General features: G+C 42.8%; 3 protein-coding genes and 1 long non-coding RNA gene across 12 annotated transcripts; 1 reads left to right on the forward strand and 3 right to left on the reverse strand.

Moving 5' to 3' along the window:
* Positions 1-4,682: 4,682 nt before the first annotated feature.
* Positions 4,683-13,176, reverse strand: LOC124032296 (major histocompatibility complex class I-related gene protein-like). 5 transcript variants are annotated; one of them, XM_046344876.1, is made up of 11 exons: positions 12,858-13,176; positions 7,737-7,994; positions 7,359-7,637; positions 6,811-7,116; positions 6,432-6,479; positions 6,166-6,204; positions 5,873-5,905; positions 5,676-5,714; positions 5,171-5,284; positions 4,966-4,985; positions 4,683-4,831 (listed from the first exon to the last, which is right to left on the reverse strand). In XM_046344876.1, exons 1-11 carry the CDS (start codon positions 12,979-12,981, stop codon positions 4,685-4,687), a joined length of 1,407 nt encoding a protein of 468 aa, XP_046200832.1. In that variant the 5' UTR covers positions 12,982-13,176; the 3' UTR covers positions 4,683-4,684. The 5 variants fall into 5 exon arrangements, with proteins under 5 accessions (XP_046200832.1, XP_046202082.1, XP_046201303.1 ...); XM_046346126.1 differs by having other exon boundaries at positions 5,171-5,237; positions 12,858-13,173; XM_046345347.1 differs by lacking the exon at positions 12,858-13,176 and adding an exon at positions 12,144-12,302.
* A 16,669-nt stretch (positions 13,177-29,845) lies between these two features.
* On the reverse strand, positions 29,846-57,629 carry LOC124035122 (1-acyl-sn-glycerol-3-phosphate acyltransferase gamma-like). 5 transcript variants are annotated; one of them, XM_046350543.1, is made up of 11 exons: positions 57,444-57,628; positions 43,761-43,855; positions 43,314-43,375; positions 42,210-42,438; positions 41,583-41,752; positions 41,221-41,382; positions 36,589-36,742; positions 36,048-36,150; positions 33,944-34,019; positions 33,553-33,751; positions 29,846-33,298 (listed from the first exon to the last, which is right to left on the reverse strand). In XM_046350543.1, the coding sequence occupies exons 4-11, from the start codon at positions 42,385-42,387 to the stop codon at positions 33,207-33,209; spliced, it is 1,134 nt and encodes a 377-aa protein (XP_046206499.1). In that variant the 5' UTR covers positions 42,388-42,438; positions 43,314-43,375; positions 43,761-43,855; positions 57,444-57,628; the 3' UTR covers positions 29,846-33,206. The 5 variants fall into 5 exon arrangements, with proteins under 5 accessions (XP_046206499.1, XP_046205647.1, XP_046207381.1 ...); XM_046349691.1 differs by having other exon boundaries at positions 43,761-43,886; XM_046351425.1 differs by lacking the exon at positions 43,761-43,855 and adding an exon at positions 47,921-48,006.
* Positions 31,552-34,491, forward strand: LOC124037764. Its single transcript, XR_006839275.1, has 2 exons — positions 31,552-33,772; positions 33,881-34,491. It is a non-coding gene; the product is annotated as an uncharacterized LOC124037764 (long non-coding RNA).
* A 4,878-nt stretch (positions 57,630-62,507) lies between the features above and the next one.
* On the reverse strand, positions 62,508-87,330 carry LOC124038142 (pyridoxal kinase-like). The gene is made up of 11 exons (XM_046354074.1): positions 86,929-87,330; positions 86,202-86,256; positions 70,704-70,808; positions 68,848-68,931; positions 68,691-68,725; positions 68,486-68,571; positions 67,030-67,075; positions 66,833-66,944; positions 66,610-66,746; positions 65,486-65,552; positions 62,508-63,758 (listed from the first exon to the last, which is right to left on the reverse strand). Exons 1-11 carry the CDS (start codon positions 87,007-87,009, stop codon positions 63,646-63,648), a joined length of 921 nt encoding a protein of 306 aa, XP_046210030.1. The 5' UTR covers positions 87,010-87,330; the 3' UTR covers positions 62,508-63,645.
* Positions 87,331-106,132: the final 18,802 nt, after the last annotated feature.

Genomic DNA, 106,132 nt, shown 5'->3' on the forward strand with positions numbered 1-106,132 from the left:
AAGCTTCCAAATACTCTCCTGCAATCCGCCTCACCCAATGTAGCTACTTTTCCTAAAGTATTTATATTTACTTCGGAACCGAAACCCCTCAACTGAAGTTAGCCAGCTAACCACCAGCTATGCTAGCGGTCTTCAGCTAACCGGTCATCAGCTAACCTTTAGCTCGGAAAGCTCTCGCCAGTTCGAACAACGCGACGCTAACCAGAGCATAAGGACCTATTTATTTTTTAACCCCGGATTCTCTCCGCAAACGGAACATTTTTTTCAGCTGGATCTTCACAACTAGCTATCGAGCTAAACCGCAACCCTGGTTGTTTACTCCTGGCTAGCGTTTCCACCCACGTAGCTTGAAGCTAGCCCGGCCAGAGCTCCTGTGTTCCTAGCATACTCCTGGGCTTCTATACCCGGATCCACGACCGGTCTACCGATGTCACTGCATGAAGAGGAATAAACAGACTCACCCCATCGCGACGTCCTCCAAAGGCTAACTCTTTAGACCTCGCTATCTCCTTGCTTGCTAATTCGGCATGCTAACTGCTAGCTTGTTTAGCCCAGGTCCGCTAACTACTACCTTGTTTACCCTGGCCTGCTAATCTGTTAGCTTGTTAGCACAGGCCTGCTAACCGTCTGCATCGCAGTGGCCCATATGTACTTTCTATCTCTTCCCGATTTTTAAAATTTGTTTATACCTTCCGGAAACCTGCCTCACCCAATGTGATACGGAATCGCTAATATTTTTAAAACACACTCAAGAACCTCCAGAAGCGAATCAGCTAACTAGCCACTTTTTTTTTTTTTTAAACCTGGATAACACCCGCCAGTCCAGCCCCCCTGCATCATCCACCGCTGCCCCTGGACTCTGATCACTTGGCTACATAGCTGATGCACGCTGGACTGTCCATTAATCATGGTACTCCATTCTGCTTGTTTGATTTATCTGTCAGCCCCGTTGCCTAGTCAATGCCATTTTACCTGCTGTTGTTATGCTAGCTGATTAGCTGTTGTCTCACCCACTGTTTTAGCTAGCTTTCCCAATTCAACACCTGTGATTACTGTATGCCTCGCTGTATGTCTCTCTCAAATGTCAATATGCCTTGTATAGTTATCGTTGTTTTAGTTCACAGTGGAGCCCCTAGTCCCACTCCTCATACCCCTGATACCTCCTTTGTCCCACCTCCCACATATGCGGTGACCTCACCCATTACAACCAGCATGTCCAGAGATAAAACTTCTCTCATCATCACCCAGTGCCTGGGCTTACCTCCGCCGTACCCGCACCCCACCATACCCCTATCTGCGCATTATGCCCTGAATATATTCTACCATGCCCAGAAACCTGCTCAGTTGGTAGAGCTCTTATTCTCTGCCCCCAACGCACACATGACTAGGCGACCAGTTTTGATAGCCTTTATTCTCTGCCCCCAGCCTAGCACCAGTTTTGATAGCCTCATACTACTCCTTCTCTGTTCTGCAGGTGATGTGGAGGTAAACCCAGGCTCTGCATGTCCCCAGGCACCCTCATTTGTTGACTTCTGTGATCGAAAAAGCCTTGGTTTCATGCATGTCAACATCAGAAGCCTCCTCCCTAAGTTTGTTTTACTCACTGCTTTAGCACACTCTGCTAACCCTGATGTCCTTGCCGTGTCTGAATCCTGGCTCAGGAAGGCCACCAAAAATTCAGAGATTTCCATACCCAACTATAACATCTTCCGTCAAGATAGAACTGCCAAAGGGGGAGGAGTTGCAGTCTACTGCAGAGATAGCCTGCAAAGTAATGTCATACTTTCCAGGTCCATACCCAAACAGTTCGAACTACTAATTCTGAAAATTACTCTCTCCAGAAATAAGGCTCTCACTGTTGCCGCCTGCTACCGACCCCCCTCAGCTCCCAGCTGTGCCCTGGACACCATTTGTGAATTGATTGCCCCCCATCTAGCTTCAGAGTTTGCTCTGTTAGGTGACCTAAACTGGGATATGCTTAACACCCCGGCAGTCCTACAATCTAAGCTAGATGCCCTCAATCTCACACAAATCATCAAGGAACCCACCAGGTACAACCCTAACTCTGTAAGCAAGGGCACCCTCATAGACGTCATCATGACCAACTGGCCCTCCAAATACACCTCCACTGTCTTCAACCAGGATCTCAGCGACCACTACCTCATTGCCTGTATCCGCCTAGGTGCTGCAGTCAAACGACCACCCCTCATCACTGTCAAACGTTCCCTAAAACACTTCTGTGAGCAGTCCTTTCTAATCGACCTGGCCCGGGTATCCTGGAAGGACATTGACCTCATCCCGTCAGTTGAGGATGCCTGGTCATTCTTTAAGAGTAACTTCCTCACCATTTTAGATAGGCATGCTCTGTTCAAAAAATGCAGAACTAATAACAGATACAGCCCTTGGTTCACTCCAGACCTGACTGCCCTCGACCAGCACAAAAACATCCTGTGGCGGACTGCAATAGCATCGAACAGTCCCCGCGATATGCAACTGTTTAGGGAAGTCAGGAACCAATACACGCAGTCAGTCAGTAAAGCTAAGGCCAGCTTCTTCAGGCAGAAGTTTGCATCCTGTAGCTCCAACTCCAAAAAGTTCTGCGACACTGAAGTCCATGGAGAAAAAGAGCACCTCCTCCCAGCTGCCCACTGCACTGAGGCTAGGGAACACGGTCACCACCGACAAATCCATGATTATCGAAAACTTCAACAAGCATTTCTCAACGGCTGGCCATGCCTTCCGCCTGGCCACTCCTACCTCGGCCAACAGCTCCGGCCCTCCCGCAGCTCCTCGCCCAAGCCTCTCCAGGTTCTCCTTTACCCAAATCCAGATAACAGATTTTCTGAAAGAGCTGCAAAACCTGGACCCGTATAAATCAGCTGGGCTTGACAATCTGGACCCTCTATTTCTGAAACTATCCGCCGCCATTGTCGCAACCCCTATTACCAGCCTGTTCAACCTCTCTTTCATATCGTCTGAGATCCCCAAGCATTGGAAAGCTGCTGCAGTCATCCCCCTCTTCAAAGGGGGAGACACCCTGGACCCAAACTGTTACAGACCTATATCCATTCTGCCCTGCCTATCTAAGGTCTTCGAAAGCCAAGTCAACAAACAGGTCACTGACCATCTCGAATCCCACCGTACCTTCTCCGCTATGCAATCTGGTTTCCAAGCCGGTCACGGGTGCACCTCAGCCACACTCAAGGTACTAAACGACATCATAACCGCCATCGATAAAAGACAGTACTGTGCAGCCGTCTTCATCGACCTTGCCAAGGCTTTCGACTCTGTCAATCACCAGATTCTTATCGGCAGACTCAGTAGCCTCGGTTTTTCGGATGACTGCCTTGCCTGGTTCACCAATTACTTTGCAGACAGAGTTCAGTGTGTCAAATCGGAGGGCATGCTGTCCGGTCCTCTGGCAGTCTCTATGGGGGTGCCACAGAGTTCAATTCTCGGGCCGACGCTTTTCTCTGTATATATCAATGATGTTGGTCTTGCTGCGGGCGATTCCAAGATCCACCTCTACGCAGACGACACCATTCTATATACTTTCGGCCCGTCATTGGACACTGTGCTATCTAACCTCCAAACGAGCTTCAATGCCATACAACACTCCTTCCGTGGCCTCCAACTGCTCTTAAACGCTAGTAAAAACCAAATGCATGCTTTTCAACTGATCGCTGCCTGCACCCGCATGCCCGACTAGCATCACCACACTGGATGGTTCCGACCTTGAATATGTGGACACCTATAAGTACCTAGGTGTCTGGCTAGACTGCAAACTCTCCTTCCAGACCCATATCAAACATCTCCAATCGAAAATCAAATCAAGAGTCGGCTTTCTATTCCGCAACAAAGCCTCCTTCACTCACGCTGCCAAGCTTACCCTAGTAAAACTGACTATCCTACCGATCCTCGACTTCGGCGATGTCATCTACAAAATCGCTTCCAACACTCTACTCAGCAAACTGGATGCAGTTTATCACAGTGCCATCCGTTTTGTCACTAAAGCACCTTATACTACCCACCACTGCGACTTGTATGCTCTAGTCGGCTGGCCTTCGCTACATATTCGTCGCCAGACCCACCGGCTCCAGGTCATCTACAAGGCCATGCTAGGTAAAGCTCCGCCTTATCTCAGTTCACTGGTCACGATGGCAACACCCATCCGTAGCACGTGCTCCAGCAGGTGTATCTCACTGATCATCCCTAAAGCCAACACCTCATTCGGCCACCTTTCGTTCCAGTACTCTGCTGCCTGTGACTGGAACGAATTGCAAAAATCGCTGAAGTTGGAGACTTTTATCTCCCTCACCAACATTCAAACATCAGCACACCAATATCTCTACCTGTACATGATCATCTGATCATTTATCACTCCAGTGTTAATCTGCAATATTGTAATTAATTCCCCTACCTCCTCATGCCTTTTGCACACATTGTATATAGACTCCCCTTTTTTCTACTGTGTTATTGACTTGTTAATTGTTTACTCCGTGTGTAACTCTGTGTTGTCTGTTCACACTGCTATGCTTTATCTTGGCCAGGTCGCAGTTGCAAATGAGAACTTGTTCTCAACTAGCCTACCTGGTTAAATAAAGGTGAAATAAAAAATAAAATAAAAGGAAGGCTAGATACATTAACCTGAGCCCTATGCAACCATATCCTTAACAAGTGAGGATCAATAGAGCATATATTCGTTATAGTTGAAGTTGTACACTACAACACACAAAGTCAAATTTGAACATTCAATTAAAATAGCCAGGGAGTTTACTCCAGAGTCCCGAAACAAAAAAGAAGACAGCACTCCAACTGCAGTCGACCTAGACTAAAAACATAGGAAAGAGAATATACTATCAGCACTATTAGCAGATATGTTATTAAAGCAGATGAGTAATTAAAAAATATTAAAACTATTCAAGAATATACAGCAAATAAGATGTTAAACAGATCCCAACTTACGTTTCTTGACAAGAGGAGTTCTAGGGGGAAAGCATAGATAAAAAAATGTTTTTTTAATGAAATCAGAGAACAAAGCACAGCACTTTGAAAGTTATATCCATGTACAAAATCAATGCACAAGTTCATCTGTCACACAGGATTCAAAACATTTACTTTACATGCTGATTTAATTCAATAAAAGGATCACAATATAATGGATACTTACGTAGAGTCTCCAGAGTCATCAGAGCCGCCAGAAGAGCTTGAGGAAATTGTTCTGCTTCTGTCGGAACCTTAAATATGAAAACATTCATCCTGAACTTTCCTGAACAAAATTCACCTTAAAACAGTGGAAGATTAATTACTTCAATGGATTGCACTACAATATTAGTTGGATATTTTTCATAGCATGTAAACTGGATATCCTGTAAATGAACATAACCTATTGACAAAATTCACAGTATTGTGTGCATTTGAGTAAGATCCCCCCCCACAAGCTATATGATTTTTATCTCCCTCAACCTCCATGATTATGCTTCACATTTTAGTCCTTTAGCAGACACTCTTATCCAGAGCGACTTACAAATTGGTGCATTCACCTTATGAATGTTGGTCTTTGAACTGACCAATGTGACTCGCTTGTTTAGCTGAGAAACATTGCCACTGACTAGCTAAATAGATACATAATTCTCACAATTGTTGAGCAGAAGCACAATTCTCTCAATCCTCACAATTGTTGAGCAGAAGAACATTCTTCTCCAGGGGACTTACTGAGAATTGGGAAAAACAAACATTTCACAATAACTTCCACCTCACCTTTTCAGTAAGGAAAGTTGAGTATAGTTGAGTAGGTTACTGACTGATATGAAATCCTTGGTAAATGATTCACTCCTCTATTGCATACAGCACAACACAGGTCAGTACTCACTTGGACATTGTTTTTCCTTTCCAGCTGTTGGTTCTAGAAGGATAGCGGAAAGATTAACACTATTATAGCTTCAGAATTTCAAAACTGACTAACCTTTCCCTGTGTAAGACTGAAAATGAATGTTAATTCCAATAAACTAAGAGTTAAATGTCAGAATATTTGTGAAATTCAATATAATGATCACTGTATTATTTAGTAGACACTGCAGCAATTGAGTAAAGTAGTTTCAAACCCCTCATGTTGCACTATTATCAACAGGGACATAGTGCTTAAAAGAATAGGTGGGAACTTGCCTTTTCCTTTGCAGTCCCTCATTCTCATGAAGACAAGCACTTGGATAATAGGAGAAAAAGATGTGGCAATTAGTTAATTCCTTCTCTCATCATCATTGGTAATCTAAATCATATCAATCTGTTTCAATCATTTCAATGACAAAACAACATACATGTAACACTATGGTGTTGTGTATTATTGACATTCAAATGTACTGGATGTTTTAAGTTGTTGCCACATTTGTGTGTCTGCTGGTGTCTATAATGGTGAAGAGGGCTTGACGTACCAATCACACTGAAGGCCAATATCAAGACAATGATGATGAGGGAGACCCCTGAGATCAAAGAATAATTGCTCAATTGTGAATACATTTGATTTCATGACACACATCACACTATTAGTGAAGACATTGATGAGACAATTAATCAAGTTTTGTGTTAATTGTGATTAAAACTGATCAGACTCCAGGGGCAGAGGATGACAACATCACTTTTCACAGTGGCCAATAAGAAAAGAGAAAAGAGGCTGCCATATACAACTGGTTTGCTAATAGATTAATAACATATAGAAAGACGTCTAGAACATAACATTTAGATGTAATATTTAGAAACAATAACCTGAATTGGTCCTTGAGAACTGACTTAGATAATAGGAGTACTACTAACCCTGAGTATTCCTGCTGTTGCTAGGAATGCTGTCCCCGTTAGCAGACAGCACCACATCATTGCCACTGTGTTTGACAGTGCATTTGTAGTCGTTCTTCTGTAGGTCTTCAGGGGACACAGTGAGATGGGTTCTCTTCTGATACGTCCCATCCCCGTTAGGCAGGGTCTCTTCATGCACCACATCATCATGGACTTCTACCCCATCTCTTCTCCAAAATATCATGATTGCGTGCGGATAGAAGCCCGTTGCATGGCAGGTCACACGAGAGAAGGGTTCTTTCTGAAGCAAAGTTACCTGCGGTGGGACTGTGGAAAGCAAATATACAAACATCAGGATATTGATCAAATACATACATCTCTATAGTGTTATTTTGTTCTTCAGATGACATTATCTGGCTGTACACTATTCCAGAGGAAGGCTACTGGACAAGTTTGTTTGAAAGATCTAACTGTATGTATACATGTAATTAGAATCTCCAAGACATGGAAATAGTAAACCTACTAAAATTGTGTAAAAACAAACTAAGTCATAATAATAACAACAATACCTGTCCTCTGCAGCAAGCGTCTCCGATTGGAAACATATTTGTTCAGCCATTCATTACATGTGTGGTTTAGATAGTGAATTTTGGCTTTAAGTTTAGGAACATTAGCATCCCACTTTATTTTGGTGATGTGTCCCTGCCGAACAGGTGCAATCCATCTTTCATTCTTCAGATCAAATAACAAGAAGTCCTCTCCTCCATATCCATACTGTTCATGTCCCTCTGTAGCACCAGTTTCCTCAACCCACTCACAGCTGTACATTAACTGCAATGTACGGGCACCTAAAAGGGAACAACATAATAACATCGATCCTTCAATATTCAATGAGTGTTTACGGTTTAGCCATCTATCAAAACATGCTCTGATGACAGCCTACTAACTTGTCTGGTTGAAGCGATCTCTTGCAGTCGCCATGTTGTTTTTGAACACCTTCTCAGTCTCCTTAAGAATTTGTGTATTTCTTCTCCAGAAGTCTGGATCCACGGCTTCTTTTACCCACTCCTGTCGAGCTACCACTTCCTTTGTAGAACTGTCGTAGAAATAAATTGGTTCCTCATCCAGATAAGTAACAGCGCTGAACTCTGGAAGGCCAGTAGATTGTGGGAGCGCTGTGTAGAAATACTTCAGGGAATGGATAGCTAGAAAAAACAAAACAAGCACAGGTATGAATTAATGGATGGAAACAGAAGCAATACTGTTACATAAACACAAACAATTACTTACTGAAATCATGGTAGCACTAGTAACATAACAGTATAATAACCATGGTAGCACTAGTAACATAACAGTATAATAACCATGGTAGCACTAGTAACATAACAGTATAATAACCATGGTAGCACTAGTAACATAACAGTGTAATAAAGCACTAGTAACATAACAGTATAATAACCATGGTAGCACTAGTAACATAACAGTATAATAACCATGGTAGCACGAGTAACATAACAGTATAATAACCATGGTAGCACGAGTAACATAACAGTATAATACTCATGGTAGCACTAGTAACATAACAGTATAATAACCATGGTAGCACTAGTAGCATAACAGTATAATAACCATGGTAGCACTAGTAACATAACAGTATAATAACCATGGTAGCACTAGTAACATAACAGTATAATAACCATGGTAGCACTAGTAACATAACACTATAATACTCATGGTAGCACTAGTAACATAACAGTATAATAACCATGGTAGCACTAGTAGCATAACAGTATAATAACCATGGTAGCACTAGTAACATAACAGTATAATAACCATGGTAGCACTAGTAACATAACAGTATAATAACCATGGTAGCACTAGTAACATAACACTATAATAACCATGGTAGCACTAGTAACATAACACTATAATAACCATGGTAGCACTAGTAACATAACAGTATAATAACCATGGTAGCACTAGTAACATAACAGTATAATAACCATGGTAGCACTAGTAACATAACACTATAATAACCATGGTAGCACTAGTAACACAACACTATAATAACCATGGTAGCACTAGTAACATAACAGTATAATAACCATGGTAGCACTAGTAACATAACAGTATAATAACCATGGTAGCACTAGTAACATAACAGTATAATAACCATGGTAGCACTAGTAACATAACAGTATAATAACCATGGTAGCACTAGTAACATAACAGTGTAATAACCATGGTAGCACTAGTAACATAACAGTATAATAACCATGGTAGCACGAGTAACATAACAGTATAATAACCATGGTAGCACTAGTAACATAACAGTATAATAACCATGGTAGCACTAGTAACATAACAGTATAATAACCATGGTAGCACTAGTAACATAACAGTGTAATAACCATGGTAGCACTAGTAACATAACAGTATAATAACCATGGTAGCACTAGTAACATAACAGTGTAATAACCATGGTAGCACTAGTAACATAACAGTATAATAACCATGGTAGCACTAGTAACATAACAGTATAATAACCATGGTAGCACTAGTAACATAACACTATAATAACCATGGTAGCACTAGTAACATAACACTATAATACTCATGGTAGCACTAGTAGCATAACAGTATAATAACCATGGTAGCACTAGTAACATAACAGTATAATAACCATGGTAGCACTAGTAACATAACACTATAATAACCATGGTAGCACTAGTAGCATAACACTATAATAACCATGGTAGCACTAGTAACATAACAGTATAATAACCATGGTAGCACTAGTAACATAACAGTATAATAACCATGGTAGCACTAGTAACATAACACTATAATAGTCATGGTAGCACTAGTAACATAACAGTATAATAACCATGGTAGCACTAGTAACATAACAGTATAATAACCATGGTAGCACTAGTAACATAACAGTATAATAACCATGGTAGCACTAGTAACATAACAGTATAATAACCATGGTAGCACTAGTAACATAACACTATAATAACCATGGTAGCACTAGTAACATAACAGTATAATAACCATGGTAGCACTAGTAACATAACAGTATAATAACCATGGTAGCACTAGTAACATAGCACTATAATACTCATGGTAGCACTAGTAGCATAACACTATAATACTCATGGTAGCACTAGTAACATAACACTATAATACTCATGGTAGCACTAGTAGCATAACACTATAATACTCATGGTAGCACTAGTAACATAACACTATAATACTCATGGTAGCACTAGTAGCATAACACTATAATACTCATGGTAGCACTAGTAGCATAACAGTGAACAGGCCATTTATGACCTACCTGGTCAACTGTTAAAACCTGGGACATTGATATCCAAGAGGCTTCTCAACAGCTTCTACCCCCAAGCCATAAGACTCTTGAACAGCTAATCAAATGGCTACACAGACTATTTGCATGCCTCCTCTTTTATGCTGCTGCTACTCTCTGTTTATTATCTCTGCATAGTCAATTTAACTCTATCTACATGTACATATTACCTCAATTACCTCGACTAACTGGTGTCCCCGCACATTGTACATTGACCCTGTACCGGTACCTCGTGTATATAGCCTTGCTATTGTTATTTGACTGCTGCTCTATAAATATTTGTTACTTTAATTTATATTTTTAGTTATTAATTTTTTACTGAACGCATATTTTTCTTAAAACTGTATTTTTGGTTAAGGGCTTGTAAGTAAGTACGGTCTATCTATCTATACCTGTTGTATTCGGCGCATGTGACAAATAACATTAGATTTGATCAGGTATACATTGACTGACTCTCTTACACACAATCACTCACACCACTGATACTGCTGCCATACTGTTTATTATAATATTATTTATCGTGCTACAAGTCACTTTCTCCCAATCCCTGCCTACATGTACATATTTACCTCACTACTCCAGTATCCCTGCACATTGTTCATTTGGTATTGGCATTGACCCTGTAGCTGCCTCTTCTATTTATCTCATGTTTTTATGTTCATTTTCCCATTATACCTAGTTTTATATTGAATACTCCTTCTGTTGGGAAGGGCTTACTAGTTAGACGTGTCATGTGACAAATAAAACTTGACCATGAACATTTTTGTGTTTACAAAAACAAATGGAAACAATGGAGGACAACTTTATATTTATTTAGGTATAGTCTAATGGGGTAAGGCAGTTGTACTTACGAGGCATGTGTTCAAGAATCAATGATTAAATACTATTAATTTAAGTGTCTATTAGACTACAGTTCTAGGCGTATTGCACATACCTTGGTATCCTATTTATAGGTCAAATTCTTTTAAATCAATGAGTAGGCTATATATATTACAATATTTTTTTAGGTACCATTTTAGTGAGAAATATATACTTACCTGCGCATGTCATGGGAATACCAATAATGGTCAAATATGAACAATCATATTTGAAACTATTAGAAATAACCTAGTTTTAGCAGTCATTTAAAATCTGAAGTCGATTCAAAACAATCCAATTTCCAGGAAACTAGATGAATAAACATCGGACACACATGATTGGCTGAAAAATCCCGTTGTACACATCCTCACTTATATCCAGGCAGACTGTACTGGTACAGGTTATAAATGAAAGTCACTTCGAGATCACGGACGAGACACAATACGCCATACTGACCCTGAATATAAAAAAAAAGGTTACATTGACTTTTAAACAGTAATATTGTGTTCCGGTAATTTAGTAAGATATGCAGGAGAGGTGATTGTAGCCTAGTGTTAAGAGATGTAGCTACAACAAAAAAGGTGCATTTCTTTAAACAATGATTGTGCTTGCCTTAGCAGTCTAAAGTAGCCTGCTTTGTGTACGCTCCGTGTTTTGCCTCTTAGAAAATATAAATAATGCCAAATCTGTTTCTCTATTTGAACACAAGACGTACAATGAGGTTTTATAATGAAACGGATGTAAACACACGCATAATTACTTATTAAAATCATGTTAGCACTAATAGCATAACAGTGAATATGGTATGCCTTTTGACAACCGAGTCCTACTTTGATATCATGTATGTTTGTTTACAAAAACAAATGGAAACAATGTACCAAAGCCTTGAAATACAGGTATAGCCAATCTGGGTAAAACGGTAACGTTAACTAACTTTATGAAGAATTGTATTCTTCAAGAATCAATTATTATATATAATTAATTGAAATGTCCACTGGGCATAATGGCTAGACCTATTGCACATTCAGTACCTTGGTACCCTAATTATATTCTTTCAAATCAAGTCATAGGTTAAATATTTATATTTGATGTGATATTACCCTCTTAGTGGAAAAAAATGACTCACCTGCGCATGTCATGGGAATCAAATACGTTACCAATAAGGTAGAAATATGAACAATCCTATTTGAAACGGTATACATATTTAAAACAATCAGACATAGCCTAGCAGTAACTTATTGATACCTCTATAGAAGAAAAAACTATCTAAGGGAACGAGATCAACTTTGGACAAACGCGATTGGCTGAAAAATCCCGTTGTACACATCCTCACTTATATCCAGGCAGACTGTACTGGTACAGGTTATAAATGAAAGTCACTTCGAGATCACGGACGAGACACAATACGCCATACTGACCCTGAATATAAAAAAAAAGGTTACATTGACTTTTAAACAGTAATATTGTGGAGGAGAGGTAATTGTAGCCTAGTGAGATTTAGCTACAACAAAAGGTGCATTTCTTTAAACAAGGAGTGTGCTTGCCTTAGCGGTCTAAAGTAGCCTTTGTGTACGCTCTTCATTGGTTTTGCCTCCCAAGAAAATATTGTTTCTCTATTTGGGACAAAACACATATTAACTACGATTACGTTTGTTTATTTTGTATATATCATCATATACCCTTCCCTGGCTGCAGATCCTGATAACCACGGAACTACAACCTACATTATCACATTCAAGTTGAAAAGAAAATCGCGTTGTTGGATGGTTGTTATTTTTACTTTCAAAACGGCGATTGATTTAGGGCTTTAAGTCTAACCAAACAAGGGAAAGGCTCTCACCTGAGTTTGCTGTAGGCAGGTTGAGACACAACCATAATACCAGGATTTGGCATACCATGGTTGGTAGCAACGTTACCCGCGACTGCTGGTGCACGCAGGGTAGGCTCATCTGCACCAAATCCATAAAGTGTAGACCTATTTCCTTTTTTCCTATAGAATAGATTTGGGCGCATAGAAATTTAGCGAATGATCAATACGGGTTTAACACTAGGCAGAGTCTGCCATGTCCATAAACATTCACTCTGTCACGGCCTAGCAAATCCTGCAGGACTTGTTTTTAATCTCTTTTACAAGAAACGAAACACATTTTCCAAATGCTTACTTGAAATTAAACGCGTTTTTCAACTACTTTAATAAAAAAATAAAACATGTTTTCAATTACTTTACTTGAAAGTAATTAATGCAAAATGTTCAAGTAACTTAAATTAATTAAGAGACAGATCCAAATTTACTAGGGGTGGTCCAAAATAGGGGAGGGTTGTCAAAGTTATATATATATATATATATATATATATATATACACACACACACACACTGCTCAAAGAAATAAAGGGAACACTTAAACAACACAATGTAACTCCAAGTCAATCACACTTCTGTGAAATCAAACTGTCCACTTAGGAAGCAACACTGATTGACAATAAATTTCACATGCTGTTGTGCAAATGGCATAGACAACAGGTGGAAATTATAGGCAATTAGCAAGACACCCCCAATAAAGGAGTGGTTCTGCAGGTGGTGACCACAGACCACTTCTCAGTTCCTATGCTTCCTGGCTGATGTTTTGGTCACTTTTGAATGCTGGCGGTGCTTTCACTCTATTGGTAGCATGAGATGGAGTCTACAACCCACACAAGTGGCTCAGGTAGTGCAGCTCATCCAGGATGGCACATCAATGCGAGCTGTGGCAAGAAGGTTTGCTGTGTCTGTCAGCGTAGTGTCCAGAGCATGGAGGTGCTAACAGGAGACAGGCCAGTACATCAGGAGACGTGGATATGGCCGTAGGAGGGCAACAACCCAGCAGCAGGACCGCTACCTCCACCTTTGTGCAAGGAGGAGCACTGCCAGAGCCCTGCAAAATGACCTCCAGCAGGCCACACATGTGCATGTGTCTGCTCAAAAGGTCAGAAACAGACTCCATGAGGGTGGTATGAGGGCCTGACGTCCACAGGTGGGGGTTGTGTATACAATTTCATTTGCCAGAGAACACCAAGATTGGCAAATTCGCCACTAGCGCCCTGTGCTCTTCACAGATGAAAGCAGGTTCACACTGAGCACATGTGACAGACGTAACAGTCTGGAGACGCCGTGGAGAACGTTCTGCTGCCTGCAACATCCTCCAGCATGACCGGTTTGGCGGTGGGTCAGTCATGGTGTGGGGTGGCATTTCTTTGGGGGGGCCGCACAGCCCTCCTCCATGTGCTGAGATCCTCAGACCCGTGTGAGACCATATGCTGGTGCGGTTGGCCCTGGGTTCCTCCTAATGCAACATAATGCTAGACCTCATGTGGCTGGAGTATGTCAGCAGTTCCGCAAGAGGAAGGCATTGATGCTATGGACTGGCCCGCCCGTTCCCCAGACCTGGATCCAATTGAGCACATCTGGGACATCATGTCTCGCTCCATCCACCAACGCCACGTTGCACCACAGACTGTCCAGGAGTTGGCGGATGCTTTAGTCCAGGTCTGGGAGGAGATTCCCTCAGGAGACCATCCGCCACCTCATCAGGAGCATGCCCAGGCATTGTAGGGAGGTCATACAGGCACGTGGAGGCACATTCAACTATGTAAAGAAAAAAGTGTTTAATAAGAATTTCATTCATTCAGATCTATGATGTGCTATTTTAGTGTTCCCTTTATTTTTTTGAGCAGTGTATTACATATATATATATATAAGTACCAGTCAATAGTGGAATATGGAATCATGCAGTAACCAAAAGTGTTAAAGAAAACAAAATATATTTGAGATTTGAGATTCTTTAAAGTAGCCACCCTTTGCCTTGACAGCTTTGCACACTCTTGGCATTCTCTCAACCAGCTTCATGAGGTAGTCACCTGGAATGCATTTAAATCAACAGGTGTGCCTTGTTCATTTGTAGAATTTCTTTCCTTCCTAATGTGTTTGAGCCAGTCAGTTGTGTTGTGACAAGGTAGGGGTGGTATACAGAATATAGGCCTGTTTGGTAAAATATCAAGTCCATATTATGGCAAGAACAGCTCCAATAAGCAAAGAGAAATGACAGTCCATCATTACTTTAAGAAATGAAGGTCAGTCAATCCGGAAAATCTCAAGAACTTTGAAAGTTTCTTCATGTGCAGTCGCAAAAACCATCAATCGCTATGATGAAACTGGCACTCATGAGGACCACCACAGGAAAGATAGACCCAGAGTAACCACTGCTGCAGAGGCTCATTAGAGTTACCGGCCTCCGAAATTGCAGCCCAAAATAAATTATTCACAGAGTTCAAGTAACAGACACATTTCAACATCAACTGTTCAGAGTAGACTGCATGAATCAGGCCTTCGAGGTCGAATTGCTGCAAAGAAACCACTACTAAAGGACATCAATAATAAGAAGAGACTTGTTTGGGCAAAGAAACACGAGAAATGGACATTAGACAAGTGGAAATCTGTCCTTTGGATCAAGCCTGGCCTGCTGAGGAGTGACAACTCCATCCTAGTTGGAGCGCGGTGTTCGCCTTAGCAATCTCACTGGAATAAAGACCTCCTCCATTCCTGTCATTATTGAAAGAGATTGTGATATCTCACATCTCAAAATAGGGCTATTTAATGTTAGATCCCTCACTTCCAAGAAAGTTATACTCAATGAACTAATCAATGATCATAATCTTGATGTGATCAGCCTGACTGAAACATGGCTTAAGCCTTATAAATTTACTGTGTTAAATGAGGCCTCACCTCCTGGTTACGCTGGTGACCATATCCCCCGCGTAGGTGTCGCTAACATTTACCATAGCAATTTTCAATAAAAATCATTTTAAATGAGGTTTCCGTCTTTTGAGCTTCTACTCATGAAATCTACGCAGCCTACTCAATCACTTTTTATAGCTACTGTTTACAGGCCAACTGGGCCATATACAGCATTTCCCACTGAGTTCCCTGAATTCCTATTGGACCTTGTAGTCATGTCAGATAATATTCACATTTTTGGTGATTTTAATATTCACATGGAAAAATCCACAGACCAACTCCAAAAGGCTTTCGGAGCCATCATCGACTCAGTGGGTTTTGTCCAACATGTCTCCGGACCTACTCACTGCCACAGTCATACTCTGGACCTAGTTTTGTCCTGTGGAATAAATGTTTTGGATCTTAATATTTTTCCTCATAATCCTGGACTATCGGACCACCATTTTATTACATTTGCAATCGCAATAAATAATCCGCTCATACCCCAACCAAGGATCCTCAAAAGCCATGCTATAAATTCTCGGACAACCCAAAAATTCCTAGATGCCTTTCCAGACTCCCTCCACGTACCCAAGGATGTCAGAGTACAAAAATCAGTAAACCACCTAACTGAGGAACTCAATTTAACCTTGCGTAATACCTTAGATGCTGTCGCACCCCTAAAAACAAAAAACATTTGTCATAAGAAATTAGCTCCCTGGTAAACAGAAAATACCCGAGCTCTGAAGCAAGCTTCCATAAATTTGGAACAGAAATGGCGCCACACCAAACTGGAAGTCTTCCGACTAGCTTGGAAAGACAGTACCGTGCAGTATTGAAGAACCCTCACTGCTGCTCAATCATCCTATTTTTCCAACTTAATTGAGGAAAATAAGAACAATCCTAAATATATTTCTGATACTGTAGCAAAGCTAACTAAAAAGAAGAATTCCCCAAGTGAGGATGGCTTTCACTTCAGCAGTGATAAATTCAACTTTTTTTATGAAGAAATCATGATCATTAGAAAGCAAATTACGGACTCCTCTTTAGATCTGCGTATTCCTCCAAAGCTCAGTTCTCTGAGAGTCTGCAAAACTCTGCCAGGACCTAGGATCAAGGGAGACAGTCAAGTTTTTTAATACTATATCTTTTGTCTGAAAATAATCATGGACTCTAAACCTTCAAGCTGCATACTGGACCCTATTCCAACTAAACTACTGAAAGAGCTGCTTCCTGTGCTTGATCCTCCTATGTTGAACATAATAAACGGCTCTCTATCAGATGTTTTTTAATAAAGCCTCTCTTGAAAGACAAACCTTGACCCCAAAAATATAAAAACTATCGGCCTATATCGAATCTCCCATTCCTCTCAAAGAAAATTGAAAAAGCTAACTCACAGCCTTCCTGAAGACAAACAATGTATACGAAACGCTTCAGTCTGGTTTTAGGCCCCATCATAGCACTGAGACTGCAATTGTGAAGGTGGTAAATTACCTTTTAATGGCATCAGACCGAGACTCTGCATCTGTCCTCGTGCTCCTAGACCTTAGTGCTGCTTATGATTCCATCGAATACAACATTCGTTTGGAGAGATTGGAAACCCAAATTGGTCTACATGGACAAGTTCTCGCCTGGTTTAGATCTTATCTGTCGAAGAGTTATCCGTTTGTCTCTGTGGATGTTTTGTCCTCTGACAAATCTACTGTAAATTTCGATGTTCCTCAAGGCACCGTTTTAGGACCACTATTGTTTTCACTATATATTTTACCTCTTGGTGATGTCATTCGGAAACATAATGTTAAATTTCACTGCTATGCGGACGACACACAGCTGTACATTTGAAACATGGTGAAGCCCCAAAATTGCCCTCCTTGAAAGCCTGTGTTTCAGACATAAGGAAGTGGATGGCGGCAAATGTTCTACTTTTAAACTCGGACAAAACAGAGATGCTAGTTTTAAGTCCCAAGAAACCAAGAGATCTTCTGTTGAATCTGATAATTCATCTTGATGGTTGCACAGTCGTCTCAAATAAAACTCTGTAGGACCTCTGTGTTACTCTGGACCCTGATCTCTCTTTTGATGAATATATCGAGACTGTTTCAAGGACAGCTTTTTTCCATCTACTTAACATTGCAAAAATATGAAACTTTCTGTCCAAAAATGATGCAGAAAAATATATCCATGCTTTTGTCACTTCTAGCTTAGACTACTGCTATGCTCTACTTTCCGGCTACCTGGATAAAGCACCAAATAAACTAGTCAGTTAGTGCTAAACACGGCTGCTAGAATATTGACTGGAACCCCCAAAAATGTATCATATTGCTCCAGTGCTAGCCTCTCTACACTGGCTTCCTGTTAAGGCAAGGTCTGGTTTCAAGGTTTTACTGCTAACCTACAAAGCATTACATGGGCTTGCTCCTACCTATCTTTCCGATTTGGTCCTGCCATACATACCTACACATACGCTACCGTCACAAGACGTAGGTCTCCTTACTGTCACTAGAATTTCTAAGCAAACAACTGGAGGCAGGGCTTTCTCCTATAGAGCTCAATTTTTATGGAATGGTCTGCCTATCCATGTGAGAGACGCAAACTCGGTCTCGACCTTTAAGTCTTTATTGAAGACTCATCTTCAATATGATTACGTAAACAGATTATCTCCGCATGTGTGGTTCCCACTGTGAAGCATGGAGAAGGAGGTGTGATGGTGTGGGAGTGCTTTGCTGGTGACACTGTCTGTGATATATTTAGAATTGAAGGCCCATTTAACCAGTATGGCTGCGACAGCATTCTCCAGCGATACGCCATCCCATCTGGTTAGTGCTTAGTGGGACTATCATTTGTTTTTCAACAGGACAATGACCCAACACACCTCCATGCTGTGAGGAGAGTGATGGAGTTCTGCATCAGATGACATGGCCTCCACAATCACCCAACCTCAACCCAATTGAGATGGTTTGGGATGAGATGGACTGCAGAGTGAAGGAAAATCAGCCAACAAGTGCTCAGCATATGTGGGAACTCCTTCAAGACTGTTATATAAAATATATTTTAATGTAGAAAATAGTCCAAATAAAGAAAAACCCTTGAATGAGTAGGTGTGTCCAAACTTTTGACTGGTAATGTATTTATATTAAAATATTAATATCATACAGTGGGCATATAAACCAATAGGCCTTTGCATTCAATGCTCTGATACTTTTAGTGTTCAAATAACTGACAACTGAACCGTGAGATGGACAATCATTATGTTAGGCTGTACCAGGTTGGATCTGAATGCATGTGGATGTCCATTACATTTCTCAAATGTCCGGTAAATGTAAATCTTCCCTGTCATGTTGTCCAGTACCTATTTTTTACTAAAGGACATGAAGGTCAGTCATATTGTTTTTATGAAGACTTTAGAATATTCCCATGAAAATCGGTCGCCAATTGAATAGAAACCTGGCTATAAGACACCTTAAATCCGGGTTCCCCGCTCTGGATAAGAGCGTCTGCTAAATGACTTAAATGTAATGTAATGTAAATGTAATGGTGGCCTGCTGGTCGAATTTGGCCTGCGGGGGGTTTGATTTGACCTCCCAAGTTGAAGTGCTCAAAGTCAGTATGCTTTGTTTATTGGTTGTGTGGTGCATTGGCATAGAAAACTGTTAGTTAAAAATTTGTTGCATATATTGGATATAATTAGAAGTATGGTTTCAAAATGTTGAAAATCTGATCATTGTCTTCAACTGGCTCTGATCGTAGTGTAATGAAGCAGGCAGGGAGAGTGAGCTCGTCTGTGGTGGTCAGCAAATCCTCAAACTTCTGGCCTGTAGCCCTGCATGGCATTGACAGTGCCACAAACACATGCTGAAGTGTTGAAGTTTATATCCAAGTTTATAAACACAGGGTCGCTACAGTTATTAACATTATTTTGAGTTAATTCTAGGAGGGGGAGGGAGTTCAATTAATTTTAGAGTACAAGTGGAGGGTCATGTGAAAAAAAGAATACTTTGTGAGGTGGGGGCATTTATTTCTTATGACACCTTGAGTTGGGCAGTACATTTCAATCTCTCTTAAATATATGATTTGTATCATTTTGATTTTGAATATGAGTATTTTTTCTATTTCTATGAAAAGTAATGCTACTTTTACTCTTATCATAACCAATGGAGCCATTATTGGTCATATTTCTTGATGTCATTACTTTGTTAAAAACAAATTATTACTTTAAATAAACAATATTTTATCCAAAGTAATGTTGATCTCATGGAAAACATTAGTTGAACACAGTACATTAAATCATAGAAACCAAGTGCTGTTTCTGAAAGTGTCATGGGAAGCATTTGCTCCATTTTATAAATGTTTGCTCAAATCACACCCTTTGATGCCATGCACATCTTGATCATTGATCAATAGTATTTTCAAGGCCCTGTGCAATCAGAAACTTGATTTTATTAATGTTTCCACAGTATGAGGTTGGAATAATACTGTGAAATTGTGAACATGATAATGCCCTACTAGTGTAAGAGCTGTTTGAAAGGAAAGCCTGAAATTTCAACCTATTTTGGTGTTAGTTTTTAAATAACTGGTGATGTCACCAGGCAGTAAATTTGTCAATAAACCAATAAGAAAAAGAGTTCCAAACCTATCTTCCAATAACAGCTAGATTGCTCCCAGACAGTCCTAGAAAAAGTATTTATTGAGAAACTATTCTTTGACATTTTTGTCAATTCATTCAAACAATCACAGTAAGGTACTTAATTGTTACCCAGAAATGATGTAATATTGACATAAAAACAGCTGCATTGGTTTGGTTTATTCCACATTGAACTTGTAATGAAATTGAATGTTGAACTGAGTCTGTGCTTGTAATGTTTATTCCTCAATCCCAGTTTATCTTCCATGTAGATCCTTGTTAATGTGACTCCACTCTGTTCTCTCTGGCCTCCTCTCATATCAGAAAACTCCCCGGCAGAGTCCCTGCTGCAGCTCATATAGTAATAATCCCTTTTGCTGGCTTTAGTGGAGCCCTCACAGACCCAGCTCCCATCGCAGTCCCTGTTGCTGTCCTTAGTGGAGCCCTCACAGACCCAGCTCCTATCGCAGTCCCTGTTGCTGTCCTTAGTGGAGCCCTCACAGACCCAGCTCCTATAGCAGTCCCTGTTGCTGTCCTTAGTGGAGCCCTCACAGACCCAGCTCCTATAGCAGTCCCTGTTGCTGTCCTTAGTGGAGCCCTCACAGACCCAGCTCCTATAGCAGTCCCTTTTGCTGTCCTTAGTGGAGCCCTCACAGACCCAGCTCCTATAGCAGTCCCTGTTGCTGTCCTTAGTGGAGCCCTCACAGACCCAGCTCCTATAGCAGTCCCTGTTGCTGTCCTTAGTGGAGCCCTCACAGACCCAGCTCCTATAGCAGTCCCTGTTGCTGTCCTTAGTGGAGCCCTCACAGACCCAGCTCCTATAGCAGTCCCTTTTGCTGTCCTTAGTGGAGCCCTCACAGACCCAGCTCCTATAGCAGTCCCTGTTGCTGTCCTTAGTGGAGCCCTCACAGACCCAGCTCCTATAGCAGTCCCTGTTGCTGTCCTTAGTGGAGCCCTCACAGACCCAGCTCATATAATCTACTTGCATGATTTCATATATGGCACAGAGCCAATTAAAATGTAAGGATAGAGGTTTTGGGGGAAATTATCTGGTAAAAAGATCTGAGTGTGTCCCTCTGTCTCTGCACCTTCATCCGTCTCAGGCTCGCTTTCTGCCGACCTCTTTACCTCAACGGCCATTGAAAAAATTGAATTCATGACAACATAACCAAGACCACTGCCCTCACGGTTTCCTTACACCATTTCATCTATCATCCTCAGCAGCTCTAGGTCCTGAGTGATGACATTGTCCCTGGCAGTGGCGGGTCTAACTTGTATGGCTTCCTGGGCAAATCCCCCTTTCAGGGCCCCTCCCCCCGCCAAAAAAAAGCACCATTCTGCTCTAACTCTAATTTTTATTCAGACATGTGGAACAACACAAATAAATCATCCTAACATTTTAAACTATTTAAATTTTTAAAAATCTTACAAAAATAAGACTCATAAATAACAAAAAGAAGTAACAAAGACAAATGGAAACAAATTGTAGTATATAAATCCAAACAAAAAAGACAGGCTGCAGGTAGCTTAGTGGTTAGAGCGTTGGGCCAATACCTGAAAGGTTGATAGATCAAATTCCTGAACTGACAAGGTAAAAAATATGTTGCTCTGCCCCTGAACAACGCATTTAACCCACTGTTTCTAGGCTGTCATTATAAATAAGAATTTGTTCTAGCGCAGGGCGACAACATTCCGCTGAAAAGGCAGCGAGCGAAATTCAAAAATATTTCACACATTAACAAGTCCAATACAGAAAATGAAAAAAATACACATCTTATTAATCTACCCATTGTGTCCAATTTCAAAAATGCTTTACAGCGAAAGCACAACATATGATTATGTTAGGTCATAGCCAAGTCGAAAAAAACACAGCCATTTTTCCAGCCAAAGACAGGAGTCACAAAAAGCAGAAATATAGATAAAATGAATCACTAACTTTTGATGATCTTCATCAGATGACACTCATATAACATCATGTTACACAATACATGTATGTTTTGTTTGATAATGTGCCTATTTATATCAAAAAATCTCTGTTTACACTGGCGCCTTACGTGCAGTAATATTTTGATTCCAAAACATCCGGTGATTTTGCAGAAATACTCATAATAAACATTGATAAAAGATACAAGTGTTATTCACATAAAGATAGACTTATCCTTAATGCAATCGCTGTGTCAGAAAAAAAAGCATAACATGAGAACGGCGCTCAGAAGCCAAAACAGGAATATCCGCCATTTTGGAATCAACAAAGTTAGAAACAACACCATAAATATTCACTTACCTTTGATGATCTTCATCAGAAGGCACTACCAGGAATCCCAGTTCGACAATAAATGACTGATTTGTTCCAAAAGTTCCATCATTTATGTCCAAATAGCCACTTGTTGTTAGCGTGTTCAGCCCAGTAATCCATCTTCATGAGGCGCAGGCACTTCATCCAGACAAAAACGTTACAGTCCTTTAGAAACTTGTCAAACAATGTATGGAATCAATCTTTAGGATGTTTTTAACATAAAACATCAATAATGTTCCAACTGTTAGTGTTTATATATTGGAGAATCGAGACCAAATCACGGGCGCTGGACAGAGTGGATTTCAGTTGTAACAAAAGGCAGTTTTATTGAGTCAAAAGATATCTTGTCCTGCAGTTTTACGTGCACGGATCTAGTTCATATAACTCGGTAAGGAGTCAGGTGAAAAAGAGGCTTAGACATTGGTCTCAGCAGATTTTATACATGGAATATGTAGGTGGAGTCTTGTCGTGTTGGTCTTCTGACTGGTCCCGAAAGGGTTGGAGGCGGACCTGCTCTAGCCCGAGCAGGGGCCCCATTGGTGCACATCAGAGTCTTCTTGTTCTGAGCTCCTGACCAGTAGAGGGGGAGTAAGGTGTGTGTGTTCATTCAAGAAGGTATTTGTGTGTCAGGAAATCTGATACAGGAGAGCAGAGGGGGTCAGTTTTATGGCTGGGTGTATGTGTTCTTGCGATGGCCTGGGGTCGTGAGACAACAGAGCTAAGGGGGTAGTTTTATTGCTGGCTGTGTGAGCTAGTTCCTGTTTTAGCAGGGATACGTAAGATGACTTGAGTCAGGCGGATTAGCTTAGCGCTGTATAATATATGAGCTATGTGTATTAATATTTATATAACACAACCGGATAATTCCTTTGTCTTCAGAAAAACACTGGAACAAGAGGTAACTGTCAGGAGCGTGCATCATGAGACCAAGGCACTATGCCAGACCACTGACTTCAAGGAGGTCTCATGAGCCCCTCCTTTATAGTAGAATCCCCATTTAAGTTTCTAAAGACGGTTGACATCTAGTGGAAGCCGTAGGAAGTGCCACTTTATCGATATCTCAATGTGTATTCGGTAGGCCAAGCTTTGAAAAACTACAAACCTCAGATGTCCCACTTCCTGGTTGGATGTTTCTCAGGTTTTCACCTGCCATATGAGTTTTGTTATACACATACATCATTCAAACAGTTTTAGAAACTTCATAGTGTTTTCTATCCAATACTACTAATAATAATATGCATATATTAGCATCTGGGACAGAGTAGGAGGCAGTTCACTCTGGGCACGCTATTCATCCAAAAGTGAAAATGCTGCCCCCTATCCCAAAAAGGTTTCACTGACTTGCCTAGTTAAAAAAATACATCTTTGCTAACATAAAACTAAATTGCACAAATCCTATCACAGACAAATAGAAAAAAACAGTTAAAAAGAGAGCCTGATTATTGCACTTCCAACAAGAAACACACAAAGGAAAGCGAAGGCTAGCCTTTTCAAGCAGAAATTTGCATCTTTTAGCTCTAACTCCAAAAGGTTTTGGGACACTAAAGTCCATGGAGGACAAGGGCACCTTCTCCCAGCTGCCCACTGCACGGAGGCTTGGTAACACTATCGCCACCAAAAATTTCAGGAAGCGTTTCTCTATGGCTGGCCATGCTTTCCTCCTGGCTACACCAACACCAGCCAACAGCCACCCCCCCCCGCAGTTCCTTGCCCGAGCCCACCCAGCTTTTCACTTCACCCAAATCCAAATAGCAGATGTTCTGAAAGAGCTGCAACCCCTGTTACCAGTCTGTTCAACCTCTCTTTCATATCATCCGAGATAGGAAAGCTGCCGCGGTCATCCCCCTCTTCAAAGGGGGGTGACACTCTAGACCCAAACTGCTATAGACCTATATCTATCCTGCCCTGCCTCTCTAAAGTCTTCGAAAGCCAAGTTAATAAACAGATCACTGACCATTTCGAATCCCACCGTACCTTCTCCGCTGTGCAATCCGGTTTCCGAGCTGGTGCACCTCAGCCATGCTCAAGGTACTAAACGATATCATAACCGCCATCAATAAAAGACAGTACTGTGCAGCAGTCTTCAACGACCTGGCCAAGGCTTTCGACTCTGTCAATCAACGTATTCTTACCGGCAGACTCAATAGCCTTGGTTTCTCTAATGACTGCCTCACCTGGTTCACCAACTACTTTGCAGACAGAGTTTAGTGTGTCAAATCGGAGGGCCTGTTGTCCGGAACTCAGAACAGACTCGGAACAGTCTCTATTGGGGTACTACAGGGTTCAATTCTCAGGCCGACTCTTTTCTCTGTATCTATCAATGATGTCGCTCTTGCTGCGGGTGATTCCTTGATCCACCTCTATGCAGACGACACCATTCTGTATACTTCTGGCCCTTCTTTGCAGACTGTGCTAACTAACCTCCAAACGAGCTTCAATGCCATACAACACTCATTCCCTGGCCTCCAACTGCTCTTAAACGCTAGTAAAACTAAATGCATGCTTTTCAACCGTTCGCTGCCTGCATCCGCCCGCCCGACTAGCATCACATCCCTGGACGGTTCTGACCTAGAATATGTGGACAACTATAAATACCTAGGTGTCTGGCTAGACTGTAAACTATCCTTCCAGACTCATATTAAACATCTCCAATACAAAATCAAATCTAGAATTGGCTTTCCATTTCGCAACAAAGCCTCCTTGAATCATGCCGCCAAACTTACCCTAGTAAAACTGACTATCCTACCGATCCTTGACTTTGGCGATGTCATCTACAAAATAGCTTCCAATACTCTACTCAACAAACTGGATGCAGTCTATCATAGTGCCATCCGTTTTGTGACCAAAGCACCTTATACCACCCACCACTGCGACATGTATGCTCTAGTCGGCTGGCCCTCGCTACATATTCTTCGCCAGACCCACCGGCTCCAGGTCATCTGTAAGTCTATGCTAGGTAAAGCCCCGCCTTATCTCAGCTCACTGGTCACGATAACAACACCCACCCGTAGCACACGTTCCACTAGGTATATCTCACTGGTCACCCCCAAAGCCAACACCTAATTTGGCCGCCTTTCCTTCCAGTTCTCTGCTGCCAGTGACCGCAACGAATTGCAAAAACCGCTGATGCTGGAGACTTACATTTCCCTCACTAACCTTAACATCAGCTATCTGAGCAGCTAACCGACCGCTACAGCTGTACATAGTCCATCTGTAAATAGCCCACCCATTTTACCTACCTCAACCCCATACTGTTTTTTAGTTTTCTGCTCTTTTGCACACCAGTATCTCTACTTGCACATCATCATCTGCTCATTTATCACTCCAGTGTTAATCTGCTAAATTGTAGTTCTTCACTACTATGACCTATTTGTTGCCTACCTCCTCACGCCATTTGCACACACTGTATATAGACTTTATTTTTTTCTGTGTTATTGACTTGTTTATTCTTTATTCCATGTGTAATCCTGTGTTGTTGTTTGTGTCGCACTGCTTTGCTTTATCTTGGCCAGGTCGCAGTTGTAAATGAGAACTTGTTAACTGGCCTACCTGGTTAAATAAAGGGGAAAAAAAATACAAATACATAACAAAATTTCACAACTAACTAGCCTCTACCTCGGGCTTCCAGAGGGGAGACCTGAGGTCAACCTCCCCGCTACCCCTACCTCGGGCTTCCAGAGGGGAGACCTGAGGTCAACCTCCCCGCTACCCCTACCTCGGGCTTCCAGAGGGGAGACCTGAGGTCAACCTCCCCGCTACCCCTACCTCGGGCTTCCAGAGGGGAGACCTGAGGTCAACCTCCCCGCTACCCCTACCTCGGGCTTCCAGAGGGGAGACCTGAGGTCAACCTACAACCCGCTACCCCTACCTCGGGCTTCCAGAGGGGAGACCTGAGGTCAACCTACAACCCGCTACCCCTACCTCAGGCTTCCAGAGGGGAGACCTGAAGTCAACCTCCCCGCTACCCCTACCTCGGGCTTCCAGAGGGGAGACCTGAGGTCAACCTCCCCGCTACCCCTACCTCGGGCTTCCAGAGGGGAGACCTGAGGTCAACCTACAACCCGCTACCCCTACCTCGGGCTTCCAGAGGGGAGACCTGAGGTCAACCTACAACCCGCTACCCCTACCTCAGGCTTCCAGAGGGGAGACCTGAAGTCAACCTCCCCGCTACCCCTACCTCGGGCTTCCAGAGGGGAGACCTGAGGTCAACCTACAACCCGCTACCCCTACCTCAGGCTTCCAGAGGGGAGACCTGATGTCAACCTCCCCGCTACCCCTACCTCGCGCTTCCAGAGGGGAGACCTGAGGTCAACCTCCCCGCTACCCCTACCTCGGGCTTCCAGTGGGGAGACCTGAGGTCAACCTCCCCGCTACCCCTACCTCGCGCTTCCAGTGGGGAGACCTGAGGTCAACCTCCCCGCTACCCCTACCTCGGGCTTCCAGAGGGGAGACCTGAGGTCAACCTACAACCCGCTACCCCTACCTCAGGCTTCCAGAGGGGAGACCTGAAGTCAACCTCCCCGCTACCCCTACCTCGGGCTTCCAGAGGGGAGACCTGAGGTCAACCTACCCCCGCCCCCCTCCCCATCTCATACTTCTGAGTGGGAGACCTTCCCAGGCAGTAGCCTGCCTAGCTCACAAACTAGAATCAGGGCGTCCACTCCGACAAGGTTAATTGACCCACAGTCCCACATGGTGACGTGACTTGCAAATGAGCAATAGAAAACCAATCACGCAAATGTCACCATTCTGAATATTATATACATTTTTTTTTTGTGCGGGCGCCTTGTGCTGGGCTACTGCCCATGTTGCCTATATGGAGAAAACCCATGTTTCGCTATGTGCTCATCTAGTGACCTGCCCCTCAGTGTCATGTGCCTCCACACTGTGGTTTAGAAGCTCGAGGAGGCCCTCTACTGTCCACTCCCTGCCTTTGTGTGAGTTTACAGGGATGACCATGACAATGGGGACCTGGTTGACACATGGACATCCTGGCTTCTACGCTCCAGTGGACAGTGGTGGAAAAAGTCAAGAAACCTTAATAGAACATGTGAAAAGTCACCCAATAAAATACTACTTGAGTAAAAATGTAAAATTATTTGATTTTAAATATACTTAAGTATCAAAAGTAAATGTATAAATAATTTCAAATTCCTTATATTAAGCAAACCAGAAGGCACAATATATCTATTTTTTTGTTGGACAGATAGCCAGGGGCACACGCCAAAACTCAGACATAATTTACAAACAAAACATTTGTGTTTGATGAGTCTGCCAGATCAGAGGCAGAAATGGTTCTGCCATTAACTATAACTATCAGCTGACCTAAGACAATGACACCGCGGTCTCATTAGAACAACGGCATCGGTTTGAAGACAGTGTGGTTCTGCTGCATAATTCAAACAAACTGAAAGAATAATAATTGCCTGATTAAATCCTTTAATATTCTTAATTGTTTACTTAAAGAAACAACAGATACAAATAGACTTAGAAAAAAGACAAATGTAAGTTGAGTCGAGATGCAACATTAACAACTTTCATGCCAAAAAAGGTTCAAATTTCAGTGTTGAATTTCTAACGTTACTTGTTTCTTTAGTTTCGAGAACTTTAACAAAAATAAGAAAATCAGAAATTAGTGGGAATTTTTTGCAGTACAAACCTCCAGTGTTAGAAAATGTCAAGTAGTGCTAACTTCTCTGCATTTGTCCTGTTGCTCTGGAATAGATACACCATAGGCTGAGTTTACACAGGCAGCCCAATTTGGGTCGTTTCTCCACTAATTGGCCTTTTCACATCAAATCTGTTTCAGAGCTGATCCGATTGGTCAAAAGACCGACTGGTGAAAAAAATATCAGAATTGGGCTGCCTGTGTAAACACAGCTGACTGATAGATACCTGAGGGAGTGGTGGGACTGCACCAGTGCCTGATGGGTACTGTAGTTTGGAATTACAGTATGGGAAGGACACTGAAGATGAGATAAAACGTATGCCCCACAACTTAGAACAGGGCCCGTACCCACAAAGCCTCTCAGAGCCGGAGGGCTGATATAGGATCAGTTTAGGCTTTTAGATCAGAATTAATAAGAATATTTTGAAAGATCCTAGATCAGCACTCCTACTGTTAGACTCTGTGGATATGGGCCCAGATCTCTTAAGCTACTGAAGCAGTTGTATTGACAGGAGTTGTAACAGAGGTATCGAACACAGAAGCATCATGGGACACGGAGTCTATTACTAAAAATGGGGCCCTCTTAACTATTACTGTAACAATAAGCAGATTCTCATGGAACCCCCATCTCTTCAGCCTTAACACTAACTATGCCTTATCAACTAACCCCCCCCAAAAAAATACTTGTTTCCAGGACTCTATATTGAGAAATAAACAGGAGTTATTTTTCTTTTTTTAACAGAGGGCAGATGTATGTGAACCTCACTAATTCAGTCTCCCACACCACTTGCCAATCCAAATGTACTATAAGGGGGCTGAGGAAGCGTGGTCTGCCTAAGTTCACACAATATAATGAAGCTGCACTCTGTTAAGGCTTGCATGAATCTGTCCTGGTTAAAAAAAAAAAAACATTTAAACGCTACAATAAAATAAAAGAAGAACAAAGGACATTAACAACATACGGTGAAAAGCTGGTGATGTTGTAACAGACTGGGTGTCTTCTCCAGACAAGGGATGATGACGACGACGTGTTGCTGCTATGTTTGCATGTTGCACTCAGGAAATACCAGTCACCTGTAATCTGACACCTGCTTTCATGCCAATCCCAGTTTGTAAAGGAAAGTTAGCACCCTCCCATTTACACTCATCAGAGTGTAAATAGACAAACAATGCGCGATGTGTTGGAAAGCAAATGCAGGTGTGTTGGAAAGCAAATGCAGGTGTGTTGGAAAGCAAATGCAGGTAGGTTGGAAAGCAAATGCAGGTAGGTTGGAAAGCAAATGCAGGTAGGTTGGAAAGCAAATGCAGGTAGGTTGGAAAGCAAATGCAGGTAGGTTGGAAAGCAAATGCAGGTAGGTTGGAAAGCAAATGCAGGTAGGTTGGAAAGCAAATGCAGGTAGGTTGGAAAGCAAATGCAGGTAGGTTGGAAAGCAAATGCAGGTAGGTTGGAAAGCAAATGCAGGTAGGTTGGAAAGCAAATGCAGGTAGGTTGGAAAGCAAATGCAGGTAGGTTGGAAAGCAAATGCAGGTAGGTTGGAAAGCAAATGCAGGTGTGTTGGAAAGCAAATGCAGGTGTGTTGGAAAGCAAATGCAGGTGTGTTGGAAAGCAAATGCAGGTGTGTTGGAAAGCAAATGCAGGTGTGTTGGAAAGCAAATGCAGGTGTGTTGGAAAGCAAATGCAGGTGTGTTGGAAAGCAAATGCAGGTGTGTTGGAAAGCAAATGCAGGTGTGTTGGAAAGCAAATGCAGGTGTGTTGGAAAGCAAATGCAGGTGTGTTGGAAAGCAAATGCAGGTGTGTTGGAAAGCAAATGCAGGTGTGTTGGAAAGCAAATGCAGGTGTGTTGGAAAGCAAATGCAGGTGTGTTGGAAAGCAAATGCAGGTGTGTTGGAAAGCAAATGCAGGTGTGTTGGAAAGCAAATGCAGGTGTGTTGGAAAGCAAATGCAGGTGTGTTGGAAAGCAAATGCAGGTGTGTTGGAAAGCATATGCAGGTGTGTTGGAAAGCATATGCAGGTAGGTTGGAAAGCAAATGCAGGTAGGTTGGAAAGCAAATGCAGGTAGGTTGGAAAGCAAATGCAGGTAGGTTGGAAAGCAAATGCAGGTGTGTTGGAAAGCAAATGCAGGTAGGTTGGAAAGCAAATGCAGGTGTGTTGGAAAGCAAATGCAGGTGTGTTGGAAAGCAAATGCAGGTGTGTTGGAAAGCAAATGCAGGTGTGTTGGAAAGCAAATGCAGCAAGAAATAAAGAACGGGGCAAAAATCTCCTTCCTGTGCAGCTCAGGACCTGGAAGCAGCTTTTAGTAACATATCGCTGGCTACTGAGATGTACAACAGTACTATTAGGGACGGTATTGTAAATTGCTCTGGATTAGAGCTTCTGTTAAATGACACATGTAATTGCAATTCAATAAGATCCTTTTGCTCCTGCACCATGTCAACATACACCAGGGCCTAATAAACATGCCAGAACTAACATGGAGAATATTCAACTACCCACAGTGCACCAAGACTTTAGTAGAGGAAGAGATGAGGTAGGAATGGAATTTAGTAACCAATCAAATCACCCTTGCTTAAGAGATGAGGTAGGACGGGAACTTAGTAACCAATCAAGTCACCCTAGCCTAAGAGACAGGAACGGTGTAACCAATCAAACAATCACCTTAGCCGATGAGAACTTAGTAACCAATCAAACAGTCACCCTTGCAGAGGCAAACATTACTAGAGTCTACAGCTGGAGAGAATCAGTAGCTAGTGCATTTCAACTATAAAAGGGTAGGTGGGGTTAGTCTGTTTTGACTGGAATTGGTTATTATAAGAGTCACACTGACATGGAGGGTGGTTGAGTTGTGTATAGACACCTGGAGTGGTTGAGCTGGTGTATAGACACCGGGGGTGGTTGAGCTGTGTAAAGACACCGGGAGTGGTTGAGCTGTGTATAGACACCGGGAGTGGTTGAGCTGTGTATAGACACCGGGGGTGGTTGAGCTGTGTATAGACACCGGGGGTGGTTGAGCTGTGTATAGACACCGCGGGTGGTCGAGCTGTGTATAGACACCGGGGGTGGTCGAGCTGTGTATAGACACCGGGGGTGGTCGAGCTGTGTATAGACACCGGGGGTGGTCGAGCTGTGTATAGACACCGGGGGTGGTCGAGCTGTGTATAGACACCGGGGTGGTCGAGCTGTGTATAGACACCGGGGTGGTCGAGCTGTGTATAGACACCGGGGGTGGTTGAGCTGTGTATAGACACCGGGGGTGGTCGAGCTGTGTAAAGACACCAGGGGTGGTCGAGCTGTGTATAGACACCGGGGGTGGTCGAGCTGTGTATAGACACCAGGGGTGGTTGAGCTGTGTATAGACACCGGGGGTGGTTGAGCTGTGTATAGACACCGGGGGTGGTTGAGCTGTGTAAAACAGAGTGGAGACAACAGAAGAAGAGAAGTTCACTCAGGAACTGGCTAGTCATAAAATGGCATGTTAATGTGTGTGCAGACATCTACAAGCATGGGAGAATGCGGAAAAAAACCTACATAAAAGAATCATTAGTCAGAACTTGAGGGCGTTGGAACAGTGGAGTCGAATATCATGTCAAAGATAACAAAATGTTAGTAAGTAGTTAATTAGTGTGTAGTTAATGAATACAGAGCCCTTACTGTAGTCTTAACACACAGAAACCTGCCTCAGTATTTAAAACACTGGAAGTCCCATCTCTTCTGTTGTACATAGACCAGATGAAAATAGGTGCCGTGGTAATATTCAACAGTGACCAGAATGCATAGACTTGTAGAATCATGGAAACGCTGCATTATATTTGATGTTGAATCTGGACAACAAATATAAAAGGGGGCGGGCTCCCACAGCAGAGATAGGAAGCACAGTGAAAAAATAAACACCTTTTTCTTAGAGGTTAAAAGCAAAGTGGAAACCAGGCTGAGCCTCAAGAAACTGGTTCCCATTTGAAGTCCAGTCATTTGGTAGAACGAGGGGGAGATGTACTGTATGTTGTTACAAGAGGTGACCACGAGTAAAAAAAGGACCAGAGCATGTGACAGGAAAAGGAAGTGGTTAGCTCAGAACAGGAAGTGGGCTTGTTTCTGTGTGGTGAGCTGACTAGTTGTCCGGTGGTGAGGACCCCAGTGGTCAGGAGGTGAAGAGTGGGCGTGGCCGGGGACATCAGAGGGAGTTGTTAAGGGGGGCAAAGAGCCTGGTCATAGCCTCTCCTTCTGCCCTCTCCTACTCCACAGAGAGCTGGCTCCAGACCGTCTTCCTGTCTCTCTCTCCACACTCCTTCCCTGGTCATAACGCTCTCCCTCTTTCTTTCTCCAGATCTCTCCGTTTTATCTCTAGGTGTAATGTTTTGGTCCCCTACAGATCTATCCATTTTATTTCTAGGTGTAATGGTTTGGCTCCCTCCAGATCTATATGTGGTATCTCTAGGTGTAATGGTTTGGCACCCTACAAATCTATCCGTTTTATCTCTATGTGTAATGGTTTGGCCTCCTCCAGATCTATCCATTTTATCTCTAGGTGTAATGAATTGGTCTCATCCAGATCTATCGGTTTTATCTCTAGGTGTAATGGTTTGGTCCCATCCAGATCTGTTTTATCTCTAGGTGTAATGGTTTGGTCTCATCCAGATCTATCCGTTTTATCTCTAGGTGTAATGGTTTGGTCTCATCCAGATCTGTTTTATCTCTAGGTGTAATGGTTTGGTCTCATCCAGATCTATCTGTTTTATCTCTAGGTGTAATGGTTTGGCACCCTCCCCAGCATGCTGACTGCACCTGCAGGACAACAGAATAGAGGGAGGGGAACCGCAGGAGGACCGTACAGCAACCAACAGGGGGGAGGTAGAGGTCTAGTTCTGTTTCTTGGACCCCTCGTCGCCGTAACTGGAGCCCGTCTTCTTTACCTCGGTGACACCGATCAGGCGCCGGATGGCTATGGAGGCTGAAGAGGACCAAAAAGAAAAAAACAGAGATGGACCAAATCTCAAGAGGCAAAAAAACCCTCACAAAATTATAATATTTACTTACATGTAACTTTGTTGTCAGGAACTATACACATTAGTCAACATTTCAGTTACCTTCATGTGTATGTTGGAGTTAGCTACTGCATAAAGCTCATTGTTATTGGATCAAGGTCCCAGGCCAAGGTAACAGTGGAGAGGAAGTGCTTGCGGCTGTTGTGTACCCTCTACTCACCTACGATGAGGAAGAGGCTGAAGCCGAGGATGAGGAGGGGGGAGCCGCTGACCACCACCCCGCAGGCGAAGTTGATGAGGGGTGAGAGCAGCAGGGCCGCCCAGAACAGGAAGTTGAGTAGCGTCCACAACCGGCGAGGAGGGGTGATGGTTGGACCCGGGAAAGTGCCCTCTTTATGGTAGTGCTCCTGCAAAGCATCCTGGAGAGAGACAATGTCAAGGTACAGTAAGTGGCTACTACCAAACCTGGTAAAACATTGTGCTGTTACTTCAAAATAAAACGTAGGTGTAACTCATCTGATATGAGTTTATATGTCTGACTTCTACAGGAAAGAAAGCATCTCTACATTTAACACTATTCAGTTAAACCACAAGCACCAAAAGAGCCTTACCTTCTCCTGGTAGAGTTTATGAAGCCAGTTGGCACACTCCTCCTCATCTTCTGGGATCTCCTCTACAGGGAACCGCCTACAGGCCAGAGAAGAGGAGACGGCAGTCAACACAATGCAGGAGATAGCGGGGGGGGGGGGGGGCTGCTGTGGCAACAGAATGCAGGAGAATGAGCGTCTGCTGTGGCAACAGAATGCAGGAGAATGAGCGTCTGCTGTGGCAACAGAATGCAGGGGAATGAGCCTCTGCTGTGGCAGCAGAATGCAGGAGAATGAGCGTCTGCTGTGGCAACAGAATGCAGGAGAATGAGCGTCTGCTGTGGCAACAGAATGCAGGAGAATGAGCGTCTGCATTCTCACCACCAGGGAGCAAACTGACTCAAGGTTCAGATGGGGGTTCCTCATACAGTAAAAGTAAGACTGGGCCATAAAACAAGCATCTGTTTTTTTGCCACACCAGGCTACTTTTCCCGTTGAACCTCACACAGGGCTCATTCATGCAGGGGAGGTGTCTTGATCTGCCATCTAATAAAAAAGGCAATGAAACAGAGCCTTTGAATGTCTCTTAATGTTGTTATTCAAATGGATTGCTTTCACACAACGCAATTAGAGATATGCAGGGCTATGAGAAGAAAGGAAATCCCATGACTGACAACTTCTGTTGATCTCAGATCAATCGTCTGGGCTCAAGTTAATAACCTCCCCTTTCATGTCAGGAAGTCATGACCATCATGCATTTAGGCAAAGAGGATCATTTTGTGCATGTATCAAACTGAGTTTGGCCAATTCCCGTCCCTTGATCACGGGGTCTTCCCCGGGATCATTTTTATTAAGGACTGAGAAACTCAGTTCTGTTTACTTTTTAAAAGGGACATTATACTCCAAAATTAAATTTAAATTAAATCATGCTGACACCATCTAAAATATAATTTCCACCTCTAGAAATGAGCCTCAATATGCATGTCAGTTCAGTGCACACAGCGTAACAGAGAAAATACAATATTTGAGAATACATTTATTCATCTCCAAACCAGTATTTTCATTGCAGATCCACACTGATCTCAAAACAACCTCTCCAGAACCCATATGATGGAAATATGTTAAAGTGACAGGGAACTTTAACCCCTGCAAATGGCTCTCCGTAATCTTACAGTTTAGTCTATTTTATTTAACCTTTATTGAGCTGAGCAAGTCAGTTAAGAACAAATTCTTATTTACAATGACGACCTACCTTGGCCTATGAGAGTCCCAATCACGGCCGGTTGTGATACAGCCTGGAATCGAACCAGGGTCTGTAGCGACGCCTCTAGCACTGAGATGCAGTGCCTTAGACCGCTGCGCCACTCGGGAGCCCCCCAACTCCCTGTAAGAGTTGAGGTCTCTCTAATCTTACAGTATAGTGTCCTCCCTGTAAGAGTTGAGGTCTCTCTGTAATCTTACAGTGTAGCTGATGTTGTAACAGAAGCCTGATACTAACCCTGGTATTTAATGATGGTCTCCGGGATGAGTCAGAGTCATGCTGTTCACCGCAGCTTTTCTGTGACCTCACTGCCCTCTCTCCACCCTTTCTCTCCCTCTCACTCCTCCCGTCTTCACCCATGTGTGTTGGTTAGGACAGAACATGACTACCCCAGCAGCATTACCCATGTGTGTTGGTTAGGACAGAACATGACTACCCCAGCAGCATTACCCATGTGTGTTGGTTAGGACAGAACATGACTACCCCAGCAGCATTACCCATGTGTGTTGGTTAGGACAGAACATGACTACCCCAGCAGCATTACCCATGTGTGTTGGTTAGGACAGAACATGACTACCCCAGCAGCATTACCCATGTGTGTTGGTTAGGACAGAACATGACTACCCCAGCAGCATTACCCATGTGTGTTGGTTAGGACAGAACATGACTACCCCAGCAGCATTACCCATGTGTGTTGACTACCCCAGCGGCACAAGAGTCCAGCTGAGTTAAGCAGTCAATTGTCTCTCTCTGATAAACACCAATGTGCTTGGAACAGTGCCAACGGGGATAACAGAGCATCATGGGCTTCCATTCTAAACAGTCCCAGTAATAATCACAGGGTCGTATCTATTGATCTGTTCCCACCTGATTCTCATATCTGCCATGTATTTCTTGCCGTTGATGACGCCCAGCAGAGTGGGGACTTGGTGGTCTTTAAAGTTCAGTGTGACGTCATACACAGCAGACACTAAAAACAGAAGATGACAGACACAAGAACAGAAAATCAGTGTGTGTGTGTGTGTGTAGGGTTCACCCCAGGATGTTTTTAAAAACCTATTAGGGTATGGTGCCTGGCCTTAAATGATAAAACATTCAAATATGTCTGGCGCGGCCAGACATCGCAAGGGGGCGCGGCCAGACATCGCAAGGGGGCGCGGCCAGACATCGCAAGGTGGCGCGGCCAGACATCGCAAGGTGGCGCGGCCAGACATCGCAAGGTGGCGAGGCCAGACATCGCAAGGGGGCGCGGCCAGACATCACAAGGTGGCGCGGCGCCCTTCTTCCATTCTTCGGGGAGAACCCTTGTGTGTGTGTGTGTGTGTGTGTGTGTGTGTGTGTGTGTGTGTGTGTGTGTGTGTGTGTGTGTGTGTGTGTGTGTGTGTGTGTGTGTGTATGCATGCCACACCTGTGCCCTGGAGGCATTTGAGTGCGGTGGTGAAGCCTTTGGTTCTGGGCAGCAGGTGGTATTTGAGCTTGGGCAGGCCTTTACTTTCTGCCACTTCCATACTGATCTGGTGCTTCTTCTCTGTGAAGCGAGTGCCTTCACAGTACAGCAGAAACTACAAAGAGAGAGTAAGAAAGAGAGAGAGACACATTGAGCTTAAAAAAAAAACACACAAAGACAAACAAAGTTTTAAAAATACAAACAGATAGACAAGACAAGACGCACACAACAGGTTTAGACAACACTCCCGAACCAGTTAAGGCTAGGCAGAATTACTGCCCCCTTTGGAGGAATTACATGCCCATAGTAAACTGAAAAGAAATCTGTCCAAAATTGCTAATATATGCATATAATAATTATTATTGGATAGAAAACACTCTAAAGCTTCTAAAACCATTTGAATTATGTCTGTAAGTATAGCAGAACTCACAGGGCAGCCAATCTCCCAAACTATTTCTCTCATCAGGAAAGTTGGGCCAACTTTGACGTCATCGCCCCCCACCCTTCCCAACCAGCTATGGATCTGGGATCAGTTTCTAGGTCTTCGGAGAGATGTCTTCTTTCAATAGAGCGTTTCATTGTGCAAATCCCGTGGGCTTTGACTCTTTGGCAGGCAAAATACTTGGTGTCGCGAGAAAATTCAATGTTACGAGAGCGCGCTTTTTGGAGACACGTTCCTTTGTTCCAGATCGCCTGCCAAGAAGCATGTTCGTCCGAGAGATTAGATAATAGTTTTGTACGTTTAGAACATCCTAAAGCTTGCTTCTGCACTTAGTTTGACCAGTTTAGTCGACATATAATATGTAATTTTGAAGTTTTGATGCGCAACTGTTAGTGACCAGAAGTAATTTTTGGTAGTATTTCAGCTGGAACTTGCAGCATATGCTAATACAAAGACACACGAATTGAAACCAAACGATGTTTTGGGTAAGTATGACTTCTTCCACTACATTATGATCGAAGACCATCAAACGTAAGGGAATATTTATGTTGTAATTTTGTGTTTCTGTTGACTCCAACATAGCGGAGAAATATTGCTTATGTCTGAGCGCCGTCTCAGATTATTGAAAAATGAACGATTTCTGTAACGTTAAAAAGAAATGTGACAAAGCGATTTCATTAAGAAGCAGTGTATCTTTCTAACTATATGTAGAACATGTATATTTAGTCAAAGTTTATGATGTGTATTGCTGTTATCTGGCGGAGTTATATATCATTTCTCTGGACATTGTTTAGCATTTTCTGAACATGGCGTCAATGTAAACGTTGATTTATGGATATAAATGGCATATTATTGAAAAAAACATAAATGTACTGTGTAACATGTCCTATTAATAATAATAATAAATGCCATTTAGCAGACGCTTTTATCCAAAGCGACTTACAGTCATGTGTGCATACATTCTACGTATGGGTGGTCCCGGGGATTGAACCCACTTCCCTGGCTGTCATCTGATGAAGATTTTCAAAAGATTCATGAATTATTTTTCTTTTAATCCTGCGTTTGTGTTGAATCTTTTGTTTGACAAAATGGCTATATAATGGCTGTGTGTTTGGTGGTGGTTTGACATAAATATGTGCTATGTTTTCATTGTAAAACATTTTAGAAATCGGACTCGCTGGGTAGATGAACAAGGTGTTTATCTTTCATTTGAGCTATTGGACTTGTTAATGTGTGGAGGTTAAATATTTCTAAGAATATTTTGGCATTCTGTGCGCCATCTCTTGAGTTGAGCGTGGGGGGGGGGTGCCCTAGGGGAACGTGGACAAGTTAAGGTGGCCTCCTCTCATCTCTGTCCCTATCAAACTCCCCAGCAGGGCCAGGGTGAGTTACAGATCAAGTGCATCTCCATTAAAATCTACTCTAAATAAAGTCCTCATCTTATCTCAATCTCCATGGGGGCTGTGCTTTGGCAAAATGAGTGGGGTTATATTCTGCCTGTTTGGCCCTGTCCGGGGGTATCGTCGGACGGGGCCACAGTGTCTCCCGACCCCTCCAGTCTCAGCCTCCAGTATTAACGCTGACATAGTTTGTGTGTCGGGGGGCTAGTGTCAGTTTGTTATATCTGGAGTATTTATCCTGTCTTATCCGGTGTCCTGTGTGAATTTAAGTATGCTCTCTTTAATTCGCTCTTTCTCCCTCTCTGGGGACCTGAGCCATAGGACCATGCCTCAGGACTACCTGACCTGATGACTCCTTGCGGTCCCCAGTCCACCTGGTCGTGCTGCTGCTCCAGTTTCAACTGTTCTGCATGCGGCTGTGGAACACTGACCTTTTCACCGGACGTGCTACCTGTCCCAGACCTGCTGTTTTCAACTCTCTACAGACAGCAGGAGAGGTAGAGATACTCTGAATGATCGGCTATGAAAAGCCAACTGACATTTACTCCTGAGGTGCTGACCTGTTGCACCCTCTACAACCACTGTGATTATTATCATCTGACCCTGCTGGTCATCTAGGCCATGTTCTGTTATAATCTCCACCTGGCACAGCCAGAAGAGGACTGGCCACCACTCATAGTCTGGTTCCTCTCTAGGTTTCTTCCTTTCTAGGGAGTTTTTCCTAGCCTCTGTGCTTTTACACCTGCATTGCTTGCCATTTGGGGTTTTAGGCTGGGTTTCTGTACAGCACTTTGTGACATCAGCTGATGTAAGGGCTTTATAAATACATTTGAATTTAGAGTGGGCACAGCATTAACAGACCCAAGGACTCCATTTGGGCACAGCATTAACAGACCCAAGGACTCCATTTGGGCACAGCATTAACAGACCCAAGGACTCCATTTGGGCACAGCATTAACAGACCCAAGGACTCCATTTGGGCACAGCATTAACAGACCCAAGGACTCCATTTGGGCACAGCATTAACAGACCCAAGGACTCCATTTGGGCACAGCATTAACAGACCCAAGGACTCCATTTGGGCACAGCATTAACAGACCCAAGGACTCCATTTGGGCACAGCATTAACAGACTAGACATCCTCATTCAGACAGACAGTCATTGTGTCAAATTTCAAAGAAACAGTAAACACTCAACATGACCTGTCCCCGTGTCAGAGCGGACCTGCCCCCGTGTCAGAGCGGACCTGCCCCCGTGTCAGAGCGGACCTGCCCCCGTGTCAGAGCGGACCTGCCCCCGTGTCAGAGCGGACCTGCCCCCGTGTCAGAGCGGACCTGCCCCCGTGTCAGAGCGGACCTGCCCCCGTGTCAGAGCGGACCTGCCCCCGTGTCAGAGCGGACCTGCCCCCGTGTCAGAGCGGACCTGCCCCCGTGTCAGAGACGAGTTGGTGGGGGGTTTGAGGGGTCACTAAAAATCAGATCAGACCACTTAATTAACCGAAGCCCTCCGGTAGTTCCCGTAAACCATTAACGAGCGCCATACGTGGAATCTTGCAGCCCCAGCGACAGCACGTGTCTAAACCTCTCTAAAGAGAGCTACCAGAGATACAGTAACCAGACCTGATCGGGACAAGACTGAAATCCTGGACCTAGTCCAATGACTTGTTATAACAGACTGAAGCTAGGTGCTCAAGGATAAATCCTGTGTGTAGATTCACTGCCATCTGGGCCTAATGTACAATGTATTTTCAGTGTTTCAAATGGCTGTTAAGAGCCGACTGAATGACAAGAATTTGAACAATCTTGGCCAGGATAGAGACTTGTAGCCCTATGACTAAGGAGCCTGAGTAATCTGGGCCAGGATAGAGAAATGTAGCCCTATAACTAAGGAGCTTGAGTAATCTGGGCCAGGATAGAGAAATGTAGCCTCATGACTAAGGAGCCTGAGTAATCTGGGCCAGGATAGAGAAATGTATCCCTATAACTAAGGAGCCTGAGTAATCTGGGCCAGGATAGAGAAATGTAGCCCTATGACTAAGGAGCCTGAGTAATCTGGGCCAGGATAGAGAAATGTAGCCCTATAACTAAGGAGCTTGAGTAATCTGGGCCAGGATAGAGAAATGTAGCCTCATGACTAAGGAGCCTGAGTAATCTGGGCCAGGATAGAGAAATGTATCCCTATAACTAAGGAGCCTGAGTAATCTGGGCCAGGATATAGAAATGTATCCCTATGACTAAGGAGCCTGAGTAATCTGGGCCAGGATAGAGAAATGTATCCCTATGACTAAGGAGCCTGAGTAATCTGGGCCAAGATAGAGAAATGTATCCCTATAACTAAGGATCTTGAGTAATCTGGGCCAGGATAGAGAAATGTAGCCTCATGACTAAGGAGCCTGAGTAATCTGGGCCAGGATAGAGAAATGTAGCCTCATGACTAAGGAGCCTGAGTAATCTGGGCCAGGATAGAGAAATGTATCCCTATAACTAAGGAGCCCGAGTAATCTGGGCCAGGATAGAGAAATGTAGCCCTATGACTAAGGAGCCTGAGTAATCTGGGCCAGGATAGAGAAATGTATCCCTATGACTAAGGAGCCTGAGTAATCTGGGCCAGGATAGAGAAATGTATCCCTATAACTAAGGAGCCTGAGTAATCTGGGCCAGGATAGAGAAATGTAGCCCTATGACTAAGGAGCCTGAGTAATCTGGGCCAGGATAGAGAAATGTAGCCCTATAACCAAGGAGCTATACTCACCCACATAAACTCAGGGTAGTCTCTGAGTCTTTCTAGCCCTCTGAACACGGTCTCTCGGTCCTCCTCCCACTTCCTCTTACAGAACACGATCTCCAGGAAATACCAGGTCCAGCCAATCAGAGGCACCTTCAGCAGCTCGTGTTTGGCCAGCACCTTGGAACTCTGGGTAAACAAACATGGATCATCACGTCAGAAAAAAAGGGAGAGATGTGAAGAACGCCGGTCCACCTCAATGGTCTACAGTGGCTCCCTCAACTACTGTCCTGTTGATCTGCACTGAAAACAAGGGACAAGTCAACAGGACAGGCCAATAGAGTGACAGAATTGGAGCGAGCCAGTGAGGGTTGGATATCATTACTGACCCCTAGGACTCCGTATCGCTCACAGATAGTCCAGCCGCACAGGAAGTCAATCTCATAGTTGTGGTTGAGGATGATGATGACGTGTTCCTTGCCGAACTTGTCCACTGTGGCCTGATCTGTGTAGAGGGTGCACTGTGTTCCCGACCACCACTCCAGCAGCATCACCAGCTCTGTACAGGACAACAGGGCCAACACAGTCACATCTATTCACAGCTCTCTGGTCAACTTTACCCCACCAAGATCCTTGTTGGATAAAAACATTGTCCATAAAAAAAGGTGCTAGTTGGGAGGTTATTCAGTATGAACTCTGTCACCACTAAATCTACTCTGTCAACATCAGGACACAACTTGCTTTCTATTACACAGTCTCATACAAACAACTCCATGGCCACAAATAGTAATGATTGCCTCCACTAGTCAACTGAGTAACAGTTGTCAATATCACAAGATCCATTCTGTTACAAGTTCTCCCTTTGAGGTGTGACAAATAGACTTCATATTATACACACAACGCATTACATACTAACGAGGTCACACCAGGATCTCACAAATACCTAATCAAACACACACCCACACACACATCAAGATCTTACACAGACAAGGGACAATTGCAGCGTGGTGACTCACGGCTCCAGAGGGAGTAGGAGAGCCTGGTGTTGATCCTGCGGTACAGCTGCTTGTCGATGGGCCACAGGACGCATGTCAACAACTGGATGAAGTTGATGAGGAGGCCGCTCACCACGAACACAAAACCCAGGAGGAGCTGCAGAACAAACTGGGTCTTCAGGTAAGCTACCAGGCCCATGGCTGCTGCTACTACTGAGGAGCACTCCTCTCTTCTGCACACTACGACAACCTGGGGGAGGGGAGAGGGTGGGTGCAGGAGGAAGGAGAGAGGCAGGGAGGAGAAGGTAGGTAAGATAAAACGTGTCATGGAGAAAGAAAGATATTAAAAAAAGAACAGAAGAGGAAAAATTGGTCAAAAACTAAACAAAGCCCAGGTGGCTACATTAGATGTGGTTGTAAATGCAGAAACAAAGCCCAGGTGGCTACATTAGATGTGGTTGTAAATGCAGAAACAAAGCCCAGGTGGCTACATTAGATGTGGTTGTAAATGCAGAAACAAAGCCCAGGTGGCTACATTAGATGTGGTTGTAAATGCAGAAACAAAGCCCAGGTGGCTACATTAGATGTGGTTGTAAATGCAGAAACAAAGCCCAGGTGGCTACATTAGATGTGGTTGTAAATGCAGAAACAAAGCCCAGGTGGCTACATTAGATGTGGTTGTAAATGCAGAAACAAAGCCCAGGTGGCTACATTAGATGTGGTAGTAAATGCAGAAACAAAGCCCAGGTGGCTACATTAGATGTGGTTGTAAATGCAGAAACAAAGCCCAGGTGGCTACATTAGATGTGGTTGTAAATGCAGAAACGAAGCCCAGGTGGCTACATTAGATGTGGTTGTAAATGCAGAAATTAAGCCCAGGAGGCTACATTGGATGTGGTTGTAAATGCAGAAATGAAGCCCAGGTTGCTAGATGTGGTTGTAAATGCAGAAATGAAGCCCAGGTTGCTAGATGTGGTTGTAAATGCAGAAATGAAGCCCAGGTTGCTAGATGTGGTTGTAAATGCAGAAATGAAGCCCAGGTTGCTAGATGTGGTTGCTCAGAGAGAAGATTAAAGAAATGAAAGAGGATGTGTGTGGTTTGAGAAAACAAAGTTTCATTCTTACCAAGCAAGTTGGGTTCTTTTTTAAAGTCCCTCTCGCACAGCCCTTCACTCAGTATTACAGATCTGAGACAGAGTGTCAGAGGTTAATATAAAGAAAGTCTACTGTATAAACCATACAGTACGATTGCACAACAGGAAGAGGTAACCAGGAAGCTGGTGTAGCCAACCTCATTACCAACCAGAATCTACTGAACTGGAAGCTATCAGAGACCAGAGGAGAAACATACAGTTTCTCACTAAATCTTTCTGGCAGAGCATGAGAATGTGCTATATTGTGTGTGTGTCACAGAAGAGTATGAGTGTAGGTCCATCACAGACTGAAGTGACTGAGTGTTTGACAGACAAGGAGGATTACATTTTGTGTCACAGCAAATGCATGCGTTTCGGTGTGTGTGTGTGTGTGTGAGTACAGTGACTATCAGTCTTTGTGATTTAGACCAACGCTCACTCAAACAGAGCACTGAGTCACAACATCACGCAGCCCTCCAGTCCACCGTGACCTCCCGTGCAGGCTAGCCTGGTCCCGGATCAGTTTGTACTCCCCTGTCATTGCCAAGACAATTCCATTATGCAGCTGAAATGAGAAACAGATCAGTCTTCATGCACTGAAGACAGGATCAACCCTGAATACCAAGAGCTTCCTCTGCACACTCCACCTCTCCTTTTCATTCTATTACATCCCAGGTTGTCTTTTCACAGCTCTGAGAAGGTCACGGGTTGTCTTCTCACAGCTCTGAGAAGGTCGCGGGTTGTCTTCTCACAGCTCTGAGAAGGTCGCAGGTTGTCTTCTCACAGCTCTGAGAAGGTCGCAGGTCTACTCGCTGTATTGAACCACCGGCTCCCGGGTGGGCGGAGCGGTTTAAGGCACTGCATCTCTAGAGGCGTCACTGTAGACACCCTGGTTCGATGCCGGGCTGTATCACAACCGGCTGTGATCTGGAGTCCCATAGGGCGGCGTACAATTGGCCCAGCGTCATCCGGGTTAGGGGAGGGTTTGGCCGGGGTAGGCAGTCATTGTAAAATAAGAAGTTGTTCTTAACGGACTTGCCTAGTTAAATAAAAGGTTAAGCAAACAAAAACAAAAAACATCACTGACCGAGTGTGAAGCTCCATGTTGAGGTTTGTCCACTACACAGCAGGTCATGATGCTATTTGGCCTGTAAACAAATTCAAACAACCAGGGAACTCAAGGCTAATTTTTGTGTGGCTTACAAAGGTCTGGGAGGGAACTTAAGCGTTACCCTCACAATTGGCTTAGCTTCGATCACAGGGATAGGCCTAGATGCCGTCGAATGTACAATAGAATGTCTGTCATTCTAGTAATCAGGAGGGGACTACTAACAGGTGGGCCGTCATTGGCACCGGAGGAGATGGCTGCCGTTTTACGGTTTCCTAACCAATTGTGCTATTATTGTGTATGTTTTTTTTTGCATTATTTGTAACTTATATTGTACATAATGTTTCTGCCACCATCTCTTATGACCGAAAAGAGGTTCTAGATATCAGGACAGCGACTACTCACCTCGTAATGGACAAAGTTTTTTTTCCTTTAACGAGACAGACAAAGGATTTCCTTCAGACACCAGACAAGGCCCAAATCCCAGAGATTCGCAGGAGAAAGAGAGAGATATCGGGGACGTAGGTCGTAGGTCAGGGTGCCTTGTAAGGAAAGTGGGTAATCTGCCACTACCATCAGTCCTAGTACACCACAATCAAAATAGACTAAGTCCTATTAGAGTACACCACAATCAAAATAGACTAAGTCCTATTAGAGTACACCACAATCAAAATAGACTAACAACGATCACAAATATCCTACCAACGGGACATTAATAAAAACTGTCATATTTTATTTTTTCACCAAGTCGTGGCTGAACAACGACATACAGCTTGTGGGGTTTTACGTTGCATCAGCAAGGTAGAACAGCCGCCTCCGTTAAGTCAAGGTCTGTGTATATTTGTAAACAACAGCTAGTGCACAAAGTCTAATAGTAAGGAAGTCTCAAGGTTTTGCTTGCCTGAGGTAGAACACACTATTTACCAAGATAATTTATCTTCATCCAGACGAGCTAAATTACTTCTATGCTCACGTCGTGGCAAGTAACACTGAGACGTGCATGAGAGAATCAGCTGTTCCGGACGACTGTGTGAATACGCTCTCCACAGACTATGTGAGCAAGACATTTAAACAAGTCAACATTCACAGGGCCGCATGGTCAAACAGATTACCAGGACGTGTGCGCCGACCAACTGGCAAGTGTCTTCACTGACATTTTCAACCTCTCCCTGTCTGAGACTGTAATACCAATATGTTTCAAGTAGACCACCATAGACCCTGTTCCCAAAGACACTAAGGTAACCTGCCTAAATGACTACCGGTCCGTAGCACTCACGTCTGTAGCCTGAAGTGCTTTGAAAGGCTGGTCATGGCTCACATCAACACCATTATCCCAGAAACCCTAGACCCACTCCAATTTGCATGCAGCCCCAACAGATGATGCAATCTCTATTGCACTCCACACTGCCCTTTCCCACCAAGGCAAAAGGAACACCTATGTGAGAATGCTATTCATTGACTACAGCTCAGCGTTCAACAAGTGCCCTCACAGGTCACCCCCAGGTGGTAAGGGTAGGTAACAACACATCCGCCACGCTGATCCTCAACAGGGGGGACCCTCAGGCGTGCGTGCTCAGTCCCCTCCTGTACTCCCTGTACACCCATGACTGCACAGCCAGGCACGACTCCAACACCATCATTAAGTTTACAGATGACACAACAGTGGTAGGTCTACAGGAAAGTCAGAGACCTGGCCGTGTGATACCAGGACAACAATTTCTCCCTCAATGTGATCAAGACAAAGAAGATGATTGTGGACTACAGGAACAGGAGGACCAAGCACGCCCCCATTCTCATCGACGGGGCTGTAGTGGAGCAGGTTGAGAGCTTCAAGAACGTTGGTGTTCACATCACCAACAAACTAACATGGTCCAAGCACACAAAGACAGTCGTGAAGAGGGCACGACAAAGCCTATTCCCCCTCAGGAGACTGAAAAGATTTGGCATGGGTCCTCAGATCCTGACTGGTTGCATCACTGCCTGGTATGGCAACTGCTCGGCCTCAGACCGGAAGGCACTACAGAGGGTAGTGCGTACGGCCCAGTACATCACTGGGGCCAAGCTTTCTGCAATTCAGGACCTCTATACCAGGCGGTGTCAGAGGAAGGCCCTAAAAAAAAAATAGTCAGACTCCAGCCACCCGTCATAGACTACCACACGGCAAGCGGTACCGGAGCGCCAAGTCTAGGTCTAAAAGGCTTAACAGCTTCTACCCCCAAGCCATAATACCCCTGAACAACTAATCAAAGGGCTACCCAGACCCCTCTTTTACTCTGCTGCTACTGTTTATTATCTATGCATAGTCACTAACTCTACCTACATGTACATATTACCTCCAATACCTTGACTAACCAGTGCACATTGACCCTGTACCGGTACCCCTTGTATGTAGCCTGGCTATTGTTATTTTACTGCTGCCTTTTGATACCTTGATTTTTCTACTAAACACTTATTTTTCTTAACTTCTTAAAAGCATTGTTGGTTAAGGGCTTGTAAGTAAGCATTTCACTGTAGGGTCTACACCGGTTGTATTCGGCGCATGTGACAAGTAACTAACATTTTATTTAGTGTGTCTGCTCTATCCAGAAGTGCCTGCTCGTTATTTAAACCATGGCAATTAAATAACCCAACAGTAAATAGGGGTACTAGTTAAAATACTCCTTAGTCAGCAGCTCACATAGGCTACTGAGTGACTAGTCCACATTACTCCATAGTGGATTGGCTTCTTCACTGATAGGATTCCTAAATACTTTACATTCCTCATAATGAATTAATAGTAGGCTACATTCACATCAGTAGCCAGCTGGCCCTTTGCACTAGGAGGAATCTTGGTACTGGTTCCCTCTCTTCGAGCCAACTCCTTAGGTGACCACCACGACAGCTGCTGAGTAGGGCCGGGCCCATGCCAGTACCGCAGTGTTCCTTAGCATCGTTGCAAGGAAACAAAACACATAGTATATTTAACTCCTTTAGGGAAACAGCCCTGACATTGTTGTCATCCAGAGTCAACATTTATTCATTTTCCAGGCTATAGAACAAAATATTTGACATATAACAGGGTTTTAAAGAACCAAAAAAAGAGTTGCTTTATGTTTTCGTTTTTGCCATGGAAAAAAACATTGCGATAATTTTTATTTCACCTTTATTTAACCAGGTAGGCTAGTTGAGAACAAGTTCTCATTTGCAACTGCGACCTGGCCAAGATAAAGCATAGCAGTGTGATCAGACAACACAGAGTTACACATGGAGTAAACAAATAACAAGTCAATAACATAGTAGAAAAAAGGGGAGTCTATATACAATGTGTGCAAAAGGCATGAGGAGGTTGGCGAATAATACAATTTTGCAGATTAACACTGGAGTGATAAATGATCAGATGGTCATGTACAGGTAGAGATATTGGTGTGCAAAAGAGCAGAAAAGTAAATAAATAAAAAACAGTGTAAAAACAGTATGGGAATGAGGTAGGTGAAAATGGGTGGGCTATTTACCAATAGACTATGTACAGCTGCAGCGATAATGATATCGTCACAGCCTATCTGAAGATTCCGTCTCGCTCTGGCTGGCCAGACACCATCTGGAACAAACAGGGTTACGACCATGACCCCAGAGGAAGGGAGAGTGGTGGGATACTGTTACAGAGACAGACTATTCTCTCACACAGTCTGAAATTAGCCCCAATCCTGAGACACTTCTAAACCATGTGCTATAGATAATGTATTCAGAAAGCATGCACACCCATAGACTTTTTCCACATTCTGTGGGGTTACAAAGTTGGTTAGGACTTCACTAAGGTCACCTCTTGTAGTCATGAAATGACCCTCTCCATCTTCAGAGGATGCAGCTTTCAAAGACTTGACCTCTCATGATGTATTGCTTTGGTTTTTTGATGCTCGAGGCACTTTGAGATTCTATGAAAAGATATATATATATCTATTGGTTAGGACTACCCCCACCCAATCATCTCAGATATAGGCCTACAGGAAAGGTCAAGCCCAGTGGTGTCCAAACATTAGGACTGTGTGTATCTGTGTGGGCCAAATTGGAATCTCAGTGGTAAGGCCCAGATGGTCCAGGCAGATGTAGGGGTGGATTTTGGGCATCTGTGAGAAACTGCCAGTCAAACCAGCGGGATAAAGAAAGCACGTGGTTGGGAATAGACACAAGACTGGGACCAGGTAGCCAAACAAGTCGATTCCTAGCCACTTTGAGAGAGACATCATTTGGGAGGGAATCTCCCCACATCCCACCAGGTGAAAAATAGAAGGGCATTGAAATGCTGTAATAAAAATCACCTACATTTAGGGCATTAACCAGAGAGTATCAGAATGAGAGCTGCCTGTGTATCCTTGTAGTCAAAGCTTCCAACTGAGACCAAAGGACAAGGCTATGTGCTTTGAGATAAGAGAAAGTAAAGAGCACGTTCTCTCTCTCACACACACACACAGTTCAGGTGTGAACACTGGATCAATTTATTTTCCAACTCACTGCAATAAATATTGGAATAAAATGCTTCCGGTGTGCATTTGTGCACACAGTGAGAAAAAAATAAAATAATAATAATTGGATCACCTGAAAGAATCTACCCCCTTTGACATCTTCAAAAGGACCATATTATCACAAAGTTGCCATGGTAACAGACCCCGGTGTAACACACTAGGGTTATGGGTATTATATGTGATCTTTCTGCATCTTTAGCTTTGTTTCTCTTTCCCTTTCTCCATCAGTCTGTCTTTCAAGTCAACCAGGGCTGAAAGGGAACAATGTAACACACAGGATCATCTGCAGGACCAGGGTTGGTTATCACTGCCTCAGGACCCTCAAAGCATCACATAGTAGGTCATCTCTATGCGAAGCAATACCAGTGGGATCCAACTCAAGGAAACAGACATCAGACAGCCCGAGCCCCACCCCAGCCCGGGCTCCACCCCAGCCCGAGCTCCACCCCAGCCCGAGCCCGACCTCCACCCCAGCCCGAGCTCCACCCCAGCCCGAGCCCACCCCAGCCCGGCTCCACCCCAGCCCGAGCCCGCTCCACCCCAGCCCGAGCCCGGGCTCCACCCCAGCCCGAGCCCGGGCTCCACCCCAGCCCGAGCCCGGGCTCCACCCCAGCCCGAGCCCGGGCTCCACCCCAGCCCGAGCCCGGGCTCCACCCCAGCCCGAGCCCGGGCTCCACCCCAGCCCGAGCCCGGGCTCCACCCCAGCCCGGGCTCCAGCCCAGCCCGGGCTCCACCCCAGCCCGGGCTCCACCCCAGCCCGGGCTCCACCCCAGCCCGAGCCCCACCCCAGCCCGAGCCCCACCCCAGCCCGAGCCCCACCCCAGCCCGGGCTCCACCCCAGCCCGGGCTCCACCCCAGCCCGAGCTCCACCCCAGCCCGAGCTCCACCCCAGCCCGAGCCCGGGCTCCACCCCAAGTTCCGTAGGAAAATAACTGCTGCATGTCCTCGATCACCTGGCAGCAGGTTCACTGGGGGTTATGGTTATCTATTCTATTTAAAAATCAGTTTACATTTTTGCCTGATTCTGTTCATTTACCCCGCATTTAGTTTTTTTTCCTCTCACAGGTGTCTGTTTCCCCCCCGGTTTTCAGGTTTCCTCTCTACAAAAGAAATGCTCTCCAAAACAATGCTTAAACCACATCAGGACACCACTTTTGAAATGTTGACCAATGTAAGAAATTTAGATTTTTGGGTATAGTTAACCTTTAATTTAACTGTGCCAGAGACAGGCTGGTCTGGATAACAATATTACTGTAGCACTCATGTGATTGCAGAGTTTGCAAAACAAATGACCACTGGTTTTATGCAAATAATCATGTCTCCGTTCTGCCAGGTAGGCATAGGCTTTTGGGAAGCATTTCCATCTACCAAAAGACTGTTTATGACATTAGCATCATCGCTAACGGCTACACAACGTGGTAGACACACACACCCACACCTCTTCAGAAAGTTGCAGGAAAATACAGATCACTGATGCATTTAGTTCATGTTTTCAACACATTTAGTTCAATACATTTACTTCAATTTAACATAAATAAAGTAAAAGATCAACTTGGGAAAATGTATGTATTTTCTAATACATTTAGTTGATTTCCTACTAAGCTATTCAAAGTAAAGGAGGCTCATCATATAGTCAGACTAAGCAGAGAGAGCAGAGCAACCCCTTGGGTTGAACATACAATACCCGTGTCAAATTATGATTCACACAAGCAGGAGGCGAGAGACAGAAAGCCTGTCAAAGTACCACTGATGTGATGCACACCTCAATAGGTGGTTCAGTTATCCTCATGACATGGGACACGTGGGGAGATGGGCACTGTCAGACAAACGCCTTAAAATGGCCCACTCCTTGAAGATTGCTGTTGTGTTCAAAAACACTCACTCAAACATTTATCTACCCTAACACTTTTATTTAACTAGGCAAGTCACATAAGAACAAATTCTTACTTATAATGATGGTCTACCGGGGAACAGTGGGTTAACTGCCTTGTTCAGGGGTAGAACGGCAGATTTTTACTTGTCGTAAGATTTAGCAACATTCCGGTTACTGGCCCAATGCTCTAACCACTAGGCTACCTGTCGCCATGAAAGCTGAAATACGTAACTTTTTGGGTGACCCGATCAAATTCACATAGAAATGTGAGTGATAGATCAGTCACTAATTGAAAGAAAGTCTAAGAAGTGGTAAGTCTGTTCTGTGCTCAATTTCTGTTTCCCGTTCTTAAAATGTATTTTTTGCATCTTTTATTTTCAGACGTGTACACCAGCGTCACAACAGCTGAAAATACAACATGTTTGGTTATGGAAAATATATTTCACAGCGGGTAAGATGCTGCAATGATTTTCTACACTATAGTTGCTTGTTTTGTCAAACTGAAAATAGGCAAACTATTAAAATGGTAGCAACCGGGAAATAGCAGAGCGATTTCACCATAGTGCACATTACTGTAGTCATTAGTGAAATATTGTTTTAAAAACAGGAAAAGTTCAGAAATAGCTGGAGTGTTTCATTACCTTTATTGTCCATAGCTGTTGGCCATGTCTTAGAGCGCAGTGAACAGGCTAGCTGTCTGTCTTGGCTCACCCTTTCAGTGTGCTTTCTAATTCACCACAAGGACATGCTTCGTAAACAACAGGTGTAGACTAACAGTGAAATAGTTACTTGCAGAGGAAAATAATGAGAAATAGAAAAATAATGACAAGGAATAAATACACAATAAGTAAAGATAACTTGGCTATATACAGGGGGTATCAGTACTGAGTCAATGTGCAGGGGTACGAGGTAATTGAGGTAGATAGGTACAGAAAGTGTCTGTTCTTTTGCCCATCTTAATTTTTTTTTTTATTTTTACTAGACACTTTGAGATATGGATTTTTCTTTGCAACTCATCCCAGTCGCCTCTTCACTATTGACGTTGAGAATGGTGTTTTGCGGGTACTATTTAATGAAGCTGCCAGTTGAAGACTTGTGAGGTGTCTGTTTCTCAAACTAGACACTAATGTACTTGTCCTCTTGATCAGTTGTGCACCGGGGCCTCCCACTCTTTATATTCTGGTTAGAGCCGGTTTGCGCTGTTCTGTGAAGGGAGTAGGATACAGCATTGTACGAGATCTTCAGTTTCTTGGCAATTTCTCGCATGGAATTAGCCTCCATTTCTCAGAACAAGAATAGACTGACGAGTTTCAGAAGAAAATTATTTGCCTCTGGCCATTCTGAGCCTGTAATCGAAACCACAAATGCTGATGCTCCAGATACTCAACTAGTCTAAAGAAGGCCAGTTTTATTGCTTCTTTAATCAGAATTTTTCAGCCATACTAACATAATTGCAAAGGGGTTTTCTAATGATAAATTAGCCTTTTAAAATGATAAGCTTGGATTAGCTAACACAACATGTCATTGGAACACAGGCGTGATGGTTGCTGATAATGGGCCTCTGTACGCCCATGTAGATATTCCATTAAATTATGATTATTTTTTTAAATCTGCCGTTTCCATCTACAATAGTCATTTACAACATTAACGATGTCTACACTGTATTTCTGATCAATTTGATGTTATTTTAAAATGGACAAAAATGCCTTGGGGGTAGAAGCTGTTCAGGGTCCTGTTGGTTCCAGACTTGAGAGGGAAGAAGTGTTGTCGTGCCTTCTTCACAAATGTGTTGGTGTGTGTGGACCATGTTAATTCCTTAGTGATGTGGAGCCAGAGGAACTTCAAGCTCTCGACCTGCTCCACTACAGTCCATGTGGACATGAGCGTGCCCTCCATTTTACATTTACATTTACATTTAAGTCATTTAGCAGACGCTCTTATCCAGAGCGACTTACAAATTGGTGCATTCACCTTATGACATCCAGTGGGACAGTCACTTAACAATAGTGCATCTAAAAACTTAGGGGGGTGGGGTGAGAGGGATTACTTAACCTATCCTAGGTATTCCTTAAAGAGGTGGGGTTTCAGGTGTCTCCGGAAGGTGGTGATTGACTCCGCTGTCCTGGCGTCGTGAGGGAGTTTGTTCCACCATTGGGGGGCCAGGGCAGCGAACAGTTTTGACTGGGCTGAGCGGGAGCTGTACTTCCTCAGTGGTAGGGAGGCGAGCAGGCCAGAGCTCCTTTGTCTTGCTGACATTAAGGTAGAGGTTGTTGTCCTGGCACCACTGCCAGGTCACTGATCTCCTCCTTACAGGCGGTCTCATCGTCATCAGTTATGTCCCCGTTGTGTAGTCAGCAAACAATGGTGGCGTTGGAGTTGTGTGCGACCACGCAGTCGTGGGTGAACAGAGAGTACAGGAGGGGATCAAGAACACAGCCCTGAGGGGGGGCCCCACCCCGTGTTGAGGGTCAGCGTGGCAGATGTGTTGTTGCCTACCCTCACCACCTGGGAGAGGCCCGTCAATAAGTCCACGATCCAGGTGTTCTGTCCCAGGGACCTGAGCTCAGTGATGAGCTTGGAGTTGCCTTGGTCTACCCCCAGTCACCATTCATTCACTTCTCAAGGGTAATGGGATTAAGCCTGGTCTTACTATCCCCCTCCAAGTCCTTCTCCGTAGGTCCGGCCACCTCTCCTGCAATGACAATGCTAAAGTGGAAACGTTCGACTAATGAAACATTCCCTCAATGTTACTTTACTCTGTGCCAAGTCCTTTTCAGTGCTACTATGACATGTTCAGCGTGTAACACACCCTACAATCCCAGAAATATAGCCTGAAGGTTGTAGCTTCAGTCAAAGGAGAAGCGTACCCAAAATCCAGAAACTACCAAGTGATTCCATACATTGAAACTAGTTCCGTGGAGTTTGCACTCTGACCCTTGCTGGATGCAAGCGTCGCTCTGCTCCATTGCCAGTGAACTCATGATTCAGAAATCTGTTAAGTGTGGACAAATTAGTTGTTTTATTGAATCACCTTGAAAGTGTAAAAACAAACGAGGTACTTTTGGCAAAAGTACTATCAGTTTTGAGTCAGGAAATAGGTACCTTTCCACCTAAAACATTTGAGTATTTTTTTAATCGTTGTTTTATTTCCCTGATTGCCATATGTGCCCCTGTGGGGGAGACTGCTGTGTCAAAAACGTCACGATGTGCCCGTAGATGATGCTTGATGTCTTTTGGGGGTGAGAAGGTGCATATGAACAAGATATGTAATCTAAAATGATTGGGACAGAAAATCAAAGGTTGCTAAGATACCGCTGTTGCTACTGTACAGCTGTTGCTACATGTCCAAATGAAAAAAAATATGGCAACTACAGTCTGATAATAATAAAACATACATGATTAACAAAAAAACGTTGTTGTACAACAAATGTTACTAATAGGCTAGCCCATTAATGGACTAAAGGAGTCTAACATTAGTCCTTATTGTCCAAGGACCTTATGTGTTCTGCTTAGAGGTGAATTGGCTCTGGATTCCAAAACACCAAATGCTCCATCTAAACATGAATCGATTCTGGTTCTAGAAACATAAAACCCTCTCCTTTCGTATCACATCAAAATAATTTCACAATTGCAAAATAGACACTTGTGGAACAATGTCGAAACAGTTTCAGCCAACAGTATTTTTCAGTGACAACACGTGTGTGGCGTCCGTCTTCTGTCTACACAGGTGTTTAGATAGTGGACTACCTGTGATATTTAGCTGTCTGCCGTCTGTTTTCCTTAAACATGTTGGCACATTTATCAGAACATTTTACCATATGTATGTATTTTAACAAGCGATTTATTTTGCTCTTCACTCAGTCGCTTAGTAGCCTAGTCTACTCCCAACCAAAAGCCTGTGATTGTAGGTAACTCCAAAAGCCCTTGAAAGTTGTGAGAAATGAACACGAGAATCAAATGCTTTCGAAAAAAAGAAATTAATAGCAATTCTATCAGTATTAAGATAAGACCCTTCCCTCGCAAAGTGAGAGGGTAGGAATGAAATTAAACATCCATCAAAAAAAGCATCAGCTTGGGCTCTGTTTTAGAATATCACTTTTTGATATGACAGCGATTCCACACGTTCCTGTGACAATTATATGGGAAAAAATATTATTTTAAATTTGATTCTGTTATATTCTTACTATAAATTAAATGTGTGTTGACTGATTGGGGTAGGTGTGTCCTGTCTGTTCAACAAAATAACTTCATTTGGATGGAACATAATTTAACTCAAAATAAGCTAGGCCTGTTTTAAAATGGGCGTGTGTCCACCGGTTCCCCACAAGGTTGTGTGCCCTCTCCTCTACTGTACATACTAATGACTGGCGTAGCAAATATGGGGGAGCATGGCCTGTGGTAGATGACTGTGTCATGGGGAGCATGGCCTGTGGTAGATGACTGTCATGGGGGAGCATGGCCTGTGGTAGATGACTGTGTCATGGGGGAGCATGGCCTGTGGTAGATGACTGTGTCATGGGGGAGCATGGCCTGTGGTAGATGACTATCATGGGGGAGCATGGCCTGTGGTAGATGACTGTCATGGGGGAGCATGGCCTGTGGTAGATGACTGTGTCATGGGGGAGCATGGCCTGTGGTAGATGACTGTGTCATGGTGTGAGAACTGCCTCCACCAAATTTAGAAGGCAGCCACTGAACCCCACACCACCTGTGGTTATGGGAAATGGCATTGAGCTGGTCAGTACCTACAAGTGCCTGGGAACAGTGTTGGACAACGTATTGACGCTTGAGGAGAACACGGATGCCACCTATAAGGGACAGCAGCGGCTTTCTTTTTAAAAGATGAACTTGTCTTATGTCAGTAAGACAATGACTGCATTCTGTTACAGGAGTTTCATTGAATCCGTATTGATGTTCTCGATGGTGGCCTGGCAATCTTAATGTTTGCGACAGAAATAGGTTGGATGGTGTGGTTAAGGTGGCCGGCCAGGTCATCGGGTTGCAACAGACACAGCTCTCAATCAGAAAGCAAGTGGTGAGGAGAGCTAACAGTATCCTAGACTGTCCTGGTCACCCTCTCCGATACCATTTTGCACTCTTCCCCTCGGGTCATCGGTTTAGACTTCCCAGAGTCAAGAGCAACAGATACAGGAACACGTTTATCCCACAGGCCATACATTTTCTGAATCTGTACATGAAATGCATATTTATTGCTGCAATTTTGCAGACTGATTAATCCTTTTTAATCGATCTCATTGTTTCATATTATGTGTATATCGGTTGTATGGTTGTCACCCAATTGGGACAATCACGTAAGATAACAGAAGATGGTGCTGACAGAGAGGGCTGCCTCGCTTCTTCTAGTCCTTAGGAAAATGTTTTTTTAACAAGCATTTCGCTACACTTGTAATAACATCTGCTAACCATGTGTATGTGACCAATAAAAAAATATTAATTTAAACTTAAGTGCCTTGCTCACGGGCAGAACAGAGGATTTTCCCACCTTGCTAACTAACTGAATTGTTTGAAATTAACATTTAAATCTCAATAAAAACGAAAATACATTTTATTAGTCTTAATGTTTATTTAACATTTATTTAACTAGGCAAGTCAGTTATGAACAAATTATTATATGCAATGATGGCCTACCTTCTTAGCAACCTAACAAACAACTAATTAAGAATGTATTTATTTTTGATGGTGTATATTAAAAGGATTTACTAAAATAAAACACTCACTCACATCTGCACATCACTATTACCACTCAGCAGCACCTGCGTTCTGTCATGGGCGGTACAAAAATGTGTATGCGGGCAAGAACGGGGTAAAAATGGGCCTATTTGAAAGGGTATCGTAAACAATGCCCACATTTATTTTAAAGCAAAATACCATAAACCCTATGTGAAAACAGTATGAGAGTCACGATCAAGGGTTACAACTACCAATAAAAACTAAGTACCTTTAATATTTACATACTTAGGAATATATCCATCCACATGGTGATGTTTCTAATAGTTAAAACACAAACCGAATGTTCTTAGTTAAACATTTCAAAAAAAGTGCTTTCTTAAATGCACTCTAGGAGATTCCTTTTACTGGTGCAATAGCATAAAGGGGATTTTTACACCGTTCAGAACCACAAAGGCACGCAGGAGAGTTTGCACTAAAGTAACCCCGAGGTGGTACGACAACGTCCGCATGCCAAGTCAGCGCTACTGACACAGAAGAACACATGCCGTGTCACCTGAACCCAGAGAGTGTATCAGGAATGGCATATTATTTTAGCACGAAGATGTTTGTTATATTCAGTTTGCGAATTCTTCATCAATACACTTCGCACATAACAACCTTAGCTGCATAGCAAGCTTGAAACTCACCAGCTAGACGACTGGTCAGCAAACGTAACTACAAACATCAAATCATGATGCATGAGGAGACCAATCTAGTTAGCTAGTTATACGTCTAGGAAACTAATACGAGATTGTACTGCCGTAGCATGGAAGGCATACAACTTCACAATAAATGTTTTTATTCTAACTATATAGCGTTAGCTTGCTACCCAACAGCAAGACAACGCTAGCTAACGTTAATTTTAACCCTTGCTGTAATACGAGGTGAAACGTTAGCTAAAGTTGACGTTACCTGATTTCGCCGTGGGTTGGATCTCCGGATTTGTTTCAGTTTTGCAGATGCTAGGATTTTCACTAGTGCTGCCACCTTGATTCCTATATAAATTATTCTCAGTAGCTAGCTAATTCACTCAGGATGGTTGCTATTGTTTAGTCGTTGAAGCTCCAGTAGTGTGTGATTGCGGGCCGCAATTCGGGGCGTTAAAGCATGTGGGCATTCCTGCATATGCAGGAACGCCCCCCCCTCGAGCATCCCATTGGTTCTTTCATGAACGCCCCCCACCTCGATCATCCGATTGGTTCCTGCATGAACATCCTCATCGAGCATCCCATTGGTTCCTGCATGAACGCCCCCCCCCCTCTTTAGCAAGACATCTTCAAACTTGTGTGACTCTTTTGAATGTGGGTCAAAAGGGAAATAAAACTATTATGGGAGTTGTTGCCCCTGCCTCTGGTATACCGGAGTCCTCCTAGCCGGTATAATACGAATCATGGAGACCGCATCCAAGGTGTTCAACTGTTGTTTTCAACGTAATCTACTCACGTTCACATACGCCAATTTCCGGACCTTCAAAATAAAATAGAATTTATCACATGCACCGAATACAACTAGTGTAGACTTTACAGTGAAATGCTTGCTTATGAGCCCATGCAGAATAGTAACTAACACACGAGGAATACAATTAAATACACAAGAATGGAGCTCTATGCAGGAAGTACCAGTACCAGATCAATGTGCAGAGGTACGAGGTACTTGAGGTAGATATGTACATGAAGACAGGGCAGATAATATGTACATATCTACCTCAAGTACCTTGTACCTCTGCACATTGATATGGTACTGGTACTTCCTGTATTTCTGGTACTTCCTGTATTTGAGGTAGACATGTACATGAAGGCAGGGTAAAGTGACTAGGCATCAGGATAGATAATAATAAGGTATTTGAGGTAGATATGTACATGAAGGCAGGGTAAAGGAACTAGGCATCAGGATAGATAATAATAAGGTATTTGAGGTAGATATGTACATGAAGGCAGGGTAAAGTGACTAGACATCAGGATAGATAATAACAAGGTATTTGAGGTAGATATGTACATGAAGGCAGGGCAAAGTGACTAGGCATCAGGATAGATACTAAGAAGTGTAAAATAAATAACAGAGTAGCAGCAATTGATGAGTGTAAAAGTATGTTTGTTTGTGTCAATATTCATTTTTTTAAATTTTACCAGGGAAGTCAGTAAGTTTTAAGTTCCTTGGTGTACACATCACAGACAAACTGAATTGGTCCACCCACACAGACAGCATCGTGAAGAAGGCGCAGCAGCGCATCTTCAACCTCAGGAGGCTGAAGAAATTTGGCTTGTCACTCACAAACTTCTACAGATGCACAATCGAGAGCATCCTGTCGGGCTGTATCACCGCCTGGTACGGCAACTGCTCCGCCCACAACCCTAAGGATCTCCAGACGGCAGTGAGGTCTGCACAACGCATCACCGGTGGCAAACTACCTGCCCTTCAGGACACCTACACCACCCGATGTCACAGGAAGGCCATAAAGATCATCAAGGACAACAACCACCCGAGCCACTGCCTGATCACCCCGCTATCATTCAGAAGGCGAGGTCAGTACAGGTGCATCAAAGCTGGGACCGAGAGACTGAAAAACAGCTTCTATCTCAATGCCATCAGACTGTTAAACAGCCACCACTAACATTGAGTGGCTGCTGCCAACACACTGACTCAACTCCAGCCACTTTAATAATGGGAATTGATGGGAAATGATGTAAAATATATCACTAGCCACTTTAAACAATGCTACCTAATATAATGTTTACATACCCTACATTATTCATCTCATATGTATACGTATATACTGTACTCTATATCATCTACTGCATCCTTATGTAATACATGTATCACTAGCCACTTTAACTATGCCACTTTGTTTACATACTCACTTCATATGTATATACTGCACTCAATACCATCTACTGTGTCTTGTCTATGCCGCTCTGTACCATCACTCATTCATATATCTTTATGTACATATTCTTTATCCCCTTACACTTGTGTCTATAAGGTAGTAGTTTTGGAATTGTAGATTACTTGTTGGTTATTACTGCATTGTCGGAACTAGAAGCACAAGCATTTCGCTACACCCGCACTAACATCTGCTAACCATGTGTATGTGACAAATACAATTTGATTTGATTTGATTTGAGATTGGAGTCAGGTAGGGGACCTGAGCCAACTCCCCGTGCTTACCGTGGGGAGCGTGTAACTGGTCAGGCACCGTGTTATGCAGAGATGCGCACGGTGTCTCCAGTGTGCTATTCTAGCCTGGTGCGCTCTATTCCAGCTCCTCGCATTTGCCAGGCTAGAATGGGCATCCAGCCAGGACGTATTGAGCCAGCTCTGTTCTGGATCTCCAATGCGTCTCCACGGTTCAGTGTATCCTGTGTCCCCTCCCCGCACTCGCCCTGTGGTGCGTGCCACCAGCCCAGTACCACCATCTATGTGGCCGAGTATGGAAATTCTCCTTCTGGGCCGGGCATCATTTAAACTGCAGTACTGAAGCAAAACTGTAGGAGCAGTTGAACCCGTTATTCTAGACCAGAACCCTGGCCCCTTGGGCAATACCGGTAGACAGTAGTGATGGGGAAACTAAGCTTCCTGAAACTGCCGGGATGAAGGATACTGTCTACCATTGTTGCCCTCGCCTCTTCTGTGGAGTTTATCAGTGGTTGGCATCCAGCGTTATAGCGCCCCCACGTCCCGCCTGTCCTAATTTAAACGGAAATTTCACTGCTGCTCTTTCACTGTATATGTCCATTAATATGTTATTAACATGTAATATGTGTCAGAAAAATGTCCTAACTACATGCAAATACATGCGTTTCTGTATCTCCACGGTAGAAATGGGCAATCTACATTTCTTGGTTGTAAGCAAACCACAATATCCAGAATTCTTAGCGATTTTCAGGACATAGTAACACCCTTGTTGAGGTGGATCCCTTTGAGAATGGGTGTCAACAGGTAGCTAGTGTTACTCACTGGACCAGTAACTTGTTTATAAAACATCAGCTTGTGAACCACTATTTACTTTCTTTTGTGTAGACAACAGTAAAGTTTAGTCGTGGTGTGGTGCTCAGTTCTTGGATGTGCAAACTACAAGCAAGCACAGGCTGCTGGGGCAACATTTAAATCGATTACCTTGCTAAGAACTCGAGCAGCGGTAACGTAGCTAACTAGCTAGCGAGCTACATTCATTTATCTAAACCAACATCTAGCTAGCTATCATAATACGCTGGCTAGACATTCCAAAGCAAATCAATGTATACTGCACAAAAATCTAAACGCAACATGTAAAGTGTTGGTCCCATGTTTGATGAGCTGAAATAAAAGATCCCAGAAATTGTCCATACACACAAAAAGCGTATTTATCTTAAATTTTGTGCACAAATTTGTTTGCATCCCTGTTAGTGAGCATTTCTGCAGAACAGAGAAGCTACGTCTGGTAAGACGAGGGGTGGGGGTGTGTCTTTTTGTCAATAACAGCTGGTACGCAATGTCTAATATGAAAGAAGTCTCGAGGTATTGCTCACCTGAGGTAGAGTACCTTATGATAAGCTGTAGACCACACTATCTACCAAGAGAGTTCTCATCTATATTATTCGTAGCCATCTATTTACCACCACAGCCCGATGCTGGCACTAAGACCGCACTCAACCAACGCTATAAGGTCATAAGCAAACAAGAAAATGCAAATCCAGAAGTGGCGCTCCTAGTGGCCGGGGACTTTAATGCAGGCAAACTTAAATCAGTTTTACCACATTTTTACCAGTCCCATGTGCAACCAGAGCAGAAAAAAACTAAACGAAACTACATGTATTTAATTATTATTATTTATTTTTTAGTAGGGGGGAAAGTAACAGAACTTTAAAAAATCATATATTTTTATGTTTATCTCACATATAATTTAAAATGATGCTTTAAGGTGTCTGTAATGGAATAAAAGTGGCAAAATATACATGAATAGATGCATTTCTACAGCTTACAAAATATTATTTTACAATGGCGGAGTGCCAAGATGGAGGCACGGTGACTTAAAACAGTGCCACGTCAGTCATCTAGTGTAAATAAAAAGCAATAGTGACAAGCATCGACGACCCAACACTAGAGAGCACCATCCCTCCCTCAAAAGAAAAATCAGAGCAGAGAAGATATCAAACTTCCTGTCCGGTCCCTATCATTTAGCAGTTCCCATGAACTGAGACAGCAGTTCAGATACAGACAAATGGAGAGAGACTTTTTAAAAGACAATTCTGGGAATGTTGCATTGTATTGCTTCATTGTTAGCCACAGTCAAGAAGATTCATGCTATCCCCTTATGATTATTGATGGTCCTCTGTACAGTCCAGGCCTGATTAGCAAGGGATGGATCAGGGAAATAACTGTGTCTCAGAGGCCCTCTGCTGGTTACTGTAACTAACCAAACCTCCTCTACATCCAGTGGGGCTCAGGTGTTGGTGGTGTAACTACAGACAGTGTTGTTGCTAGGCAGACACCCCAATCAAAAAGCATGACTTGTAATTTTGGTTGGAGTTCGCTTGACACAGCAGAGTGATCATCTTTACTTGGCGTACCTGTTTATTTGGGTCGTTGCAGGCTATCCACATTGGGATTAGTGCAGCGAACTATGATGCTGTGAAACCTGACCCTATAATCTCACCAGAATACAGGCCCCCACCCAGACGGTAAAATGATCTGTAATATTCCTCCAATTTATTTAATCTCCAACATTCACCTTTTGTGACATCGTCATTTCCATTAGTTCAAGCACAAACAAAATAATATAGAAAATAGAGATTCACTGGTGGCATAAATCATTCATTTCCAGGCACCAATACCTATGGGATCAATTAGTGCAAAACGAAGCTAAAGCCTGCCCCTATTCACACTCTCTTATAGGACTGTAGAACAGAACACTACTGATCTCACTGTAATCTCACTCAAGGGACACAGAGCAACAGGAACATGAGGCATAGAGGCCCAACTCCAACAGAGACCGGTGGGTTTAATTAAAATATTTTATTATTCCTCATCATTTATCAGAGCTTCAGCTTTGGCACTTATCTTTCTAACATTGTATAATAAATATTTATTTCATTACCTTTGCAGGCATAGATACAAAACATTCAACGACGGTATTCCTCTAAACGATTCTTCTAAGGCCAAATTGTACTTTTTCATACCAACACAGGCCTGTGTTCTAGTAACGATATGACAATAGTGAAACAATCAAGACCATGAAAAGCATTCAATGATTAACATTACTAATAAACATGTTTATCATGATTATCTGTGCAAATATTGTTACCTCAGTTAGAAATGTGTAGGACATTTAAGAATGACAAGAATTATTATTAGGACAAAGTACATTAATAGTCCAATACATGTAATGAATCATTCACATCATAAAAAGTATGAAAACAATTGTCAATCTATGAAATATTATACTTTTTGCCTAAAATATATTTTTTTAAATGGACAATTGAAAATCTGATGATCAAACGTGCACGGATTAGTACTGCATAACATGCTTCATGGTAGCACAAATATAATGCATCACTGGATCTGATAAAAGCCTATGATGGATCACCAACCCATAACCGAAACGCAGATATTTTCCTGGTCAGCTCACATTGTCAGGGGAAATTCAGGGCCCATGCAAATACCTATGCCGTATTGAGGGCCAATCAGGTATCCATACAGTCACTTCACTATTCTGATGTATGGTAATATCCACAACCTGTGTGTGTTCCTCTAAGATAGGGTTTCTGAAACTATGGGTCGGGACCCAAAGTAGGCCCTGGGTAATGTGAGCGGTGGTTTGTGAGTTATGAGAATACATCTATAAAATCACACACTATTCTTAATTTGGGTTGTTAGAGGATTAATTGGGTCACGGAAGGACGGTCAATTTCTCAACTGGATTTCAAGCTGAGAAAAGTTAAACAACCCTGCTCTAAGACCATCTATGTTTTCAAATGGGTGACAATGCTCAGGTCATAGTAAAGACACATGGCAGTGACTAAGTAAATGTGTGTGTGTGGTGTGGAGGTCAAATAGTCTGATGTCCATCATGAAAACAGTGCTCTCTACAAGATCCTATAAGGCAAGTCCTATATGTCTATTTATATGGGGTTGGGTGTTATAAGATGGTGGCCTCCACTACAATGTCCGGGTCCTCAATGTCTTTTTTGCTCTGGACCATCCTCAGCTCCAACTGAGCAGGGTTGGGTCTCTTACCAGGGCCGGCCATCTCTGATGGAGAGGGGGAGAGATGTTAGACTGGAATATACACTGAACAAAAATATAAAACGCAACATGTAAAAAGAGTTGGTCCCATGAAATGAACATTTTAAAAATTCCCGATTTCATACGCAAAAAAAGCTCTCAAATGTTGAGCACAAATTTGTTTACATTAGTGAGCATTTTTCCTTTGCCAAGATAATCCATCGAACCTGACAGATTACACAGGTGCTACTTGTGCTGGGGACAATAAAAAGCCACTAAAATTTGTAGTTATGTCATAACACAATGTCAAAGATGTCTTAAGTTTTGGGGGAGTGTGCAATTGGCATGCTGACTGCAGGAATGTCCACCACAGCTGTTGCCAGAAAATGTCATTAATTTCTCTACCATAGGCCGCCTCCGTCGTTTTGGAGAATTTGGCAGTACGTCCAACCAGCCTCACAACTGCAGACCACGTGTAACGACGCCAGCTCAGGACCTCAACATCCAGCTTCTTCACCTGCGGGATCGTCTGAGACCTGCCACCAAGACAGCTGATGAAACTGGGTTTGCACAACCAAAGGATTTCTGCACAAACAGTCAGAAACCGTCTCAGGGAAGCTCATGTGCATGCTCGTCGTTCTTCCCAGGGTCTTGACCAGACTGTAGTTCAGCGTCATAACCGACTTCAGTGAGCAAATGCTCTCCTTCAATGGCCACGGGGGGCGGCAGGTAGCCTGGCGGGTAGCAGCGTTGGGCCAGTAACCGAAAGGTTGCTGGATCAAGTCCCCGACCTGACAAGGTAAAAATATGTCATTCTGCCCCTCAGCAAGGCAGTTACCCACAGTTCCCTGGGCACCGTTGACATGGGCACTGATGGCGTGGATGTCGTTTAAGGCAGCCCCCACACCTCTCTGATTCAGAGGTGGGTTACATGCGGAAGACACATTTCAGTTGAAGGCATTCAGTTGTACAACTGACGAGGTATCCCCCTTTCCCTTTTCACTGGAACGCTGGAGAAGTAAGACCTTTAAGGATGTATCCCGGTTTCAAATGTACCGGGCAGATGGCAGACAGCGTGTATGGCGTCGTGTGGGCGAGCGGTTTGCTGACGTTGAGAACAGAGTGCCCCATGGTGGCGGTGGGGTTATGGTATGGGCAGGCATAAGCTATGGACCACGAACACAATTACATTTTATCAATGGCAATTGGAATGCACAGAGTTCCCGTGACGAGATCCTGAGGCCCATTGTCGTGCCATTCGTCCGACGCCATCACCTCATGTCGTAAGGATCTGTACACAATACCTGAAAGCTGTAAATGTCCCAGTTCTTCCTGCATACTCAGACATGTCACCTATTGAGCACGTTTGGGACGCTCTGGATTGACGTGTACAACAGTGTGTTCCAGTTCCTGCCAATATCCAGCAACTTTGCACAGTCATTGAAGAGGACTGGGACACCATTCCAAAGGCCACAATCAACAGCGTGAAGGATGGTGACACCAGATACCGACTGGTTTTCTGATCCACGCCCCTACTATTTTTCATTTTTTAAGGTATTTGTGACCAACAGATGCATATCTGTATTCCCAGTCATGTGAAATCCATAGACCAGGGCCTAATTCATTTATTTCAATTGACTGATTTCCTTATGATCTGGAACTCAGTAAAATCTTCAAAATGTTGCATGTTGCGTTTGTTGTGTAGATTAGACAGTCATACAAACAGGCAAGTAGAGCCTTGTATATCATCTCACCGTTGGCATAGGTGATGGTCCTCTTGATAACATGGTGCAGGACTGAGACAGTCTTCTCACAGGCAGCCTAAGAGAGACATGTATGTTAGAAAATATAGGCTAGTCCAGGGATCAAACCACATGTATTACATCATTAAGGATAATGTAGCTTGGTTGTTATCTCTGCATTGATAACCTCCCCAGTCCCCTGTATTACTGACCTTCAGATAGTTAAAGCAAAACCGAGAACACCATCGTGTTCGTGAGAGTCTCATCTTTCCGAAGAGAGGTCATAATATTTTCTATGCCAAGCCATTCGGACACTACAGATGATTTTGTGAGAAGAAAGTTTTTTCGGGATGCCTCGTAGTCTGACCTATCCAGCTCTATCACCTTTCACCACAGATGCGGAAGGGTGACATAGGCGGATTGATACCCATCCAATGCAACAACAAACATCTCTATCTTAAAACTGACATTTTTATGTTGTGGAGTTTGATATGCTCATAGAGAATGTTAAGCTCCTCTGCCATCAACTAGCATAGCCTTAGAAACAAGAGAGGTTAAGGGTCAGAGGTGAGGGATCACCTTAAGACCTAAAGCATACTCAACTTTACTCAACAGATTGATAGGTCTGCCGATGCCTGCTATTATCCTGAATAAAAAGTTCCAACAACAAAGGGGGCTGTTGTTTATGGAGGGAGAGTGTGGGACTGACTTAAATGTAAATGTAAATGGTAAATTGGCAAGATGTTTTTTAAGGAATTCCAGAGGCAGATTTGGATGCTGAGGTAATTATAGAAACACTGATCTCTCAGTCATCAATCAATATAGTCTCATCAGTTCTTCTTATGACCAGCAGGGGTCAACGTGAAGTAGAAGTCAGCAAGCAGTTACTCAGGGTTTGGATTTGGTACATTGTTGGGAGAGACAATCGAACATGCTGACAGAGGAAGACTGATTACAATCTCCATTGTTAGACATTCAGTTACGTGCAATCATTCACTAGCATCTCTCCCTTTGACATTGGGCTGAGCAGCTCATTGAAGAAAACAAGCCATTCACAACTGAGCAAGAAACAGGCCCAGCAATGAATCTAATCTCTAAACAATTCTAATAAACCCCCTGCTGGGGGTATTACTGACCTTCAGGTCATTGGGGTGGTGGTGGCTCCAGGCAAGGAGCATGGCAGTGAACAGGTCCCCCGTGCCCACAAACACTGCATCCACCTTGGGCATCTCAATACGAATCTTCTGGGTGGACTTGCTCCCATCTGTCCTAACTGAGGAAAGGACACAGTAGGAGTCTGTTACCCTTCAACATGTTGGCAAGTTAAACTTTCACCCTCCCTCCCAGCCCTCGCCTTACCCATTTTCTGGCTCCCAAGGGCCACCAGGAACTGGTCCCCATGAGGAGAGGTCAGGTCTGTGCTGGTGAGGACCACCGTATCAGGACCCATCTGATGGAGCAGCTCCATCACCTGAGAGGGCAAGAAGCCTTCATTATAAGTCCAGATTAAAACCATCATCATGTGTAATAGCTCTACAATGGACAATGGAACCCACGTCAAGAGCGTCTTTTTCTGTGCTGATCGTCCTCCCCGTCAGCAGCCTAAGAGACACACGCAGAGAGGTTACAGTACAGGCACAGAGGTGCTAGACATACTTGCACACATGCCCATTGTAATTCCACATGAGTCCAGAAGGTGTATTTTGCAGGCAAATCAAGTCAAGATATGTGTGATTCTGAATACATAAACCAGGACACAGTTCCCTTAAAGGGTTGGGGAAAGGTTTGGTCTGCTGCTTTATGAATAAAACATTAGGGAAGAAAGAGTGTGACCTATAAAAATTATTAGAAACTGGGTGCTATGAGCCCTGAATGCGGATTGGCTGAAAGTCGTGGTATATCAGACCACATACCATGGGCATGACAAAAAAAATGTCTACTTACGTTGGAAACCAATTTTTAACAGCAATAAGGCCCTTCGTGGGACTTGTGGGATATGGGCAACATACCACGTCTGTGGTCAGCATTCCATACAAGGACTGTATCCAGGTACTCCACATTGAGTCGTGCATAAGAACAGCCCTTAGCCGTGGTATATCGGCCATATACCACGTCTGTGGTCAGCATTCCATACAAGGACTGTATCCAGGTACTCCACATTGAGTCGTGTATAAGAACAGCCCTTAGCCGTGGTATATCGGTCATATACCACACCCCCTCGGGCCTTACTACTTCACTTTACAAAGGGCTAAGAACAGCAACCACGTTTTTCTCTGAGGTAGTACGACTGTAGTATGCATTGATGGTCCCATTACTGTAACAGCTACATTATGACATGTTGTGTAGCACTTAGCAACTTAATGCATGTAACCCGATGTATCCTAGTAGCCACTGTACTCACACTGCCTCAAACTAGTTGGGTGTGAGGATATCAGTCACTGTACTCACTCTGCCTCAAACTGGTTGGGTGTGAGGATATCAGCCACTGTACTCACTCTGCCTCAAACTGGTCGGGTGTGAGGATATCAGTCACTGTACTCACTCAGCCTCAAACTGGTTGGGTGTGAGGATATCAGCCACTATACTCACTCAGCCTCAAACTGGTTGGGTTTGAGGATATCAGCCACTGTACTCACTCAGCCTCAAACTGGTTGGGTGTGAGGATATCAGTCACTGTACTCACTCAGCCTCAAACTGGTTGGGTGTGAGGATATCAGTCACTGTACTCACTCTGCCTCAAACTGGTTGGGTGTGAGGATATCAGCCACTGTACTCACTCAGCCTCAAACTGGTTGGGTGTGAGGATATCAGTCACTGTACTCACTCAGCCTCAAACTGGTTGGGTGTGAGGATATCAGTCTCTGTACTCACTCAGCCTCAAACTAGTTGGGTGTGAGGATATCAGTCACTGTACTCACTCAGCCTCAAACTGGTTGGGTGTGAGGATATCAGCCACTATACTCACTCTGCCTCAAACTAGTTGGGTGTGAGGATATCAGTTACTGTACTCACTCAGCCTCAAACTGGTTGGGTGTGAGGATATCAGCCACTGCTACGACTTGGTCTCTGTAAACAGGCAGTATATTCTCAGGGACATACTGGAAAAGAAGAGGGTAGAATGTTCATGGTTGGTTTGAACAGGACTAGAACAATAATAATGGACTATACGCATGGATACATCTATAATAAAAAGTGCTATAAAAGCATGGATACTAACCATAGAGCCTTGGTCTCCCATCACTGGATCACACACTGATAACACAAAGAAAGAAAATATGGAATACACTCACACCCAAGCTCTACATCCATCCACAACCTTGCTGAGCGTAGCTACAGTGTATGGGACACACATCTGTGTAGCAATAGTTACTCACCATATACCAGTTTGGGATTCAACCTCTTCAGCTCTTGAACAATGTCCACCACTGTCTCTAAGAAAGAGGTGTCCCTGGTGTACCCTTGGGGAAGAAGAGATCTGAGTTACGCAAAGTTCACAAACCTCATGTGTAAACTTAAAAAATAAATAAACGTATTCCAATCTTTACAGAGCATAGGTTAACCCGTAAGAGTCTAAGCTGGGCGATTTGGAATTTTAAGATCCCTTGAAGTAACAAAAAAATATTTAATCATGATAATAATAATTATTATTATTTGATGACAAATTATATTTGTCCTTACTGCTACACTGCATCTCATTCCATAATCATGGGAATTAATATGGAGTTGGTCCCCCCTTTGCTGCTATAACAGCCTTCACTCTTCTGGGAAGGCTTTCCACTAGATTTTGGAACATTGCTGCGGGGACTTGCTTCCATTGAGGCATGAGCATTAGTGAGGTTGGGAACTGATGTTGGGCGGTTAGGATCGGCTAAGTCAGCATTCCAATTCATCCCTAAGGTGTTTGATGGGGTTGAGTTTAGGGCTCAGTGCAGACCAGTCAAGTTCTTCCCCACCAATCTCGACAAACCATTTCTGTATGGACCTCGCTTTGTGCACAGGGGCATTGTCATGATGAAACAGGAAAGGCACAAAATCATCTAGAATGTCACTGTATGCTGTAGCGTTAAGATTTCCCTTCACTGGAACTAAAGGGGCCTAGCATCTGCACGCACAGTGAGGCGAAGACTTTTGGAGGATGGTCTGGTGTCAAGAAGGGCAGCAAAGAAGCCACTAATCTCCAGGAAAAACATCAGGGACAGACTGATATTCTGCAAAAATTACAGGGATTGGACTGCTTAGGACTGGGGTAAAGTCATTTTCTCTGATGAATCCCCTTTCCGATTGCTTGTCCAGAGAAGACAAGGTGAGCGCTACCATCAGTCCTGTGTCATGCCAACAGTAAAGCATCCTGAGACCATTCATGTGTGGGGTTGCTTCTCAGCCAAGGGAGTGGGCTCATTCACAATTTTGCCTAAGAACAAGCCATGAATAAAGACTGGTACCAACACATCCTCCGAGAGCAACTTCTCCCAAACATCCCGGAACTGTTTGGTGACGAACAGCATGATGGAGCACCTTGCTATAAGGCAAAAGTGATAAGTGGCCAGGAAACTCCCCAGACCTTAATCCCATACTAAACAGTCTCCATTTATGTTTTGAACTGGCATATGTTCACCATCAGACGAGTCTTGTGAGGCCTGTGGCCAAAACAACGTGTTCGTGAGTCTCACCTTTGCACCGAGGGGGTCATATTAATGTGTAGCCCAAACGGTTCGTACCTTACAGACAGAAGTTGGCAGATCGGCTGTACCGAAGTTGGCAGATCGGCTGTACCGACTTCAGACCGGCTGTACCGACTTCAGATGAGTCCCAAGACGCTTGTGGGCGCCAGAGCAAAACGGAGAACACCATCATGTTTGGGTTCATTATATTTTCTGGGCCAAACCATTAAGATGCTACAGATGACTTTGTGAGTAGACCGGTTTTCGGGATGTCTCGTGGTCTGACAAACACTACTCTAGCTCTGTCACCTTTCACCGCAGATGCGGAAGGGAAACATAGGTGGATGTGGTGGATTGAGGCGCATCCAATGCAAAAAACCAAACATTTTTACTGGGATTTGTTTGTATTAAACTAATTTGATTTCCGCAGGGGTGCGGCCATCGACCTTAGGGGGTTGAATATCAACACAGCCATACAAATCATACATACTATCCTAGAAATTTTATTTTACAAAACTGCTTATAAATGGCAGAACCATATTGACAATAGAAACAGCTGCAAGTCTCACCCGTGAGGATGTAGTCATAATGGTTGACGTTGTTGAGTTTGATACCCTCATATAGAACGTTAAGCTCCTCTGCTGTCAGCACTTGCCCTTTCCAGTGAGCGTAACCTTGGAAACAAGAGAGGTTAAGTGTCAGAGGTGAGGGATCACCTTAAGACATAAAGCATACTCAACAGACTTAAGTTTGCCGATGCCTGCTATTTTCCTGAATAAAAAGTTCCAACAACAAAGGGGATTGTTGTTTATGGAGGGAGAGTGTGGACTGGTAAGTTGGCAAGATGTTTTTTGTAAGGAATGGTTGCTGAGGTAATTATAGAAACACTGATCTCTCAGTCATCAATCAATATATCGTCTGTATGTGATCAGTTCTTCTTATCACCAGCAGCAGGCAACGTGAAGTAGAAGTCAGCAAGCAGTTATTCAGGTATGGATTTGGTAGATTTTTGGGAGAGATAAAGAGGCTGAGAGACAATCAAACATGCTGACAGAGGAAGACTGATTACAATCTCCATTGTTAGACATTCAGTTACCTGCATCAAGCATTCACTAGCATCTCTCCCTTTGACATTGGGCTGAGGACATAGCAGCTCATTGAAGAAAACAAGCCAAGAAACAGGCCCAGCAACAAATCTAATCTCTAAACAATTCTAATAAACCCCCTTCTGGGGCAAAAATAATACAGTCTCGGGTTTCAAAGTTCAAACGTCTAAGGAATGTGTTTATTCACTTCTAACCCTGAACATGAGTTGAACACATTTAATGGAAATTACAGTTAATCATGAGCACCTCCTAGGACTTAAACAATTGGTCAGTCGTTTGTATTTATTATTGATCCCCATTAAAATGCTGCCAAGGCAGCTACATCACATAAAATAAAACATTACATCATATTATATTATTACACCACTATATATACTATACACCACTATATAATACAACATGTACGTTTGTCGAGTGCCTGTGCTAGCGTCTGTGACAGGGAGGGGACAGAGTGGGGTGAAACTCCAAGAAAATGCTGCACTTACACCATTACCCAAATCACTTGTTGATGGCAATATGTGATTTGCACACAAAGGAATCTAGGTTTGAGCACAGACCTTATTGAGGCCAAAGTGAAGTGTTTGGGCTACAAAATGCCTGTCTGTTTTTATCCCACAATATCGCTCTCCCTCTTTACAGTCACTCCTTCCTTGTCCCCCCAACATCTTTCTGTTAGTCCTCCCTGTAGGTAGTGAACTCACTGACACACATTCAGGTTTCACTTCAGCCAGATAACTTCACCGGATTACTCTATAAAACATTAAACAGACAGGAGAGCAACTCACTGAACCATCAAATTAGATACTAACTACACTGTGCGCAAGATAACAAATATGGTGACCACAAGCTAGGCCTATTTTGTTGAATCATGAAGAGACATTCCAGCATTAAGTAAAATAAAATGTTTCAACCATGAAACACACAGGCTTCCCACTGAGTTTAGTGGAGGCCCCCTTGGCCCAGACCCAAGAACAGAGAGATAAGGGGGACTTCTGGGGAAAAGTAGAGGAACAACAGGGCTCCTATAGCTTGTTCCATTAAACAGATTGGGCTGAGGGCTGTAGGCCTCACTTGATACTGATCTTCCCACCATGAAAGGATTCATTGCAGAACATTTTGCCCTTTCATCAGCTACCAAGCCCCATATTGGGAGGTCAAGTCATTATTTAACATCGATAATGTAGCCTACTAATAGTTCAAATGCAACAATCCCAGATGTGATGGCGGACAGAAGATGGCGGTACAGAATGCCTCATGAGACATCTCAATATTCATTATCTCTAAAAACAGACGAAATAGTAGCACTACACCATTTACTCGTGGCAATAATATTCAAGCTGGATAACAACCCCCCAAAATGTATAAGGCTAGAGAAGTTAATTGATAAATATTACGGAAGCAGTAGAGGTCAAAACATGTCTGAGAGGAACCATGGAAAAACAGAACCAAACTCCATGTGAAAACTACGAGATTCCTCATCAGACACTGATGATTTATGCTTTTCACCACCTGGTACGGTAAGAGTGGAAACCCACCCGCTAAAGTCAATAAATGATCAAATTGGGCGTACTTGAACGTGTCAGTAAAGATTTAAAGGAGAGCCTCGAAATGAGTACTTAAAAACATGTGACAATGGAGAAAAGAAACACACAAGCTAAAAAAGGTACAGTCAATACTATTGAAACAGATCTTAATGAACTTAAAAAAGGACAACATGTTTCTGAGAAAAGCCTTACCTGGTATACAGACTAGATCCATGCGAGAAAATCTGGTACGTACTGGTATTAAATCAAATGAGGGGGAAGAGTCTGAAAGCGTGGTGAAAGAATTCCTCCTTAAAGCGCTACAGATCTCAGGCCAAACTGTCGACGAACTCACATTTCAACGTGTACACTGCTTCAGACACAGAACAGCGATACGAGCGCCCAATCGTTGCCAAATTTGCATTCTTCAAAGATAAAATAATGGTTAAAACCCTGGGCAAAATAGTCGCTGGCACGAAAATAGGAATGAATGATCAGTTCCCAAAGGAAATTGCAGAACGGCACAAAGTTCTGTACCCACTCTTCAAGGTTAATAGATTTAAAAGGGAAACGTGTAGCCCTTGTAGTTGATCAACTGTACATTGATAACCAACTGTTTCGACACACCAAGACTATTCCATGGCTATTCTGAATAATGCAAAGTTTCCATAGAGGAGTCGAAAATAATGGAACACCGCATACTGTGCATGGTAGGGATGCAATAATGGAACACCGAATACTGTGCATGGTAGGGAAGGAATAATGGAACACCGAATACTGTGCATGGTAGGGATGGAATAATGGAACACCGAATACTGTGCATGGTAGGGATGGAATAATGGAACACCGAATACTGTGCATGGTAGGGATGGAATAATGGAACACCGAATACTGTGCATGGTAGGGATGGAATAATGGAACACCGAATACTGTGCATGGTAGGGATGGAATAATGGAACACCGAATACTGTGCATGGTAGGGATGGAATAATGGAACACCAAATACTGTGCATGGTAGGGACTGTAATAAATAAAAAATACAGGAAAACAATAAAATACAGCAATTGATAAAGAAATAAACTACAAATGTGACATGTGGCTCGATTCAGTCTTATGTAACAAAATTTGAAATTGTGTTTTTTTTTATACATTAGATAAAAGTAGAGACTCCGAGCAAGAAATTGGTAAATCATACACTAGGGTTGAGGAACAATGGTAAAGTAAATCTGCTTTGAAAGTTGATAAACTTGTAACCTCAATTTTGAGAAAATGGCGCTTGAATGTCTTGGTACACCTACTGGAGAGCTCTTCTTTGTCTACACCCATTCAGCATCATCCACACCCTCTTAAGCTTTAGCCCCACCCATCTCTAACAGGCTGACCACACCGCTCGCGTCGCATGAGCGAGCGTTGCAAAATACATTTAGAAATCTGTGTGATTCAATTATTGCACCCACACAATGAGTGTCTGCGTTGCCATGGGATAAAATAGAAGTCAGTTCTATTTCTGACGCAGATCGTGCTGCAAGTCCTGCCTCTCCCATCTCCTCATTGGTTTATAGAAGCAGGTACCCACGTGCCATCTCATTTGTTATACCCACGTAGGTGACTGAAAGACGATGAGGTCAGTGCCGATAATGCACCTAATTTATTATAGTTGCCAATCGCAATATAAAGTCAAGAAAATAAAAAGCCTGGAAGGAAGAGAGATGACTAGAAACGATTTGGTTGACTGTTTTATGTGTGAATTAATTGGCGGAGTAGAGGACCTTGTGCATTTCAGGTAAAATAACAATGTTTATATCCCAGGACAAATTAACTAGCAACAGCAAGCTAGGTAAATAGGACAAATTAGTTAGCTTGCACTTGCTAGCTAGCCATAAATGTTTAATGCTTTTCAACCTGTCCCCAAATTAAAATAATTGGTTCAGAGTTTGTTTTGATATTTTAACCTGCATGTCGTGATCGCGTTTGGTGTGGGGGGATAAAATACATTTATTCACGATGGCACACGCGCGCAGCCGGTTTTTTATTCTGTGTAAGGATTCACATGTGAGGCCATGTACTAAAAAAACTAAGATTTTAAGACTAAAGGCTGGTTTATACTACAGGTGTGTTAGTAAATTGAATTAGTAAATTCAGAGCGTTTCACTCTTGGAGTGTTCAGAGCGCACATTGGATGCTCTGGCTGAGGAGTAGGGTTGATCCGAGTGTTCTGACCTAACAGCAGCAGTCAAGCACCCAAGGTAACTGGCTAATGTTGGCTAGCTTGCCAGCTACTTCCAGACACAAATGAGAGAACAGCTCACTCTGACCATTTTACTCGCCCTGGTAGAGCTGGTTAGGCTGCTTTTATGTTATCCATGGCATTTCTGACTGAAGCTGTGCTGCTGGCAATAATTTAATTATAAACGCTTTTTCCCCCAACGTTTACCGACACCGACCATATTCAACGGGTGTTGAGCATTAGTAAATTCATCACGTTATTCTGTGCTCTGGCACACAGACGACCGAGAGTGCTCTAAAATCGGAGTAGAGCGAATTTACCAGCTAGGCCTATCTACAGTTGTCGCAGTGACATCATGAACATTCTATTGAAATGGTTACTTGCATGTTCAATGTTAGCTAGCTAACATTAGGCTATAACTAGCAATGCAAATGGCTCTGAGATACAAATAATATTACTACACAGATGCTACACGTAACATTAGTTAGCTTGCTAACAGTACACTTTAACTTGAAATGAAAACAACTTTCTGACAAAATTAGAAACTTGTAATATCGGAAAATGTAGCTAGCTAGACTATCTTACCCATATACATGGGATGGACACTTCTCCCTCTCTTTCACAGATGCCATGGTTGCCCTTAAGTTTGAAGATGTAATCTGGAGACAGGTGTTTTATACAAGAGCCTCCTGTGTGTTCTCTTTTCGACTCCATCTGCATATTTGCAATCAAACGCCAGAATGTTCTCCATCTCCATAGCTATCATACACTAATTCCACTGATTTCAAAACTCGGTCCTCCAGAAAGTGGAGAGCAACACTTATACAGTTCTACTACACGATATCTTAAAAAAAAAATTCACGTTAGAAAGGATTACCTACATGGCAGACCAATCCGAACTCATCTCTCAGCATGTCCAGCCCACTTATTTTGTCAGCAATGGCTAGCGGGAAGGTTGTGTCACTTTTTCCGTGGCTAGGCTTGTACATTTACATTTACATTTAAGTCATTTAGCAGACGCTCTTGTAATTTAACAAATTTAATTTGTATTTACATATGGCATACAAGTTTGTTATTAATAAGGCACATGAAAGTTCACATGTTCCAGAAGACATTTCTGCCACCCCCCCAAAAAACGCATTTTGATAAAAGAAATTAAGTTTACATTCAAAAAGTAGTGACGGGCAACATATCACAAATACATTCCCTACCTTGAATGGTATAGTGTTGTCAAATATATCATATTCGACTTTCTATTCATAGTATTTATAAATAAATAAGACAGCATTAGAAGAAAGGATAATTATTGAAATAATAAATCTTCAAATATAAGGAACAGGAAAACAAAGTACTTAAAAGCCTGAAATGAGGTAGGAATCAGCATGGTAGGGATAAAAACAGCAAACAGAGGACAGAAGAAGTCACAGTATGTGGGTATATTGTCATGGAAAGTGGGGTGTGTGTTTTTGTGTTTGGAAAAGTCTGGAGTTAAGAGAGTGAAAAAAAAAGAAAATGGTTTGAAATGCCAGAGAGCCCATGTGTGTCTGCGAGCAGAAGTTGTGACAGAGAGAGCTTTTAATGTTGTGCCGATATGGGATATACATTTAAAAATAGATTATAAATAAAAAGCTTATTTATTTGTCTTATCATGATGGAGCGGTCCCCAGGCCTGTACCCTCGTCACCCACCTGAGCGACCCACACACGAAGGAGAAATCCTTATATGTGTTATAGGCCTACTGCAAGTATATGCAGCCAAGACAGAAAGATAAACACTGTCAGAGACCCACTAAAGCAGTACTTACCCCTCAAGAGTCTGAGCCTGCCTGGCAGGGTTGGTACAACAAAGCCAAAGCCCCCTGATGGGTGAGCATAATAAGGAATTTCTCAAAGCTGTTAATGAGAACCTTGATGACCTTGTACCTAGCAGGTGGGGATTCCGGTGGGGTTCCCCCACCCTGGTAGTGTCAGTGCTGGCAACAGCATTGCACACTCTTGGCATTCTCACAACCATCTTCACCTAGAATGTTTTTCCAACAGCCTTGAAAGAGTTCCCACATATGCTGAGCACTTGTTGGTTGCTTTTCCTTCACTCTGCGGTCCAACTCATTCCAAACCATCTCAATTGGGTTGAGATCGGGTATTTGTGGAAGCCATTGGCCCAGTTTATTTGCAAGGAATTCTAATTGGTCAACCACAGGCTAAGGCTGGGTTATGAAACTACATCCTGTCCCTTTGTTCTGTGGAGAGAATCACTGAGGACAGGGGAACGTGAACATCTACCTCTCGCGTGATTTGTTCTCTTTGAATAAACCTATTTTCCGCCCCCTGATTTGCTTTGGAGTCTGTGTTATTGAAGAGTAACATTAACTGCAAACACTACTTTGAAGAATCTAAAATATATTTTGATTTGTGTAACACGTTTTTTGGTTACTACATGATTCCAAATGTGTTATTTCATAGTTCTTGATGTCTTCACTATTATTCTACAATGTAGAAAATAGTAAAAATATAAATTAAGAAAAACCCTTGATTGAGTAGGTGTGTCCAAACTTGACTGGTAGTGCATATATATATATTTTTAAATAACTATGCAATACAATGGAGGTGACTGTGTTGGAAATGCTTTTGGCAGTTAATCTGATTCTGTTCTGTGGGTGACACTGTGTGCTCTTCATAAAGGATGGGTCCCAATCTCTCAAAGGCCCTGGGATCCAGGTGGACAAGTGTGGTCTGCCAGTCAATGGGACGACAATCCAACTTGGGATGGGGGGAGGTTTTAGAAGTTTACTCAGTAGCAGTGTGAATACCATGGTATAGCTATGGTAATATCATTATAGTACTTTTTATTAAAGTAAGTTCACAACAACAACAAAATATTATGATAAATACAATTGAAACTTCTATATCATTATAGTAAGTGGTGAAATAGATATAGACAGTTATAATTGTAATGGGTTGGCAGATAATAAGAAAAGATTATCAGAATTTACCTGGCTAAAAGAGAAGGAATATAATGTCTATTGTTTACAGGAAAATCATTCAACTATTTTAGATGAAGTTGTGGAGAAAGGACTGGGGGTGGCGAAACATACCTCTCCCAAGGGCAAAGAAACTCAAAACAGATAATGATATTAATTAACAATCATTTTGATCCGAATGTGCAAATTGTTCAAAACAATCTGCAAGATGAATAGATTATTTTAAATATGTTATTGGACCATAAACAGATTTGGCTCATTAATCTATACAGTTCAAATGATGATGATCCACACTTATTTGAAAATATATTTAATAATGTATAAAGCCTACAAGCAACACAAGACTATTATTATGGTGGGAGATTATATTACGGTTTTAAATACCTAAATGGACAGTAAAGGAAATCACACTTCAAACTATCACCCTTATGCACTTAAGGAAATCCTGAATATGATGGCTATAATGGAACTAGTGGATATATGGAGTCTTAAAAATCCTGATCTAGTGAGATATACAGTTGAAGTCAGAAGTTTACATACACTTAGGTTGGAGACATTAAAACTTGTTTTTCAACCACTCCACAAATGTATTGTTAAAAAACTATAGTTTTGGCAAGTCGGTTAGGACATCTACTTTGTGCATGAAAAGTCATTTTTCCAACAATTGTTTACAGACAGATTATTTCACTGTATCACAATTCCAGTGGGTCAGACGTTTAATAACACTAAGTTGACTGTGCCTTTAAACAGCTTGGAACATTCCAGAAAATGATGTCATGGCTTTAGAAGCTTCTGATAGGCAATTGACATAATTTGAGTCAATTGGAGGTGTACCTGTGGATGTATTTCAAGGCGTACCTTCAAACTCAGTGCATCTTTGCTTGACATCATGGAAAAATCAAAAGAAATCAGCCAAGACCTCAGAAAAAAAAAGTCTGGTTCATCATTGGGAGCAATTTCCAAACGCCTGAAGGCACCATGTTCATCTGTACAAACAATAGTATGCAAGCATAAACACCATGGGACCACGTAGCCATCATAACGCTCAGGAAGGAGATGCGTTCTGTCTTCTAGAGATGAACGTACTTTGGTGCGAAAAGTGGAAATCAATCCCAGAACAACAGCAAAGGACCTTGTGAAGATGCTGGAGGAAACAGGTACAAAAGTAAAACAAGTCCGATATCGACATAACCTGAAAGGCCACTTAGCAAGGAAGAAGCCACTGCTCCAAAACCGCCATAAAAAAAGCCAGACTATGGTTTGCAACTGCACATGGGGAAAACGATCGTACTTTTCTGATGAAACAAATATAGAACTGTTTGGCCATAATGACCATTGTTATGTTTGGAGGAAAAAGGGGGAGACTTGCAAGCCGAAGAACATCATCCCAACCGTGAAGCACAGAGGTGGCAGCATCATGATGTGGGGGTGCTTTGCTGCAGAAGGGACTGGTGCACTTCACAAAATAGATGGTATCATCATCAGTAAAATTATGTGGATATATTGAAGCAACATCTCAAGACATCACTCAGGAAGTTAAAGCTTGGTCGCAAATGGGTCTTCCAAATGGACAATGACCCCAAGCATACTTCCAAAGTTATGGCAAAATGGCTTAAGGACCTCAAAGTCAAGGTATTGGAATGGCCATCACAAAGCCCTGACCTCAACCCCATTGAAAATTTGTGGGCAGAACTGAAAAAGCATGTGCGAGCAAGGAGGCCTACAAACCTGACTCAGTTACACCAGCTCTGTCAGGAGGAATGGGCCAAAATCCACCCAATTTACGGTGGGAAGCTTGTGGAAGGCTACCCGAAACGTTTGACCCAAGTTAAACAATTTAAAGGCAATGCTACCAAATACTAATTGAGTGTATGTAAACTTGTGACCTACTGGGAATTAGATGAAAGAAATAAAAGCTGAAATAAATTATTCCCTCTACTATTATTCTGACATTTCACATTCTTAAAATAAAGTGGTGATCCTAACTGACCTAAAACAGGGAATGTTTACTGGGATTAAATGTCAGGAATTGTGAAAAACCGAGATTAAATCTATTTGGCTAAGGTGTATGTAAATTTCCGACTTGAACTGTACATGGCGGAGGCTCAATGAAGCTAGTCGTCTTTACTACTTTCCTATGTCATTTTCGCTGGTACCAAAATTTAAGTGTGTTGATAGGGGAGAGAATGCGGTCGGACCATCAAATAATTGATTACACAGTGCATTCGGAAAGTATTCAGACCACTTCACATTTTCCACATTTTGTTACTTTAGATTTATTTCTAAAATTGATTAAATTATTTTTTATCTAAATATCCTTAATCTACACACAAGACTCCATAATGACAAGAGAAAACCTTACTTACATAAGAATTCCGACCCTTTGCTATGAGACTCGAAATTGAGCTCAGGTGCATCCGGTTTCCATTAATCATCCTTGAGAGGTTTCTACAACTTTATTGGAGTCCACCTGTGGTGAATTCAACTGATGGGACATGATTTGAAAAGGCACACACACACCTGTCTATATAAAGGTTCCACAGTTGACAGTGCATGTCAGAGCAAAAACCAAGCCAATGAGGTCGAAGGAATTGTCTGTAGAGCTCTGAGACAGGATTGTGTCAAGGCAGAGATCTGGGGAAGGGTACCAAAACATTTCTGCAGGATTGAAGGTCCCCAAGAACACAGTGGCCTCCATCATTCTTAAATGGAAGAAGTTTGGAACCACCAAGACTCCTAGATCTGGCCGCCCGGCCAAACTGAGAAATCGGGGGAGAAGGACCTTGGTCAGGGATGTGACCAAGAACCTGATGGTCACTCTGACAGAGCTCCAGAGTACCTCTTGAGATGAGAGAACCTTCCAGAAGTACAACCAACCCTGCAGCACTCCACTAATCATGCCTTTATGGTAGAGTGGCCAGACGGAAGCCAATCCCCCAGTAAAAGGCACATTACAGCCCGCTTGGATTTTGCCAAAAGGAACCTAAAGGACTCTCAGACCATGAGAAACAAGATTCTCTGGTCTGATGAAACAAAGATATAACTCTTTGGCCTGACTGCCAAGCGTCACGTCTGGAGGAAACCTGGCACCATCCCTACGGTGAAGCATGGTGGTGGCAGCATCATACTGTGGTGATGTTTTTCAGCAGCAGGGACTAGCAGACTAGTCAGGATTGAGGGAAAGATGAACAGAGCAAAGTACAGAGAGATCCTTGGCAAAAACCTGCTTCAGAGCGCTCAGGACCTCAGACTGGGTAGAAGGTTCACCTTCCAATTGGACAACAACCCTAAGCACACAGCCAAGACAATGCAGGAGGGGCTTTGGGACAAGTCCTTGTGTGGCTCAGCCAGATGCCGGATTTGAACCCAGTCGAACATTTCTGGATAGACCTGAAAATAGCTGTTCAGTGACACTCCCCATCCAACCTGACAGAGCTTGAGAGAATCTGCAGAGAAGAATGGGAGAAACTACCCAAATACAGTTGTGCCAAGCTTGTAGTGTCACACCCAAGAAGACGAGGCTGTAATCGCTGCCAAAAGGTGCTTCAACAAAGTACTGAGTAAAGGGTCTGAATACTTACGTAAATGTGATAGTTTTTAAAATTCTTAATACATTTGCAAACATTTCTAAGGGGGCTGTGGGGAGGAACAGTAGAGGAACAACAGGGCTCCTCCTTTAGCTTGCTCCATTAAACAGATTGGGCTGAGGGCTGTAGGCCTAACTTGACATTGATCTTAACGTCTCACCATCAAAGGATTCATGGCAACAACAACAAAAACTTTTCATCCACTACCAAGCCCCATATTGGGATGTCAAGTCATGATCTAACATAGATCATGTAGCCAACTAGAAGATAAAATGCAAACATCCCAGGGTTCAATCTCTGAGTGAATGGCATGTACTCTATGAACCCATTACTTAACAGTTCAGTATCTCCCTTCTTTCTGTACAGTTTACAGATTATCAATCATTAACTGTAGGACTATCTCCAACACCTTACTGTACTTAATGTAAGTGCAATTGCTCAAATACAAAAGTACTTTCTCTGAGTTCATGTAATGCAAAGTCGAAAGAGGAATTGTTTACAGACTGCAGGGTAATGTACGAGTTCACTGCCTCATCATTTCACTCCAAACATGGTCTTTCATGACTTAACTTTACAAAAATAGTTTGGGGAATTGCACTAGTTAGAGCCAAAAACACATTTTGAATAAGCACAAAAGGCTCAATTCTTCTCTCCGAGTGAACATTGTTGAACTTTACAACAGATGGGTGGAAACCCTCAAATTGAGGGATTAAAAAAATTGGTCTCACCAAAAATGAAGAGGGTGAGGCTAGTGCTACACACTGTGGTTACTAAATACAGTCACTGGAATCTTGAATGTGAGCCGAGATGATATTGGCTACTGATATGGGCCAAATAGAATCCCACAACCAGAGATACATTCCATAAGTGACTCGTTTAAGGAAACTAGGCACGTCACTACCGCACAGGAGGCATTTGAACATATATGTTTTTTGGGGGAGGGGGGCAGAAATGCCTTCTGGAACATGTGAACTTTGCCAGTTACATTTTGTTAAAGGTCCCCAAAGCACACACATCCCTGGGTCGCTCGTCTTTTCAGTTCGCTGCAGCTAGCAACTGGAAGAGCTGCAACAAACACTCAAAATGTACAGTTTTATCTCAATCTCTTCATTCAAAAACTCAATCATGGACACTCTCACTGACAGTTGTGGTTACTTTACTTGATGGATTGCTGTCTCTACCTTCTTGCTATTGTCTGTGCCCAATAATGTTTGTACCATGTTCTGTGCTGCTACCATGTTGTGTTGCTACCATGCTGTGTTGCTACCATGCTGTGTTGTCATGTGTTGCTGCCTTGCTATGTTGCTGTCTTAGGTCTCTCTGTATGTATCATCCCTGCAGGAGGCCTTTTGCCTTTTGGTAGGCCATCATTGTAAATAAGAATTTATTCTTAACTTACTTTATATTATATATATTAACTGACTTTATTATATTATTATATTAAATTATAATGTGCCTTAATAGCAAACTTGTATGCCATATGAAAATACAAATAAAACAAATTAAATGCCAATTTTACTTGGTTTAGCCACAGAAAAGACAGGAATCTTCCCGCTAGCCATGATTGGCTGAAATGAGTGGGCTGGACATGCCAAGAGATGAGTTTGGATTGGTCTGCCATGTAGCATGCTTCTGTCTATAACACAAGCTGCGCTGTATGTGTAAGTAATCCTTTGTAATGCTGCTTTTTTGAGAGATATCACAAAGAACTGCAAAAGTGTTTTTTAATGCTCTCCACTTTCTGGAGGACAGAGTTTTGAAATCAGAGGAATGCCCAGTGGAAGCAGTGTATAAAGGGTTGGAGAATTCATGCGTTTGTTTGCAAATATGCAGAAGGAGTCGAAAAGAGAATTCCATTATGCAAGTAACCATTTCAAAAGAATGTTTATGATGTCACTGTACTGTTTACACCTTCTGTATCATGTTCATGTGAGAAAGGTCCTTCTGTAGCTCAGTTGGTAGAGCATGGCGCTTGTAACGCCAGGGTAGTGGGTTCGATCCCCGGGACCACCCATACGTAGAATGTATGCACACATGACTGTAAGTCGCTTTGGATAAAAGCGTCTGCTAAATGGCATATATTATTATTATTATATTTAGAAATAAACTTAGATTTTAGTTGATATAGTGTGTGTTTACCAGAGACAGTAATGTGAAGAATAACATGATCGTCACCAAAGTGAAATTAGGATATAACTTTAGGCCAACAAGACAATGCCCTGCTTTTATTTCGTCACACTCATAACCGTAACTATTTTCTGGAATTAGCTCGCCATTAACTTGGAAATAATGACCTTGTTGTGAGTTTATTTGTGTGTAATAATGAATACAAATTATCTAAAGTTAAAGGCATTGTCAGCTATACAGTATGGTCATTATTGGACCTGGCTAGCTAACTTAACATGCTAGAAACTAACCAAAACATGGTTTAGAAAGATGCTTTTAATTGCCTGGTTTGCTAGATTGACATTTACTAAATTCATTTTTTTTCTGTTGTTTTGATTGGTTTATTGGTGTTAAAATACACCAGATATGCTATTTTGGACCACCAGACTGCTGATGTCATGCAGCCTATCATTTGAGTGTTTATACTTTTCAACTGTTGTCCAACGATGATCATGATGTCACTGTGACAACTGTATACAGACATAGTCATAGTATTAAATCAGTCTTTAGTCTTGAAATCTTTGGTTGTTCACTACACTACCTTACTCACTCTGTTTATCACATGGCCTCACATGTGAATCCGTAACTTCTTATGGCTGCAGGGGCACTATTGAGTAGCTTGGATGAACGGTGCCCAGAGTGAACGGCCTGCTCCTCAGTCTCAGTTGCTAAAATATGCATATTATCATTATTATTGGATAGAAAACACTGAAGTTTCTAAAACTGTTTGAATGATGTCTGTGAGTATAACAGAACTCATATGGCAGGCAAAAACCTGAGAAGAAATCCAAACAGGAAGTGAGAAACCTGAGGTTGGTCGATTTTTAAACCAGCCCATATTGAATTCACAGTGGGATATGGATGAAGTTGCACTTCCTAGGGCTTTCACTAGATGTAAACAGTCTTTAGAAACTTGAATGAGGCTTCTACTGTGTTGTGGGCCTGAATAAGAGCTGAATGAGTCAGGTTACTGGCAGAGAGCCATTTCCTGGTCACGCACATTCCACATCGACCTGCGTTCCATTGCTTTTCTACACACAAAGGAATTTTCCGGTTGGAACTTCATTGAAGATTTATGATAAAAACATCCTAAAGATTGATTCCATACTTAGTTTGAAATGTTTCTAAGACCTGTAATATACATTTTTAAAGTTTTTGTCCGAAGTTACGCAGGACCTGCACGAGCATTTGGATTTGTATACCTAAGCCCTAACAAAAGTAGCTACTTTGACCTAAATAATGGACATTATTGAACAAATCAAGCATTTATTGTGGAACTAGGATTCCTGGGAGTGCATTCTGATGAAGATCATCAAAGGTCAGGGAATATCTATAATGTTATTTCTGGTTTCTGTTGACTTCAACATCGTGCATAATCTGAGCGCAGTCTCATATTATTGCATGGTTTGCTTTTTCCATAAAGTTTTTCTAATCTGACACAGCGGTTGCATTAAGAAGAGGTAGATCTATAATTCCATGTGTATAACTTGTATTGTCATCTACATTTATGATGAGCATTTCTGTTGAATTGATGTGGCTATGCAAAATCCCTGGATGTTTTTAGAAGTAGTGAATGTAACGCGCCAATGTAAACTCAGATTTTTTTATATAAATATGAACTTTATCAAACAAAACATACATGTATTGTGTAACATGAAGTCCTATGAGTGTCATCTGATGAAGATCATCAAAGGTTAGTGATTAATTTTCTCTCTATTTGTACTTTTTGTGACTCCTCTCTTTGGCTGGAAAAATGGCTGTGTTTTTCTGTGGCTTGGTGGTGACCTAACATAGGCTTTACTGCAAAAGCACCACAAACGAGTATTTGAAATCGGACACTGTGGTGGGATTAACAACAAGATTATATTTAAAACGATATAAAATACATGTATGTTTGAGGAATTTTAATTATGAGATTTCTGTTGTTTTGAATTTGGCGCCCTGCACTTTCACTGGCTGTTGTCATATCGAACCCGTTAACGGGATTGCAGCCCTAAGAAGAGATGGGTGGGGCTAAGGCTTAAGAGGGTGTGAACGATGCTGAACGAGTGTAGACAAAGAAGAGCTCTCCAGTAGGTATACCAAAACATTCAAGGGCCATTTTCTCAAAAAGTGAGGTTTATCAGCTTTCAAAGCAGAATTTCTTTCCCGTTGTTCCTCAACTGTAGTCCATGATGTACCATTTTCTACCCCTGAGTCTTTACTTTTATCCAATATAAAAACAACACCATTTCTAATTTCCCTCAACTGTAGTCTATGATGTACCATTTTCTACCCCTGAGTCTTTACTTTTATCCAATATAAAAACAACACCATTTCTAATGTTCCTACATAAGACCAAATTGTGTTGTGATAGGATTTCATTCTTGATAACATTTTCTTCTAGTGTACTTCTTATACATAGCCTATTGTTGCCTCAGCTGTTTCTGTCAAATGTTATATTGAAAAACGAGCACGGAGTTACTGCACTGCACACACCTGTGTGATTGGAGAATTGCACTGAGTTGATGGAGTCCACTTCGAACCCAAGCACCTGTGAGGGGAGACAAGCAAATCATAACAATGCTTGCAAATATTGCATCACTTTTGTGGGTTTATGACGTATCTTTCTTCATGAACACACACAATCATGTGAGTGCAACAACATAAACCCCATTGCATTGATTCATTATGTCTGCATGGTTTGGTTGAGGCACTATGAGCAGTCTGTGGAATAGATGTGGCACGTCATTATAAGAGCCTTGTGACACACTGTATGTATCCTGTATTTTTCTATTGTTGTTACTGACTGTACGTTTGTTTATACCCAGTGTAACTCTGTGTTGTTGTTGTCGCGCTGCTTTGCCTTATCTTGACCAGGTCGCAAATGTAAATGAGAACTTGTTCTCAACTGGCCTCTACCTGGTTAAATAAAGGTGAAATAAAATAAATAAATAAAATCCTCCGGCAAGTATAGGCTGCACTATTGTTATTCTGAATGACTAACGTTATTCATAGCTTCTCCAATCTTTTCTATTCACTAAATACACTACAGGTTACTGTACACCCATGTAATTGAGCTAATTCTGCTAATCTAACCAGTTTTACGAATCTCTCCTAACCCTTGGATACTGTATCTCCACTTTCTCAGCATGTAGCCAGGCTAGTCGATCAGTGTTGTCGAACGTGCATACATTGAAGTAACGTAAACATATTCATTTCTTACCTGCAATGGAAATGTTGCCGATTTATTCCCGACGTATCCCCTGACAACATGACTCTGAATAGATAACACACGACACTCCATTTCAAGGATGAAGTTAAAAATGAAGCTACGAGGGCTGTGGAATAAGATGTGTCCCGTGCACGAACTAACGACGCTCACTAAGCAAACAATCCTGTCGGCAACACGAACGTATGCGAAAACTGCACTGTATTCAACTGTAGGCTACAATAAGGACACGACGATTCAAGAAGACTGACTGGCTGAAATATCGCAGGCAACTATATGGACACCTAAGAAAAGTCACCGGCGCCTTAAAGTGGATAATGATTTAAGTTTCTAGTACAAATAAATGATTCACACAAACTATTCCAACGTAAACTGACATCCAACCTGATTCAATCATGGTTTACATAGGGTCGGAGTCAAACACTTGATAATAGAAAGGCCCAGGGATACAGAAATGTGGTCCTTTGAACAAGATATTCGTTTATATTGCAAGCTGTTGCTACTGCCACTGGCTGTCAGCAGGGGTCAGCCTAACATACACTGCACATTCAGTATTGCTACTTCTCTGATTATAACATATAACATAACATGATGATGAAAATAAGAAAGCGCTTAAAGGGTTGTCATTGTTTATCATCAGCAATTATTGCAGCTAATATTTAAAATTAAAAGAATTAAAAGAATGATCACAGTGTTTTTTAAAATTATCAATCAACAATTTACTTGTCAGATGTTGTTGTCTGTTTAAGAACACAGCTCACACACATGTCAGTCTCATAAATATGAAGACAAGAGGGTCCAAGAGTTTTCTCTTGTTTTATCTCAATGATCAGTCTCACTTTTTACAGACTGAGGGTCTACTCAAGAAACGTCCTGTATCACCACCAGTCTTGAATCTAGTCGTAGAGATTAAAATAGCAGCCTAAATGCACTGAATCACACTCTCTGTGTGTCTCTGACTGCAGGCCAGTTTAGACCAGTGGTTATGCCTGATATTTAATCTCAGTGATACTGATACTGTAGTGTACAGTAGGCTTACGCATGTCAGGTGGGCAGAGTGGTATAACATGTCTGGTGGGCAGAGTGATATAACATGTCTGGTGGGCAGAGTGGTATAACATGTCTGGTGGGCAGAGTGATATAACATGTCTGGTGGGCAGAGTGGTATAACATGTCTGGTGGGCAGAGTGGTATAACATGTCTGGTGGGCAGAGTGGTATAACATGTCTGGTGGGCAGAGTGATACAACATGTAGGGTGGGCAGAGTGATATAACATGTCTGGTGGGCAGAGTGATATAACATGTCTGGTGGGCAGAGTGATATAACATGTCTGGTGGGCAGAGTGGTATAACCTGTCTGGTGGGCAGAGTGGTATAACATGTCTGGTGGGCAGAGTGATATAACATGCCTGGTGGGCAGAGTGATATAACATGTCTGGTGGGCAGAGTGGTATAACCTGTCTGGTGGGCAGAGTGGTATAACACGTCTGGTGGGCAGAGTGATATAACATGTCTGGTGGGCAGAGTGGTATAACCTGTCTGGTGGGCAGAGTGGTATAACATGTCTGGTGGGCAGAGAATGATGATGAGTGATATAACCCACCTTTGTATTCTTTTGATCTGATAAACCATTAATCTTCCCCGTCAGAGGCAATATTGTAGTTTATTATGTAGATACAGTGGCTTGCGAAAGTATTCACCTCCTTGGCACCTTTCCTATTTTGTTTCCTTACAACCTGGAATTAAAATGGATTTTTGGGGGGTTTGTATCATTTGATTTACACAACCACTTACAGCTGCAAGTCTCTTGGGGTATGTCTCTATAAGCTTGGCACATCTAGCCACTGGGAATTTTGCCCATTCTTCAAGGCAAAACTTTTCCAGCTCCGTCAAGTCGGATGGGTTCCGCTGGTGTACAGCAATCCACCCCCCCCCCCCACACACACACACAAACCCACTGGCTCCAGGTCATCTATAAGTATATGCTCAGTAAAGCCTTGCCTTATCTCAGCTCACTGGTCACCATAGCAATACCCACCCATAGCACGCGCTCCAGCAGGTATATTTCACTGGTCACTCCCAAACCCAACACTTCCTTTGGCTGCCTTTCCTTCCAGTTCTATGCTGCCAATGTCTGGAATGAATTGCAAAAATCACTAAAGCTGGAGTCTTACATCTCCCTCTCTAACTTTAAGCATCAGCTGTCAGAGCAGCTTACCGATCACTGTACCTGTACACAGCCAATCTGTTAATAGCACACCCGACTACCTCATCCCCATATTGTTACTTATCCTCTTGCTTTTTTGCACCCCAGTATCTCTACTTGAACATCATCATCTACATCTATCACTCCAGTGTTAATGCTAAATTGTAATTATTTCGCCTTCATTACCTATTTATTGTCTTACCTCCCTACTCTTCTACATTTGCACACACTGCACATAGATTTTTCTATTGTGTTATTGACTGTACGTATGTTTCTGTGTAACTCTGTGTTGTTGTTTTTGTTGCACTGCTTTGCTTAATCTTGGCCAGTTCGCAGTTGTAAATGAGAACCATCATTCCTTCAATTCTGATCAGTTTCCCAGTCCCTGCCAATGACAAACATCCCCACAGCATGATGCTGCCACCATCATGTCTCATTCCATGTTGGGTTGTGTTCTTGGGGTAATGAAAGGTGTTGGGTTTGCGCCAGACATAACATTTGCCTAACTTCACTGTCCCTGAGTGGGGCTTTGCAGTCAACATGGCAAAATGGAACTGGTGCCCATTGAAATGTATCTAATGATGCTCACCAGCTGTGCCCCGCCTGATGATGATGTTACTGGCTATGTTTATACTGTGTTTATACTGGCTGTGTGTATACTTGCTGTGTGTATACTGGCTGTGTGTACACTGGTTGTGTGTGTACGTACACTGGCTGTGTGTATACTGGCTGTGTGTATGGATTATCACTGTGCAGATACAAACAAGGACCAGGGCAGTAGACTACGAGGCCTATGGAGGTTGTCTATGAAAGACTCAAAGCAGATAACCAAAGGTGAGAAAAGCATGGGATGAAATATCAAGAATCTTGTGCCTTCTTGCAAGAGGCCAATGTTATTACCAGGTCAAGAGTTTTTCCTGTAAACTCTTGGCCCTAGAAACTGTAAGTTAATGATTTCCCTACCCGCGGCAGATGATTCTTAGATGTTTGTTCATTAGGAAGTTTAAAGGTTGAACAATAAATCACCTGCTGTGAAATTTCTCTGCCAGACAGCTTTTAACTGCTGTGACTGAGGTCACTTTGTTAAGATAAATATCTGTATATTATGTAACTGTGTCTGGGCCAGGCTGCCATGATCAGATATTAAAATACATTAACCTTGGTTTTGCGGTCACCTTGAGAGATCGGGCCTTCCCTACCTAGTACTCATACTGTATAGCAAACTTAAACAAAAGAGGAGGAAAACAGAACTATATATCCACTGATGAGATGAGTGTGTCCACCATTTTAACATCCCCGCTGTCTTTAATGGTAGGTAAGGGACCCCGCTGTCTTTAATGGTAGGTAAGGGACCCCGCTGTTTTTAATGGTAATTAAGGGACCCCGCTGTCTTTAATGGTAGTTAAGGGAGCCCTCTGTCTTTAATGGTAGTTAAGGGACCCGCTGTCTTTAATGGTAGGTAAGGGACCCTGCTGTTTTTAATGGTAGTTAAGGGACCCGCTGTCTTTGATGGTAGTTAAGGGACCCACTGTCTTTAATGGTAGTTAAGGGACCCGCTGTCTTTAATGGTAGTTAAGGGACCCCGCTGTCTTTAATGGTAGGTAAGGGACCCCGCTCTCTTTAATGGTAGTTAAGGGACCCCGCTGTCTTTAATGGTAGTTAAGGGAGCCCGCTGTCTTTAATGGTAGGTAAGGGACTCGCTGTCTTTAATGGTAGGTAAGGGACCCCGCTGTCTTTAATGGTAGGTAAGGGACCCCGCTGTCTTTAATGGTAGTTAAGGGACCCGCTGTCTTTAATGGTAGGTAAGGGACCCCGCTGTCTTTAATGGTAGGTAAGGGACCCGCTGTCTTTAATGGTAGGTAAGGGACCCCGCTGTCTTTAATGGTAGGTAAGGGACCCCGCTCTCTTTAATGGTAGTTAAGGGACCCCGCTGTCTTTAATGGTAGTTAAGGGAGCCCGCTGTCTTTAATGGTAGGTAAGGGACTCGCTGTCTTTAATGGTAGGGAAGGGACCCCGCTGTCTTTAATGGTAGGTAAGGGACCCGCTGTCTTTAATGGTAGTTAAGGGACCCGCTGTCTTTAATGGTAGTTAAGGGACCCCGCTGTCTTTAATGGTAGTTAAGGGAGCCCGCTGTCTTTAATGGTAGTTAAGGGAGCCCGCTGTCTTTAATGGTAGGTAAGGGACCCCGCTGTCTTTAATGGTAAGTAAGGGACCCCGCTGTGTTTAGACATACTCTCTGATCTCTCTCCATGTGTCTTTATGAAGGGATGGAGGCTTTGTTTCTGTATCAACCTTCCCTCCAACCCTGGTTTTCTCCCACACTGCCCACTCTTTATTTTAAACTGACACACCCCCTTTTCTCTCTGGTCACTTGTCTGTCTCTCAGGGTCCCCTGTGCTCTCAGGGTCTGATTGGCTTGAAGGGCATTCTAGAGTGTGCATTTCTTCCCTACAGCGCACTGTATTTTTGCATGGTAGAATTCAATGGCAGCAGTTCATTTTTTTTTTAGTTGCTTTTTGAAAGCAAAAGTTGAATTGAACAAAATTTGAATTCGTTTTTACATAATAGCAAGCTATGTTTGATGGTTCGGTTAGCTAAACTAGCAAGCCTGTTTGGTTGGTTACCACGGTAACTACTGTAGCTATCTAGTAAACTTGCTAGCTACTTCAGTGGGTGTTGAACACATTTATATTGGCAAATGAACACAATTCTAGTGGCAAATGTGTTAAATTATAACCATGTTATAAAAGGGATAATCAACTCTGGGATCTATAGCCCCTCGTTGATCATCCCTTACATAAAAGCTGATCTGTTTTTATAGCTGTTAAAATATTAGCATGCGGGTGTCTTTTCCGGTTGTCTGTTCCCCTGTGTAGCTGTTTGTTGTTGTGTCTGTGAGGGCCTGGGGTTTTACTGTTGTGTTTATGGTCCCCAGGGGAACAGCGGGGGCCCTCTGGCCTGTGAGAACTCGTCAGTATGGAAGCTGGTAGAGGCCATTAGCTGGGGTCAGGGCCGTGTTGACAGGAACAAGCCTGGCGTGTACACTCGCGTCACCCCAGTCCCTCAAGTGGATCCACCAACAGATGGAGGTTAGGAAGGGGAGCAGGGGTTGGGGATTGGAGCTGGCAGGGTTTAGTGAGCATAGGTATTTTAGGGTTTATGAGAAGGGCGGGAGTTTTGTCATGACCAAGACCTCTAAGCAGGGGAACCTTTTATTAGGGGTTATAGTGATGAGAGAGCCAGAGAGTTGGAATTAAATAATTAATTAATGAAGGAGCAAATAACTGAGGAATTTAGGTGTTCAACAAAGCACAGACTACTTGAAACAGTGAACCAGAAAGACTTAAACCATAGGCAATGCAGCAGTTGAGGGAGAGAAAGGGTGCAATGCTTGAGCCTCCCCTGCTTGTCTTTCAAATTCCGTTTCACGAGCCCAGTTGATCTCCTGTCCATATATTCAATGAACTAAGATGGACAGCTGTATTTTATTCAAACATTGTGCCTTCCATGCCCCAAGTCCAGCAGCTGGCTGTACAGTAAAGTACAAGGCTAGATATTAAATGACCCAGCTCGTTCAGAACTATTTCCATTTGAACGAGGTAGGCTGTGTTCTCTCCCGCCCTCCCCTTTTTAAATATATTAAACTCACTCAATGGACATTGTAACCTCTGAAAAGGTACTATACTCATAACAATATTGGTCACATACAGTGTAAACGATGTCTTTGCTTGCTAGCAGGCTAATGTTAGCGCTTCGCTAGCGTTCTGTGGCTAGCTACTGTATGATTTATTCATTTTCATCTTCTGGCAGCGGAGGCACAGCAAATATATAGACTGCACGACATCCAATCCTGATGTCCCCTTTCCTTGCTTTTGAACTGTGATCATCATATGGAGATACTGTATGAAATATGTCTGTTTTTTTCTAATCATGAATCAGTTCTGTGTCAGATTAAATAGCCATTTGGCTCCTTCATTGAACTATGTTACAAGGTTTTTCATTGAACATACTTTTTAACATAGGATTTTAATATGCTATTTGTAACAGTATAACTTTAGACCGTCCCCTCGCGCGAACCAGGGTGTTATGCAAATGAGTGAGGACTCAAAAGCGACTTAACAGAAACTGAGTTTATTTAAGTCCAAACAAAAATAACATAATCCTCAATCCTTTACAGGAAATGTCCAAACGGGGATAACAGAAATCCTCTAGTAGTAGAGGGGAATTGCAGGATAAGCGGCAACCGACTGCAGGTCCCTTCGGGTAGGCGCGGGCCGTAGCTGACAGAGACACCTGCTCACACGCAGCATCTGATGATAGGCAAAACACGACAGGACGGAACAAGAACACAGTAAACAGCAAACAAGGATCTGACAAGGACAGAAGCAGAAACAGAGAGAGAAATAGAGACTTAATCAGAGGGCAAAATAGGGGACAGGTGTGAAAGAGTAAACGAGGTCGTTAGGAGAATGAGGAACAGCTGGGAGCAGGAACGGAACGATAGAGAGAGAGAGGGATAGAGAGAGGGAAAGAAACCTAATAAGACCAGCAGGGGGAAACGAATAGAAGAGAAAGCACAGGGACAAGACATGACAATATATGACAATACGTGACACAGGGACCCTCTGCACACATCAACAACAGTCACACATGAAGCATCGTTACCCATCGCCCCACAAAAGCCGCGGCTCTTGCAGAGCAAGGGGAACCACTACTTCAAGGTCTCAGAGCAAGTGACGTCACCGATTGAAACGCTATTTAGCGCGCACCACCGCTAACTAGCTAGCTATTTCACATCTGTTACATATTGATGGTATTAATTAAGAACATGGTTCATATTTGTTCAGTACATTTTTAATAGTTCTTTTTAGGGTTAAATACATATAAAGGTTTTCAAGACCTTAAAAAATTGACAATCCAACATGGCAGCGGAGTAGGATGTGTATATCTGTCTTTGTCTTATCCCTTGTAAATAGCCGGTCTTTATCGTATACATCTTTATCTCACTTTCTATCTACGAACTAAATGTACTTTCCTGCAACCCGCCTCACTCAATGTGGTACGGATCTGCTATTTTTATTCCTAATAACTGAAACTTCCCCCCGGCATCAGCCAGCCTTAGCTTGGACAACACCTGCCAGTCTTGCAAGGCGCAAAATAAACCCAGAGCATATCTGACTGCTTTTCTCTACCATATCACCGGATTCCTGCCGCTCTGGATCATTACACCGGATCATTACTCTGGATCATTGCAGCTAGCTAGCTGCAAACGAGTGGCTACTGTTAGCTAACGCCTCTGTCCCGAAGCAAGCACCAGCTAGCCTCGAGCTAGGCCCATATACCAGCTAATTCTAGAGCTACAATACCTCCTTTGACAATTGGCCTGGAAAATTTATTGTCGACATGGAGAACCGCCAATCCATCACGACTGGACTGGACTGGACTGTTACAGACCCCCCTCAGCCCCCAGCGGTGCGCTGGACACCATATGTGAATTAATTGCCCCTCATTTATATTCAGAGTTTGTACTGTTAGGTGACCTAAACTGAGATATGCTTAACACCCCGGCCGGCCTACAAAGGCTTCTCAACAATTTTTTTTACCCCCAAGCCATAAGACTCCTGAATAGGTAATCAAATGGTTACCTGGACTATTTGCACTGTGTGCCTCCCCAACCCCTCTTTTACTCTGATGCTACTCTCTGTTTATCATATATGTATAGTCACTTTAACTATACATTCAAGTACAGTGCCTTGCGAAAGTATTCCGCCCCCTTGAACTTTGTGACCTTTTGCCACATTTCAGGCTTCAAACATAAAGATATAAAACTGTATTTTTTTGTGAAGAATCAACAACAAGTGGGACACAATCATGAAGTGGAATGACATTTATTGGATATTTCAAACTTTTTTAACAAACCAAAAACTGAAAAATTGGTTGTGCAAAATTATTCAGCCCCCTTAAGTTAATACTTTGTAGCGCCACCTTTTGCTGCGATTACAGCTGTAAGTCGCTTGGGGTATGTCTCTATCAGTTTTGCACATCGAGAGACTGAAATTCTTTCCCATTCCTCCTTGCAAAACAGCTCGAGCTCAGTGAGGTTGGATGGAGAGCATTTGTGAACAGCAGTTTTCAGTTCTTTCCACAGATTCTCAATTGGATTTAGGTCTGGACTTTGACTTGGCCATTCTAACACCTGGATATGCTTATTTTTGAACCATTCCATTGTAGATTTTGCTTTATGTTTTGGATCATTGTCTTGTTGGAAGACAAATCTCAGTCCCAGTCTCAGGTCTTTTGCAGACTTCATCAGGTTTTCTTCCAGAATGGTCCTGTATTTGGCTCCATCCATTTTCCCATCAATTTAAACGATCTTCCCTGTCCCTGCTGAAGAAAAGCAGGCCCAAACCATGATGCTGCCACCACCATGTTTGACAGTGGGATTGGTGTGTTCAGGGTGATGAGCTGTGTTGCTTTTCGCCAAACATAACGTTTTGCATTGTTGCCAAAAAGTTCAATTTTGGTTTCATCTGACCAGAGCACCTTCTTCCACATGTTTGGTGTGTCTCCCAGGTGGCTTGTGGCAAACTTTAAACGACACTTTTTTATGGATATCTTTAAGAAATGGCTTTCTTCTTGCCACTCTTCCATAAAGGCCAGATCATTTTAACAGCAATTGCAATTCCATAAAAGGCTTTTTTTATGTTCATTGGAGTGTCACCTATGCATTTATATGAGTTATATTCAAGAATAAAGCCAATAATTAATTTTTTATTGTGATTCATATGAATGTAACCAAGTAAAACATAATTCAGTATAACACTACTATAACAAGTGTTTAAAAAAAATACATTTAATTTTATGCCCAACTCAGCAAAAAACTGAAATGTCCTCTTACTGTCATTTGCGTTTATTTCAGTAAACTTAACCTGTGTAAATATTTGTATGAACATAACAATATTCAACTACTGAGACAAAAACTGAACAAGTTCCACAGACATGTGACTAACATAAATGGAATAACGTGTCTCTGAACAAAGGGGGGGATCAAAATCAAAAGTAACAGTCAGTATCTGGTGTGGCCACCAGCTGCATTAATAACTGCAGTGCATCCCCTCCTCATGGACTGCACCAGATTTGCCAGTTCTTGCTGTGAGATGTTACCCCACTCTTCCACCAAGGCGCCTGCAAGTTCCTGGACATTTCTGGGGTAAATGGCCCTGGCCCTCACCCTCCGATCCAACAGGTACCAGATGTGCTCAATGGGATTGAGATCCGGGCTCTTCGCTGGCCATGGCAGAATACTGACATTCCGGTCTTGCAGGAAATCACGCACAGAACGAGCAGTATGACTGGTGTCATTGTCATGCTGGAGGGTCATGTCAGGATGAGCCTGCAGGAAGGGTACCACATGAGGGAGGAGGATGTCTTCCCTGTAACGCACAGCGTTGAGATTGCCTGCAATGACAACAAGCTCATTTCCGATGATGCTGTGACACACCGCCCCATACCATGACGAACCCTCCACCTCCCTCCACCCTCCACCTCCGAACCCTCCACCCGCTCCAGGGTACACACCTCGGTGTAACACTCATTCCTTCGATGATAAACGTGAACCCGACCATCACCCCTGGTGAGACAAAACTGTGACTCTTCAGTGAAAAGCACTTTTTGCCAGTCCAGTCCTATGCCCATGGGCGACGTTGTTGCCGGTGAGGTCTGGTGAGGCCCTGCCTTACAACAGGCCTACAAGCCCTCGGTCCAGCCTCTCTCAGCCTTTCGCAGACAGTCTGAGCACTGATGGAAGGATTGTGCGTTCCTGGTGTAACTCGGGCAGTAGTTTTATCCATCCTGTACCTGTCCCGCAGGTTTGATGTTCGGATGTACTGATCCTGTGCAGGTGTTGTTATATGTGGTCTGACACTGTGAGGATGATCAGCTGTCCATCCTGTCTCCCTGTAGCTCTGTCTTAGGCATCTCAAAGTATGGACATTTCAATTTAATGCCCTGGCCACATCTGCAGTCCTCATTCCTCCTTTCAGCATGCCTAAGGTACATTCACGCAGATGAGCAGGGACCCTGGGCATCTTTCTTTTGGTGTTTTTCAGAGTCAGTAGAAAGGTTTCTTTAATGTCCTAAGTTTTCATAACTGTGACCTCAATTGCCTACCATCTGAAAGTGTATGTTGTGTATGGTGTATGTTCATTAATTGTTCATGGTTCATTGAACAAGCATGGGAAACAGTGTTTAAACAGTTTACAATGAAGATCTGTGAAGTTATTTGGATTTTTACAAATTATCTTTGAAAGACAGGGTCCTGAAAAAGGGACGTTTATTTTTTTGCTGTGTTTATATCCATGCCTAGACTGCCAAAAATATAACTACTCAGAAAAAAATGACATTTTATTTTGAATATCACATATTTGATATGTATGGGTACAACTCAAAATGTGTGAAAATATCTTTCACTTCATCCTTTGAGGTTTGTTTTTGTCTTTCTGAGCCAACAAAACAAACGTATTGTATTATAATATAAAATACTGGTGTTATACTGTATGACAATATTTTGTTACCCTGAAGGACACATCACTACTGCCCACAAATATTGATTAAATGTGATTCCTTCAGCAATAACAATCATTTCGGCAGCCAGTTAAAGTGGTGCCTCACAAGAGCCTCCCTTTTCTCGTTGAAGTTTAACCAGATCGAGCCACGTGCCCTTCTGTTTTTTTTTCACAAAATTTGTTAAGGACCTTTCTCCGTTGCTTGATTTCTCCCAACATCGGTGTTGCCATGAAAATTGGTGCATTCTTTTCAGGTAGGGCCAGCTCTATTTCCTCATAGCAACACTTTGCAAAAACACGGTACATGCATTGCTTGTTCTTGAGATCACAGACAATGGAAGAAAGTGACTCGAAAACGCTTGAGGCTTTTAGCAACCTGCTTTGGCTCAACCTGTCATCTAGAGGTTTCACATTCTCGTAAGCGAGACACGCGTTCACATTCTCGTAATCGAGACACGCACAGGTGTTGCGGTCAGAAGAAAGGACTTAGTTTCTGTCCATTTTGAGCCTGTAATCGAAACCACAAATGCTGATACTCCAGATACTCAACTCGTCTAAAGAAGGCCAGTTTATTGCTTCTTTAATCAGAACAACAGTTTTCAGCTGTGCTAACATAATTGCAAAAGGGTTTTCTAATGCTCAATAGTCTTTTAAAATGATAAACTTGGATTAGCTAACACAACGTGCCATTGGAACACAGGAGTGATGGTTGCTGGGACTCTGTATGCCTATGTAGATATTCCATAAAAGAATCTGCAGTTTCTGATCAATGTGATGTTATTTTAATGGACAAAAAAAACGTTGTTCTTTCAAAAACAAGGACATTTCTAAGTGACCCCAAACTTTTGAATGTTAGTGTATATAAAAAAAAATCATTTGTCATCTTCAATATTTAGGAAACTTAAATCGGACCCTGGAAAAAAAGCTGTTAGCTTGAATAACAAACATTTTATACATAAATATTCCATTCAAAACAAGAGACCACAAAAAACCACATACTGCTTATATTTGTATATAAAAATAAGCTTCTCTTTTTTTTGTCCCACAGGGCCCGTGTGAAAGCCTGGGAGTCAGTCATTTTCAGAGTGCGCACATCTACTCAGACACTGGCATGCAAAGTGAACAAAGCGACTACTGATACAACTTCAAAGTGTTGGCATTGAAAAAGAGATGACAGTTTTTCTCATACACATACAAGCATTTTTTTTTACTAATGTGTCGATTTTCAAAGGTGTTCTCAAGACAGGTATCAACAGTAAATGCATTTTTCTAAATGTAGTTTGTTCTCAAAATACATTCATTAAAACTACAGTAAAAGGTTTGTACACACCTACTTTATTTTTTAAAACTATTTTCTACATTGATGAATCAACACTATAAAATAACACCTATGGAATCATGTAGTAACCTAAAAAGTTTTTAACTAATCAAAATATATTTTATATTTGAGATTCTTCAAAGTAGCCACCCTTTGCCTTGATGACAACTTTGCACACTCTTGGCATTCTCTCAACCAGCTTGGAAAATTGCTCACCTTTCATGCATATTTCACAAAACAATTTCATACACATCAAATTCAGTATTATTTCATATAAAAAAGGAAAATCAGCACATTGTGTGCAGGAATCATTCATGTATCTGTGTTCAATACTGTGCAAAGGCTTAGACTTTACATCGGCAAGCAGCAACAGGAAATCATTCATCAGCATCCTCACAATCCAAGTCAATGTTTTCAATACTGTACAAAGGCTTAGACTTTATTAACTTTACAGTGAATTTTGTATTCATTGATGACAATTGTATTTACAGTTTTGCAAAAGTGGGTTTAAGACATGCAATCCAGGTACAAAGGCGAGAAAATGATCAGTCCGCAAATGTATTTAATCATTTGACCATGGCTGTTCTGCTATTGGTATGTTAAACTACAGTTCCAAAAAACACGAATGAGAAAAACTGTAAATGAAAAAAAGAAAGAAATCAATTCACTATTTATTAACGGAGAGTACAAACTTGCTTCAAGTGTCATTTTTTTTAACACCGTGTTTTGTTTTTGCTTCCATTATTTTTGTCTTTTGGAACTTTCAATAATATTATACAAAAACAACGTAATAAACATGTTTTTTTTTTAATGAAACTGTTCAGTAGAGGAACATCAGAAGTGATCCCTGATCCCGTATGTCTTGTGGTAAACCGTTTAACGTGCGTGTATGTGTGACTTAAGCATTAAATAACCATATTAACTACATGTAAAGTAAAATAATGATCCTGTTACCAGCAGCATCCTCATTGCCAGCAAGTTGATCCATCTGACCTAACACTGACATAAGATGTGTGTATAGGCTAGAATATTTGGACTACAGGAAAAGGAGGACTGAGCACGCCCCCATTCACATGGACGGGGCTGTATTGGAGCAGGTTGAGAGCTTCAAGTTCCTCGGTTTTCACATCACCAACCAACTAGAATGGTCTTAAAACACCAAGACAGTCGTGAAGAGGGCACGACAAAGCTGATTCCCCCTCAGGAAACTAAAAGGATTTGGCATGGGTCCTCAGAACCTCAAACGTTTCTACAGCTGCAACATCGAGAGCAACCAGTACAGCAATTGCTCGGCCTCTGACCGCAAGGCACTACAGAGGGTAGTGCGTGCCCAGTACATCACTGGGGCTAAGCCGCCTGCCATCCAGGACCTCTATACCAGGCGGTGTCAGAGGAAGGCCCTAAAAATGGTCAAAGACCCCAGCCACCCGTCCTAGACTGTTCTCTCTTCTACCGAATGGCAAGCGGTACCAGAGTGACAAGTCTAGGACAAAAAGGCTTCTCAACAGTTTTTACCCCCAAGCCATAAGACTCCTGAACAGGTAACAAAATGGCTACCCGGACTATTTGCATTGTGTGCCCCCCAACCCCTCGTTTACGCTGCTGCTTCTCTCTATTTATCATATATGATAGTCACTTTAACTATACATTCATGTACATACTACCTCAGTTGGCCCGATCAACCACTGCCCCCGCACATTGGCTAACTGGGCTATCTGCATTGTGTCCCATTGTCCCATTGTATCCAGCAAAGGGAAGCACATGAATTGTTATGATGTAGTTATAGTTGTATCCAGCAGATGGAAGCACATGAATAGTGATGATGTAGTTATAGTTGTATCCAGCAGATGGAAGCACATGAATGGTTATGATGTAGTTATAGTTGTATCCAGCAGAGGGAAGCACATGAATAGTGATGATGTAGTTATAGTTGTATCCAGCAGATGGAAGCACATGAATAGTGATGATGTAGTTATAGTTGTATCCAGCAGATGGAAGCACATGAATAGTGATGATGTAGTTATAGTTGTATCCAGCAGAGGGAAGCACATGAATAGTGATGATGTAGTTATAGTTGTATCCAGCAGATGGAAGCACATGAATAGTGATGATGTAGTTATAGTTGTATCCAGCAGATGGAAGCACATGAATAGTGATGATGTAGTTATAGTTGTATCCAGCAGATGGAAGCACATGAATGGTTATGATGTAGTTATAGTTGTATCCAGCAGATGGAAGCACATGAATAGTGATGATGTAGTTATAGTTGTATCCAGCAGATGGAAGCACATGAATGGTTATGATGTAGTTATAGTTGTATCCAGCAGATGGAAGCACATGAATGGTTATGATGTAGTTATAGTTGTATCCAGCAGATGGAAGCACATGAATAGTGATGATGTAGTTATAGTTGTATCCAGCAGAGGGAAGCACATGAATGGTTATGATGTAGTTATAGTTGTATCCAGCAGATGGAAGCACATGAATAGTGATGATGTAGTTATAGTTGTATCCAGCAGATGGAAGCACATGAATAGGGATGATGTAGTTATAGTTGTATCCAGCAGAGGGAAGCACATACATAGTTAAAATGTAATTCACAGTTTAAAGAGATGTTTCAAGAAAACCTGAAACGGCTATGAGCCTGTGCTTCGTTCTGACCATTCAAAATGTATTACATAAAGGTATTATACATTTTGTGATAGGTCTACTCCTCCATAAGGAAAGTGGCTAAACTGATCTAATTCATGTTCTCTGGTGTATTTACTCAACCGGATTTGTTTGAAATCAGTATTTTTTCATTAATTTCCTTGAACTGCACATTTCTGGGCACATTGTTTGAATCCATGCACTGTCTTATCGCTGAGGCTACAGTGTTTGTGTGTGATTCTGTACATATTCCATTTGCATTTAGGCTAATCAAAAACATTTTTTTGTCACTTTTTCATTTTTTTTGCTATTGTGGTTGGCTGATTGAGAATGAGGACTGGCAGCACTCATACATGGTCATATAGGCTACTGTATCATACAGCTTGAAGAGAGACTGGTATAAAACCCGTATTTCAAATTTTCTGCTGTGACGCAATACCTACCAACTCTTTTTTTCCCACAATTCTTGATGACCGTCTCAGTTTAGTCATCTCGTTATTTTATTGGCGCCTTTGAACGTTTCTGTGGTGACACAGCTGACCTGTTTACTGGGGTTCTGACCTCTCCCAATGCTGACCTTTATCAGACAGCCAAGATAAATGAGAAGCGTCCAGACAAAGCATTTCTGCTTGTCAGACGATGCTGATTCCTCTTACAACCTCTATTTACTGTGATGTCAACAAAACGTAATGGCCATGTTGTGGATGCATGTCATACAATGCTGAGGGACATAAAGCTGTCCCCAAAATGTTTTGCTCTTGTAATATTTTTCTCAGAGTGAAATATGTTCAAGTCAGCCCCCCCCCTGTTTTCTTCCCCGTTTGCTGCATGTGGAATATGTTGTTTCAATGAGTCAGTCAGTCATTTAGTCAGTCAGTCAAATCAAATCAAATGTATTTATAATGCCTTTTTTACATCAGCAGATGTCAAAGTGTTTATACAGAAACCCAGCCAAAACCCCAATAGAGTGCAGATGTAAAAGCACGTGGCTAGGAAAAACTCACTAGAAAGGCAGGAACCTAGGAAGAAACCTAGAGAGGAACGAGACTCTGAGTCAGTCAGTCAGTCAGTCAGTCAGTCAGTCAGTCAGTCAGTCAGTCAGTCAGTCAGTCAGTCAGTCAGTCAGTCAGTCTCTTAGTCAATCAGTCAGTCACTCAGTCAGTCAGTCAGTCACTCACTCAGTCAGTCACTTAGTCTGGCAGTCAGTCACTTAGTCAGTCAGTCACTCAGTCAGTCACTTAGTCAGCCACTCAATCACATAGTCAGTCAGTCATTCACTTAGTCAGTCACTTAGTCAGTCACTCAGTCACTTAGTCAGTCAGTCAGTCAGTCAGTCAGTCACTTAGTCTCTTAGTCAGTCAGTCACTCAGTCAGTCAGTCAGTCACTCACTCACTCACTCACTCACTCACTCACTCACTCACTCACTCACTCACTCACTCACTCAGTCACTCACTCACTCAGTCAGTCACTTAGTCTGGCAGTCAGTCACTTAGTCAGTCAGTCACTCAGTCAGTCACTTAGTCAGCCACTCAATCACATAGTCAGTCAGTCATTCACTTAGTCAGTCAGTCAGTTAGTCAGTCAGTCACTTAGTCAGTCAGTCAGTCAGTCACTTAGTCAGTCAGTCAGTCAGTCAGTCAGTCAGTCAGTCAGTCAGTCAGTCAGTCAGTCAGTCAGTCACTTAGCCAGTCAGTTAGTTAGTCAGGTAGTTAGTCAGTCAGTCAGTCAGTCAATAAAGGGAAATTGCACTGAATTGATGAAAACCATTCATGTCATGCTCATAGAAGTCTAAACTTTAACTGTGTTGCTTTGGAAAATATCATAATATTTTGGAGAGAACAAAAGGACATCTGATCATTAAAACTATTAGCCATGGCTTTGGGAAATGAATGCCTGTCTCTTTGCAGATGCCAGACAGCCTTTCTCAAGTCATTCAAAGGCACAATTAAGACTTGTCTCTTACAGTACAATGGAGGCATGTCTCTAGTGAGGCATTGGTGCTTTCTGCTCTGCAGCTGATTGTGTTCTCTACCCGACAGACCTATTCCTCCCTTATCTGTATTCACTGAAGCCCCATCCGCACTCTCTCCATAAATAGGTTTATCACCTTGAAAGGCGATTGCTGTAACACAGCAGAACTCACAAATTCAACTAATTCAATCAGAACTGTTGTGTAATAACATAACACACCTCTAACAGAACTGTTGAGTAATAACATAACAACTAACATAACTGTTGAGTAATAACATAACAACTAACAGAACTGTTGAGTAATAACATAATAACTAAAAGAACTGTTGTGTAATAACACAACTCCAATAGAACTGTTAAAAAAATACTTTTTCATTTTTTGAGCTTCTACTCATGAAATCTATGCAGCCTACTCAATCACTTTTTTTTTATAGCTACTGTTTACAGGCCTCCTGTGCCATATACAGTGTTCCTCACAGAGTTCACTGAATTCCTATCAGACCTTGTAGTCATGGCAGATAATATTCACATTTTTGTTGACTTTAATATTCACATGGAAAAGTCCACAGACCCACTCCAAAAGGCTTTCGGAGCCATCATCGACTCAGTGGGTTTTGTCCAACATGTCTCTGGACCTACTCACTGTCACAGTCGTAATCTGGACCTAGTTTTGTCCCATGGAATGAATGTTGTGGATCTTAATGTTTTTCCTTATCATCCTGGACTATTGGACCACCATTTTATTACGTTTGCAATTGCAACAAATAATCTGCTCAGACCCCAACCAAGTAGCATCAAAAGTCGTGCTATAAATTCACAGACAACACAAAGATTCCTTGATGCCCTTGCAGACTCCCTCTGCCTACCCAAGGACGTCAGAGGACAAAAATCAGTTAACCACCTAACTGAGGAACTCAATTTAACCTTGCGCAATACCCTAGATGCAGTTGCACCCATAAAAACTAAAACTATTTGTCATTAGAAACTAGCTCCCTGGTATACAGAAAATACCCGAGCTCTGAAGCAAGCTTCCAGAAAATTGGAACGGAAATGGTGCCACACCAAACTGGAAGTCTTCCGACTAGCTTGGAAAGACAGTACCGTGCAGTATTGAAGAGCCCTCACTGCTGCTCGATCATCCTATTTTCCCAACTTAATTGAGGAAAATAAGAACATTCCAAAATTAATTTTTGATACTGTCGCAAAGCTAACTAAAAAGCAGCATTCCCCAAGTGAGGTTGGCTTTCACTTCAGCAGTAATAAATTCATGAACTTCTTTGAGGAAAAGATCATGATCATTAGATAGCAAATTACGGACTCCTCTTTAAATCTGCGTATTCCTTCAAAGCTCAGTTGTCCTGAGTCTGCACAACTCTGCCAGGACCTAGGATCAAGAGAGACACCGTCACGCCTTGGTCATTGTATTTTGCGTTTTTGTTATATGTTTGGGTAGGCCAGGGTGTGACATGGGTTTATATGTTGTGTTTCGTATTGGGGTTTTATTTGCATTGGGATTGTGTATGATTAGGGGTGTGTCTAGTTAGGCTTGGCTGCCTGAGGCGGTTCTCAATTGGAGTCAGGTGATTCTCGTTGTCTCGGATTGTGAACCGTATTTAGGTAGCCTGAGTTCGCTTTGTATTTGGTGGGTGTTTGTACCTGTCTCTGTGTTGTAGTCACCAGATAGGCTGTAATTAGTTTCACGTTTCGTTTGTTGTTTTCGTATTTCAGTTATTTCTTGTACCGTCATATCTTTCATTAAAGGCATGAGTAACCAACACGCTGCATTTCGGTCCGACTCTCTTCTTTCAACAGACGAACGCCGTTACAGAAACACCCACCTCTCACGGACCGAGCAGCGTGTAACTGGCAACGACGTTATGGACAGCAGAAGCATTGAGTATACGACGTCGGAAGAAATCGACAGGTGGGCGGCCGACCCAGAGAGAGTGCAGGAGCCCGCTTGGGATTCGCTTCAGCAGTGCGAAGAGGGCTATAGACGAATGGAGTCTAAAAGGAAAACACGGTGACGCAGAGCGAAAAACGAAAGTAACCCCCAAATATTTATTGGGGGAAAGCGCAGAGAGAGAGTGGCTGAGTCAGGAGTCAGACCTGAGCCTACTCTCCCTGTTAATTGTGAGGAGCAGCAATATAAGGACTTCTGGTCTTGGGAGATGATATTAGACGGAAAAGGACCCTGGGCGCAGCCGGGAGAATATCGCCGTCCCAAGGAAGAAATAGATGCGGCTAAAGCGGAGAGGCACTGGTATGAGGAGGCAGCACGGCGACGCGGTTGGAAGCCGGAAAAGCAGCCCAAAAATTGTTTTTGGGGGGGGGGGGCTAGAAGGGAGAATAGTTATGCCAGGTAGGAGACCTGCACAAACTCCCTGTGATCACCGTTGGGCTAGAGAGACCGGGCAGGCACCGTGTTATGCTATGGAGCGCACAGTGTTTCCAGTGAGGGTGCAGAGCCAGGTGCGGCACATACCAGC

This window comes from Oncorhynchus gorbuscha, linkage group LG01, assembly GCF_021184085.1.
Source record: "Oncorhynchus gorbuscha isolate QuinsamMale2020 ecotype Even-year linkage group LG01, OgorEven_v1.0, whole genome shotgun sequence".
Lineage (NCBI taxonomy): Eukaryota > Metazoa > Chordata > Actinopteri > Salmoniformes > Salmonidae > Oncorhynchus > Oncorhynchus gorbuscha.

Excerpts from the sequence above, each read along its gene's own strand:
- LOC124032296 (XM_046344876.1), bottom strand. The coding sequence starts at position 12,981 with ATGGATTTGGTGCAGATGAGCCTACCCTGCGTGCACCAGCAGTCGCGG. Across the intron at positions 6,205-6,431 it reads ATTGGCCTTCAGTGTGATTG|TGCTTGTCTTCATGAGAATG; the intron begins GTACGTCAAGCC and ends CTATTATCCAAG. Across the intron at positions 5,906-6,165 it reads GAGGGACTGCAAAGGAAAAG|AACCAACAGCTGGAAAGGAA; the intron begins GCAAGTTCCCAC and ends CTATCCTTCTAG.
- LOC124035122 (XM_046351989.1), bottom strand. The coding sequence starts at position 42,387 with ATGGGCCTGGTAGCTTACCTGAAGACCCAGTTTGTTCTGCAGCTCCTC. Across the intron at positions 41,753-42,209 it reads CTCCTACTCCCTCTGGAGCC|AGCTGGTGATGCTGCTGGAG; the intron begins GTGAGTCACCAC and ends TGTCCTGTACAG. Across the intron at positions 41,383-41,582 it reads AGCGATACGGAGTCCTAGGG|AGTTCCAAGGTGCTGGCCAA; the intron begins GTCAGTAATGAT and ends TTGTTTACCCAG.
- LOC124038142 (XM_046354074.1), bottom strand. The coding sequence starts at position 87,009 with ATGGAGTGTCGTGTGTTATCTATTCAGAGTCATGTTGTCAGGGGATAC. Across the intron at positions 67,076-68,485 it reads CCCAACCAGTTTGAGGCTGA|GCTGCTGACGGGGAGGACGA; the intron begins GTGAGTACAGTA and ends TGTGTCTCTTAG. Across the intron at positions 66,747-66,832 it reads CCTTGGGAGCCAGAAAATGG|TTAGGACAGATGGGAGCAAG; the intron begins GTAAGGCGAGGG and ends TCCTTTCCTCAG.